This window comes from Podarcis vaucheri (assembly GCF_965113315.1).
Source record: "Podarcis vaucheri genome assembly, chromosome: 11".
Taxonomy (NCBI): Eukaryota; Metazoa; Chordata; class Lepidosauria; order Squamata; family Lacertidae; genus Podarcis; species Podarcis vaucheri.
Window position 1 is genome coordinate 39,575,945 of NC_138749.1, and position 144,179 is coordinate 39,720,123.

At 43.2% G+C, this 144,179-nt stretch overlaps 1 protein-coding gene and 1 long non-coding RNA gene across 3 annotated transcripts; one reads left to right on the plus strand and one right to left on the minus strand.

Annotated features, from left to right (window-relative positions):
• Positions 1 to 44,487: 44,487 nt before the first annotated feature.
• LOC309514401 lies at positions 44,488 to 77,062 on the minus strand. The gene is made up of 5 exons (XR_014211965.1): positions 76,810 to 77,062; positions 74,266 to 74,346; positions 72,476 to 72,556; positions 70,356 to 70,457; positions 44,488 to 44,597 (listed from the first exon to the last, which is right to left on the minus strand). It is a non-coding gene; the product is annotated as an uncharacterized lncRNA (long non-coding RNA).
• A 145-nt stretch (positions 77,063 to 77,207) lies between these two features.
• Positions 77,208 to 89,593, plus strand: FAM174A (family with sequence similarity 174 member A). Of its 2 annotated transcripts, XM_082191509.1 has the most exons (3): positions 77,316 to 77,686; positions 83,753 to 83,887; positions 89,071 to 89,593. In XM_082191509.1, the coding sequence occupies exons 1-3, from the start codon at positions 77,331 to 77,333 to the stop codon at positions 89,072 to 89,074; spliced, it is 495 nt and encodes a 164-aa protein (XP_082047635.1). In that variant the 5' UTR covers positions 77,316 to 77,330; the 3' UTR covers positions 89,075 to 89,593. The 2 variants fall into 2 exon arrangements, with proteins under 2 accessions (XP_082047634.1, XP_082047635.1); XM_082191508.1 differs by lacking the exon at positions 89,071 to 89,593 and having other exon boundaries at positions 77,208 to 77,686; positions 83,753 to 83,921.
• The last annotated feature ends 54,586 nt before the right edge of the window (positions 89,594 to 144,179 follow it).

Below are 144,179 nucleotides of genomic sequence, written 5' to 3' on the forward strand. Positions count from 1 at the left end.
GTAGAAAATGTAATGGGGCTTCCATAGTATCTCCTGGAAATGTAGATTTCTGCAGAGTTCACGGACCCTACTGCATCTGCTAGAGACTTACATCAATAACACCACTCTGTCTTGCTGCCAGCATCACTAATGAGCCTGTGATGAAATGCATTTAAAACCCGCTTCAAAGCAAAAGGTCAACTTTGCTGCACAATTGGAATTTAAAGAACCACTTCAGCAGGGTCAACATTAGCTACCTTTGCTGTAATGCTAAATCATTTTCAAATAGACTGTGTCTTGGACAACAAAAGAAGGCAACCAGATTTCATAACAATGGCGATTTCATTTTAGTTGATACAGAAGGATCAAAAGAAGGCAGCTTCTTGGAGTTAAGGAGGTCTCCTAGAATGTGCCCTCTCTAAGTAATTTGGTTTTAAAGCAGTAATAAGTTCACAAGCTACAAAGCAAATACTTCAGGTAGGTAGATCTCCTGCAATGTTGAGCCCCAGATAATAAGAAGTACAGAAGATCAGGACAGTGCTAAGCATAATAATAGCTTTCAAGTTTTGCAGAACATTTCTTCATGATGAAAGCATACATTATGTATATCTACAAAACAGGCTCACTGGGATATGTCAAGTCTCCTCATTTCTCATTTCATTGTGAGGACCAGACCATTTAGAGGTTGCTAATTTGCAGGCTTAATTTGGTTGGGGAAAGATGAATGTTGATGTTTTGTCAAGCACTGGGGCACAAGGGCCAGAGCAGACTGCTGAGATTGTAGTGGTGGTACTATGGGGAAGTTCTACAACCTGGTGCCAGCCAGAAGGTTTGGACTACAACTTTCATCAGCGCAAGCAGGGATGATGGGTGTAACAGCACAATAATATCCAAGGGCATCAGGTTGGGGGAAGCTACCCTTGCCTCTAATCATATGATTACATTTACACACATACCATTGCTTAGAGGATTTTTTTCTGTTGGCAAAATGTGTTATTTTGGGTGGGCGGGCTTTTTTTGTTATTCAGTAATTTAATAATATGGCATGCAAATAATATAAAAAAGGTAAAGGTAAAGGACCCCTGGCAGTTAAGTCCAGTCGCGAATGACCCTGGGGTTGAGGCGCTCATCTCGCTTTACTGGCCGAGGGAGCCGAAGTCTTCACTTATGGTATTCCTCATGACAACTCTGTACAACTCATAGTATTTTAAGATGATTTGTCATTCTGAACAGGTGCAGGCCTCAATATCATGTGCTACATCCTTGCCTTCCCTCTCCTCTGCAGGATGCAAGGCCATTTGGGGCAAACCATTGTCTGCTGTTGTGTCCAAACCCAGAAAACTATGGTTTGTGCAATCCATAGGTTGCCTACAAATGATGACCTCAAATAAGAGTCAAACCATGAATGGGGATCTATGTTACATCTTAACAGAGATTTTTGTCAGGGTCTGACAGCAATACACAACTCCACTGAGCAGCTTCCAGGACCCAAGGTTTGTGGCAGAACTCTTTGAGACACTTAAAAATAATAATCCAGGTGTCTTGGTCGGGGAACTGCCATTCATCATAATGTCCCAATATTGGATATATTGTGGGATGTTTAAGTGGTCACTCCCAGATACTCCATGCTCATAGCATAGACAGATATTTATCTGCATCAGCTAGTGGTCATTGCAAACTGTTGATAAAATGCAAATAGATAAACAACTAAGCAGGCAAAATTACCAAACTTAAAATGCCACTCATTTGTCCATAAATGTAAATGTAATCCACTTTGACAAGGGCCGCTCAAACCTAGAGCTGGTCCTGCCTAGTCACTTTACTTCTACAGATATGCAGAAGCCAAACTTATGCAGACTTCCTGTAAAAGATGCATAGTTGTTCCAATGAAGACCAAAAGAGTTCAGAGGAACAAAACACCAGAGTCAATTCCACCAGAGCACTCTGTGTCATAACTACGTACTGGCTTGATGAGAGCCCACATGCATAGCAACAAAGAATGGAGATATCTACAATTCCTGTGAAACCAGTTCCTACTTGCAGGCGCATTTAAGCATGGCAGTAGAGAAATGCAAACAAACATATAAGTTGTATCACCCAGCATGAAGAAAGAGACTCTGTGAAAGCTCATGCACATACCGAGCAAACGTAACACTCTCATCAACTGCCGGAGCAAAGTCAGAAATTAATGACTCAAACAAATCAGTGCAGGCTAAACAAGTAGCAGAAAGAAAGTCCTAGTCAGGAGATAATGAAATAGTTGCCTCTGCCACTCACAATATCTAAAGAGAGCCCTTAAGCAAGGATCAGGAGTTTGTTGATATAGAATATTGAGTTTAGCATCATCATTATTAGTCTAAAGCCTTTAGATGCTGTATTATATATGTTTAAAAGGCACATAAGCCTGCCTGAAGGCCTCTAAAATGAAATAATTTGGCAAGAATGTGCCTGTATGGAAGAATTCATCAACTTCAGTTCAGTGCTTTAGTGAAAAAAGGACGTTTAAAAACATGCCACAATGCAGTATGTCGGGGTAGCCAACATGATATCTCCCAAGAGACTGCGATCTACTCGCGGTATAAAAAACTGGCAGTGAGTCACCCATTGTCTTTGGAGGATTGACCAAAGTGGTTGAGCTTTTTTAAGGGAGCCAGAGTGTGTGTGTGTGTGTGTTTTGCAGTCTCTGGAGATCCAAAGATCAGCCAGGATCGACCAGGCAAGCACACAATCAACACACAGATCATGATCGACCTGTTGGACATGCCTGCTCTTGATGCTACTGGACTTGTCATGATCCCATATCAGGAATTTTTGTAGGTAGAGTCTTCATCCACTGAGAGTCCCAATGAGCATCCACCTCCTGACCCTCCTCTAACTCTGAGGATACCCATCTGCCTCCAGACTCTGAGGATTGGTCCACAGCCTCCTTGGAGAATCAGGAAAGTGCTGAAATCCCAGGGTCTAGAAGCATCCAACAAAGGAAGACACTGGCCTTTGAACTGAATGGATGCAGCATTCAGGGGATGGGCTTCTAGTCAATGAATGCCTAGCCCAGGCTATAAAAACCTGTCAATTGCTCCAACACGTTGCTGAGACAGGTTGTATGTTCTCTGTCAACTGTAGAATCACCAACTATGGTTCTGAAGCTCCCACCTAGGTCCCTCTCCAAGGTGCTGATCCAGCCTTGTAATTTGCCAAGCCCTCTCCTTGCTCAGACCCTCCCCTGTCCACCATGGTGGACATTCACCAAGGACAAGTACAGGACCACCGCAACATAATCCCTTACTATTAGCAATGCTGGCTTGGGCTAATGTAAATTTGTGTCCCAAAACAGTGGCATGGCACTACTTTGGCTGTCCCTGCCCTGTGCTAATATCACGTCTTGATTGTGAAAGAAGACTCCAAGAATGAGTCTGCCACAGTCATTCTCTGCAAAACAGATAGGCCAAAAAAAGGCCATGTGGATCACATGCACTGTATGGTCATATTGTACCCCAGCTACTGAACCCCATTAAGACATGCCCTATATGTCATTCATTCTGCTCTATATTGATCCAGAGGAGGCCCCAACGTATAGTTAACAGAGTAAAAATATAAACATGTTGCAGGGTTCCCAAAAAATAACCCAGAGGCAATCAACTTTATTAAGCAGAGCTTTTTTTATTTTTTTATTTTTTATTTTACTAAAGGCAAATGAGCATAACGGTCACAAATCCATATTCTTCAGGATTGGCACAGTCCACAAGGAATCCAGTTGCAGAAGACAACTTAAACTTACAATAAAACTAAAACCTTAACACTAAGCATACTATATACAGACCACCACACCAGAAGGAAAGAGAGACAGAAAGTGAAACCCAGGTTCCTTCTGGCCTATTATTAAAGTCAGCATGACCTTGACGGAAAGAGATAACAGAACCAGTTTAAACCAGATGTTCAGCTTCTCCAAAGGAATAACCCAAACATCAGGAACCTTCTGCTTGTTTCTAGGCAGAATCAAAGCTTTCTTGTTAGCTAGAGACTTCCAGCTTGTACCAGCTTGTATTACACAGAGAGGCCTCCAGAACTTTCTTGAATTAATTAGATTAGGAAAGATCTCTACAATACGTTTTGCACCAAAAAATGCAAACCTGACATTATTATGGATGTGCTCTAAGTGACAGAATCTTTAGGAAACAGAGGAATAATGGAAGAAGCAAATGAATAAACCAGAACTTTGGGGACTGCATCAGAATATATAAATGAAAGGACCAGTTTGGCATATGGTCCAGACAGGTGAGAAGATTTCAGAAATAATGGAACACTTACCTGAGGCAATGTTGAATTGTTAGTCATTGTTGTCAGGCATGGTCTGTGGGTGCTGGGGGTGCCCTTTGACCTGACAGACACACCAGGGTGAACATTGGCCAAAGGGCCATGGTGTGCCTGTTGTGCTCTTGCACCCAAGGTCCATGCAGCGGGGACAGAGGATCTTAAGAAACCTTCCTGTGTGCATGTAGCGTGTGCCTGTTAACTTGCCCTGGTGATGGGGGTAGAAATTACCCCCATCTATTAAGGAACACCGGCCTAGTTAATTGGTTTTGCAGATCCTCAAGTTGTTATGTTTAATAAATATAACCTATTTCTCCGCATTTGGTTGTCTTGACTCTTCTGCCTGGTGTGCTGACAAAGAAGGCATGCCTTGTTAGCTGTGTTGATAATCCTTCTTGAGAACATATATACCAAGCTTTTCCTTGCAGCATCTGCTCATATTTCCTTACACATCATGATTTCTTCAGCCAAAGTAACAGTGGCAGACAGGATAGTTTTTCAGCTTAAAAGCATGCCTACCATTTTCATTTATGGTCTTCTTAGGCAGTTCAAATAGCTTTAATAACATTTACATTTAATAAACATTAGACGACAACTTTCAAAATAAAAAACCCCCACATTCGTTTTTAAATTAACTTCATACCCTTGCGCTAATAAAATTTAATTAGTCTAAAGCATTGCTAGCCCTTGAAGTACATTGCAAATTAAAATTTCATCAGGATCCTGCTTATATGCTTGAAGCTGCTAGAAATAGGAATTTTAGTAATTACATTAAGATCCATATGTCAAATGTTGATATCAGTGTTTCACTACTTGCATATTTACCTGAGGCACCTTTTCAATAAGTAACTCTTACAACAGTTCATAATAATTTGGGTAGCACTTTAAAAAGTGATTCTGCTTCCCAAAATGACTGCAAAAGTTCCTGGAGCCAATTTCCCTATTCCCTGTGTGGAGACTTTGTACCTTCTGGACTAGATTAGAGCTGTTTGGTGTTCAGGGCTGTAGGAAATATGGAGACTCCAAGGGGACTAATTTAAATGCTAGTGCTCGTTACACACATACATTCAGTATGCTGTAAGTTGTTGAGGGATTGCGGAACAATTTATTTATTTGATTTGTTTATTGCATTTCTACCCCACCTTTTTCTCACACGTCTCATAAAGAAACAATCATTTTGCCCAGTCTTTCCATCAACCGTAAGATAGATAATCATAGGATTGCAGAGTTGCAGAGTTGGAAGTGACCCCAAGGATTGTCTAGTCCATCCCCCTGTTATTACTGAATCACTATTTTTATAAAATCTTTCACTTTTGTTCTTTTGTTGAATCCCTGTTTTTGTGATACCGTTCCATTATTTTTATGTTGCATTTCTGCATATTGCTTTGAGATGTTTTACTATTAAGCAGTTCAGAAATACTTTTAAATAAATTTAAATGTATACCCGCCATTGAACGCTCTCATGCTGTGGTTATCACCATTTATATTTAACATTTACCTGTTCAACATTTAGAAAAATCTTTTGCATGGCTAGCTAGTTTTTGAAGCAACTCAGCACTTTGGATCCAAATCAATTTTCAATGTCTCCAGTACTGACTTGTTCTGGGTTTGTTCTTTCACCAAACTACCTCTGCCCTCCTTCCCAGAAATAGTTTTCCTTAGTTATGACTGACGCTTCTCAATTGTAGTTTAAAAAAAAGTTTCAGGAAAGGGCAGGAGGGATCTCTTCATGCAACATTTTTGGCTCCGGGCATTATGGCACAATGGCTCTTGCATAGAATATACATGCCGTACAGTTGACAGGTCAAGTATTAAACAGCAGCATCTGACAAACCTAGACAGCATCTTAAAAAGGAAAAAACATCACCTTGCCAACAAAGGTCCGTATAGTTAAAGCTATGGTTATCCCAGTAGTGATGTATGGAAGTGAGAGCTTGACCATAAAGAAGGCTGATCGCCGAAGAATTGATGCTTTCGAATTATGGTGCTGGAGGAGACTCTTGAGAGTCCCATGGACTGCAAGAAGATCAAACCTATCCATTCTTAAGGAAATCAGCTCTGAGTGCTCACTGGAAGGACAGATCCTGAAGCTGAGGCTCCAATACTTTGGCCACCTCATGAGAAGAGAAGACTCCCTGGAAAAGACCCTGATGTTGGGAAAGATGGAGGGCACAAGGAGAAGGGGACGACAGAGGACGAGATGGCTGGACAGTGTTCTCGAAGCTACAAGCATGAGTTTGACAAAACTGCGGGAGGCAGTGGAAGACAGGAGTGCCTGGCGTGCTCTGGTCCATGGGGTCACGAAGAGTCAGACATGAATAAACTACTAAACAACAACAAATCTGCTATCATCATCATGGTCATGCAATGATGATGAGAGCCAATGTGGTGTAATGGTTAAGAACGGTAGTCTCTTAATCTGGGGAACTGGGTTCGCGTCTCCGCTCCTCCACATGCAGCTGCTGGGTGACCTTGGGCTAGTCACACTTCTCTGAAGTCTCTCAGCCTCACTCACCTCACAGAGTGTTTGTTGTGAGAGAGGAAGGGAAAGGAGAATGTTAGCCGCTTTGAGACTCCTTTGGGTAGTGATAAAGCGGGTATCAAATCCAAACTCCTCCTCCTCTTCTTCTTCTTCTATAAGGTCAAGACCTTCTCACCATCTGCTGCCTTAATGCAAGGATTCTGATAGGAACAGGCTATTAGAATATGGCAGCTAAATATTTTCCAGCAAGTCCTCAAACACAAAAGAATTGTTTCCTAGTGATGAAAGATAGCATATTTGTTGTTCTCTCCAACAAAAGACTTAATGAATCCATTCTTGCAAAACAGACAAAAGCAGTACTGAAAATAATTGATTGTGTTTGGGTTTATGTTCAATTTTCATACTGTTTTGCATTCAAACAACGTAATCAGGAAAACTCAAATGGATTCTATTGACTATTCAGCTGCCTGGAACATATACTTTTATGCAGTCATAATTATGCTCAAAGGTGTATATTTACATTTTGAAATTTGGTTTTAGTATTGTCATTTTAATTTTTTTAATCAGTAGCTTGGAGTCTGTAATTATCATCATCACCACTGTGACGAAAGCCATTCTTCCTCAGAATCTGACCTTTCTGTATAAAGTTGTACTTCATTATTGCTAAGTCTAGATCTTTCTTATTTTCCATACTCCAGACAGCAATATAATGGAATTTCCAAGAGAGAGAGAGAGAGAGGTCTCTAGAGCTTTCTTTCTACATTTCATATTGCTTTGACGTAAATATAGCATGTACTTAGGCCAGTACTTTAATTCTATCGGGATATAATCATAGCTATCTACTGATCAGAGTGGAAAACATATTTTATCTTGTTCACAAGTGTGCTCTGGCCCTGAGTACCCTCTGTCCACACACACACACACACCATATATAACTTTAGAACCCTATGGTGGTATACAATTAAGTTTGAGTCAAAGTAGACAATTTGAATGGACATGTTTAAGTTAGGTCCATTGATTTCAATATGCTGAGTAAAATTTAGTTGATTCCACTCATGATTGCAAATCATTGTATCCAATTCTCATCCTACTCTGAGTAGACTTATTGGGTGAAATTCAACATTCCACTCTTCCACTCATTCCACCATACCCTCCAGCATTTCTCTGATGAAAATAGGGACGTCCCATTCTATAATGATAATTTTACTATTTATACCCCACACATCTTACTGAGTTGCCCCAGCACTCTGGGGAGCTTCCAACATATATAAAAAACATAATGAAACATAATAAAACATTAAAAAAACACAGCTTCCCTACACAGGATTATCTTCAGAGGGCTCAGAGGCTGAATAACTCCGTACCTTCCAACATTTATCTGATGAAAATAGGGACATCCTAAGGAAAAGCAGAGCATCCCAGGATCAAATCAGAAACTGGGATGGCTTCTCTAAATCAGGGATGTTCCTGGAAAATAGGGACATTTGGAGGGTCTGTTCCACCTGAATGAGGATTTCAGATTTCTTCTCTCTCTCCCATCCTGCCCTGGTGCAGTGGAAGAGAATGGCCTCTTATTTTGATTATTTTGTTTTTCTTGAATGAAAATGATTTGGTGGGCAACATCTGCATTGCTACCTGCTTACGAAACTTTCCCCCCCTCTAAGCCCACATTTCCTATAAAACATGAGCATTTGCAATCAAAATGTCAGAGATCAACATGTTCAGTGAGAGTAAACATGCACCTCATGTTTTAGGGCTGACCTGAAAGCTTAGAAGTTCATGCCCGGATTTTCTGTCTTCCTGATCTGCCTGCCTGTCATTTGCATCTTTCGTTTCCTTTGGATAAGACATCCTTCTCTGTTGATGCAAAGCTGTCACAACATTCATGTACAATCTTTGCAGGATTTAAATTCAGCTTGTAAGAAGCAAATCCGAGGACACAGGGTTTTTCGTAGCTTTCTGTTGGCAAGATGTAAATGACTTTTCGTGCTATGATAATACTGCTTGGCACAAGAACATACAGAGCATTTCAATGCAACATGACTTTGCAACCACATAACCAAGATAATAACATGCTCCTCCTCCCCTCCTCCCCTGCCCTTTGGCGTCAAAGATGCCTAGGAGCTGGTGGGTGCTTGAGTTCATTACTACATGAATTGACTCAAATAGTGGAACTAATTTGGAAGCCTAGGACAGCTCAGAATCCCTTTGCCATTTGTTCATAGGTTATGCTTTATTGGCACTATAAATATTCAGGCCAGATGCTTGCTGCATCGTAGAATTCAAATCATTCAAATTTATCATTAAATAAACCAAAAACTCTTCGTGGTGTGTCAATTAAGTGCTTTTCTCAAGCACCATAAAAAGATGGATTTATTTTTTATTTTTTTAGGAGCAGAAGCTGTTGACTCGGCTTTGATAATGTGGGCTAAATGTTAGCATTGGGTCTTTGTGCACACAACAAGGTGAATCGGGGTGATTTGGGTCATTTTCTCCTTATTTATAATGTTACGAGCAGTGCTAATTTTCTAGAAAAAGAGGGGCCAGAACTCAGCATGAATGCCTCCCTTGTTCTCTTGCAATGGCAATGGTGCCCACATGAGAGGTGCCAGAACTGAGTTCCGGTGAGTTCTGGCTGAAAAAAAGCCCTGGTTATGAGTTTGTGGGTGCAAGACGCCTCTAATCCTAGCAAGTGTTAAAAACTAAGTAAGCCAGGCTAGCTTCCTACCTTGCCGACAAAGGTGCGTATAGTTAAAGCTATGGTTTTCCCAGTAGTGATGTATGGAAGGGAGAGCTAGACCACAAAGAAGGTTGATCGCCAAAGAATTGATGCTTTTGAATTATGGTACTGGAGGAGACTCTTGAGAGTCCCATGGACTGCAAGAAGATCAAACCTATCTGTTCTTAAGGAAATCAGCTCTGAGTGCTCACTGGAAGGACAGATCCTGAAGCTGAGGCTCCAATACTTTGGCCACCTCATGAGAAGAGAAGACTCCCTGGAAAAGACCCTGATGTTGGGAAAGTTTGAGGGCACAAGGAGAAGGGGACGACAGAGGATGAGATGGTTGGACAGTGTTCTCGAAGCTACCAACACTAGTTTGACCAAACTGCGGGAGGAGGCAGTGGAAGACAGAAGTGCCTGGTGTGCTGTGGTCCATGGGGTCACAAAGAGTCAGACATGAATAAACAACTAAACAACAACAACAAGCTTCCTAAAGAGGCAACCACCTGAGTGATGGGTCATTAAGAGAACAAAGGAAGTGGGAATCTGTACCCAAAGGGTGGTCTCCTGAAGAGAGTTTAGAATATGGGCAACTTATGCCAGTGTAAGTTGGCTTTCTATAGTTATGGTTGTGTGGTCATTTGTGTGAATGAGACTCCATGGTCTCACTCCTTCTGATAGCCATTTACCCATGAAGCTTCTAAAGGGATACAGAGTTAAAGATTTCCCTGTCTTCTAAAAATGACCAGGGTGGGGAAAGAGATCATGGTGGTTTCTTCTAATAGATTTTTCTAAGGAGGATAGAAAAGCAGCTCAATCAATACGATGAGACTGTATCCTGTTTAAGGGTTAGTGTGACAAATAATTCTGTGGAAGAGAATGGCCTCTTACACTTTCCCAGGTGGATGATGGTTGCAAACGCCTCTTGCTCCCAGCCACTATCCCTTGGTGGTCAGAGCTCATGTTGCTGGCTGGCTCTGGGAATTTCCCTGGCTGGCTAGTCTGCTGGGCATGATTGCCTGGCAAGACCTGAAGTTCAAATGACCCAATCAGAGGCCCTTATAGCTGGTCAGTGCCTTGCTGATTGGCCGGGCATGGTCTGCTTTCATGGCCAGCCAGCCAGCAGTGCATTTAAGCCAGTTGCGCTCAGTGGCCAAGAATATACCAAGCTGAATTATTCTTGCCCAGCTGCCCTTGTGGCTGTTTATTTCCTGGGGTAAAATCCTAAAAATACCTCAACAACTTCAACCCTAAAAAAAAACCCAACAGCCAACAACTTTGGTCGGCCCTTTGATCGGCCCTCACAGCCCTTCACTTCATCAAACCTCGCCCTCTTTGAAAAAAGTTTGAGCATGGGAAGGCAAACTAAGGCCTGAGGGCTGTATCCAGCCCAATTGCCTTCTAAATTCGACCCACAGACAGTCCAGGAATCAGTCTGTTTTTACATGAGTAGAATGTGTGCTTTTATTTAAAATGCATCTCTGGGTTATTTGTGGGGCATAGGAATTTGTTCTTTTTCTTTTCTTTTTTCAAAATATAGTCTGGCCCCCCACAAGTTCTGAGGGACAGTGGACCGGCCCCCTGCTGAAAAAGTTTGTTGACCCCTGAGCTAGAGCTAAAATGGAGACACAAACATAGTTAACTAGGTTGACTTCCTTCACTCCAACACTGGGTGCTGCAAGAAGCTTGTTACCCGCTTTATTTGCAATGAGTAATTTGAAAGGCAGAAATTGTAGGCACATGGAGAGAGAGGCACAGAATGGAGGACTGAGGTTTGTAAGGAACTGGAGGAGGCAGGAAAGCCCCATTGCACAAATGAAGCCTGCTCTCTGGCCTCTGGATCCTGCCCATTGTAAATAGTTACATTTAATTACATAGCTTTATGTGGGAATTCTCATTAAATATGTTTAATTAACTTCATGAGGGAAGTCAGTTAACATTAAAAAGCAACATTTGTAACCTTAAAATATTCAACATAAAACTTTAATGGACTAATTAAATATTTGGATGCAGCTACAATCATGCACTGCAAATATATAATTATTTGTTGGGGAGGGAATTAACGGAATTAAAATAAAGGTCAAATGCAATGTACATTTTTCTACAAATAACGTATTATTAAGTGGCACTGTAAAGATGTGTATTTTAAATACCTTAATTAATAAAGGAAATGCTACTGAAAGGCTGGGGGAGAAGGAGCGAACTTGCAACTTTGGCGGTCAGAGGAAGGGCTTAAATTTCTGTGTAGCAGCAAAATCTCTGAAAGATGCGGGGACTCAGAAGTCATTCAAACAAATGCACATGAGCATAATTTCTGTCAGAGTTCCTTAACTGTATTGACATAAAAAGAGAAAGCTCCTATGTTTCAATGAAAACTGTCATCAGCACCAGCCATCTGATGGCAGTTTTCATTCAAAACATCTAGAGGGTGCCAGGTTGGCAGAAGCTATCCTAAATCTTTTATTTTGACTGTAGCAGAGCCCACTGAGTGGAAAGCTCCACACTTAGTAGGTGGAATTGCACTAACAGTCTGTTTTCTTTTTCAACAATACAATTTCATGAACACGGCCATTGTAATAAGGAAGAAGACCTGTGTAAGTCCTTGTGAAGTTAGGCTGACACTCTTCTTCTTAAACAAACTAGCCAGATGTGACCTATATTGTATAATGATGCAGTGTAAGATCATGTGGGAACCATATGTAGAGGTCTTTGGAGAAACAGAAAAGTATCTTTGAGCAGCAATTATTAATTAACATTATGAATTTAAAAAGAAGCCATATGTGTGATGGTCCTTAAGGGCTATTTCTTTCCCAAACAAGTTGTCATCATGTTTGTTTCAGTGTTGTAATAGCTCCGCTCTGCCTGACTAAAACCTCCCTTAAATGGTAGTAATACATTTCCATGCAAACACGCCTTAAATATTATACTGCTGTTGATTCCTTATAAATAAGGAAACTTTCAGAAACTGTTATATCCCCTAGCTGAAATTATCTCAGCAATTTATGATGGGCTGTAATTCTTTAAACTCAGTTGCTTATTTGTTTTAAAAGAGTATCTCCTAGCTTGACTTTCTAGCCAACACTGGCTTCTTGTTGTTTTTCGGGGGGTGAGGGGGGTTGTTAGATGATGGATTACAATGAAATGTACTTGTTGATCTTCCAACACATGGCATATTAAATCACATTGACATGTTTGCTGATCTTATTTCACCATCCCACAGTCTTCAAGTAAAAAAAGCAAGCAGTACATGAGTAAATAATAGAATTTGTCCCAGAATGTTTGATTAGTATCACAGATGGCTTCCTAGGGGGGAAAAACACAAACACATGGGCCTTCTTCAGTCCCCAGACAGGCAATGCTCCCCTTGAGGCTCCCTTCAGCAGAATCAAGTTTATGATGGTTGTCATATCCCAGGTGAGCTCAGTGGCAGAACAAACTGATCGGGCACGTGGGGCGGTGTGCGTGCCCTGTACCCAGGGGTGGGGGCCAGCTGTGCAGGGTGGGGCCAGCTGCTCTGCGGGGCCTCTGAGGAGTCTGCCTGCCTCCTCCCACTCAGCCGCCCTACAGCTGAGGGAGAGGCGGCGGGCGGGCCATTTGGAGCACAGGAGAGACGCTTGGCTCAGGCACGCTGCAGGCCCCGTGGCGAGTGCCACCTGCCATTTTGTCACCCTCCTCAGTGGGGACCGCCCCCACCGCTCCCCTTCCTCCTCCCCTGGGTGAGCTAGAACTCCAAGATGAAGCTTGAAGAGCACAACTTTGTTGCCTTAATACCAACCATGGTGAAGCTAGGGGTGGACTTCAAGGCCAAAGTTGAGGAACCCCACAGCCCAAAGCTCCCCAAATGACAGTGGTAAACAGGTCTAACATAAACAGCCTGTTTTGGTTCCCTCTCAAGGAACTCAGAAAATTTGGACAGAGGCTCTAAAAAGAGGGTGGACTCAGTAGATCAGGTAGAGGGAGACATGACCATAAGTCTGCAGCCTTGCAAAAGTCTTAGACTTATGCTCCTGCAACCTCATGTGGGGTGTGTTCCTCCAAGTGCATTTTCCCATTTTTGGTTTATTCTCTGGCTGCAGATCTGTGGTATCTGCAAGATCCACATAGACTGGATTAGAAGGAACAAATTTTGCTTAGCAGTCAGCTGCTATTAAACTATATACAATCAAGGCAATGAAGTAGTAGATGCTTCCTAGCTTGCTCATCATAGTTGCCAGGAACACTGGGATGTGTAGTTTTAATTCTTCTATTCAGCAGTGAGGAATTCCTGGCAATGATGGAGGCAGGTGAGTCTATTCCAGGGTGAGTTTTGCCCAATAAACACAGTTTTGCCACACATTTCTTTTTATAAGCAATTTCCCCTTACGTAATGTGCTTTCTGTTGTTTTCACTAATATATTCAAGTTGATGCACAGTTTTGTAAACAATCTTACTCGGCTACGAGTGATAGAAGAAGAAGAAGAAGAAGAAGAAGAAGAAGAAGAAGAAGAAGAAGAAGAAGAAGAAGAAGAAATAATTATTTACACATACTCTCTTCCCCATCCTTGATGAGCTGGTCTTTTCTGGTCTCAGGAAGGAAGTGCAGTCTGTGTTCCAGAAGTTAGCAGAAAGGAACTGCCCTAAGCTCTGAGGAATTTGGGGTTCCTGAAAGGTGACAGCCTCCAACAAAATGTAAAGAGATGAGTTCTTCATTGGATCAGAAACAATGTGTCCACCAGTTAAATTGGCAGCTCGTATCCTCAAATGTTGAAATGTATTTGTGAAAACAGAAAATCCAGGTGTTCTCCATAAGATAACCTTTTTCACTTTGATGTTTGAACAAGCCCCTGTTGAAGTCGGGAGTGCTTGCTTCAAGGTAAGAAATGTGGAAATATATAATTTATAATGGGATAGCTGGCTGTTTCAGATAGTTGCAAATCTTACCAGAGTCTTATTTGAGTATGAGAAAGAAAGGCAAATGAAATAAAATGAGCTGTAATTCACACTTGCATATCATCAAGTAAAGTTGCTGGCAACAAGAGTGGTCCAGCAAGCTGTGCAAATTCAATCACTGCTCATTTTTTCTCTATCGGAAGAAGATGTCTTTAAATGTAAAATGCTTATTTAAAGGCTTTTAAAAATCAACGTAGCAAAAGATAATACACCATTAAGCATTGGAATGTGTGCATTTATCTCATGTTTCCTTTCAGGTCTCGTAGCATGTTTTTACATAACGGGGGGGGGGGGGGGATTCAGCAAAAAGGAGATATATTGTTGTATTAGGATAATCTCATGATAAATTTGTGAAGCATGCTGGATAGAGTCAATTCAATTTCTGTTTGGTTATATTTTGAAACCAGCTGGGGAATTCTAAACCTCAAAACACTTACATTAGTGTCTGGTTGCTTCATAAATACGTATGTCCTTGAGAGTCCAAATTAAATGAGCAGTTGGCTCCATTTTTTTAAAAAAAGAGATAGAATGGAATCTAAACTAATAGAGAGTCTGAGTGAGATGGCATCACTCTTTGATTCTCTGCCCACACCAACATTATAAAAGAAATGAAGAAATGTGACGGTGGGAAAACAGAGGTGGAAGACAGTAGATTTCAAGGTGGGGCAGTGGCACTCACTGACAGCTGAATCACAGCTGATTCCTAGGAGAGGCAAGATGGCAGGGATGCAGTGCAGTGCAGTGCAGATGCACCACTGGAGTTCATCCGGTGCCCCTGTCAGTGCGTTTGCACCATGCCAACCTCCCTGCCACCTCTCTCTCCCAACAAGCAGCAATGACTCGGCTGTCAGGAAATTAGGTGAGCACTGCTGCCCACCTTGCCATCCACTATGGGTGTGGGATGAGTAAGGGGAGCCATTTCTGCTTTAACGGTGGGAGAGAATGCTCAGAAAGAAGGACTGAGGGAACAATGGGAGATGGTGTGGGATGAAAAGGAGCAGCAAAAAAACCTGGACTGGCTAGTTGGTTTGAGGAGAAAGTGGGAAGGGGAAAGCTGACCTCGACACCTCACTTCTTCTAGGTTCTGCCTTTGACACACAAGAAGACTGTGAGGGGTCTTTGTGGACATCACAACAGACAGCCAGGTTGTATTTTCTTATTATAATTCTTGCTTTTCTTCTACATATGTTCAGTGAACTTATCTGTTCCAGGGGAAATGTTTTGTGAATGCTTACCGTTCCCTTTAGTTCTGTACCTTTTGCACAAGCGATATGCATTATTAGCTATTCTGTGCATGTGGTTTGTGCAAACATTTGCACGTCCACCTGTGAAGTAGTAACCTGAAGATGGTTATTGATTTGACCAGAAATATTTCCCAGAAATATTCCCTTGCATAAAGTTAGCATAATATTTCAAGAGTTTTTCTTGAAGGGAGGAAAGAGAGGTCCTTTCTTGTTGCTGCCCTAACCCTCTTTCTTGATATGTAAAATACTTTACGAATGACTCTGTGGTGTTGTATAGGGAAGGAGATGTTTGCCTTTAATTTGCATGATGTGATGCTACAAGAAGCTCTAGCTGGAGCACTCATATAGAAATATGCAATGGCAGCAATAAAAGAAACAAGGTAATAGATAAGCAAGAAGAGGGAATATCATCTCCCATGCCAAATATACTAGCAATCCTAAAGGACATGGGAATCGCTGAGAAAGAATCCATTCTGAAACTCATTTTCTATTCTATAGTGAATTAACTTTTCACAGCCAATTAGAAATTCCTCTCCTCAGTCAATATCTAATTTTCTTTCTGTTATATTCTCATAAGCAGTTATTTGTTTCACTGCAACGACAGCATGCATTTCCATTACATCTGCGGTAAGCAAGATGAATAAAATCTGAGTGAATCTGTAGAGAAATTCATGGCTAGCGTGAAGAGTAAGAGATTACATCAGATTTGAAGAGGACATCAACATATCAAGATTGGTAGCTTGATCCTATTGTTCTCCTCATTATCCCACTGAGCTATTAGGACTGTCTATCGGGGCTGGTGATGTGGCCATGATACAGAAATGATCTTATGCATTAGAGGAGATGGCAGCACCCAAGACTATCGAAAAACAAATTTGAAATGGACAAATTTGTCCATCCTTAGTTCCTTCAGAGATGATTAATATGGACACAAGCTCAGCCTACTATAAAAAATACATGAGGCAAACACTCTTTCCCCATAATACAGAGAACAAAGAATTCCTGCTAGTTTAAGGTAGAACCAATTAAACATACCAAAGGATATTTTTAACAAAACCTGAAGGTATGTGTAAAGGTAAAGGTAAAAGGTAAAGGACCCCTGGACGGTTAAGTCCAGTAAAAGGCGACTATGTGGTTGCGGGACTCATCTCACTTTCAGGCTGAGGGAACAGAGTTTTTCTAGTCAGCTTCCTGGGTCATGTGGCCAGCATGACTAAACCACTTCTGGCACAATGGGGCACCGTGACGGAAACCAGAACGCATAGAAACACTGTTTACCTTCCCGCCACAGCGGTACCTATTTATCTACTTGCACTGGCATGCTTTAGAACTATTAGGCTGGCAGGAGCTGGGACAAAGCAATGGGAGATCACCCCGTCGTGGGGATTTGAACTGCCATCCTTCTGATTGGCAAGCCCAAGAGGCTCAGTGGTTTAGACAACAGCGCCACCATCACTGTACATGTATACCCTCCACAAAAAGCAAAGGAAGCCAAACTGCATTTATTGAAGCTGACATAGCTCTGGAACTTTATAGTACTAAAGTGAGTAAACAAATTGCTCACCGCTGATGACATTCTATGTTTCTGTGAAAAGAGTTTTTAACAAAATCAGGAACAAAGAATTAAATGGACTCTTTAGCATGTGGTAAATGTAGATGTTAAGGTGCCTTTTGGCCAGGTCTACAGTAGCAGCTGCTCCCTCTGTCATCACCGCTATGACTCTAATGAGTAAAATTAGAGTAGGGAAGGTCTCCTGGGAGAGAGCAGTAAGAGCACTCAAGCCAGCATGCCTGGATCCTTATGAAGTGAAAAGTTTCTAAGTTCTAAATTGGAAATGATAAAATTAACTATGCTGATGCCACCTTGCAAAATGACTACAGAAGGAATGGCTAACTGAGCATTTACAATAGCTTATATTAAAAGAGAGCTTGGTTTAACAAAGATAGGCTTAAACTGGATGTGTTATGAGTTGCTTACACATTTCAAGATGCAATTATTGGAGAAGAGATTAATTGTATATTCTATATTTGATATTTGCCTGTTTGCAAATGTATTTTCATGTTTGTTTCCTTTTTAACTTAATGGGATGTGGAATAGATGTTTATGTAATCATGTAGAATTATGTGATTATTGTAATGGTAGAATGAAATATTTAAAATTATAAAATAAATCCCCCCCCCAATCTAACAGTTTTCTTGGGTCTTTCCCAGTTAACATTCCTCCTCTGTTCATTCCCATCATCTTCACATATTTTCCACATGTTATATTGTAAAGCTGTACATGTAGTTTCATTGTTTTTAAAGTTTGTATGGATGGTTTTATTATTTCTTGAAACTGATTTTATTGTTCTGAGATTTTGTGTATCTGTGTTTGATTTGTTTTTACAATGTACACCAATTGCTTTGATAGTTTTATGCTGTGAAACCGTCAATAAATTTCATAAATCAATAATCTAAGTTGCTGGCCCTTTCCCTGCTCCAAATGCCAGCTGGACTGTTTTCACTCCCACAGCATCCCACCATAAGTAGACACTGGAAAGGGAAATAGCAGCTGGAGAGGGAGGGAAAAGAGCACAAGAGAATGGCTCCAGGATGAAAAGGTTAAGCAGCCCTATCCATTCACTACTACTATCCATTCAAAATGGGTCCCTCCCCAACATGATTTTCTCCTTAAAAGTGTTATTCGTTATTGCTCTTTGCTATAAGCTTATCATTCTGAACAATCACAGCCACTACCAATGTTCTGATTACTTATTAGTTGCTGCGAAGTGTTTGGTAGTTTAGATGCTGTACACAAACCGAGTCTCCTTCAATTGCTTCTGACTAGAGAATCAATGCATTTTGGGAAGCCCATATAATGAAAAAATTAACCTGTAGAATAAGACCCTGAACGGCTATTGCTTCTTTTGGTTGAGTTTAGCACCACTGGCCAGCTAATTACTGCTATGAATGCTTAGATTGATTTGCCCTTTTGCATTAACATTTTTATCTTGTGCTCTTTTGCTTCTGGCTGAAAGGTTAGCCCCGTGTCTTCCTAATTAATTTTAGATTTGAATCTTTGATCTTTATGTCTGTAGCCTGCAGTTGTCACATAAAAACAAAACATTATTGCGTGTAAGCTAATCAAAGGGAGTGTGTACAGAGATGACTGATAATGGCAAAAAAGAAGAAGAAGAAGACAGGGTGTCATGGATTTAAGTCCTGCCTCTGCAAATGATTCATTTTGTGATCTTGGTAATCATTACTTTGAGCCTTTGCTTAGCCCTGCAGCCAGGACCAGCTCAAGATATTTTGCTGCCTGAGGCAAAGATGCTCATGCTCACACACACATTCCACATGACAGACGCTGACTAGACTAGCAGCTGAATCTTACTTCAGCAATGGTGATGGGGCAGGTTTCTCCCCTTCACTTGAGAGCAGCTGGCAAGTTTAGGGGGCATGGAGTCAGTTGTATGGCATGCAAAGCTCTTTCTTCCAGCACCTCAACACTGCTTCTCATCCCTGGCCATCCACTGCCTCACCCTGTCTAATGATAGGACCAGCCCTGACTCCATCCTATCATCAACACTAAATATCAGCCTTGGGACACATGAAGTCATAATGCTGTATTTCCCACACCAGGGCTGATTTCCCACACCAAGAAAGTAGGGAATGATTTCTAGCATGTGTGGAGTGCCTTTCCAGTACCACAGATTCCCAATTTAAATGTGATGTTGCACACCTGCCAATAGTTCTGATTTCTCCAGGGCATCACTGATTGACAGAAGTTGTCCCGGCTTCTTATGTCAATCTGTGATGGTCTGCTTTCTCCTCTGCCACTTCCGCAAGGCATCTGCTGAGGCCCGGAGGCCTGCTGTGGCTGCTGATGTGCTTCAGGAAGCCGAGCCGTACTTCCAGAAGTGCACTTCCAGTGTGGTTCCAGCTTCCAGAAGTACATCCATGACCTCGGTGGGACTCAGCAGAGACTTTGCAAATATGGAGGGCTTCTTGGAGGCAGAGGTGGTGAGAAACCTGAGCAGCAGGTGGTTGTGGCAGCTGAAGTGGCCTGATTCGGGGGGGAGGGAGCGGTGAGGTCCTGTGCCAGGGGAATGGTGGCCTGGTGGGGTGTGTGCCCCAGATTTCAGTTAGAAGAAGTTGGAGGGTATGATGTTGCTGTGCAAACATACAGTCCTTACTCGTGTAGATGTTCTAAGCATCATATGAAAGAGGCATCATATGAAAGAGCTCCTATGTATACATATCATTGGCATACCAGTTATGGACTTGTGGAATCCATACACCATGGTGTGCTAATACTGCCTCTGTATGGATTGGCACTAGGGATAAGCAGCTTTCTCTGAGTTGTCTTCAAAAGACACCCATTCCTATTCAGCAATCCAGTGGAAACTAAGATCATTGGATGAAGGGTGGCATTCACATTTAATAAATAAAAATAAAACAAAACGGTCGGGTCCTATTCAGTGTCGCATTTGACAGCTTCAGCACACTTTCTTATTCAAATAAGCTATGGTTCTTGCAGGCTACCGCCCAGTTTGTAGATCAAGCAGCTAGCATGGACAACAAGACAGAGCCATAACCAAGCAAATTTAGCTATGTGACAATCTAGTACAATGCAGTGGTTTAAAGGGTGCACTAGGACTTGGAAGACTTTAGGTTTAAACGCCTAAGCAGCCATGGAGCTCATCAACCAATCTAGGCTACCTCAAATGATTGTTAAGCAAATGAAAGGAAGAGGGAGAACTGGGAATATTATCCTTGAACTCTTTGGAGCACAGTCATGATAAAATATGCAATAAATCTATAGGGAAGTAACTGTTTTGGTCAAATGGAAATGATCGGGACTTACATCACTAAAGTGTGGGTGAGCACAATAATTTTATTAGCATTTTGCAGATCAAGAATGCAATGTAAATGATAAATTGTCTGCAATAGGATTATAGAAAGCTGGCCTAAACTATTATGCCTATTTTCTATGACAGCTTCCTAGATTGTGTTGAATGATCAAAACGCATAACAACAGACAAACAAGCTGCTGTCGCTTGCTGCACAGAGCTGTGTATAGCTGACCCAGATGAAGAAAACTTCAATGAAGCTGCCATTTTCATTCCTAAATCTGTCACAAAGTCGGATATTCACCATTGAGACCAACCGCACTGAAGTCTGATCAGCTGCTCCTGTCAGTAAAGATCTGACTGCTTGTGGCAATTTTGCTGCATAAACAATAGGCAGAGATTTATTTTTTGCTCTGGACACTTTAAATTCTACCTCTTCTGGCTTTTAAAAAATCAGTGGCTCTGGTTAGCTCTGCCAGTTGTTACCAAATGGAAAATTTAAGGTTTGTCATTGCTATAAAAAAGAAAAACTGATTGATGAGGAAACCGTACCTTTCATTTTAACACAGCTTGTGTATGTTCCACATACCAAATCCATTTCCTCAGGGGCTGGCGGGTATACAGGAAAACATGAGCCATGAGCTCTCTGAAGGAGTCTCACTAGTAATTGCAACAAGAGTGGCATCAAGGAAAAAGAATGTATTCTGCACACTAGAAAGTCAGTCACTTGGGGGAACTCTGCTAAAATTTGAGAAAACAGAGAGACGACAATATGGAGGGAAATCAATTTGCAATATGGGGATCTCTTATGAATGCCCTGCAACTTGGCACTGAACGACCTTCTTAATTTGCAATCTTGAATTAATTTGGAGCCTCTCTGCTGATAGAATTACAGAATTGGAGCGTTGGAAGGGACCACACAGATCATATTTTGCCCAGCATGGGGCTTGAACCCACAACCCTGAGATTAAGAGTTTTATGCTCTACCAACTGAGCTATCCCTCAGGCCTGGCGGAAGGAATCCATCAGCAGAATGGACAAGGAGAAGATTTGGTGTGAGTTTTCACTATATGTTTTTCCCCCCAATAATTTTTTTTATTAGATTTTCCACAATGATAACACAAACCACAAAGCAAAATAATACACAAAAACAGAAAAAGAAGAAGAAGAAGAAGAAGAAAGAAGAAGAAGAAGAAGAAGAAGAAGAAGAAGAAGAAGAAAAGGGAACAATAGATAAACAATACCAACAAACTTAATTCTTCACAAATCCAACCTTTTAAACATCTTGGTTGACTTCCTCAAATCCCTCCCTTCTGAGTTTCCTTGTAATTAAAAGTAACAGCTTTCCAATATCATTATTAAACTAAAACAATTTCCAATTATAGTCCATCTTATTCACTTTTCTTAACATTCTAAATCCCATTTATTTAATTATAACTTAGTTTAATCCTAGGCCTATTTGTTTCTTTCAAGTAATTTCTATTTTTTTTATATTACAATATTTATTCAAATAGTCCTTAAATTTCCTCCAGTCCTCTTGAAACTCCTCTTCTTTCTGGTCGCGGATTCTTCTAGTCAGGTCAGCTAGCTCCAAAAAGTCCATCATCTTGAGTTTTCACTATATGTTTGCTATAAGTTTTCATTTTTCCTAAATCATGATTAGAAGTGATATTAGGGAGCTTGCATTGGTCAGCTTCTCAGCAATAAGAAATATAATCTAACAAGGCAGCTAACATGTTGTTGTTGTTTTAAAAAAACCATAAAAAATACTTAACCAGTATTTCATAGCCAGATCAAATATCAATGAGTATAGTTGAAAGGCTAATGTTTAAAAATACTTTTGTTAAAAAAAACGGAAGCCTTTTTATTGGTTATAGTGGGGGAAGAGATACCAGGAGAAGATAAAAGACTGTTTATGTATGCAACACCTGCGGCAAGAATTCTCCTAGCCCCAAAATGGAAACAACAAGAAGTCCCAACGAAAGAAGAGTGGCTGATGAAAATGATGGACTTCGCAGAACTGGCAAAGCTGCCTGGAAGAATCCAAAACCAGCATGATCAAGTATTTTACAAGGACTGGAGTAAATTTATACAATATTTGAAAGATTACTGTAAGCAATTCACATCACTAGCAGGGTTGTCTGAAGACTTGTAATGATGAACTTTCTCCCTGTTTATTTTAATTTAAATCTCAATATTTTATGTAATGAGTGATATAGAATTGGAAAAAGCACAAAATGCAACAAGATAAAGGTTAATTTTGAAAACCATGAGGTGGGAAGATGGGAAGTCGATAGGCTCTATAGAGCCAGAGATGTGAAGAGGACAGTATCAATGTGAACATATATTATTAAATGTAAAACTAATAAAAAATTATTTCAAAGGCAGGCTAAGTTCCTAGTGTTCACATCCATCTGAGCACACTCAGGGTGTGTTGACTTTGCCACCTTAGAGAGCAGTGAAATTCTCCCTACCTGGTGTGTTTACCAGCTCTTTCCCCATTAACTGTTCACATCAGCACAGCTTTGTTAATGTCAGTTTCTTTTGCCGTTTGGCAGGAGGGGTGAGCCTTTACCCTATGCAAAGGTGTTCAGCCCTTGCCTAGAGACGAAATAGCAACAGCTTAAGGACTCCATTCAGTGTGAAGCTTGTTTGAGAAACAGCACATCATATAGAAGCCTCTTATTACAAAGTACGGGATACATATGCTTTTTCCATTATGTTCTGTGAACGTGGATTAGAAACCTAGTACATTCCAGACAATGCCTTGGAAACTGGCTCTTCACCTGTCAACTTTGGCCCCATCATAGCTGCAAAACTGGCCCCTTCCTTGCACCTAGGAAAACTGGACAATCAAGAGAGGATTCTAATAGCAAACAGGTCACGTGATAGTTGTGCTCCACTTGCCAGACTAAGGATGCTGCTGGAGATGTTGATTTACAGATACGTCTGTAAGCCAGTTTGGACCCAAGTACTTTGGTTCAACCACTTGGCCATGACAGTTTTATTATCACAGCTTTATAGAACAGTAAAGCTCTGCAAAGGTAAGGAATACTGCATTTATATTAGATTTATTGCCTGTTATGAGGCAGAACGACATGTAATTCCAGAGGTACACTTTGGGAGAGGGATTGGATTCAGAGGCACAGCCGCGTTCGGAGAAGAAAATATTCTATGCAGCACACCAGCTCGCTTCAGCTAGGAAAGGCTTATACTTGCTTTTAATTTACATAAATCAGGGAATGCTCAAAAGAGAGCCTCAGATACAAAACTGTGTCGTCTCACAAACAGACCTAGGCAAGTTATCCAAATTACGGCACCAGAGAGTTGTGGACATTAAGTTTAAATAAAGACAAATCCTATGATTTGGTTTTCATTCCTTTTCATTACACATTATGCCAGCAGAAACATTCTAATGCCTCTCACTTGTAGAGCTTATCCCAGTGTTGAAACGGCAACATTCTTCTGAGATGCTTGAGTTATCATACCCGGAGGAAAGTAGGCAGCTGAATGCGTAGAGGAAATCAGAGAAAGATCTTCACTGTTGCATTTTCAGGAACAATGGAATTGTTGAAATGACATGAAGAAACAATGTTAACCTGGTGATGAACACAATAGGATTGGACTAGAAACAATTGTATACACATCTCAATTCACTCGTTTTGTGTGCCCTCTCCCCGATTTCCATTGGTACCCTGTGTCGGATTCTCTAGCCTTTATCAGAGGTAACCGGCCACTTTCCCGGCACTCGGCTTGAGATCCTTGTTGACCTCCCTGTCTGCGTCTCCCGGCAGGATACAGGCAAGGTCACGATCGGCGATCCCACTCAGCGTGAGAGGGACACACCACTCCTCCCTCCTCCCTGCTTCCCCAGGGAGGGGAAAGAGACAGACAGAAATCTATTTACATGTCTTTATTTCTGTCATTGCAGCAGTACAGAGAAACACGTCTGCACTCTCCAGTCTCCAACAGTAGAGAGACAAACTCCACCCCTGTACTTCCAGTACAGGTCAGATGACACTCTGAGCTAACATCCGGTGCTCAGTACAGTGAATAGACTGCCCCTTTGTTCCCATGGTACAGTCCCAAACATCAACATCCTGTTTTGCATTCCAACCAGCTGCAGCTCGCTCTCGCATTGCTGCTTTTCCGTAACACCCTGGACTCCTCTTGTTTTGCTAGACCTATCCCATTGATAGTACATTCCTTTCTCAATTGGTTGGAGTCACATCTGCCTGATTTTTATCTGAGTCAGGAAAGGTGTCTGAGGAATTCTCCAAAGATTTTCCAAGCATTAGTGGAATATTGGAAGTGGAGAGTCCTACACAAGAAGTGACCTGAGGGCTTCAGGTGGAGAAGGAATGATCAAACATTGCCTTCCCTCCATTTCCATCCATGGAAAGGAGGTACCCATGAAAAAATTAGGCAAACTAAAATTACCATTAAAAATAGTCATCTTACTGCATGACCAAAACACAGGTGTCAGGTTTTTCTATAGCTATAGGAGATGACATCCATACAGTAAGATTCAGGGTGAAACGTAAGCAGCTGTAAGTTATTGTATTTCCAAGACTTGCAGTCCAGTCTCATGGGTGTTTATTCAGAATGGCTACAAACCATGATGGCTATGTTCTACCTCCACCGTCGGGGGCAGTATGCCTCTGAATGGCAGTTTCTGGGAATCATAGGTGGTGATATTGCTGGTGCACTCAGGTCCTACTTGCACGCTTTGAATAGGCACCTGGTTAGCCACTGTGAGAAGAGGATATTGGGCCAGTTGGGACTTTGACTTGACCCAGAAGGGCTTTTCTTGTGTCCTTACATCCTGTTACCCAACTTCGCCATTGCATTTCCCTGTCACCTTTCTTGTGCTTTTAAAAGCAGGTTTGTTGCACAACAGTACCCAACACACTTGTGCTTTAATTGTGTAGCCTAGGTTGGCCAGCATATGGCCAAATCATATTTGCAAAATAATGACAAGCAAAATAATGAAAGCAACCTCTGTCCTCCAAAGTCATCTCTCTCTCTCTCTCTCTCTCTCACACACACACACACACACACACACACCCCTTCATCAGCCTTCTTCCCTGAGCTGGCGAAAAGAGGTGTATCGCCTTCCGGAACCTTTTGATGGTCTTTCCTTTCCAAGCATTCTGGCCAGAAGTCTGATTTTTCACAGATAATTCCTCACATTATAGGAGTCTTGACTAGTTGGCATCTTTCACAAAGATTTCTTGACAGCATGCAAATGTCAACAAACATTTTAAGGCAAGAAACTGTACAGCCCTTAGGATTGATTCATCTGTTTATGTACGGTATATCAGTTGGCTATTGGATAACTGATGACAGACAGCTTAATCCATTACAAACATTGCATTTGATATTTTAAAAGGCAACATGAAAATAGTTTGAGACATTTTATTATGATGACCCATTCATGCGTGCAAGCAATTGTTTGTTGCCATCTAGTGATCAGCTTGCATGTGTGAACCAGCCTTGATTGTGAAGATAATCTGAAGTAAAGTAAGAAATATTCTATAATTGTACATATTGATCCAAGTTTTTTATTTTATGGCCACTTCTAGGACTGTATACACACCATACATTGAAAGCACTTTACTTTCCCTTTTTAAAAAATCATGGGAACTGTAGTTTACCACTCACATAGTTACAATTCCCAATACCCTTCAATTGCAGTTCCCAAGATTCTTTGGGGGAAATAATGTGTTTTTGATGTGTGGTGTGTATTGCAGCCCTAGATATTTGCGGGTGTTTGAAATTGTTGGCATATAATTATTGGATTATTATTTTGGGATGCGGGTGGTGCTGTGGGTAAAACCTCAGCGCCTAGGACTTGCCGATTGCATGGTCAGCGGTTCGAATCCCTGCGGCGGGGTGCGCTCCCGTTGCTCGGTCCCAGTGCCTGCCAACCTAGCAGTTTGAAAGCACCCCTGGGTGCAAGTAGATAAATAGGGACTGCTTACTAGCAGGAAGGTAAACAGCGTTTCCCTGTGTGCTGCGCTGGCTCGCCAGAGCAGCTTTGTCACGCTGGCCATATGACCCGGAAGTTTCTGCGGACAGCGCTGGCTCCCGGCCTCTAGAGTGAGATGAGCGCACAACCCTAGCGTCTGTCAAGACTGGCCCGTACGGGCAGGGGTACCTTTACCTTTACCTAATTATTGGATTGCAAACAGAGCTAAAGTTAAACATTTTTCAAGGCTAAGCCATAGGCCACAGTCAGAGGCAAATCAGAAATTTTGACAGGGACATGCAGGTGCACACCAGAGCCAAGAAAACCTTGCCGCTCAGACAAAGTCCTAGCTGAAACAGGAAGTCCTTTGTAGAACTTCCTGTTTAGGATGGTCCAATGACCAGCTTGGTGGAGGTCCAAGACCAGAGACTATTTTACTGCTTGGATGCTCTGAGCTCCAGCTCTCAAAGCTAGGTGTGGGGTAGCTGTATATTGAATTTAAGGTTTTCTGTTCTAGCCCAGTAGCTCCTAATAACATCCAACATGGGGCTTGTTTGTACATGCAAGCTAGACACTTCCATGAGAGCCCTCACATGTATGCGATCAAGTGAGGATATGGTTGCTGGCTGCCATGGGCTGTACAAAGAGGAAAATCAGCCACTGACTCAACCTTTTGCTTTCCAGATTTCAGATAAAAACAGATTCTTTTTTTTTATTATTCCTGTCATGCAACCTTCTAAAAATAGAGACTTAACACTCAATGAAAGCAGAATATATCATTCAGTGTAATGATTCTGCTGGGCACCAACACAATAAATCCCCCAGTTAGTTACACTGCGAGTTTGCATAGCCAAGTGATGGCAGAAATCTACCAAACTTTTATTTGCCGAGTCCATTTTTAGTGTTATTACCCACTTTGCTTCTAGGTACTTTATAAAAGCAAACAGTAACTTCTGATGTAGTTAATGATGCACTCCCTGTTCCATGTTGATAAAAGAAGAAAGAAAGAAAATTGGAGTTACTTATTTTGCAAAATAAAAAACCCCTAGGAGTTCTTGGAAAGGCTTAACTCAAAGGCAGAGTGCATGCAGACAGTAGCAGTGTAGACAAAACTGTGCTCAAACAACCAATGCTTTGACTTGATGTATGGCAGCTTCCTAATCTCATTCCAGAATGGCAATGCAATTGTATTATTAAACTACTGAAATTTCAAGACTGTAGAGCCTGTAAAATGTTTATCATATGCTTCTTAGGGGCATTCAGATCTCCCTAATTTTATACCATTAGAATTTTATTTATTCTTTATTATTTCTTTATTATTCCTAATCTACTTGAAAGAGCAGGTCATAACATGCTTAAAATACAAATCTATCTCAGGAAGAAATCCCCCCAGTGATTCAGAGGTGATAAGGTGTTTTCAAACATAACATGAAATGCAATAAATTAAATGCACTCACAGCCCAACTGAGTTTAATCCAATAACTCTTATTTATTGCATTTTTATTTCACCTTTCCTCCTAGGAGTTCAAGGTGGCCTTCACTTTATCCTCATAATAACCCTGTGAGGTAGCAGAATGTGACCGAGTGCTGAGGAAATGTGACCGAGTTGAGGAAAGACCAGTGCATTCTATTTAATATATAGGAACATCTGAAACTTTATGAAAAGGTAGCCTGTTAGGCCTCTTTAGGGAATGGATTCGTGTCCCATCATCTGATACATTCCTGCAGGACTGTGAGATGCAGGAATGGCTGTAGCGAGATACAGATGTTTCTTTTAAGGCATTAGGCAAGATGCTAGGGGACATGACTCTTACACTGCATTTAATTATATGCAAAGGTCCCTTTATATCTCTAAAGCCATTCCGCTTTCCACTGCATTCCTGGGAGATTAGAACAGAGTTTCAAAGATTCTACCCCATCTTTCACAGCAATCAAAAGAAATTAGACTATATGAAGGTTAGATCAATCCATACACCATAATGGCTAATACTTCCTGAGTCATTGTCATGTCACTACTTCTAGGAAGACCATTGATCACAATTGAGAGCCTAATCCCTTCCTCGCTGAAATCAATAAGAAAGTCTGCCCTAAAGCCAATTTTATTGTACCTTAATCCTTCTAGCTGGTATGAAACCATTAAACATTCTGCCTGCTTCATCATTTTGCCCACGGATAATGGAAGTGTCTTTATATTTGTAGCCCACAGGGAATATCCAAGGGATTTGGAAAATCAGAAATTTAGCAAATGGGGCGAGCATTGTTTGAATAAGTTTATACTACAAAAGAACTACAATGCACAACATCCTCTCTCTCCAGCAGAGCAGATTCTAATGAGTGTTGGACTAATAAGGTGTACCTAAAGGAGTCCTACTGTGCAGCGTAATTAATTAACAATGGTGAGCTCACCACCACAATTACAAAATGCCATTTTTGCAGTAATCTAGAATGGAGGTTTACAGGCATCCCTGTCTGATCACAATCCAGCATCCATTCATACTGAGGCGCTAAAGGACCTCAGCTGTCCATTCCTCCAGATCACAACGCCTCTGCACTACAGCTTGGAGCTCCAAAGGAGCTGTTGCTTTAGCAGTGAAGCAGCACTGACTGAGAGCATACAGAGTAGGAGTAGGACCAGCCAGTGGGGTACCCTTCAGATGTAGAAGACCCAGTTCCCATCCTTCCCAACCAGCATGTCCAGTGATCAATGATGATGGGGCTTGTCACCCACCACTTCTGGAGGTGCCACCTTTTCCAGACTCCAAGTCAGGCTCTAATCCAGGTAAGTTGTTACATATTGTTTTCCCAATCTCCCTAGGAGCCCCACACTGTCATAGCCCTGTCCTGAGCAACAGAGTGCAGAGCTGGGTGGAATGTGAGGCCAAGCAGACAGGAGATAAGGGTCTCTGAGATACACTAGCCTCAAAGCCCAGTACACATGCAAAGTCCAGTCTGTTCCAAGGGTTGGACAACCAGCAATCCACATAGTCAGACGATCTAGGGGGTCAAAGAATCTACGATTACAAAGCCAAAGGTCCATATGGAGAGCAAGATGCACAAGGTAGGGCAATAAACCACATGAGTTGTTCCCAGCATCTGACCGCTGCCAAAAGCCCTGTTTAAGAAGGTTGAAGCCAGCTGGTTCTCACCAGTGCCTTCTCCTCTGTGTCCTTGAAGACTGACCAGCTGCAGGTGGAGTCACTCCATGTTCTCTCCATTCAGGCTGCAGGGGAAGCTGACTCCTGGCCCGTGACACATGCCCAACTAGCTGGACAATTTGCCAGTGGCTGTGAAGTGCCTGCTTGTCTTTCCTGATCCAGTGGCTCTGGTAGCAGTGGCGTGGATGGGACCATGAACCCAGGAGACCTTCAGCACTGGACAGAGATGTCTGGATTCATCAGCTCATCTACTCTTCCAGCTTTTCCTCCAGCGACTGGGGAGTACAGAAGCATGACATCCAGTTAACTTGTATTGGCCATTTGTTCAGACACAATGCATTCACAAGGCTGGGATGCATATGAAGGTCTTTTGTGAGACAATTGTAAAAGATGGTGTGATGCTGTCTTTGGGGTGTCTCTGTCAGCTTGAGTGATAGCTATGAATCCTCCCCAAGAGATGCAAGGTCTAAATGATAGACCACAAGCCTTTCTCATATGAGACATCGGGTTCAAGACAGGGCTCAATCATGAGTGAGACAGAGTAACAGGCACACTTGGGGGTGTAATATCCGTAATCCTCTGCATGTTTTCTTGGATCTAAATTCCATTGAAGTAAAGGAATAAAGATGAATTGGGTTGTGCTCTTACATTATATTATAATGATTGCCAAAATGGCCTCTAAGCAGTTTGCAAGTACAGTCATACCTTGGATCCCAAATGCCCTGGAACTTGGACATTTTGGCTCCCAAACACTGCAAACCCGGAAGTGACTGTTCCAGTTTACAAACGTTCCTTTGGAACCCAAACATCCAATGGGACTTCCACAGCTTCTGATTGGCTGCAGGAGTTTCCTGCAGCCAATCAGAAGCCACAATTTGGATTTTGGACATTTTGGAAGTCGAACGGACTTCCGGAATGGATTCCATTCACCTTCCAAGGTACAACTGTACAAAATAAATCTAAAAATAGCCATACATAATTTAAATATTCAATGAAACAATTCCACCACAACATTAAAAACACCCCTAACAAATTATGATTATGCTTTATGTGTTTCCGCCAAGATACGTGCCTAGATCTCTCAAGAGCTGCTGGAGCTAGTCAGAAGTAACATTAGAAGAAGAAAAAAAGTGTCTCAGTTTCATCTGTCTCTTCAAACTAGGCAGCCAGGAGCACAAAGAGACTACTGAAAGTAATGAGGTAGGAATCAATCACTTTATGTGATTTTTCCAAAGTACAAAGTGAAATGATGCTTGACTACAGCATCCTTGGGCTAGGAAGGACCTCATGACCATACTGTGACCACCATGAGTCACAGTAGGGTCTGAGTAGACAGTAGACAGACTGGTTGAAATAGGGGTTTTGACTCAGTGTGCAGCAGCTCCTTTTGGAACGAACTGCTTTTTACATGAGAATTCAAAGATGGCATATTTCAAAGATTATATAGGTTCAAAGATTATGTTGCTGCCAGTGTCTCCATTCCTGTACCCTTTCTACAACTTTGCCCCATAACAAAATCTTAAGATATAAGAAAGCCCATACACAAAAGAATGTATAGTCAGATACTATCCTTGGGAAAGGTGAATGCCCTCAGGTGAAAGGATTACAGTCCTAGTGCTTTGTAACCCTATGTTCTGTCATGGCGTATCATCTTATTATTCATACTCCTGTGTGATCTCTCTTGATCTTTTGTTCCACCTTATCTGACATTGCCCCCTTACAGAATGTTGCCATTCTCATCTATATTATTATGCGCCCACACACACACAAAATCCAGCACCCTCTTTCAGCCATGAAGGGAAAGTAAGCCTTTCAATAATATTATTGTCAGACAGAGGTTATAATGGGTGTTCTTAAAAACGAAATTAAATCCATAGCTAAAACTCATAGCTAAAAAAAGATATGTACACAAGAAGAAGCAGGTTTGTTGGCTTATTTATTTGCAATGATTTCTGCTCCTTTCCTCAACTCTGAAAGAGCTGCGAGAGTGGCAAACCATTAAACCCAGCAATTTGCAATCTCATTAAAACAATACATTTCTTTCATTGCATAAAATGGAACATTATGCAGCGTTAGTGACAGTGGCAAGATGGAACAATGTTGGAATGTCTGAAGTCTTCACTTAGTGCTGAAAATAAGTAGCATTTGAAGAGTGCTTTCAAGTGTTCAAAGTGTTCCATATAGTTTATCCAGGTGCCATCCTTAAAACAACCCTATAAATAAGGTGTGCTAGTTTTATGCACCCATAATGCAGTTGTGGGAGGTGAGGCCAAGAGAGAGTGCCATGCCTAAAGCCACCTGAATTCATAGCAGAGGAAAGATGCAAGTTCCCTGATTCAAAGCCCAGTCCCTTCTTCGCTATGCTACACAAGCCCTCTGATAACAGTGGGTCAGTGAGTCATTGCCAAGAAAACCCCTGAGTATTTTTTTTAAAAAAACACCACCTGTGGGGGTCCCATGTCTGGCAGATATAAGCCTCTCACCAAAGAACTTGCCAGCGAGGCAGGACCTCAGATGCAACACAGCCCCAAAAACCAAGGTCAAGCACAGAGAATCAGGCCAGGTCCAAACATGATCCAGGGGGAAGTCAGACAACAGTCCACCATCAATAGCACAGGGAAGTCAGAAACATACGATGCAGCTAGGAGCAGGAGCTAACATGAGGAGCAAGAAGCCAGAGATATTGTTTCCATCAAGCAGGAAGGCTCAGGAGAGAGAGCTTATATACAGTGGTACATCGGGTTAAGAACTTAATTCGTTCTGTAGGTCCATTCTTAACCCGAAACTGTTCTTAACCTGAAGCACCACTTTAGCTAATGGGGCCTCCTGCTGCCACCGCACCACCGCTGCCTGATTTCTGTTCTCATCCTGAAGCAAAGTTCTTAACCCGAGGTAATATTTCTGGGTTAGCGGAGTCTGTAACCTGAAGCGTATGTAACCTGAGGTACCACTGTGCTCTGGTCTCCTAGACCACTCCCTGACCAAGGCTGATGATAGTGAAGGGGTTTTAGTTATCACTTACTCATGAACAGTATGACAAGTCTGGGTCTGCAGAAGCATACTCTGTCATTGTTTCAGCCTGTATCTGAATGTCTTGGTGCTACCTCCCCATCCCCTCACAGCTCCATAGTTTCTTCACCAAGTCTCAACTGAGAAGGACTTTCAAGGGGGTGTTTGGCAGTGTTTTCAGGGGATCCTGCCTGTTCCTCAAGGTCTTTGGCCTGTATGGGGTGTGCTTCATTGCTTCATTCCCTGAGAACTCTGTGTTTGGTACAAAGACAAGGCTAGGCATGACACCACCACCAAAAAGGCCCTTTATCAGGTCTCCATTTCCTTAGCCAAAATGGTGAGGGAAATCACAGAAGAGTCACAGAAGACAATCTCTTTGGTTCTGCTGGAAGGATATGATTTCCCACCATTGTGGTGCTGGGGGATTTCTTCAACAAACATGGGTGCTATGTTTGCTAAACCTGTGGCTCTCCAGTTGTTGTTGGACTGCAACACACCCCTGACAAGTGATCACACTAGCTGAAGATGATGGGACTTAAAGTTCAGCAACTTCCATGTGAGGCCACAGGTTAGCCACCCCTGCACAAAACTCTTCCGTGTACTTGGTGATGGTGTAACAGTTATCAAGTTACTATTTGATCCTGAATTGTTAGGCATATAATTAAAGTTTTGCAAGTAACCCTGAAAAACGATGAATTCTTAACATGGCTGTCAGGTGAGCAGCCGTTGGCTTTTCCCTTTTGAAAAATGTATTTTTGAAAAGTAGATTCATGGCAGCGTGCAAAGCCAATGACCTTGTCATAAAATATTATGAGCATCCCAAATAATGGTAAATTCCATTTGAGTTCCATTATATCTTGAACAGACTCGACCCTGCTTGTCAGTTTGACGTATGTAATGACAGTGCAGTTGGCAATTAACGAAGAAGTTTCAACCCAGGCATGGCATTTGGGGCGATAGAAAACTGTGGTTCAGCAGAAGGCAAAAATCTTGCTCTGAATTAGTGGGGTCTAGTTGTGAAAAGTAGTTGAGGCCCCTTCCTATCTGAAAAATGTGTAATCAGAGATGCAATTTTGTTTTCTCTGTATTTTCAACAGGGATGGAGGGATAATAAAGCTACAGTATATGGTTGAAAGGATTCAAAGGGCAGATCCTCATCTCTATTTTTTTTTTTTTAAGGATTCTTCTTTTGTGGAACTGGATCTAGCTGATGCCTATTTGAGTGTTATCCGAAGTCTGAACATAGGGCAGGCCCACACCATACACTTAAATGCACATTAAATGCACATTAAGAGCACATAGCTTCCTTCAAAGAATCTTGGGAACTGCAGTTTGTTAAGGGGTGCTGGGAACTCTCACTTTGTGAAGGGAAAACTACAGTTCCCATGATTCCCAAGAGTCATGTACATTCAGATGTGCCACACCAGTTAGTCCATCTTTGAACTGACTCTCTCATTCAGGACTGACACATATCTTTTTCCTCCTTCCCTGCTGCTTTTGTCTATTGCTGGTTTGTATTAGACACAGGTGACACTGTGGGTTAAACCACAGAGCCTAGGGCTTGCCGATCAGAAGGTCGGTGGTTCGAATCCCCACAACGGGGTGAGCTCCCATTGCTCGGTCCCTGCTCCTGCCAACCTAGCAGTTTGAAAGCACATCAAAGTGCAAGTAGATAAATAGGTACCACTCCAGTGGGAAGGTAAACGGCATTTCCATGCACTGCTCTGGTTCACCAGAAGTGGCTTAGTCATGCTGGTCACATGACCCGGAAGCTGTCTGCGGACAAATGACGGCTTCCTCCGCCTATAGAGCGAGATGAGCGTGCAACCCCAGAGTCATCCATGACTGGACCTAACGGTCAGGGGTCCCTTTACCTTTAATAGACTCACCCACCCAAACCCCTTCAAGCTGCGAGCAGCCCATGTCAGAACCAAGCAAAAGCAAGTAAGTTCAAGAGGATGGCATGAAGGGTATGTTCAGTGGAAGTTCAGTGAATATTTTGCCATGCATGTGATCAGAGTGCACACAGCATTTTAACTACAGGCTCATTGCATGCCATGATGCAAGGAACTGTGATTTGTCCCTGGCTCCTTGCAAAATATTGTTATACGTTTTTGGGGGGAGTATCCCCTCCCCAAACCCAATAAATTAATGAATCCCAGAATCTAGCAAATATTTGGGATATGAATGTGAAAGGCAGGCTGCAGAACTGTGCCAGACAAGGAATTCCTGGGCCAGATGGTACAAACCAGTCTGCCCAGGCTAGTTGAGAACAAAAACATTAACAGACAAAGGTGTTGTTCTGCACCCCTTCCATTGCAGACCTCACTCTTCCCAACAGAAACATAACCCCAGGTAGGAGGCTATAACCCCTGGATTCTCGCACAGCCACTTGACAGAGATTTGGGTGGCATGTAACAATATATACACTTTGTCATGTTGCAAAGTAGGTACAGAAATAGCTTATTCAATGAATTTGGGGGTTTCTGTTTACAAAAGTGCAATACTTTTATACTTATTTTATAAAGCTACATTATACACTTGTCTGAGAAATAATTCCCGATTATGAGTGTATTTGTAAATGATTGTTTCTCACCTTGAGTCACACCCTAAAATTGTATTACACATAAAATGAATGCTTCTGCTTCCATCAGGACTGCATTTGATTTACAATCTTACATAAAACTGGAAACTCGTTTTACTGGAAGTAAATGTCATTGTTTGATCTTGCCAGAAAGCATAATTTGTAAATATGAATGTATTGTAAATGCATTTAAATTTGACTTTACATTCACAAAATAGAGCCCCTCCGTGGATGAACATAAAAGTTAAAAACATGAACTAATCCTTTGCGTGCTGAAGTCCCACAAAGCCCCTTCCCCAATAACTCAGACATCACACATAATTTTTGTTTGGTTTTTGGCATAATTTTGGCCACAACTTTATTTTATATACAGATTGAGAGTGGTTGCTTAGGCATTGGTTATGACTACGTCCCCCCCCGCCTTGGGGGACAGCACTGACTCCTTAGCCAGTCCCGGAGGAAACATGGTCAGAGTCAGATGGAGCTGCGTCACAGACTCTCACTGCTCCGCGCATGTTCCTTGAAGCTTACACGGCCCGCACCCTGCCGTCAGGGTTTGGACGAGGGGGATGGTAAGCTTCAGAATTCCTTTAACGGAATACCCGTCTCAGCAGCATTGGAGGGGCAGGCACAGCCAATCCATACCCCTCCACCAACCAATTTTAACCAATGCCTAACCGCCAACCTTACAAGTTGTGACGATTTGCTAAGCAGTAGGCAAAACCCAAAAGGCACGCACTAATCAGCCAATTGGACAAATTCCTACTGGGCCCCCGCACCAAGGCGAACGACCCCATGACAGGCAAAGCAAGGTCAAAGCGCAAGCCCAAACAAGGGAGGGCGGGCGGGAGATCCGATGTCCACAGCAAAAGAGAAAGAGAAAGCTGTGGACCCTGCTTATATAAGGGGACTAAACCCACCCCTAAATTGGCAACATCAATTTTGCCCCAGTAACAGCTTTAACCAATCTGCTCCATCCCATTGCCCTCAATGGGCTGGTCACTAACTGGGGGCTTTGTTTGGCCCCATCCGCAACACGTGCTCTCTCTTCTATGAGAACACGCTTTGCGTGCTGAAGTCCCACAAAGCCCCTTCCCCAATAACTCAGACATCACACATAATTTTTGTTTGGTTTTTGGCATAATTTTGGCCACAACTTTATTTTATATACAGATTGAGAGTGGTTGCTTAGGCATTGGTTATGACTACGTCCCCCCCCGCCTTGGGGGACAGCACTGACTCCTTAGCCAGTCCCGGAGGAAACATGGTCAGAGTCAGATGGAGCTGCGTCACAGACTCTCACTGCTCCGCGCATGTTCCTTGAAGCTTACACGGCCCGCACCCTGCCGTCAGGGTTTGGACGAGGGGGATGGTAAGCTTCAGAATTCCTTTAACGGAATACCCGTCTCAGCAGCATTGGAGGGGTAGGCACAGCCAATCCATACCCCTCCACCAACCAATTTTAACCAATGCCTAACCGCCATTCGAGCCCTTACGCTCGCCGCCAACCACTCACAAATTAAACCACACCCTCAGCCTGGACACTAGATCATCCAGCCACACATCATTCCCCAATGGCGAGAGATGAACCCCATCATCCCTGTAAAACTCAGTCGCCTTGAATGAAATCAGAGGGTGAGGAATTACAGCCCCACCCAGATTCACCACCAGCCTGCTTGCTGCGGAATTAATCCGCTTCCTTACACGTTCCGTGGCGACTGGGCAAGGACTACCCCGCCAGATGCGGCGTTGCAACAGCTGTGACCAAATTAGCTTAGTTGACGGCACCCGTGCCGCCAATTCCCCAAGGTCCTGTAATATGGTAGCACGCAGCTCGTAGCAGGAAGAGGAAACCATATCGTTCTCCCCGAGCTGCACCACGATCGCTGAAGGAGGGCCACATTGGAAGACACGCCTTCGCATGAGAGGTAACAATTCCCTCCACAGCATCCCCCTTCTGGAAATCCAGGACACCTGAACGCGGCGCGGTAATCCCAGGCCGTCACCCAGTCCGGACTGGCGAGCTCTGTCTGCAGCCCAGTGCACAATACTGTGCCCTACTATCCAAATACAGATAGCAGCCTGACCTAGGGTAAAACACACATATGTAAGTACAACAACACATTATTTCCTCACGTAGGTTCTGAATGCATCCGAACGCCACCGACCCAGGTCCTTTATCCTCTTAACTGACAAACCCCAGTGAGCGGCAGTTGTAGCCGCCCCAATCCTAAACGAGTGAGGGGCAAACTCAGAAGCCGGGAGGCCGCAAGCCTCCACAGCTTTTCGCAACACTCCCGCAAACTGGTGTCTCACCAGCGGGCGGCCATTTTCGTGTATGAACAGGGGCCCTTCGCCACCAGGGCGCAGGGCTAAATACTTCTTAAGGTCCTTCACCGGGCAAGGGCCACCTTCGCCCGTCGCAGGAAGTGTAATGACAGCGCCCCTACCTAGTTGATCCGTCTTTGAATTCCTGACGTGAACCTGCAGGTCCCTTGAAGACACACTCACATCCTGCATCAACAAACCCCTGGAACCTCCGTCCTGCTTGGGCTCGAGGACCACTTCGCCAACCCTCAGGGCCCCAAAGAAAGTTAACGAAAAGGCTGCTGAAAATAGCCGAACCTCAAATTTCGACCAACAGATGCTCCGCAGCTTAGACCGCATCTGCGCCAGCAATTCAAATGTAATGGGTCGCCTGGAGACGGGCCTGGAAGGAGTGAGTCGCCCCCATCCTTCCAGGGCCCTACGCACTACAAACTTCTTACACGGATCTTTATTAAAATATGCTTTACTAAAAAAGGAAATTGCTGCAGAATGCAGGCGTAGGGTCCTAGCTGCACGACGCATCTGGAATAGATGTGCCAGATACCGGAGCACCTGAGAGGTGGAGTGGGGGGTGGTAACCTCCCCAGCAGGCTGCCCACTAAATAACAAAAAGTCCGCCCAGGCCTTTTTATAGGACCTCAAGGTAGAAGGTGCCACAGATGCAGCTACTCCCTGTAAGACTAAGTTCTGCCAAGGTTCCAGAGATGATCCGGGAAAATTTCCGGACGGTCTCGAGCCACTGGCACCAGGGACCTGAAACGCTCCATCTGAAAACGGGACAGAGCATCAGCAATTTCGTTAGAAATTCCTGGGACAAAACGGGCAGAAAAAACAATGTTAAAACGCAAGCAATGCAAGACGAAGGCCCGAAGAAGGGCAGATACCCGAGGGGATCGTGAAGACTGCTTGGCCAGTACATTCACCACCGCCTGGTTATCAGTCCAGAAACAAACACGGTGATCCCTAAATTGTTCGACCCACAAGTGCACTGCCACTACAATGGGGAAAAACTCAAGAAAGGTTAAGTCCCTGGTTATAGCCTGCCCCCTCCATGCAGGAGGCCAGCGCTCAGCGCACCACCTGCCATCCCAGTACAAGCCAAACCCTAAGGACCCCGCAGCATCCGAATGCACTTGGAAGTCGTTGTGGAGGTTCAAAGTGTCCTGCCACAAGGACACCCCGTTGAATTCCTCCAAGAATTCCAACCAAATAGCAAGGTCAGCCCGTACCTGAGCAGGAAGGCGGACCCTGTGATGCGGGGCCTGCAGGCCCGAGGTGAGTCTGGCCAAGCGTGAACAGAAAGGTCGCCCGGGAGCGACCACCCTGCAAGCAAAGTTCAGGTGGCCCAGCAAAGACTGAAGTTGCCGCAGGGAGACCTTCTTTAAAGGAATCATCTCTTCGATGACCATTCTTAAATTGGTTATTTTTTCAGGAGGCAGGCTAGATGTTTGAGCCACGGTATCTAACAAGATACCCAGGTAAGTCAGCTTGGTAGAAGGACCCTCGGTCTTCTCAGCCGCTAACGGGACGCCCAGCTCTTTCGTTAAGGAAGCGAAGGCTTGCAATAAGACCACACAATCCCCCGTATTGCCTGCAGAGGCGACCAAAAAATCATCAAGATAATGCGTGACACCGCTTAAACCGGTTTTTTCACGTAAAGCCCATTCCAAAAACGAACTAAAACTCTCAAAGGCCGCACAGGCAACTGAGCAGCCCATGGGCATAGCCTTATCGAAGTAAAAACTCCCTTCGAACTGAAATCCCAGCAACCAAAAATCATCGGGATGAATAGGAAGCAGCCGAAATGCTGATTCAATGTCGCATTTTGCCAGTAAGGCGCCTGGCCCAAATTTTCGGATCATCTTGATTGCGTGATCCAAAGAAGCATACCTCACTGAACAAAGCTCCGGGGGAATCACATCATTTACTGATGTGCCTCTGGGATGTGAAAGATTATGTATTAGGCGAAATTCCCCCGGGGCTTTTTTGGGAACTATGCCCAAAGGTGAAATATGCAAATTGGGAAATGGAGGGACCGCAAATGGACCGGCCATGCGACGTAAAGCTAGTTCCTTGCCAATTTTTCTTCGTGCCACCTCTGGCATATCCCTAATCGATTTCTGGTTGGCTGGGTTTCTGGCAACCGGGGTAGAGACCACCGGGATTCTAAAACCTAAAGAAAAACCTTCGCGCAAATAAGACGCCGCCTTGGCATCGGGGTACAACTCCAACAAAGAAAGCAGCGGCTGTAGCCTTACCGGGGTGTAAGCTAAAGAGGAAATCAAGCTACTTCCCTGCTCCCCCGGCAGGGGCTTGGGCTGCGGTTTTTGGGGGCTGTTGAGAGCCCCCCCTTTTCGAAAGGGGCGGCGGCCAGTCTGGCACGCGGACCCGGAATGGTTCCCTGAACACTTATCACACGCATGTGCGTATTTACAAGACTGCCGTGTGCAAGCACCCTTATTGAAATCCCAGCAAAAAAACTTTTTTCCCAACCTGGTAGGGGCAGCCTTAAACTTCTGGGAGTCAGGGGCCTTCTTCTCTATTCGGGGGGCCACATAAGTGGTCCAGACATCCAAGTCCTTCCGATCCCAGCGGGCCGTAGGGATCTTAGCCGCCCTACGCCTAAAATTCTGGTCGTAAGCTAGCGCAGCAGTTTCTCCAGCCATTGTGAAGGCGGAACGGACAATGGACAGATACACCCAAAGATGCAATGATCTCCTGGGGTAGGCTGCGGCCACAACTCCAGCAAAAACCTGAAAACTATCTAGCCAACGCTCGAAGGTCCTGTCGGCCTTAGCTATGATTGACCGCTTCTTTGGAGCAGGCAGGCCCTTATCCAGAGGCTCCTGACCTTCCAACGGGGGAGCTAAGCTAAAGATATCAACGTAGCGGCCGTCCAAGATCCTTGAGCGTAATTTGGCGGACAGGTGAGCCCCCGGAATAATGTCCCTGGCCGAGTTGGTAGAGACTTTTACATCCGGCACCAGGACCCCTTCAAGGCAGTCTAACACTGCCCCATATCTGGCCCTATGGGAGTTCGCCCTCCGCTCCCAAACCCATTTTGGAAGCCCCGAGGCTTCCCCAAAACCCCAGTATAACTTAAGGTGCGCTTCCTCATCGCTACTCGAACTCTGGGATGACTCACCTGATGAAGAGGACGAGGTGTCCCTACGCCTCTTCTTGGCACGCCTCCTTGAACTTCTCTTATGGCGGCGATGACCACCTGAGGACGTCTTCGGAGGGAGAGGGAGGCTATCCTCGACCGACGATTCTGATGCGTCACCCTGCTGCGAAGTGGCTGGAAGTGACTGAAAAGACACAACCTGTGAATGACCAGGAATCGCTCTGCCTGCAACTGCGGGCTGCGCAGGCCAACCCCGCACAACAAGGCCCCGTGCAGGTGCCCTTCTCCTAGCCCCCGCCCGGGCAGAGACCCGACCCCGTGGCACGGCCACCTGCGACACAGGCGGCACCGAGGACTGAGCCTGTGGCACGTCAGGCAAGTAGCCACTGGCTGGCACTGGCTCTTCCTCTTCTTCACTGGATGAAGACGGTGGAAGCGGAGCATCCACAGGGGGAGCCAGCATAGCAGAAGAAGTTGACGGGGTCGAGTGGCGATGCATCAGGCCATCCAGCTCCGCCTCCATCCTTGCCAGAGACACCGGGTCACCAGCCAAACTAGAGACCCTGGATTGGACTCGTTGTAAAGACTGGCCAGGTTGAGGAGAACGCAGAGCCTGAGATGGGCCTTTTATGGGCCGCTTAGCAGAGAGGGGAGGGGCCGACTTCCTTGTCGCCTTTTTTGGAGCCATGCCTGCTACTGGCTTTGGACAGAAAATCAAATAAGAGGAAATAAAACAAATGAAATTAAGTCAAAATTAAATAGAATTAAATAATAATACAATAAAATAATACAATACAAATTAACGAATTTTAATAAAAGAATAAACAACCAGCAGGCAGGAGAATAACCCCAACGCCCCAAGCGTATTCGGAGGCTTAGTCAGTGGTATAAGCAACAGGGATTAACAGGCAAACCTGAACAGGTAAAATTCAACAACCCCTGCAATACCAGATTGGCCACTAGAGGCCACTGCGGTGCGCAGCTAACACGAGCAGGCCCTGCAGTTACCAGATCCGGCCAGCAGGGGCCTCTATTAGTGAAACGGGGCAAGATGGCGCTCCCGCCAAAATTGCCCCCCGCAAATGGGGGATCACAAGTGAGGCTGGGCCAGGAACCAGGGATCGATTCAGCAGGAGCCCCCCAAGCGCCGATGAGGAGGCCCAGCGGCGCAGGTAAGGGCTCCGCAGCTCTCACGGCCCCCCGCCGGCACCCCTAGAGGGCCCGCAGGGACGGGAGGGGCGAGAGAGGAGGGGGAAAGGTGGAAAAACTGCTCCCCCGTTCGGGAGCCGAGAGGCCTCCACGGGCCTCAAAACGAGAAAGGCGGCCCGGGCCGCCCAAGCCTCGGCCGCAGCAGACCCCCGCGCCACCGGAGGCGGCCCGCGGCGCGGCAGGCCTGGCCGGATGGGCACCCCCGGCGGGCCGCGCGCAGCAGCCGCTGCAGCAGCGAGCCCCGGGAGCCCCTAGGCCCCGATGCCGGGAAGGCGGCCTAGGCCAACGGCGCGGCGCGGCAGGCCCGGCCGGATCCGGCCCAGGCGCGGGCGATCGAGACGCCCCGGCGGGCCGCGCGCAGCAGCCGCTGCAGCAGCAAGCTCCGGGAGCCCCTAGGCCCCGACGCCCGGAAGGCGGGCCAGGCCGCGCAGGCCCCCTAACCGCGCCGAAGCGGGCCGGGGCCGATCGCCGCGCCGCCGGACGCGACCAACGGCGCAGCGCGGCAGGCCCGGCGGGATCTGGCCCAGGCGCGGGCGATCGAGGCGCCCCGGCGGGCCGCGCGCAGCAGCCGCTGCAGCAGCGAGCTCCGGGAGCCCCTAGGCCCCGACGCTGGGAAGGCGGCCCAGGCCGCGCAGGCCCCCCAACCGCACCGAAGCGGGCTGGGGCCGATCACCGCGCCGCCGGACGCGTGAAGGCGCCTCCCCGCGGGCCACAGTCAACCGCAGCGGCGGCAGCGAGACCCAGGGGAACTCAAACGTGAGTAAGGGGGAAGGGGGGAGGGTGGGTAACAGCCGAACCGCAGCCGCCCCGCAGCAGCGGTAGGCCCCGGGAGCGGTAGGCCGTGGGTCAGTAGGCAGGCTCTAATGGCCAGGGATAGCCGGGCCAGATACAACAGGGACCCAGCCCCCGCCGGCCAGAGCCTTCCCGGCCCGGACAACGGCTCGGCCGAGACCGGGCCGTAGCCAGTCGGGACCGGGAGATCACCCCCCCCCAGGGAGAAGACAGGATAAATTAACAGGGAAGAAAATTAAATTAATAATAATAATTCAGAAAAAATTAACTTAACCAATCGCTTGGGGATAAATTGAATTAGGAAGGAAAGAAAGGTAAAGCTAAGATCAATACGACCAAGATTTCTCTCGCTGTTTCACTCCGGTGTAAAAGATCCGATGTCCACAGCAAAAGAGAAAGAGAAAGCTGTGGACCCTGCTTATATAAGGGGACTAAACCCACCCCTAAATTGGCAACATCAATTTTGCCCCAGTAACAGCTTTAACCAATCTGCTCCATCCCATTGCCCTCAATGGGCTGGTCACTAACTGGGGACTTTGTTTGGCCCCATCCGCAACACGTGCTCTCTCTTCTATGAGAACACGCTTTACCGGAAGAGATTGCCAACATCTATCTGAACTAACCAATGTAAATATGAAAATACCTCTTTGAGGCATATGATGTGGGCATATCCTGCAGTGTTTCTTTAAGCCACCATGGCTGTTCTGTATGTAGGCAAGAGTAGCTGCTTTGTTTGGAATGATCCTGCCTGTCTAGGGAAAGAAGACACCATCCCTGTAGAACCTTGACATTAGCGCTCAGTAGGGTCTGAGGAAGCACCAGTGTCATTTCAGTCCAAATCTGAACACCTGCTGATCCACTAACGTAAGCATAAGCTACCATCCCCATATAGCAGCCCACATATAATTCCCTGCCTGCCTGGGACAATAAAAACAAGTAAATTGTCAAACACCTGGTAGGCCACCTTAAGTACGTAACTGGATTTCTGTGTTTGGCTTGATGGTCACAGGCTGAATCAGACTTGCACATCTTATCTATGTATAGTTCTATTGTTTCTGGATCTCTTGAAGCATAAGTAACTGATAATAGACATAGATTGATAACTGAGAAACACGTGTTGTTTTGTACAGTACTTTTGATTCTCCACACTAGCAGAGATGAGTTTCCTATTCTGGCATTTTCAGAAGTATGCATTCTGGACCAGTTTTTACTTAGTTCTGAAGACATTAAACACTTATTCATTACGTACTTCTTACAGAAAACTTGCTATATTGCCCATTACATAGTTTCCCTTGCTTTTCAGTCTTGCAATTCCTCGTTAAATTGATATAACCAGAGCTCCCCATTGTTGTCATATCAACACCTAGAGCTTTTGTCCAAACAAAATTCAAGGTCTTAGCCATTGCGTTTAGTTCGTGCCGTAAATCTTCAGCCTGATGCTCTTGGAAACTCCTTGTTTACTTGCACTTTTGGTCTCGCTCTTCATTATCTTGACACATTCTCTCTGCAGCTTATTATTATTATACTTGAGTCTGCATATTTTTATGCCAACAAACCGTGTGTGCAAACGCAGCAGCTTCAATTCCTTGACCTTCATTGATTATGTTAACTTGCGTTGCTCTTGGAAACCTTCCCAGTTTGCAAATTGGACAAGGTTAGCCAGCTGCTCATACCCTGTTCCTGTATCTTGCTATTTACATAGCGCTGGCCACTGAAGTTGCTCAGCTATTTGCTTGTGACATAGAACACAAATCTCCGGTTGACGGAGGCAGAGTAGGCCAGGCCATTGCAGCAGCTCCAAACCACTTCAGTGTAAAAAAAGAAAGAGACCAGATATAATGAAAGCTCTACTTGTAATACAAACCAACAGTGGCTGCTGGTGCCACTTCACTAGGCTTTCTCCCACGTGGCAAGCCGCCAGCCAATCTGTAAAAAAGAAAAACAGAAATGTGGGCTAGGAACGGACAAGACTGTCATTTTCATTCTCTCTCAGTTTCTCGTTTGTCCAGTCTTCAGTTCACCACACTTCTACATCAGTTTGCAATATTTACCTAATTAAAATAAAAATGCCCATGAAAACAAACCAGCATTTTAGTGTGCATTTCTCTTGATATACATATTTTATGTGCTCTTTTGCCTAGGGTTGCCATATTTGAAACAGTGAAAAATTGTTGGGGGGGTGGGGGAGCAAAGTTGTTGAGCTTTTTCTAGTTCTGCCCCAATTTTTGAGCTGTTTTTATGTAAAATCGCCAAAAACGACACAGCCGACATGGGCTGCCATACGTCCAGATTTTCCCGGACATTTTTGCTGATTTCCGCTTGGACACTGCTGCCGACACCAGTATTCCAGATATGTCCTGGAAATCCCAGGTGTATGGCGACCTGAATTTTGCCTAAGTTATACACATTTGAAAGAACTCCCCACCATACAATGCATTCTTGTGTGCTATTTTCACCATTATAGGCATTTTCCTATGCACACTTTCTCCTAATACACAGTTTTTGGCAGGAGAACTGCACTGTATAATCTGGAGAAGTATAATTTTAGAAGAATAGCTTCATTTTGAGACATGTATAGTTTGGGGAAGTACATATTATATATAGGTTTGCATTTAAATGCAACCCAAAATGAATTTCTCCCCCAACCCTAACGTTAACATACTGTACGAACTAGATAACCTTCCTTCTGCCTCTAACAGTAGAGGTAGAATATAGCCTTCACGTAACTAAAGTTGCTGGGTGCTAACCTGAGGCTCTCCCTTAGGGTTGCCATATGTCCAGGGAAACCTGGATATGTCCTCTTTTGGAGGGCCAACATGCCCATCTGGGCAGATTTTTACATTTTAAAGGAAATGTCTGGGGTTTTTTTGCTCCGACTCAAGGTTTAAGGCTTAGGATGTTCTGCATGCTGTGACTGCTGCCAGCCCAAGCCTGAGAAAGAGGCAGGAGGGCAGGGCACCCCTTTCTCTACCTTGGACTGGCAGTGGCTCAGACTGTCCTCTTTTTTTGCTCTTCAAGATATGGCAAACCTACACTCCCTACACCTTTCAGTCTGCAGATATGAGGCTGTTGTGGTATCTTCTATTTCCCCCCAGGGCCTTTGGTGCTCTTTCGCCTGCCTACTGTCATAAGCAGGAAACCAGATGTGCTACAAAGCAGTGGGAGGAAGGGGGAGAAACCAATGGACGAAAAATTATGGCCACTTAAAAGAGTCTGTGAACAAAAAATGCCAATTTTCCGGCTGAAGGAGGATGAATTTGCAGTTTTATGAGAATTTACACCTCCCGATTCAATCACTTTGACATTCTGATTTAGTTTTTGATTATACATCTCTGACATACATTACTGAGGATTCTACATTGCTGACAGTTAATATCAGGACTTGTATTTAGAAGGACAGGATATTGATACCATGCTGTCAGGAGGGAGCAAGCTGACAAGGCAATGAAAAATACAGAGGATGTTACCAGCTTTAAGGCTGCTACTTTCTCATGTGTGCCCCTTGTTGGATATAACTTTGTTTTCAGTCAGTTCTGTGGGGCTCTGCAGATCAGAACGATATATATGCAAGCAGCTGACTATATATGAAATTGGAATTTGCAAACCTTCTACTGGGTGCAGCCAAGCTAAAAAACCCAGGGTGGAATAAAATGAAGTTAATTCTTACATGCCAAATAAGCATCTTCAGTTTACAATGAGGGAAAAAATGCCCAATAGAAATGACTTGAAACAAACTTACATAAACCCTGAATATATTAACATTTTGGGGTTTATGTTATATAAGCATTCACCCAAAGAGTCACAATCTTATTCCAAATTAGTACAATTCAGAAGTATGTGCCTGTAGCTGTTCTGATCTCTCCTAAAAAGGGAGAGGAGGTATTGTATCCCCCCCTAATTATTTTGTGCTTTCATCCTGTATTTTTATATTTTGAACCGCCCTGAACAGAGGTGACATCTTCTCCAGTTGATTGAAGGGGCCCAATGCAACATCCTGACATCAGTCGTGTGACATCATGAGGATTGGATGGGGTGGAGCCAATGCCCTCTGAGTATTGAGGAGGCCCAACCACCTCAAAAAATACATGGTGGGGGTCGACGTTGTCTTGGTCTATAGGAGCAGGCGCTGATGTCACTGGGATCTTCAGACGAAGGGTGGTGTATATATATTTAATAAATAATAACAAAATAAAAACCCATGAGGCAAAGCACCTGAGATAGCACCTCAAAATGCAACTCTTGCTCCAACAAAAGTCGGAGTTGATTAAGTCTTTATAAATTCCTCTGCTCATATTGCTGCCGCCGCTTCTCAAAGGCCCAGCTTCTCTGCCTTCTCACCTAGTGTGCTCCTTGCTCTGCTGGGCGGTTTTTGTGGAGAGGAAGCTGATAGGCTCCGTGGAAGCATTAGACTTGGAGGAAGACAGGGCTCATGTTCAGGTACAGAGGTTCCTGACTGTCAGCCTTGGGATCACCAGTGGCGTAGCGTGGGTTGTCAGCACCCGGGGCAAGGCAAGTAATTTGCGCCCCCTAACCCGTGGATTTGCGCCCCCTAACCCTAACCTCCAAATGTTGCGCCCGGTGCGGCCGGCCCCCCCTGCACCCCCCCATGCTACGCCACTGGGTATCACTGCCAGGCCCCTGGTTTTGTTCCACAGCTGGCAGTACAGCAGGCCCAGACTTCACCAGCTCATCCTCCATCTCTGAGTATTTATCACCACTCTAGTCTGGGGCCATTATTATTAGTTCCATTTTAAAATAGCACATGGGACAGTGGTGAAGAAGCTATGGCCTTCCTGTCATTGTTGAACTACAACTCCCATCAGCCCTGACCATGGGCTATGTTGGCCAGGGATTATGGGAGGGGTGGGAAGTCCAAAGCTTTTCCACCCCCGCCCCATGTGCTTTTTGAAAACCATCAGTAACAAGCAGTGAACCTGGGACCTTCTGCTTACAAAGCATGTTACAAAGTGACCTTTGGCTCCTCCCAAAATATTACATCACTCATGCCATTCAAATGACAATTATTCCCACAGTTAGGCTAGATACAAAAACATTACACCAGCTCTTAGGCCACAACAATGTGGCACATTTCCTGGATCTCATCTCAAACCAAAGGATTTTGGGGCTAAAGGGAGCCATTTCTAGATGTTCCTTACTCTAACAGAATTCAGAAGGCTCTTGCATACTTGCAAGACTCTCACAACTAGGTCTGAACTCCAAAATAGGTTCTATTTATAACACAAGCTCTCTTTGATTGGGAATCAGAGTTCCAGGCAATTAGCTAGCAGAGTTTTAAATTAGTTGAGATCAATGAGAGTGATGGATATTTTGCATATCTGAAAACTAAGCAACTATTTAGACACCTAAATTGGGTGATCTTGTGCATAGTTATCCTTGAGTTACTGCCACTTAAATCAACATGACTTAAGGGTTCCTAATTGAATGCAGGACTGTTGTTTGCAGGTGCAACCCAAAGAAAGTTAGGGATGCTTAATTCTCGTTGATTTCAGCGTGACTTGGAAGTTAGCTTAGGCTGAAAGGCATTCCTAAGGTTTAAGCAGAGGTAGCAATTGAAATCCAAGATCCACCGGGGTGAGCAAGTTAGGATCCAGCGGGTCTCCAGCTCAGCCAGTTGAGTTCTGGTTCAGCCAGGCTACACGTCCATAAGTCCCCAACCTGAGCTCAGCTGGAGATATGCCATGTAACTCCTCCATCCTGGCTGAGTCTTACACTGATGTAAGCCCTGAAAAATGGACATTCTGGGGGAGTGGGGCCGGGCAGGCAGGACCATATACTGAACTCCATTCAGCTCAGACCTGACAACCCACTGGCCCAAAGGTGGTGTAATTCAGACCACATTTTTAATGGGGGGGGGGAATGGGCCCAGCTTCACCTCCGCACACAACTCTGAAAGAGCACTCAGGATCCAGCATAATTTACAGCCAATGTTCAGCTTATTTCAGTTCCACAGTGCAGCTCCTCATGTAGATGATGCAGGGAATTTGCACTCAGGAGACAGATTTCAGGGCACTCGGTGGAAGGCATTTTGCACCTGGGGAATACTCTCCACAAACGCAAGGTCCACCATGAAGTCCAAGAAGGGAGAATGACACCTGCTACTGGAGGACTGGGAGATACGGTGAGCTCCTCAGCAAGTCCCCTGTGGCCAGGTAGGGCAAACCCAGGAACATTTTCTGGAGCACCTTGTTCCTTTGGGCTTGGACCTGGGCTTGCATCAGGCAGAGCTCCTTAATGACTTCCCTGTCTAGTTGGAAGAACTGATTCCAAGTCAGCCAGAGTAAGCTTTCGGAAGTGGGCAGGTGTGTTGTGATGCCTCCACACCCTGTGCTGCGCTTGTAGCAACTGGTAGTCCCCATTCCAATGGTGATGCTAGCTGAGCTGGCTCTCTGTGTTTTGATGGCTTTCCCGCCTTTTCTCTCTGTGCCAGGTTGAGGTCGGTTCAATCAGCGTTTGCCCCTCCCAGTGGGGTTTGGGCCAGGCATACTTTTTTAAAAAGGTAAAGGACCCCTGACTGTTAAGTCCAGTCGCAGACGACTCTGGGGTTACGGCACTCATCTCGTTTTACAGGCCGAGGAAGCTGGCGTTTGTCCACACTTTTTCTGGGTCATGTGGCCAGCATGACTAAGCCGCTTCTGGTGTAATGGAACACCGGAATCAGAGCAGCGCATAGAAACACTGTTTACCTTCCCATCGGAGTGGTACCTATTTATCTACTTGTACTTTTGGTGTGCTTTCGAACTGCTAGGTTGGCTGGAGTTGGGACGGAGCAACAGGAGCTCACCCCGTCGCCGGGATTCAAACTGCCGACCTTCTGATCGGCAAGCCTAAGAGGCTCAGCGGTTACACCGGTTTAACTTAAGCTGCCATAATTTACTTTGCCTTCCCATAATTAGGTTTGTTCCTTAATCAGCTATGTGAAAATTTGCTTACTATGTGACTTGATGGCTTCAAAGTAAATGTTCAGGACATCAGGCCTCTATAAATAAATAAATTTTTGACATTCCTGATCTGATATTATTGTTGCTGGTTGCTTAACACTTCTTGGACTTTTATATGTATAATTACTATACATTGCATTTTCCTTTCTTCCTTCTTTTTGGTTTTCCGCTATGTTGTATAGCAGTTATATACCTTCTAAATAAATTAAATAATAGCATACTAGTCATACCATGATGTTTCAGAATTTCTCAAAAGGGGAAGGCTAGTTTTGAAAAGTGTCAGTTATCCAGTCTCATAAAGCCTTGTTTTGAATAAAAAGATGATCAGTCAGAAAATAAAAGCATAGGCTTGGTTAAAAAGATATGCACAAATGGAAATGAATCTTGGGCTTGTAGATTCCACTGCTAACACAACTCCACATTGGTATTTGTACCTGTAAATTAGTTTTGCAATTTTGGGAGAAGGGAGACTGTGGCACTGGGGAGTGGGCAGGCTGGTGAGGCCCCCTAGATTTAGAGGCCCAAGTTATCCTGCCCTCACATGAAGCCTTGGGTTTGCAATTTTGGGAGAGGGGAGACTGCCTGCTGGGGAGCGGGCTGGCTGGCAGGGCCCCCTAGATTTAGAGGCCCTAGGCTTCAGCCTACTTAGTCTATACATAAATCCAGCACTGGGAATACCACACCTCCTTCTGTGATGTATGGTTGATGTTTTTAGGGTGGTCTTTGGCTAAGGGGTTGGGCAATGTCAAAAGTCTTTAAATGTTCTTGCACACCATTGTTCGGGGTCTCTCCCTCCTTGCAAAGAGGGAGGGAACTCTGTTTCCACTGAATCCTGCCTCCATCCATTCTTCTCTGACCAATCATGGACTTAAGAGACTCGGAGTTCCATGTGGAGTTGGGCAGCAAAAGCCAACCCCCCCTTTTTTTTACATCAATTGCTTCTGGGAAGGATAGAGTAGAGTAGATGGTAGCTCCCCCTCCCCCCAGTGGCACCCTGGAAAAGAAGAGTAATTGCAAGACTGGTGGTCGAAGCCAGTATAAAAACCCGTGATTCATCTGAGAAACTTTTACGAGAGTATGGGGGCTATAGATGGAGGAATCAGTTATTCCTCCAAAACCCTGGAAGTGGAAGTGTCTTCTGCAAATGCAGCTGTAACTTGGGGTCCAAGCAGCAAGAAAAAGACACATCACAGTTATTATAATAAAAAAATGTGAGTAAAACTTTGAGGAATCTTTATTTTGAAGAAAGAGAGGATAATAAAAATAAGATGTTTGGAAGAGCAATCATATGGAAGATTTAATCTTTAAAAGTTTATATTGCATCTTTTAAAATAAATCAAATACGCAGAGCTGTGGCAAAGAGAGACATTTGCAATTTAATGAAAAAAGATTACAAGGATAAATGGCTTCATGCAACTAAATGCTCTATATCTTATCTAGCCAAGAAAATGCAAGCCAAATTTGTCATTGCTATTAAAAGCAAAACAATTCCTGACAAATTTATATGTGCAACATAGACATTCTGTATTAATTTTCCCAATGTTTGCATATAACAATATATGAGTAATCATCAATCTGCCACATTAGTATATGCATTTCAGTGTGCTCAGTCTCAGCAATGAGTCTCACTGAGTGTCTTGAGTCAGAGAATAAGATGATTCTAAACACATGCTTTTGAATTTGTGCATGCTTCCATTTTTGCAGGTGTATCTGAATTTGCTACATCCCATGGCTGCAGAAGAGCACCATGCAAGGAATAGCTTCAGATGGCACACCAAAGTTAGTCACACCTATACATGGTTTTATTGAAACACATGGCAGTCAAAACGGCTGGGCTAGTCAAAGATGTTTAAGATTTAAGCATACGAGGGTGGCGCTGTGGATTAAACCACAGAACCTAGGACTTGCCATTCAGAAGGCTGGCAGTTCGAATCCCCGCAACGGGGTGAGCTCCCGTTACTCAGTCCCTGCTCCTGCCAACCTAGCAGTTCGAAAGCACTCAAAGTGCAAGTAGATAAATAGGTACTGCTACGGCAGGAAGGTAAACGGCGCTTCCGTGCGCTGCTCTGGTTTCGCCAGAAGCAGCTTAGTCATGCTGGCCACATGACCGGAAGCTGTAAGCCGGCTCCCTCGGCCAGTAAAGCGAGATGAGTGCTGCAACCCCAGAGTCAGTCACGACTGGACCTAATGGTCAGGGGTCCCTTTACCTTTACCTTTAAGTAATACAACCCAAAGGAGCTCAAATAAGTTGTCATGAGACCTTGGTTTCGTTTGTGCTGGATACTTGGCAGTTCTGGTGAAAGGAACGCCACCTCTATTCAAATGGATGAGGCAGGGCTCATAGGACAACAAATATATGGGCTTTTTGTGATAGTATTCACTAGTACTGAGTACTTTTACCTTCACAGCTCCTCCCCCCCCCCCAATTTTGCTGCCTATGGCAGGCATTTTGTGCTGCACCTATGGCACATCTCTCCAGATGTGAGTACCAGCACCTCAGTTTTACCCACCCACCCGCACCAAAAGCACTGCTGGATACGAAAGGGCTCTGGACTGCTAGAGGAGCTTTGTCAAAATATTCCTACGCTGTTGGATTCCAAAGCTATGGCTACTGTAGAGATGGGAGCATGTATGGGATGTGACAGACCTCTCCTGCTGGTACAAAACAAACAAACCCTAGGAGCGAGCACTTGAAAATATTTAGTTAGTTTTGTTTTTTGCTTCCAAGAGATGCCTTTGTGTGGTTTCACATTATTTGTCACCATCATGGAATTGAAGAGTTGAAAGGGGCCCTGAGCATTATCCATTCTACCCCAACCCCTTACAATGCAACAATATGCAGCTGTCTCATATGGGGATCAAACATGCCACCTTGGCATCATCAGCACCATGCTCTAACCAACTAAGCTATGTAGGCTAATGTAGTTTCATTTAGGCTTTACCATTATTTCAGTGGAAATCCTGCTTGTGTCCTATTATCTGTAACTATGGCATTGTTCATCCAAATGGCATGTTTTCAGACATTCTACTCTTCCTTGAGGCCATTAGACTTGATACATTCCAGACAGATTTACAACAAAATAGAGTAAGTGCTCTGAAGATACATAGCTACAAAAAATACAGAATAAAAACACCCAGTCATTGGTGCTGCCCAAATGCCTGCAAAAAAAGAGTGATTCCAACTAAACATCAGGAAGAACTTTCTGACAGTAAGAGCAGTTCAACAGTGGAACGGTCTCCCTCAGGAGGTTGTGGGCGCTCCTTCATTGGGGTTTTTAAAGCAAGGATTGGAGGGTCATCTGTCATTGAAATTCCGGCATTGCAGGGAATTGTACTAGATGACTCTCAGTGTCTCGTCCAACTCAACAATTCTGTGATTGTATTCTATGGTACCGAAATGAAAACAAAGCTGGCGTCAGGCAGGGCTTCCTGAGGAAAGCATTCCCTAGACTGGAAACCACTACAGGAAAAGCCTGTATTCTTATGAACACCTTGCAAAACTCCCTTGGAGGTGGGATGCAGAGAAGATTTACCTGCAGCAATTGCATGTTGATTGCCCTTTTAAAAGACAAAGTCCAGCAACTGGAGGAACGTGTAGCTACGCTCCAAAGAATTAGAGAGCTGGAGCTCTTCTTGGAAGCAACAGAGCACACCGTCTCCACCAGGGAGGAGACAGGGGACTCCCCTGAGAAGGAGGCTAGTTCACCAACACAGGAGCCAGATATATGGAGAAACGTGACTCAAAGAAGTAGGAGGCCCAGGGTTCACTCTGATTGTTTAGAAATACACAATCGCTTTGAGGTCCTCTACCCTAGCATGGAAGACGAAGAGCAGACTCCATTTGAGGATCTCTCCCTCATTACAGTCAATCAGGTATATGAAGACGAGCAGCAAAGTCAGTCCTCAGGGAATGTGCAGGCGACCTTGGAACGGACAGCTCACGGAAGAACCCCGACCAAACCTAAGAGGAGGCGTGTAGTGGTGATAGGGGATTCCCTACTGAGGGGAACAGAAGCAGTGATCTGTGGGCCTGACAAGATGTCTCGGGAAGTGTGCTGTCTCCCCGGGGCTAAGATCCAAGATGTAACTGAACGACTGCAAGGAATCATAAAACCCACTGACGAATACCCCTTCCTCTTGGTTCATGTGGGAACCAATGACACTGCAAGCAATAGCCTCCAGAAGATCAAAAGAGACTACGAGGCTCTCGGCAGGAAATTGAAGCAACTAAATGCACAAATTGTCATCTCGTCTGTCCTCCCAGTTGAACGACGTGGCCCAGGGAGAGAGGGGAAAATAGTGGAAGTGAACAGCTGGCTTCGCAAATGGTGTAAACAGGAACGGTTTGGATTCTTAGATCACGGACTGCAGTTTCTTGAAGATGGACTTCTGGCAAGTGATGGGCTGCACCTCACAACGGTTGGGAGAAATGTTTTTGCCAAAAATCTCAGAAACCTCATCAGGAGGGCTTTAAACTGACTAATGTGGGGGAGGGAGACAGTGCTCCTGAAGGTAGGAGTCTATCAATTAATGAAGATGATCATCCAAATGTCATAGACCAAATGGAGCAAACAGCACGCGGACCTAGTGGAGGGAGGAAAAAATCCTTAAATAAGAGACACGGGGGAATGATTAATGGACTTCAATGTCTGTACACTAATGCGCAAAGCATGGGAAATAAACAAGATGAGCTTGAGCTCTTGGTACAGCAAACTAAATATGACATAATAGGCATCACTGAAACCTGGTGGGATAAGTCCCACGATTGGAATGTAATAATGGAGGGATACAATCTATTTCAGAGAAACAGACCAGACAAGAAAGGAGGAGGAGTGGCGTTATATGTCAGGGGTGTGTATACCTGTGAAGAGATCCATGATTTAGAACCTCAAAGCCAAAGTGAGAGCATTTGGGTCAAAATTAAGGGAGAGAAGAATAACAGAGACCTCATTGTGGGAGTTTACTATAGATCCCCAAGCCAAACGGAGGACATAGATGATGCCTTCCTGGAACAGATGGCCAAGCATGCAAAAGGAAGGGAGATAGTAGTAATGGGGGACTTCAATTACCCGGATATTTGTTGGACGTCAAACTCAGCCAAGAGCATAAGGTCAAACAGATTCCTCACTGGCCTTGCAGACAACTTCATTGTCCAGAAAGTGGGAGAAGCAACAAGAGGAACAGCCATTTTAGACCTGGTCCTAACCAATGTTGATGACCTGGTTAGTGGGGTAGATGTGGAAGGATCATTAGGCGCGAGTGATCATGCTCTTCTGAAGTTTACTATACAACGGAAAGTAGCAGCCAAGCATACTAGGACTCAATTTCTTGACTTTAAGAAAGCCGACTTCATAAAACTTAGGGAAGTGCTGGGTGAGATCCCATGGACAGCAATACTAAAAGGAAAGGGAGTTCATGATGGCTGGGAGTTTGTTAAGACGGAGATAGTAAAAGCACAACGTCAGGCAATACCAATGAGACGAAAACATGGAAGGTGCCTAAAGAAACCAGGGTGGCTATCTAAAGAACTTTTAACTGAATTAAGATTAAAAAAGGATGTGTACAAAAAATGGAAAAGGGGGGAAACCACCAAAGAGGAATTCAAACAAATAGCCAGCACGTGTAGACACAAAGTCAGAAAAGCTAAAGCACAGAATGAACTCAGGCTTGCTAGAGAGGTTAAAAGCAACAAAAAAGGCTTTTATGGGTATGTTCGTAGCAAAAGGAAGAACAAAGAAACAGTGGGGTCACTCAGAGGAGAAGATGGTGAAATGCAAACAGGGGACACAGAAAGGGCTGAACTCCTCAATGCCTTCTTTGCCTCAGTCTTCTCCGATAAAGAAGACAATGCCCGACCTGAAGAATTTGAAGCAAATGATTCAGCAAAGGAAACACAGCCCAGAATAACTAAGGAGATAGTACAAGAATATTTGGCTAGATTAGATGTATTCAAGTCTCCAGGGCCAGATGAACTGCATCCAAGAGTATTAAAAGAACTGGCAGATGTGATCTCAGAACCACTGGCAGTCATCTTTGAGAATTCCTGGAGAACAGGCGAAGTTCCAGCAGACTGGAGGAGGGCAAATGTTGTCCCTATTTTCAAAAAGGGGAAAAGAGAGGACCCAAATAATTACTGCCCAGTCAGTCTGACATCAATAGCAGGGAAGATTCTGGAGCAGATCATTAAGCAAACAGTCTGTGAGCACCTAGAAAGGAATGCTGTGATCACCAATAGTCAGCATGGATTTCTGAAAAATAAGTCATGTCAGACTAACCTGATCTCGTTTTTTGACAGAATTACAAGCCTGGTAGATGAAGGGAACGCAGTGGATGTAGCCTACCTTGATTTCAGCAAAGCATTTGACAAGGTGCCCCATGATATTCTTGTAAAGAAGCTGGTAAAATGCGGTCTTGACTATGCTACCACTCAGTGGATTTGTAACTGGCTGACTGACCGAACCCAAAGGGTGCTCATCAATGGTTCCTCTTCATCCTGGAGAAGAGTGACTAGTGGGGTGCCACAGGGTTCTGTCTTGGGCCCGGTCTTATTCAACATCTTTATCAACGACTTGGATGATGGACTCAAGGGCATCCTGATCAAATTTGCAGATGACACCAAACTGGGAGGGGTGGCTAACACCCCAGAGGACAGGATCACACTTCAAAACGACCTTGACAGATTAGAGAACTGGGCAAAAACAAACAAGATGAATTTTAACAGGGAGAAATGTAAAGTATTGCACTTGGGCAAAAAAAATGAGAGGCACAAATACAAGATGGGTGACACCTGGCTTGAGAGCAGTACATGTGAAAAGGATCTAGGAGTCTTGGTTGACCACAAACTTGACATGAGCCAACAGTGTGACGCGGCAGCTAAAAAAGCCAATGCAATTCTGGGCTGCATCAATAGGAGTATAGCATCTAGATCAAGGGAAGTAATAGTGCCACTGTATTCTGCTCTGGTCAGACCACACCTGGAGTACTGTGTCCAGTTCTGGGCACCACAATTCAAGAAGGACACTGACAAACTGGAACGTGTCCAGAAGAGGGCAACCAAAATGGTCAAAGGCCTGGAAACGATGCCTTATGAGGAACGGCTAAGGGAGCTGGGCATGTTTAGCCTGGAGAAGAGGAGGTTAAGGGGTGATATGATAGCCATGTTCAAATATATAAAAGGATGTCACATAGAGGAGGGAGAAAGGTTGTTTTCTACTGCTCCAGAGAAGCGGACACGGAGCAATGGATCCAAACTACAAGAAAGAAGATTCCACCTAAACATTAGGAAGAACTTCCTGACAGTAAGAGCTGTTCGACAGTGGAATTTGCTGCCAAGGAGTGTGGTGGAGTCTCCTACTTTGGAGGTCTTTAAGCAGAGGCTTGACAACCATATGTCAGGAGTGCTCTGATGGTGTTTCCTGCTTGGCAGGGGGTTGGACTCGATGGCCCTTGTGGTCTCTTCCAACTCTATGATTCTATGATTCTATGATTCTATGATTCTAAGATATCAGATGACTTATAACTCAAATGTATTCCATTGAAATGGCACATTGTTTCAAATAGCCTGCTTCCCCTCCAAAGAAACAGGCTTGCCACTATGAATGGATGGCTCAAGGTGAGATGCTTGTGGAGAGAAATGGACTGACACCCTATTAGGGTGCTGATCCAAGGTGATTTCTGCCACAAAAGGGAAATGCTGGCTCAAGCAAGAGGGAGACCACTAAGCCGAGGGCTCCAGAACTGACTGGGAACTATGGCAAGGTCAGGACAAGGGCTGAGGTGTTAATTCAGCATTCTCTAGGTTTAGGACCACAGTTAGCAAACCTTCACCTGAGATGAAAGGAACAAGTACTATCTCAGTACCTAGACTAGGTTGTCAAAATCAGACACTAGCACAGAACACCAATAATACAATTTTCAAAACAAGTAATAAAGCCAAGCAGCCCAGAGTTAAAATGAATCAACAAGTTAAAACAGATGAAACACCAGGAAAAGCCTTCCGAAATAAAGACACCTTAACATGTGAGAAAACAAACTGAGGACCACACAAAGTTTGCTGGGGAAGACATCTCACAGCATGGGCATCACTAACAAGGAACGCTCAGTTCTGCACACTTGCAGATGAAATTTCTGTATATGGCTCAGGATAGCAAGGTAAGAGAGCAAGAATTGGCTTAATAGGCTCCCTGTGGCCTACTGCAGCAAAGAGTCGGTTTACAAAATTCTTCAATTTCTGAAACATCTTCCAAGGTGGCATCATGTATAACTCATCCCTATTACAAATGCCCAGTATGGCTTTACTTTAAGTGTCAAATAGGAGAGGGCGTCTTTGTGTGTTTTGTGTAGACTGCACTTATCTTGTCACTTTTTTCTTTATTCAGGGATGTAACATGAAATGCAAGTTTTCAAAGGAGATCCAGAACCGTTCAATAGTTTCTTCTCAGTACCTGGAAGCCTTATCACAATCAATAATGGAGGGACATGACTTCAGTCACCCTCATCAGCAGGCACCCAAGCATCTTACCAGAGGATAATCTGTGAAAAAGAGCCTTGTTTAAGTATGAAACGTCTACTTTCCTCACTTCTTATTTTTTCAAATTCTTGGATCAATAGCTTGGGTGGAATGACATCGGAGAAAAACAAATATAATACATGCTATTTATTAGGAAAGTGCTAACTAGTGTGATTTTTATTCAAAAATACATCACCAGGTAACAATGGAAGTTTGTTTAGATGGCATAAGTATAAAAGTAACATTGAACACTTTTTAGCAAATGCAGGAAGTGGATTATTTATTGTTTATTTCATAAAATTTATACACCACTCAAAGTTGCTTACAAAAGATAAAACAGTAAAATCACGAAAAAGATCACAACCATACTTTAAAACATACAAAAGTTAAAATGCTAAAACAGATGAAAATTACACCAGCTTTCTGTGGATCTGAGTAAAGTAAAGGTAAAGGGACCCCTGACCATTAGGTCCAGTCGTGGCCGACTCTGGGGTTGTGGCGCTCATCTCGCTTTACTGGCCGAGGGAGCCGGTGTACAGCTTCTGGGTCATGTGGCAAACCAGAGCAGCGCACGGAAACGCCGTTGACCTTCCCGCCAGAGCGGTACCTATTTATCTACTTGCACTTTGACGTGCTTTCGTACTGCTAGGTTGGCAGGAGCAGGGACCGAGCCACGGGAGCTCACCCCGTCGTGGGGATTCAAACCGCCGACCTTCTGATCAGCAAGTCCTAGGCTCTGTGGTTTAACCCACAGTGCCACCCGCGTCCCTGTGGATCTGAGTAGGCTTGACTAAAAATAATGTTTTCTGCAGGTGCCAAAAAGAGTTCAGTTAAATCGCCTTATTGATATCAATAGTCAGGGAGTTCCAAAGTGTAGGTCTTATGTGGCACCATCGCCTCCTCCACTTGGCTTTTAAGAAGAGAGACAAATCCAGATATGTTTTATCTATCTATTACATTTCCGTCCTGCCCTTTCTCCCAAAGGAGTCCAGGGAGGACACCTACACCTGTGTGACACCTACAGTACCGTTTCTCGTTGAGGAGTTTCAGGAATTCCTCAAGTTTTAAGACATGCCTAATCTGGGAATTACTGAGACCAGCATCTTCTGACACGTAATCAGGAGAATCCCAGACCAAGTATCCCTATTTTCCAAGGACAGCCCCAAATTTACAGAAGCTGTCTCGGTTTCTGATTTGATGCTCGAATGTCCCGCTTTTCCTTAGAACGTCCCTATTTTCATCGGAGAAACATTACAGGGTATGGAAATATGTGATACCCACCCCACCCAGCCCCCAGCCAAGGAGATAATTAAATATACAAAATGTAGAAGACATCTGGAGGCAGCCCTCTATAGGGAAGTTTTTTTTAAGGTTTAAGGTTTTATGTTTTTATATGTGTTGGAAGCCGCCTAGAGTGGCTGAGGCAACCCAGTGTGATGAGCAGGGTATAAAATAATAATAATAATAATAATAATAATAATAATAATAATAATAATAATAATGTGAAAATAGGGATGTCCTATTCTATTATTATTATTATTATTATTATTATTATTATTATTATTATTATTATTATTGAACAGGACATCCATACAGTCATACCTTGGAAGTCTAACAGAATCCATTCAACTTCCCAAACCAAAAGTGTGGCTTCTGAATCGGAAGCCGTGGAAGCCCTGTTCGGCTTCCAAAACTAGTTCACAACCCGGAACGTTCACACGTCCCCACACTGACCAGCATCCAGGTTAAAGCGGCCCTATTAGCCAGAACCTCCTGACTGCAATAAAGTGCAAAGATTACAATCGAATAGAGTGCCTTTGGCCCCATCTAATATTATTAGACTCATTGTGGAGTTACAGAGAGCAGTAAATTCTATTTCCCTCCCTATACACTTACATACTTGGATGGAACGGCCCAGGGAAATGGCAGCCGAGTGTGATACTTGGAGTGCCAGAGGGCACTGCGAAATGCCAGTAGAGATAACTGTTACAGCTGGCATGCTGTTAACGACAAGAATTTTCTGTTCCTGGTATGGCCACAATGCGCTGCATTGCTATCAAAGGCAAGTGAATTGCTTTCTCTTAATGTTGCACCACCGAAAGCCAGAATGCTAAGCAATTATACCTGACACTTTCCCTTTTACTGCTCACCATTGCTGTGATCCTTATTTCCAGTTTCTCCACAGACTGGTCTAATTTGCCTTGTTTGGGGGTGTGGATCAATCCTTCGTTATGCTCTCCGCTTGTCTGTAGATTGCTCGCATGTTGCATCTAAAGGAGGGCCTCGCCCAATGGGACCTGCAAAGTTTTTATGTTCTAGAACTGCCTGTTAAGTTAATGATCGCCGAGCTCACAAGCAAATAATGGCATGAAATGACTATCGCAGATGGTTTGTATTTTTTTTATTTTAAAACTCCCCAATTTTATTTATTTTCAACTGCAGATCCCGTTGACCAGAATACAGTGGTACCTCAGGTTACATACGCTTCAGGTTACATATGCTTCAGGTTACATACGCTTCAGGTTACAGACTTTTCCTGGGGTTTCATCTGTTTTAACTTGTTGATTCGTTTTAGCTCTGGGCTGCTTGGCTTTCTTGCTTGTTTTGAAAATTATATTATTGGTGTTCTGTGCTAGTGTCTGATTTTGACAACCTAGTCTAGGTACTGAGACAGTACTTGTTCCTTTCATCTCAGGTGAAGGTTTGCTAACTGTGGTCCTAAACCTCGAGAATGCTGAATCAACACCTCAGCCCTTGTCCTGACCTTGCCATAGTTCCCAGTCAGTTCTGGAGCCCTCGGCTTACTGGTCTCCATCTTGCTTGAGCCGGCATTACCTTTTTATGGCAGAAATCACCTTGGATCAGGACACTAATAGAATGTCAGTCCATTTCTCTCCACAAGCATCTCACCCTGAGCCATCCATTCATAGTGTCAAGTCTGTTTCTTTGGAGGGGAAGTAGGCTATTTGAAACAATGTGCCATTTCAATGGAATACATTTGAGTTATAAGTCATCTGATATCTTCTCTGCATCCCACCTCCAAGGGAGTATTGCACAGTGTTCATAAGAATACAGGCTTTTCCTGTACAGTGGTACCTCGGGTTACATACGCTTCAGGTTACATACGCTTCAGGTTACAGACTCCGCTAACCCAGAAATACTACCTCGGGTTAAGAACTTTGCTTCAGGATGAGAACAGAAATCATGCTCCGGCGGTGCAGGGGCAGCAGGAGGCCCCATTAGCTAAAGTGGTGCTTCAGGTTAAGAACAGTTTCAGGTTAAGTACGGACCTCCGGAACGAATTAAGTACTTAACCTGAGGTACCACTGTAACGGTAATTTTTCAACACCGGCATGCCAGTTTAAGGACGTGAGCTGCCATTTATCAAAACATGTCTCAGGCTGAAAAATGGGCAAGTGAATGCAGATGAAGAGTGGCTGATTTATGCCCCGTCAGATGGCTTGTGTTCTGCTATATCTCTAAGCACATCTTTGAAAGGAATCATGCTTTCTTTGTCAGGCTTTGATGAATAGAAAAATTCCGCCAGATATGTGAATGAACAATAGCAGGGATGAATGTACAGCACCCTGTCTATTGATCACCATGGTTTTCCATTGATCCCTCTATTGCGCAGTAATATCAAAATAAAGATCAATCCTTTTTGGGGGGGGGAGAGCTGTCATAAAGTATGGGGCTGCTGTGTAGTACAGCTGAATACACTGTGGAGTTTAATCTAGTTACTAGTGAAATATAGCATTACATTTTCCAGTAAACCGAAACTATTCTAGAATAACATTTCCATGATCTGATCAGAAATAAACAAGTCAGTTCCCATGTTGCTTATTTCGACTGGTATCACATGGGAAATAAGAATGAGATTAGAAAGGTTTCTCATTAAGTTTCATATTGTTTCTTCCATGCCATAACAAAGTAAAACCAGTATGGCATAATGGCTAGAGTGTTGAACTAAGACCTGTGAGAACAGGGTTTGAATTTACCCATCAAGCTTGCTGAGTGAACTTGGGCTAGTCACCATTTCTTACCCTAACTTACCTCACAGGATTGTTGTGAGAAGGAAATGGGGAGGAGGAAAACCATGTGACCACCTTGAGCTCCTTGAAAGAAAAGCTGGTATATAAACGTAATAAATAAATAAAAATAAAATAAAATAAAATAAGGTTTGGTTTTCTGCTGAACAGCAAACTGCATTGTTTTTACCAGATGCACTTCAGGTAATTTCTGCAGCTGAAAGGAAACTGCAACTGGTAACATTCAGCATGGACACTGCTTGCTCCCTATATAATTAGAGCCACCTTCACATGGGACGTTGGGAAAATTGCATCCATGCAGAAAGTTGCCATTTGTTTCCACTGTCTGGCTAAATCAAGAAAATCATTTTCTATCTTTCCCAGGTGGATGTAAAGCAAAGCGAACATGAATCACTCGATAAAAAACATTCATTCCTGTCCTGGAATCAAGAGAAGGCAGTTCCTGAAGCATCACTTCACGCAAAATGAGGCTTCTCAAACTCCCCTTGAAAAGCAATTATCATTTTGTTTTCGAAAAGCAGAGAATCGGCCATTGTGTTTCTCCCTCCCCAAAGGCCTTGGTGTGGCCTGAAATGGTGGCTATGTTCTGTCTCCATTGTCTGAGGCAATATGCTGGGAACCACAAGGGCACTATTCAAGTCCCACTCAGTGGCAGCATAGCGGGGGGTGGGGGGTGGCACAGGGACGGTTGTCCTGGGTGCAAAATTGTTAGGGGTGCAAAATTTCAACACCAGGTGCTGCCTCAGTACAGCTGTGTCCTTTCGTTGCTGGGCTCCATTTAAAACGGCTTCTCTAACTGAACCAGGAAGTGACCTCTCCAAACAACAGAGCAACCCATCTTTTCTTATCTCTGCGGCTCCTATCTCCTGGGTTACATGGATGCTGTTAGGCAGCTGAATACGCATGTGTACTCCGTCCATTTCCCACCCACCCACCCTCCACGCAGCCCCGGGCACTGGCAACCCACACACCACTACTGGTCCTATTTGCAGGTTTTCCACAGGAATCTTGTTGACTACGGTGAGAACAGCAGGACCATGTTCTGGATGGGTGTTTCACCTAATCAATCGGGACTCCCTTATGTTCTTATGAAACCTGCAAAAACTGAACAGCATCCCAACAGAAAGTCTGCTTGTTGTTGTTGTTGTTTAGTCATTTAGTCGTGTCCGACTCTTCGTGACCCCATGGACCAGAGCACGCCAGGCACTCCTGTCTTCCACTGCTTCCCGCAGTTTGGTCAAACTCATGCTGGCAGCTTCGAGAACACTGTCGAACCATCTTGTCCTCTGTCGTCCCCTTCTTGTACCCTCCATCTTTCCCAACATCAGAGTCTTTTCCAGGGAGTCTTCTCTTCTCATGAGGTGGCCAAATTATTGGAGCCTCAGCTTCATGACCTGTCCTTCCAGAGCTGATTTCCTTAAGAATGGATACGTTTGATCTTCTTGCAGTCCATGGGACTCTCAAGAGTCTCATCCAGCACCATAATTCAAAAGCATCACCATCCAAATTCCATATTAAGACTGTGACTATGTGCAGACTCCTAACTAGGGCTTCAGTGTCAGCCAATTTTATCTTCACACACACACACAGTTCCCACCACCATCTCCAAATCCAAACAAGATTTTGGGACTATACCATGGTGAGACCTGGATGTACATACAATATCCTTCCTGAACTGAGTCACCCAGCAATCTCCCTCAGATAGACTTCTGCTTCAGTCAGCTGCTTTGCTATTGGGCCAGGTCTAGGGCCTGGAAAGGCATTTTGTAGCTGTCAAGCACCAAGCAGCTAGCACCAAGCAGCTATAATTCTAGAAGACAGCATGGAGCGGAGAACCTTCTGACATCATTTCCACAGGTTGTGAACAACGGAGGAGTTGAGCCTTAATGCACTTCTAATTAGAACTTGGGAGAAAAGAATATGCTTCTTTAGGCAGCAGCTCAGCAAAGTCTGGGCCTAATGGCATGCAGATGAAACTCATCAGGTTTTTTTATAGTGCAATCCTATCTGTGTCTGCTCAGAGCTAACTCCCATTAAGTATGTGCGCATCCAAGAATGTTATATTGGTCTTTATTTGTATAGAAGATAGTTTTTTTTTTGGGGGGGGCTATTTGCAGTTGTCAATGAAATGTAGTGTCAGTTTCAAACAATGGAATTCTTCTTTCTCATTCAAAAATAGATTGTGTCCGCTTTTTTGTCATAAAAAAGAAGTGCCACAAGGAACCATATTTGTAGCAATTTTACTAATGATATTTTTATGGCCTACATAACCATGAAAATATGCATGTAGCCAAAGACACTTATTTTATAATAGCACTTAAATGCAGAAAATGTGACTAGTAACTGTTGGCAATTAGTGTGTTTCATAGAAGAATGGCTTAGACTAATATGCTGATTTAAAAAGAAAATAAATCCATAAACCTGTTTCATAGCTACGGAGTCTGAAGTGTGTGCCTCGCCATCTGGAGTCAGTACTTGTCAGCTGCCCGGAAATACATTTGCTCAGGTTTTAAAAATCAATTTGTAGGAATATAGCCATTTGCTCCATTGTCAAATATTTGCTCTTACCTATGTTTGATTATGGAGATTGCGATATGATCTCAGTCATCACATTTACAGTCATTAAACAGTAAATGTCAAACTCCCCCCATACCTTTGATCTTTTGCACCATATGTATTATGTATATTATGTATATGTATTATGACCTGTATACTGAAATTCCCGCACATCCATTGTTCTGATGCAGTTATTATAACAGCATAAGGGGGTATTCCAAAAGAAGAAAGCTTAAATGTGTTCTGGACAATTGGCTCTGTTTTTCTTCTTATTAATGGGAACTGCAGCATTTCAACATGTGTTGTGGGATCACAAAGGAAAGGAGAAATTGGATGTGAAATGAGTGTGACCCTTGGAAGAATGACTGGGATGCTGACCATATCAATCAGGGGGGTGATGACTACAAATCTATTGAATTAGTGGAGGACAGAGCTATTGAGGGCGACTAGCCATGGTTCTACATCTACCTCTATGTTCTGCCTCTATAGTTGGAGGCAGGATAGCTCTGAATACCAGTTGTGGGAGATCACAAGTAAACACTCAAGTCATGCTTCGGGGTTTGCCATAGGCATCTGGTTGGCCACTGTGAGAACAGGATGAGTCCCTGAACTGATCCTGCACGTCTCTTCTTACGTTCTTAAATACAGGCGGTGACCATTTTGCATGGGGGTCTTGTTTCTGAAGCTACGGTACCAAGCATTCTCTTCCACCATTTCAAATTGTTGTGCACAGCAACCATTCCCTATTTCCCACTGATGTCTCACTGATGAAAGTGCATTGTGGGTGCTTACCCCAAAAAATAAAACGAAGATGGTGCTGTGGATGCTGTTTTAAAATGTACAGGTTCTATTCATGGTTCATTTCACTGGCACTCTTTGGTCATTCTGCACATGACTGTAGTCACATTGCGGCAGAAGGGGGGGTAAGCATCCCTGCCCCACTGTTGCAGTCCCCCAGCTTTGTTGCCCATAACCATGCATGGGGGGGGGGGACATTTTAAGGATGGGGAGTCTGTTCTATGCATGCAAGCTCTCCTGTGATTTTTTAATCAGAAGAAAGCCTGTACATATAGACCCTATTCAGACCTATGACCCCAAAACATGAACCAAGGGGCCAGTGATAGATGGGGCAGGGCCAGGAGACACAGCCCCACTGGATTGCTCTACCCATTTGGGATCAAATAGAGAACAGCTTCACCATTTCCATACCTGGTTCACGGTTCTCAATCCTTGGCACACCCAGGTAGGGCAAGGAAAGACTCCTTTGTCTGAAAACCTGGAGAGCTGCTGTAAGTCACATAATACTAAGCCAGATAAATCAACAGTCTGACATGTATAGAGAAGCTCCCTGTGTTCCTATTAAGCTCACAAAGAAGGGGAAATGTGGACAACGAGCAACAGAAATTAACAGACCCAAAGAACATTCTGTGACAGAGACCTGCAAGTGGCAGTTTTCATTTGTGATTGTTTTTCTCGTCTTTGCCTGTCTTTGATCATAATATAAAAGAACATTTTCAAGCAGCCATGAGAACAATGACTGACTGCCCAGTCTGCTTCTCCACATCTGCAATCAAGGACGCTGTGCTTCACACCAATGGCCTTCTGTAGCCAGTTTTGGGGTGGCATGCGGGACTGTAAGGAGGTAGAGTAGTGACCTCCCTGCACATAAATGTTTTATCTCACACTACAGAATCTTAGGGTCATTGTTTCCATTAGATGCTTTCTTTGATGTGTATTCACATGTAGTTTCAAAGAAACGTTACAAGGGAAAGGAAGCACTGCCTTACAGCCAGGTAATGGAATTATAAACTCGTAGGTGTGTTGTCTGTCGAATCTTGACTATTGACGAAGGGTCAACATGGTAACTCCAAAAGTGCTCTTCTAAACATTTATACAGATGTTCTGACCACTTAAAAACCATGAAGCTTCTAGGTCAAATGAGTGTTTGGTTAAGAAAAGAGTACATAGATACAGCATAGATTCATGTCCAGTTATTGAGTCTACTCCCTCTCCCAGTGTCTGCTTTTTAAATCAGCTGTTCATGTAAAATACACTGAAATCACTTGCCTTTGGTGGAGAGAATACTATTAATATATTTTACTTGGAAACCTTTCAAGTAAATAGTGATATCTAACTATTTATTGCCTCATTGAGTCTGGGTAACCATACCCTCCCCATCATTAGTGCGGATGGAAGTTAGACATCGGCACTGATGGGTGAAGATAAATTCTTGCTAGATAGGGGAGCTTAAGTAACTGCTGTTTTTGAAAAGAAGCCCTGATAAATACATGCATGAGAGGAAAATGAAGGTGCCATGCAGGGTAATAGAATTAATTTTTAAACATGTTTTCTCCGCCCCTTCAATATACATAGCATTGGTCATGTGATACCAGAGACTAATAGATTGCTTTTTGCCAACTGTTTATAATAGCTACTCTGAGCCTTGAATATCCTAAAGTTCTAAATGAATATTTGATCCTCTCTCAAGCACAATAAAATAATTAACAAAGACAAAAACGGAATAGGGGCACAGAAAACATGAAAATGAAATGGGGGAGGGCACCCAGAGACCTGCCAGCTAAAACAGTTTGTCCAAAGCATAATGAATTGAGATTTCTTTGATTATTGCTCAATAATGATGGACACAAAAAGGTGCGTTCATATTTATCTCTGCATGGAATCAACCTATTTAGTGCCCCATTTGAGTTGGTATAGTGAACCACTTTGGTCCAGGCGTCGGGATTCAAAATTGTTTATCCTTGCCTCCCCACCAGCCAATCACCAGATACCATATGACACCAGGTGGATCCCCTGCTAGAAAGCAGTAGGGCTTGTATTTGGCCCTGAATTTAAATAGTGATGAATGGAAGCCCTGCTGCAAATGAACTCGCAAACCATGTGCTCTCAGTTGTTATTTGGAAGCAGTGTTTGACTCCAGCACTGTTTAGGCACCAAATGCAAATCCTGCTCAGAATGGTTCCATTCTGGAGCTCCCAAGTGAAGGTGATCCATGACTAATTCAAGACCTACTTTTGAGCATGGACTGGCTCCCCTCTGGAGACTAGACATGGCTTTCAGCCTCAGATGTGATGTGAATCAGCAGAATCTCCTGTTTTCAGTCTCTTAGATCCTGAGCCTCATCAAACAGTCCTAAGCACCACTAGTACATATGTGGGGCAATGGCAGCAACACAACACTTTTGTCTAATTACTTATTTTCTGAAACTTTTGAGTGTGCTTTCTCTTTGATTGTTTTGCAGTTTTAACACCTTCACTTCACCCTCCTTTGTTCCTATTTTATGAGGATAATATAATTCCCATTTCACTTCTGAATGCCGTTCATTATTGTACATCATGAACAACATGCTGCCTTGCATCTTTCAGATAAATAACGCCATTGTGAAAATTTCCTTATCCATCCTTATTGTGTCATCGACCTTCTCTGAAAGGTGGTTTGCACTGAATTCATGGCAGCATAAATCAGATAGGGGATAGCACTGTGTGGCAACTTGGCACAATGCCAGGAACCAGGAACTTAAATAAATGTACCGGTAAGTGATGCATTCTGGCAGTCTGAAGCTGCCAGGATTTTGTATCTTTCCTAAATCAGTCTAATACAATAAGCCAGTGTGTAATAAAGCACACAATATTCATCAATTTTGTTGATGTATATGATGATCAGACAGCCTTTTAAGGAATATATTATATTCTTAATTCTGCAGATTTAGATACGCACATGATGAAATATTGGGCGTGGACTAACACTATAACACTATAAAATACTGGCTGTGTTGCCATTTTTGTTCCCAACCTTCAAGTCTGCTTTCCCATTTACTTAAGGATGGCTCCATCTCATACACAGCAAAATTAGACCTATTGGAATTGACTTGGAATTACTGTATAATTCTAGTAATCAATATATTTATCACAATATCCAAATTAGATTAAGGGATATTGTGAAACAAAACATTGAGTCAGCTGTAAATAAAATCTGCTCCCCCAGGTTCTATGGTTTAAATACAACCGATAACAGGATCACTTATATCTCAAAGTTAGTAATTCCAGCCCAACACAGGACATTTATGTTAGCCCAACTGAACGTCTCCCCCTCAGCTTTTGTTAAGGGCAGAGATCTAAACATCCCTAGAAATGATAAAAATTGCAGATTCTATTTGAATGTGCAATAAACACACTGTTTTCTTATTTTCTTTTTAATTACTTTTTATTAATTTTCTTACTTAATAGACAAACATAAACAGTAAAGTCACCAAAATAATAAAATGACAATTGCAAACAAAAGAAGATATATTAGAAAACAAACAACCATACCAAAAACATACATACAACCACAAATCCATAAGTTCTTACATACAGACTTATGTCACCATATTCTTTAATCCTAATTCCTTTTCTTCTCCAATAGACTTCCATCTTCCTCTAAGCGGGTCTGTTTTATCTATTTGTTAAACTGCTTATCCTTTCTTCATTTCTACTATTTTCCATGTACTATACTAATAATCCAGATTGTGGTATGCAAAATTAATCAAAGCAAATCTAAGTTTTTACTTGGGGACACTGGTTTTTTCACGGAAATCTCTCTTCTTTGCTTTCTCTTTCTCATGCTGTTCTATCCATATCAAGTAATGTTACTTCATTTAGATTTCCTAATAATATAATCTTTTCGTCGCTATAATCCAGCAATCTATCCTAAAATTCTGCTTTCTTTTCATTTGGTGCACAGATTCCCACAATTACCATTTTTTTCTCTTTGATATACTACTTTTATCACTATCATTCTGCCTTCTTCATCTTTAAATAAAAGCTTCAGGTCTAATCTTCGCAGCATATATAACTATGCCTCTTTTCTTTACTACATCCGAGGAAATAAATTCATCACCATATTATTTTCCATTGCCCACTGTACAACCAGCTATGTAAATGTGTGTTATCCCCCCCTTTTGAATAGTTTAACATCATGGCATAATGAAAACATCAGATTCTACCTGTCTGATATTAACCCGGAGGTAACTACAAGGGTGACTGAGTTTCTGTCAATATTATCTCTTATAGAGTTGTGAATGGCATGGTTTAGTGGAAAGACATGCCAATGAAAATTTATGTTACTATACTGTATATATTACATGGCTACTGCTTTGTGTATATTTTAATTTTTTTGCATATGGATGCTTTAAGATGGTCTATATCTGTAATGCCTAATAAAGGTTTGGAGAAAGAAAGAAGAATATTATGCTCCAAGCATTTTTAACGTGAATGGCATTAAAATAAACAATGATGTCTCAGGTGCAGTGTAAGCCCTAACAGTCCAAACTAAGGGAAAGGCAGCTCTGATAGACATATTTAAACCAGCCTTTCTGCAATTTCAACCCACTTATGGCAAAATCCACTAGCATATTCTCCTTCATGAGACCCATTTTCAAGAGAAAGGAAGCTGCAAATGAGTTTTTATGCTTTGGAACAGTTCTTAGTAATTTTCATGCGAGATCACAGTGGCCATTTTGGGTGCTATGATCTTGGGCTCTTGCACTGTGCTCTCGCTCTGAAAAAAAATCACTTTTTCAAGGCAAGAGTGAGGCGTGGGTCATGTGACTTACCCAGGAGCGCATTCTGGAAGATGCAAGTCCCAGTTTCAGGCTTGAAAAAGTCAGACGGTATGGTAATATTAGAGCCCAGGCCCATCCAGTGAAGCCGAAAGACTTGAAACAGACAAAATGAAGCACTTCTTAACACAGAGCATAGTTAAAACTATGAAAGTTGCTCCCACAGGATGTAGCAAAGACCACCAACTGGATGGCTTTAAAAGAGGTTTAAACCAATGGAGGATAAGTCATGTGAGAACAGGATGCTCTGTTGTTGTTGTTTAGTCATGTCCGACTCTTCGTGACCCCAAGGACCAGAGCACGCCAGGCACTCCTGTCTTCCACTGCCTCCCGCAGTTTGGTCAAACTCATGCTGGTAGCTTCGAGAACACTATCCAACCATCTCGTCCTCTGTCGTCCCCTTCTCCTTGTGCCCTCCATCTTTCCCAGCATAAGGGTCTTTTCCAGGGAGTCTTCTCTTCTCATGAGGTAGCCAAAGTATTGGAGCCTCAGCTTCAGGATTTGTCCTTCCAGTGAGCACTCAGGGCTGATTTCCTTAAGAATGGATAGGTTTGATCTTCTTGCAGTCCATGGGACTCTCAAGAGTCTCCTCCAGCACCATAATTCAAAAGCATCAATTCTTCGGCGATCAGCCTTCTTTATTGTCCAGCTTTCACTTCCATACATCACTACTGGGAAAACCATAGCTTTTACTATACAGACCTTTGTTGGCAAGGTGATGTCTCTAGACTCTTCTTATGCTCTAAATGTGCAATGGCAATAACTATGGTATACGTGATGTTATTAAGCCTGTTATAACTTGAAGTTTCTGCATGTCCCCCAAGCAATCTCATGTCAATGACAATCTGTTTAAATAGCTCTCCCATTTATCTGACCTTCTGGTTATTCAAATGTTTCAGACGCCCTCCAGGCAATTGGATAAATTATGTTTGTACTCTAAAGTGTACATCTATTCATTGTCTTTTTGGTCCTTTTGAAAAAAAAATAGTAGGCTTGGGAGCTTGAACTTAGCAACATTCACTTGCGACTCATATATATTATTTCGTTCTTCCTCTTACTTCCAAGCGCTAATATTATACCATAATCATAATTCTGCACTCACTGCTGCAGTCTTATCACAAAATCCATATTAATCACATTTCACTGTAAGCCCTCCCAGCAGTTTCATCTTGAGATCAAACCATGAGTACTCCCATTACTATTATTATTTATCCATTTCTATAGCAGTTTTCAGTACAGCTTGATTCACAGTTCTTGCCTGCACAACAACTGTGTGTGAGAGAGCATGACTTGGCCAAAGCAATACAGGGTATGTCACTGTTGAACAACCATTTGAAGCAAGGCTTCCCAAATCCACCAACACAATGCAGTTCAATTATCAATGACCCATTGGTCCTCACTTCTAAATATCTAAGGGCTATTCAACCAACCTTTACTTAAACTACACCAACTCAAATTAATGGGCCTAACTTAGCCATGTTCACTAATTTCAGTGGATCTGCTCCGAGTAAAAGTTAGTTGAATCTTATTTATTCCAGTTTTGTTTAAGAAAGATGCACCATGTAGTATTTGTGCATTAAAGGTAAAGGTACCCCTGCCCGTACGGGCCAGTCTTGCCAGACTCTAGGGTTGTGTGCTCATCTCACTCTATAGGCTGGGAGCCAGCACTGTCCGCAGACACTTCCGGGTCACGTCGCCAGCGTGACAAGCTGCATCTGGCGAGCCAGCGCAGCACACGGAAACGCTGTTTACCTTCCCGCTGCTAAGCGGTCCTTATTTATCTACTTGCACCCGAAGGTGCTTTCGAACTGCTAGGTTGGCAGGCGCTGGGACTGAACGATGGGAGCGCACCCCGCCACGGGGATTTGAACCGCCGACCGTGCGATCAGCAAGTCCTAGGCGCTGAGCTTTTACCCACAACGCCACCCGCGTCCCATTTGTGCATTATAAGCTTCTTAGTTTCCTTTTTAATATTAAACAATAACTGAAGTTGGTCTCTTCCAACTCTATAATTTGATGAATCTATGCAGTGGTTATTACACTCTTCAACCATTGCCCATTAACCACTAGGTGTTTTGGTTTTGGTTTTTTACAGAATCTCCAGATTCAAATACTATTTGCTGGCAACTGGAAGCAGGAGAGGGCTGTTCTCTTCATATTCACTTATGGGCTTCCCAGGAACATTTTCTTGGCCACTGTGGAAAAGAGAAAACTATCAGTGGTCTTCTTCCAATTATAAACTTCAGATTAGGTGTATAAAGTATGGTTTTTATACTTTAAAAAATGGTGAACCTAAAACAGTTCTGTGAGTTGGGGGTTAAGTACTACCTAGGAAATGGAGACAACCATAAACACACTTTCTTGGAAATGAGTTTATTTGAACTCAGTGCTTGTGTTATAATTAGCCATGCATAAGATTTAGCTGCACAGCTCAAGCTAAAAGGTAAGGGGAAAATGGAGAAAACATCCACTATTGGCAATGGAATAGCTATGGGATGGGGCAACATGATGGTTTGCTTGTGAGTTTCCAAGTGCGTGCGGCTGACCATTCTTGGAAGCAGAAAGTGGACTAGTCATATCCTTATCTGGCAAGGCAGTTAGCTTCATCCAATGGAAGCCACTATGCTTTGTGGCTGAAGTCTGAGAGGCAAGGGCAGACCTTTCCATTTTGATGCCTCCTGGTCTAAAATAGCTCAGAGTAAAGTTTTGGTTCAGCTGATAAAAAAAGAACTGAGAAACACATTATTTTCAGAGTTCTTAAGTGCCCTTCTTCTCCAGGATCCTGCTTAATACAGTGGTGCCTCGCAAGACGAAATTAATTCGTTCTGCGAGTTTTTTCGTCTTGCGGTTTTTTTCGTCTTGCGAAGCACGGTTTCGGAAAAGTTTTGGAAAAGCTTCAAAAATCACCAAAGTCTTCAAAAACCTCAAAAAGGCTACCACACCGCGTGCTATGAGTTGCTCCTTGAAGTCAAGTCGCAACTGTATTAACGGTTTTAAGAAAAAGGAAACAAACTTGCAAGATGTTTCCGTCTTGTGAAGCAAGCCCATAGGGAAAATCGTCTTGCGAAGCAACTCAAAAAACCAAAAACCCTTTCGTTTTGCGAGTTTTCCGTCTTGTGAGGCATTCGTCTTGCGAGGTACCACTGTATACAGATAAAAATCTTCCTGCCCAGGCAGACAAATATAACCTACAACTAATGAACTGTCATGTAAATTCTCACCATTCACCTACAATAACTATTTTGGGAACTGGGGAAAAATCGTTTTCTCCACAGTAACCGTCAAGTAAATTCTTAATTTTAATACATTATTTAGCAGCTTCAATGCCGTTTACCGAAATTCAAGATCTGTCTCCCTTTTGTCATGTAAAACATTTGAAATGGACCACAGCTTCCATTGTAAGTGAAGGAGAGTGGCAGACATAGAGTGCCAGACAGCCTTTTTAATAAACACTAAATTCCAGTGACTGCTGAAAGCCTCCATTTCTGTATATTCCATTCTGTTCTCTTTAATTTCAAAAGTAAATCAGTTTCTAACAACAAAAAGAGAGAGCAAAATCTTGATCTGAGGCCCCATCTGCACTATGCATTTAAAGCAGTATCACACCACTTCAAACAGTCATGACTTCCCCCAAAATGCAGTTTGATGTTAAGGGTGCTGAGAATTGCTAAGAGATCCCCATTTGCTACACAGAGAAACAATTATCAGAATTCCCAGGGAAGAGGGACTGACTGTTAAACCACTCTGAGAATTTTAGTTCCAGGTGATTCTTTGGGAAGAAGTCTTGACTGTTTAAAGTTGAATAATACAATACAGCTTTAAATGTATAGTACAGATGGGGCATAGGTCTCAAAAGTCCAAGGCTCACACACTGCATTCACACTGTTGTCCTTCGAACACTTACTTGAGAGAGTGATCCCACTGAACACAATAGAACTTAGTTTTCAAGTAAGCATGGATAGTCCAACAGTTTTTTCCTGAAACACTGTATGACAAACAATTGCAATTTATTTTGACTATATGGTCAAAATATATAAAATATATAAATCTATATAAAAACCTAGCAAGCAAGCAGCAAACAGCACACCCTATTTTTGCTGAATAACACAAATGCAAATATGAAACTGGAAAGATAAAAGTTCTAAAACATGCACAACACTCCAACCATAAAACATTATAATTGATGGGACTAGTTTTACGGGGTAAAAATCAGTATCCATTTGGCACTGTGGTCTGTAACTAATAGCCCAATTCTATATGCTTTAAATAGAGCAGTATAAATAATGTCATCAGCACATCATAAGAAAAAGGCATATTATGTGACTGCCAATAGGAGTGTGGATAAAACAGTGTCATGTACATGTGGAGGAATACTGATAAATTTGTAGAATTATGAAGCAAAATCTGGCCCATTTCTAACTGCTGCCCAAGGTAGTGTAACTCCAACACCACCCCTACCTTCTCATGGTGAAAAATGACAATATGCTGATGGCAAAATTACATCAACATTGGGGGGGGGGTGAACCTCCCTCTCTTATATACAGTGGTACCTCTGGTTACATACGCTTCAGGTTACATACGCTTCAGGTTACAGATTCCACTAACCCAGAAATAGTACCTCAGGTTAAGAACTTTGCTTCAGGATGAGAACAGAAATCATGCTCCAGTGGCGTGGCATCAGCGGGAGGCCCCATTAGCTAAAGTGAGAGCCAGTGTGGTGTAGTGGTTAAGAGCAGTAGACTCGTAATCTGGGGAACCGGGTTCACTTCTCCGCTCCTCCACATGCAGCTGCTGGGTGACCTTGGGCCAGTCACACTTCTCTGAAGTCTCTCAGCCCCACCTCACAGAGTGTTTGTTGTGGGGGAGGAAGGGAAGGAGAATGTTAGCCGCTTTGAGACTCCTTCGGGTAGTGATAAAGCAGGATATCAAATCCAAACTCTTCTTCTTCTCTTCTAAAGTGGTGCTTCAGGTTAAGAACAGTTTCAGGTTAAGAATGGACCTTAAGTTAGTAGGACAAAGCCTGAGCTTAGAGGGAAAAGGCTGCAGGCTGAAAAGGCAGGAAAAAAGCATGACTGATTTCTGCTTGAATCTGAGGCTGTGGCTATGGGAGAAGCAAAACCCTTTTGGGATGCTAAGGCTCCATCGTAATCTCAGATTAGATATGTCTGTAAGAAAGTCATATATCCTATAGACACCAGTCTCTGCTGTGTCTCCTTTCCAAAAGGAAACTCAGACCCGGGATGAACACCTGGAACTCCTTGAATCTTGCACCGCTCAGAGGCATACAACAACAACAACAACAGCAACAACAATGAAGTAGACATGGTCATCAGATCTTTCATGGGATGAGCAAAGAGCTGAAGGGGGAGGTGTTTTGTGCGCAAGAGAGGAACCATGAAGAAACACTGCCAGGCAGTGGAGACAACACTGAGCCAGCTGAGCCAATGGTCCGCCATGGTGTAAGGTAATTTCCAGTGTTCCTATGAGATGAACAAGAGTGCAAACTGGTTTATGGCAGCCTGTGCCTGGAGCTTGGCCCTGAATCCTGGGTGTCAGGAGACGGGTTTGCGCTATGCATTTGTGCCGAAGGAAAGGCTTTCTCGGCAGCCACTTTCCTACTGTTGCAGATGTCGCTCCTTTCTTTCTGTCTGTCTGCTCTTCAGGTAGAAATACCGGCTGACAAAAACTGTTGGTGTCAAGAGAATATACACACACACACACACACACACACACACACACATAATTAAGAATATACATATGGGCAATATATATGGTCATGTTATTGTTGTTTAGTTGTTTAGTTGTGTCCGATTCTTCGTGACCCCATGGACCAGAGCACGCCAGGCACTCCTGTCTTCCACTGCCTCCCGCAGCTTGGTCAAACTCATGTTTGTAGCTTTGAGAACACTGTCCAACCATCTCGTCCTGTCATCCCCTTCTCCTTGTGCCCTCCATCTTTCCCAACATCAGGGTCTTTTCCAGGGAGTCTTCTCTTCTCCTGAGGTGGCCAAAGTACTGGAGCCTCAGCTTCAGGATCTGTCCTTCCAGTGAGCACTCAGGGCTGATTTCCTTAACAATGGATAGGTTTGATCTTATTGCAGTCCATGGGACTCTCAAGAATCTCCTCCAGCACCATAATTCAAAAGCATCAATTCTTCAGCGATCAGCCTTCTTTATGGTCCAGCTCTCACTTCCATACATCACTACTGGGAAAACCATAGCTTTAACTATACAGACCTTTGTTGGCAAGGTGATGTCTCTGCTTTTTAAGATGCTGTCTAGGTGTCTTTATATGTGTGTGTGTGTGTGCACGCGCGCAATATAAAATGTCAAAATAAATTGCATTTTTTGTGTCATTAAACCTAATACGGTATTTATAAACATGAATTCCAAATATCGTTAAATCATATGTACAAACTGGCTACACATGAAGAAGTTGTGTACCAACCTAGACTTGCCATGGGCATCGATAGGAACTTGCCGGATTTGACTAAGGATCTGGCATCTCCCCACCTGCAAACAGGGAGCAATATTGAGGGGGGGGTTGCTGTTTGTTTGATTGTTTTTAAAAAAAACACCCAAAAAAACCGAGTGGCCTTGTGTTCCCGGGGGAGGTATTTGAGTTTTGTCTGGGTCCCCGAAAACCCCATCCGTGGCCCCTCTTTCAAGGGGGGGGCTCTTTGGCTACTAGACATGACAAGAAAAAAACCCCGGCCTCCCCTTCCTCTTTCCTCCATCGAGCATCCCGGGCGAAAGGAGAGACCGAGGGCCCTTGCTGCGCCTGCGCAATAACCGGCCCTTTCGGTCACGTGGGAGCAGGCCCGCCTGAGGCGCGAGGGCGGGAGTCTCGGCCGGGAGACTTCCATGGCCGCGCCGTGTGAGGGGAAAGATGAGGACTTCCGCTCCTGCTTCCTGCTCTCCTGACAGGCCCCGCGGCGGCGCTTAGGCCGCACGGTTGGACGGGCTGCCATGCGGCGGCTGTGGCCGGGGCTGCTACTCCTGCTGCTGGCCGCGCTGTGGGGCGGGGAAGCGCTCCCGGCTCAGGGGCTCTTGAGGCCGCCGCCTTCCTCGCCTCCGCCGGCAGCGCCGTCGTCGCCCTCTGCCTCCGCGGCGCCCGGCGGCCACGACGCCGCGCCCGCCCTGGGCAGCAGCGGTTCCCCCGTGGGCGAGGCGGCGCGGAGCAGCAATGCGAGTGGGGTGGGCAGCGTGGCCGCCGCTGTGCCCGCCCCGCCTGAGCGCAACCAGCTCATGACCCAGCGCGCCCTCTCGGTCCTGGTCCTGGCCAGCGCCGCGCTCATCGTCTACTTCGTCATCCGGACCGTGCGGTGAGCCTGGGGCAGCAGGAGGGACCCCTGTAATCTGTCTACCCAGCGATCGATCGCTCATTCGATATCGGAAGGGTTTGGGGATCTCCCCCTCCTCGTTTCCACTTGGCTTTGGGGAAACTGAGTCTGAGGGGTGTCCCGTCCCCCTCCCCCCTCCAAGAAGAAGGGGAGGGAGGTTGGCTAGGGTGTCCTCTCCCTTTCTCAGCCCTGTTGCATCTTAGAATCACGGAAGGGACCCCGAGAAGTCATCTAGTCCAACCCTGCTTGCAATGATAGCCATCTCGAGGTCTTCCACGTCGGAGAGGAGGGAGCAAGCTTCATTTTCTCCTGCTCTGGAGGGTGGCTTCAAGTTACAAGAAAGAAGTTTCTAATAATGATAATAGTAGTAATAATTATTATTTATTTATACCCCACCCATCTGCCTGGATCTCCCCAGGCACTCTGGGCGGCCCCCAGCACAATATTAAAAACAGGATAAGACATCAAACATTAAAAACTTCCCTAAACAGTGCTGCTTTCAGATGTCTTCCAAAAGTCAGATAGTTGTTTATATCCTTGACATCTGAAGGGTGCCACTACTGAGAAGGCCCTCTGCTCAGTTCCCTGTAACCTCACTTCTCGCAGGGAGGGAACTACCAGAAGGCCCTCGGCGCTGGACCTCAGTGTCCGGGCTGAACGATGGGGGTGGAGACACTCCTTCAGGTATACTGGGCCGAGACCGTTTAGGGCTTTAAAGGTCAGCACCAACACTTTGAATCACGGAAGGGACCGTCATCTAGTCCAACCTCACCCCTGCAATGCAGGAATATGCATGGAGGAGATATGGCAGCCATCTCAAGGTCTTTCATGTGGGAGAGAGAGCAAGCTTTCCCCCCCTTTCTCCTTCTCTAGAGGGTAGGATGCAAACCAGTGGCTTCAAGTTACAAGGAAGGAGGTTCTGACTAAACATCAGAGAAAACTTTGAGCTGTTTGACAGTGGAACAGTCTCCATCAGGAATTTGTGGTCTCTCCTTCCTTGGAGATTTTAAAGCAGAGTTTGGATCTGTTTCAGATGCTTTAGCTGAGATTCCTGCACTGCAGGGGGTTGGACTAGATGACCCATGGGGTCCCTTCCAACTCTTCAGTTCTGTGACCCATGGCCCTCTCTTATTACACACCTGCGAAACATCCCCTTTAGGCTGTCGTGTGTTCCCCTGGTCCTTGTTTACCTTGGTGTATCTGATAGAGCACATGTCGCTGGTGTATCTGATTCAAGCCTGGCACTCCTTATCTTAAGTGCTATCTTATGTGTTTCTGGAAGGTCATTTCTGGGCAGGTTTTGCATCCAGTGAAAGGGACTGCTGCTTAGCATAATGATCATTTTGTAGTTAAATAAGACTGGAGAGAGAAGTCGTAACTAGCAGAGTTCCACTGTAGACTCGAGGCCAGCAACTGGGGAGCCTGTGGCACAAACCCTGAGAAACTAGCAGTACTTGTGTTGGATTAACATATTCAGTACGCAGGTAGATCTATATAAAAAACTGCACGTTTTCCTGAGTATATGTATCTAAAACAAGTAAGCAGTGGGCTTTAAAAGCCATGAAACAAACCTTTCTCTGTAATCTAGTCCTGTGTGGGAACTAATTTGTTTTGTGGTATAGTGTGACTTTGTTTGGGATGTTGTATGCATCTGGGAAAAACGCATAGAAGGGCAACCAAAATATCAAGGATCTGAAGCAGCTTCTATGTTTTGAAGAAGAAGAAAAAAACAGCCTAGAGGGTAATCTATATGCACAAGATGCTGGTGTTAGTTAAGCCACCAAATGTTACCCCAGATCCAAGCTGCACTCAGTAGCATAGCTCTGCGTAAGCCTTTAAAATAGTCTGAACCTGGGTTGCCGAGTCATGTGAGTGAGCCGAACATGCTCAGGATCTGGCCTAAGTTTCTGGTCATGCTCCACACTCACTTTCACTGCTATCTGGTGAGCATAATTAAACTCCATCTTTGCTTTTCAGTTTGGAGTTAGAGGGAGCATTGTGATGCCCTACCGCTTAGTTACACTGCATGTTGGAGGCACAACACAGCTACTTCTGGTGCAGCTTCCAACTTGAGAGGAAGGTTGGAGTTGATTGTTTGGACAGTGAGCAGCCAGGCACTCCGCACCCAAACCAAACCAAATCCCACCCTTTCCCGTGTTCTGGAGAGGAAGGGTTGGAGGGGCCATTTGAGTGATGGCTGGCATTCTGTGTCCTACCTCTCCTCAATAGCCTCCCAACCTGACTGCAACATGGTTCATGGATCTAAGCCATATTGAGCTCAGTGGGAGTAACTTCTGAGAAAACATGCAGTGAAGGAAAAGTCTGATGACCACAGATTTTGACTTGGCTGCCAAGTCGGTGCAAGCTTTATTGACTCCTTTATATAGAAAAGCAGGGCACTTTGTAGCCTAACTTCCTTTGTATATTAATGTATATGCATGCATGTGTGTTTGTGTGATGTATATACATTTATTTATTTTTGCTAAGGACCATTCAATCCTGCAAATCCACCTACAGTTGGAATAATAATAATAATAAGAGGAAGAAGAAGAAGTCTGAAATGGTAGAGCCCATGTGCATGTGCAGGTTTACCAATGTATTTAAAATTTATTTTGATTAGATCTTATATTGTTACTGTATCCTACCTTCCTTATGTTATGGAGCTAAAGGCAGGGTACATGTAGTTCCCAGTAATTCACCCCTCAAAAGCTGTGACCAGATCCAGGCCTGCTTATCTTTAGCAATGGCCTTCAGAAGGATGGTGTGACAACACATTATGAAATTATGTATTGATTTTTCAACCTTAAGAATTTTCTCTTCCCACTCCCACCCCACACCTTCTTTTTCTAAACCATGTAGAATTTACTTAGTAAATTCACGGCTACACTACGTGATTATAGTAGCTGACTTTGCTCTTAAGGGGATTAGACAAGTTCATGGAGAATACATCTATCCACAAGTGTTAGTCCTGATAGGGTTAAGTAGAGTTTCCACAATCAGCAGCAGTATACCTGTGAACAGCATGCTGATAACATGCAACATATGGGTGTTGGTGAGAGCTGTCAATTTCATATCCTGTCTCTTAGCATTCCAAAAGGATCTGTTGAAAATGTTTGTTTATTTTATTATAGGTATTAATTGACCGCCCTTTGTTTGAACTTTTCTTACAGAATAAAAATTAATACATAAACTATAACAGGAAAAATAGAAAGGGGATAAGAAAACCATAAACTGTGAAATAGGAGGATGGACTGTAGGGCTTGTTGAGCAGAGCTCTTTTATGATTTGAAGCATCATATTCTGTAAGGACTATAGTCTCTGAGAAAAACGACTGACAAGTCGGTACATGTCATATGTTGCATCAGTCTCATTTTGCATTAACCAGAAGATAGATATATTCTAAATAAAGAATCAGAATGTCCAAAATGTATTTCAGCATAAAATCGGCAACCTGGATAGAATTTAAAATGGCATTTGCACAAATTACAGAGTAAGCCTTTTCAAGGACAACTGACAAAGTTCTGGATATTAAATCTACATCTTGTGAATTCATGGAAGTGTGCTCACTTTCAAGGAATATTCTGTAGAAATGGAATACTTAAAATGAAGTGGCTGCTTTATTGTTTCAACTTATTTTTCTGCTTCAAGAACAAAAAATACATTAGAGAGAAGTTACATTTTCTTCACATAACTCAGGCAAATGTATTCTTAAAATGTTCATTTGTGTAATGCATGCATTTCATCAGAATGAGTTTCATAAATGCTTAAACTCCTGTTCTGCATTTGATTGTCATCAGACTTATAATGATACATTTAAATTACAGATTTTCTCACAATCATCCTATTTGTGAAAAGCATATAGAGATAGTTTCTGACCAAATTGTTGAACTGTGTTGGACATCTGGCCTTATATTCTTACATAATAAAAAGTTTAAGCCTGCCTTGCACCATTTGTCATATATTGTTCACAGTGAAATTAAGGCTGTTGCGGCTCGGGTGGCGGTTAGGCATTGGAATGTGTTGTTGGTGTTTTGGGGGGCAAGGTGTGGCCATCGCCTTCCCCAACAATTTTGGGTATTCCGCTAAAGGAATCCGGCGGTCGTGGATCCTGTCCGATGCCCGTGTGGCGGGGGGCCATGGCACGACCCTCGGTGACATCAGGAAGAGAGCCTATAGTTGGATTAGCATCAACGGGCTTCCCCTACTGGTGGTTAACCCCTCCTCAGACTCACCCCTCTACGAGTGGGTGGAGTCTAATGTTCCGTGGTCCAATGCCTAAGCCAATACCTTCTCACATGCTGTAATCAGTAAAGTTGTGGCCTTTACCTTACCCATTAACCTTACATTCTGTGTCCACGTGTCTTTATTCCCCAAGCGGGGATCGGGTCCTCGAATCACAAATTAAGGCTGTTGCATAAGACTGTATTTAGTGGGAAACAAGCAACACAGTCCTTCATCTTGTTCTTTAACAGCTTTGCAATAACATTATAGTTTGCATTTTGGCAAATGGTCCCCTCATCCGATTCATCTTTAGCTAAGATTTGTTTTGGCAGCCTTGGACTAGTAACTCTCTTTAGGCCCTGTAATTTATTAAGCGAGAACAAAATCCTGCCTCACTTAGTTGTTGAATATGGATGTGATTAGAATCATAAAACACCCAACATACTTGTAGCATGAAACTTCTGAATGAGAACAAAATGAAAGTTCGTTTTAACTTGTTCCCAAGTAAGTGTGCGTCGGATTGCAGCATTTATATGCTAAGAAATCAATCAGGAAATTATTTTGACAGTGCCCTGCCATAAGGTGGCAGCACCAAGCACATGATTGTGCCATTCCTTGACAGTTGGCATTTTACTGGAATTTCTTCAGACAAGTTTTCAGTGAATTTTTTTCCCTTTGATTTAGTGGCTTAAGTAAGATCTCTGGTATAGACTGCACCATCAGAGTATAATTAAGCTTCTGTAAAATAGATCTGATTTGTGACCTGTTTGCAGTCTTACAGCTCCATCACAGGGTCGTACAAATAGGTCCTGCTGTTCTTCACCTTTTCAGTTATCTTCAGAATATTCTATTTTATTCCCTTCTGATCCAATGTCCTCATCATTCTTTGTCAACATCCCCAGTCCTCACTAGACTGTTTTTGTCTTCCTCCACTTGGGCTTCTCCGCCCCAAGGGCTTTTTTTGACATTCAAAACTTGGGGTTCCCCAGAAACATCTGATACCTCTCTCTTGTGCATAGATGTTGTTCTGGCTACATAAAAAATACTCAAAGACCAACATGTGAAACATATTGGACACAAGTCAATAGCTACATTGGCTGAGTGTTAAAGTAGCAATATTGTATTATTTCCCCAAAATTACAATATGATATTCTGATACAGTGGTACCTCGGGTTAAGAACTTAATTTGTTCTGGAGGTCTGTTCTTAACCTGAAGCTGTTCTTAACCTGAGGTACCACTTTAGCTAATGGGGCCTCCCGCTGCCGCCACTGCACGATTTCTGTTCTCATCCTGAAGCAGCGTTCTTAACCCGAGGTAGTATTTCTGGGTTAGCGGAGTCTGTAACCTGAAGCGTCTGTAACCCGAAGCGTCTATAACCCAAGGTACCACTGTACTTGTGCCTTGGTGGGAGCTTCTGGCTTGAAATTGAGAAGTGTTTTGTGAGTGTGTGTGTTTTCTTATTCAACCATGGAAGAGCACATCCCTCCCTGTTTCCCTTTTGGACTTCTGCAGTTAAGGGAGTAAGATCTGGCAAGATAAAATGCAGGACTATTCATACTGTTTGCTAAATTAAGCTGAATTTTCTTTGAAGCAAACTAAAATTGTGCAATCACATTATACAAATCAATAGTTTTTCAGTGCTTGACTGTCGAATTGGGCATCCTGCTTACGCATGTGAATTACAATAATGCAATGCTTATACAGATGGTTGTTAGTACACTTGAATTCATGTTAGTTTTTCTTAAGTTTTCCTTCAGAGGGGTATTTTAATTCTGTTGTTATTAGTGTGATTCAGTTAATAAATTGTAACCTTTCACACTTTTCAGACTTCGACGAAGAAACAGAAAGACGAGGAGGTATGGGGTTCTGGACACAAACATAGAAAATACAGAGCTGACACCATTGGAACAAGATGATGATGACGACGACACAACACTCTTTGATGCCAATCATCCTCGAAGGTTGGTAGACAGAGTTTAGGATGTTCTCCTTGTTGTAAGAGGGAACGTGGTACCTCGGGTTAAGGACTTAATTCGTTCCGGAGGTCTGTACTTAACCTGAAACTGTTCTTAACCTGAAGTACCACTTTAGCTAATGGGGCCTCCTGCTGCCGCCGCACCGCTGGAGCCCGATTTCTGTTCTTATCCTGAAGCAAAGTTCTTAACCTGAAGCACTATTTCTGGGTTAGCGGAGTGTGTAACCTGACGCGTATGTAACCTGAAGCGTATGTAACCCGAGGTACCACTGTATATGACTGGAAACCAAGCGTGATGTATTTCATTCTGCATCCATGGATGAAGTGGATGTTTTGAAAAGATATAAAAATGCCTCTGTAACCAGAGGCACTGGTTGTTCTTTTAAGGAAGGCACGGTACATCTGTGTAATATTGTCTTGGGGCATTCCAAGCACAGTTGCCAAACCTACTTGCATGCAGCCTCCCTTTGCCAACATCAGACATGAGAGAAATAGTTATCCCCAAACTTATGTATGAGAATCTTAGATCTGTGACTTTTAATTTAGGAATAAGTCGTTTGTATTCTTTGTTCTGTAGCATACTTTACATGGTGCTGTTTTAGTTCCATGGGCATTTGATTTATTTAAATACTTAAATTGCCTATTTTTTATGTCCCTGTTCTTAGAAAGTCATACTGCATACCAGGCTTTCTGTAAGCTATTAAACTCCAGAAATAATGGCAATGTCTAATTAATTAAGGATTCTATCCTTACATGATATTGTTGGTAGTATTTCATTTCTCAAATAGTAGCTGTGTTAAGTCTCTCAGGTGGCACAGGTCTTCTTGTGTGTTGTAGACTAATTGGATTTATTGTGGCATGGGACTTCACTTGTAACAACCTAGTTTTGCAATGTACAGTGGTACCTTAAGTACTTAATTTGTTCCGGAGGTCCGTTCTTAACCTGAAACTGTTCTTAACCTGAAGCACCACTTTAGCTAATGGGGCCTCCTGCTGCTGCCACACCGCCGGAGCACGATTTCTGTTCTCATCCTGAAGCAAAGTACTTAACCTGAAGCACTATTTCTGGGTTAGTGGAGTCTGTAACCTGAAGCGTATGTAACCTGAAGCGTATGTAACCTGAGGTACCACTGTAGATGTAAAGCTGTGTTGACACTCTCATCTCCAGTGATATTTGAGATAATTCTTTTATTAAACAAATGTCAGCAGCTTTCTCATGTCTTTTATACAGAAGACATGTAAATTTAAAATAGTAAAAAAATTCTTAAAAGTGAGACACTCCCAATCAGCAGAATTAAAATTTAGTTTGCCTTAAAAAGCAAGTAAAACACAGAACACTACTAAACTGGCCTCTAGCATACAGTTTTTGTCTAGTTGGATGCCATTATTTTCAGTATTAAGATGTTGGGCAGAATAGGAGTTGTGTTTGTTGTGTCAGTGGATATTGCCGTAGACTGGACAGCTTCATGGCAAATTGTACCTTTACTTGAGTTTATTTATTTATTTAGCAGTTAAGGCCATAGCTTCAAATAAGACTATTTGATTTAAGAAAGGATCAGCTTCTTAACCTACCAACATTTTTTGGCCAGCTCTACTAAAATTGCACAGGAAGGCAAAAATGAGATTCTATCTAAATCTTTGAGCTAGTGCATGGTTGTTATTTTTGTGTATATGTCTCGAGATACAGAAACAACTTCTTTTTAAAACAAAAACAACACAGTTTAGATAGATGCACTTCTAGTTGATAATTACTTGTAATACAGTTCTGTATGCTAAAATGGGGGAAATTGAGTGAAATATACTCAATATTAGAGGAACAGCAACAATCAGTTGTTCATTGTTGATATGAATACAGCTCATTTCCCATGGGAAAGCACAGTAAGATAATTGCACTTTTACGGCTGTGCTTTGGCTTTTGTTTTCTCAACAAAATTGGGCAATCTTTTCCAAGTCTCTCTCTGGAATATAGCTAACTTGCTTGAATGCCCTATTTCCCCATTAGTTCTTATACATGCTGTCTCATTTCCTAATTTTGCAAAGTACTTTATAAACATTATTAGAATTCATGGTTCCCTCTGCTTTTATAAAAAAAATTGAGGTTGCTTTGCTGCTTCAGGTTTAGAAACAGTTCCATCATGGTATCTGCCCCAAAGCTTACAGACTATATTTTCCAAGATATATATTTTTTCCAAACTGAGTATATTCTGTTCTGTTTTGAGTGTTTAATTTGTGTTTCACTCTTGCATATATTGAAACTTTCATACCCTTGCTGTATATTAGTCATGCCAATTCCAAGTTCAGGAATCCTGACGTGCTACAATAACACTAGCCATTGCAAAGCATCCTCTAGGGGTTGTAAAGTGCGATAAGAAATGTTGGGAAGGAGATGTGTATCACATCTTCCAGAAGCTACCCTTTCCCTGAAACTCGCATCCCTAAGCTGCTTCAACTTGCAAACATGTGCCTGAAACCTCACAATGGAAAAACAACTCTAGGTAGGAATTAAGGCAAAGGCTTAAGCACGCACAGCTCTCACCACCAGTTACTGGGTGCTGGGACATTTTCCCCAATCCTCTGAAGAATACTGCATATCTTGATTCAACACATCCAGATCTTTAAAATAATTAGCGTGGTTATTAATTATTAGAGAGGGGACTGACTCTCTGCCTGTTCTGCCTTGTAAGAATAGCTGGAGTGAGACCTCTTTGTAGCAATTGCCCTAGGCTCACATTCAGGTATCCACCAAGACAGTGTTTATTTCAAAACAAGGACTCCCTCCCCCCTTCTTCTTAATATCTTCTTAATATTTGTTCTCATTGTTATGGCGAATTTACACCTGTCCCATTGCACCTGGGTGTTCCCTGCCCCTCTATAACAAAATATCCACTCTCTGAATAAAACTAGGTGTAGGAAGAAGGGTTCTTGCCTTGCCTTCTCCCTGACAAGCCATTTTTGGGGCTGAAATAGCATTGGTTACAGGATCATTGTCAAGGAAGCCTCTGCTTGCAGCCTGCAAATCCCTGGTACTGGTTTACTAAGTCAGTAAGGGAAAAAGAAGCTCCTGAATTACATTGAATATGTCTTGAGTACTAATAACTATGTTTAACTGTTGTGAAGCAACCTTATAAATGGCTGTTTGTATATTCTTATGCCTCCAAAACGTATGCAACATTGGTCACAATGACAGATTTGAAAGCTGTCTGGGCAAGGTTACGAACAGACTTCTCTTATCTGCTTGTAATCCATAGAGTATGTTACGCCTTGCTGCAAATATATATACAAGTAATGAATACGACATTGCCTGAGTTGGAAATTCTCAGTGCTATGCTGATAAAGTTATCTACAGTGTTGCAAAATCTAAAAACACAGAAGCAAATGGAACCCTTATCTCTTCAAGGCATTAATATACTGCTTAATCATTAGCATTCCTAAGTGGTGCAAGTCATCTCCTAAAGTCCCTTTTTATAACACGATGTGGTCAAAAGCTGCACTACTTTGAGTCGTGTCAGCAGCAAACAGTTAAAAACAGTGCAGCTTATTTTATTTGCTATAAACATGAAAAAAGTAAATGTCCACAGAAACATTATGCTGCGAGTGCAGAAAGGATATAAATGTTGAAGTAAGAGAAATACTTGGAAAACTGAGTTCTTCTTCTGAGTGCCATTATGAGATGGTTCTAAAAGATACTTAAACAATATCTTAACATCCAATAATGCCTTTATTTATTGAACTGCTTGCATCCTATAAGTAATAGCTAGCTGTGTGTTGTGCAGATAAAGTATGCTCAAAATTGCACTGTGTACCAAAAATAAATTGCTGAGTGGACTGAATATTATTGCTCTGGTAGTTATGATTTCATGACAGGATGGAACTGTAAAGCTTGTGTTTTTTGCTGCAAGAGGGGGATGGAAAGAGATTGATTTAAAGGACAGTGGCTTGGTGGCAAGAAAAGATTGGGGGGGATGGGAGTAAAATGGGATGCAGTATCTCAGTAAAATACATTTCTATAGGTAGTTCTTAATGTTTGATGTTTTATTATGTTTTTATGTGTTGGAAGCTGCCAGAGTAGCTGGGGCACAACCCAGCCAGATGGGCAGGTTATAATAGTAATACTACTACTACAGTGGTACCTCGGGTTACATACGCTTCAGGTTACAGACTCTGCTAACCAAGAAATACTACCTTGGGTTAAGAACTTTGCTTCAGGATGAGAACAGAAATCATGCTCTGGTGGTGCAGCAGGAGGGCCCATTAGCTAAAGTGGTGCTTCAGGTTAAGAACAGTTTCAGGTTAAGAACAGACCTCCGGAACGAATTAAGTACTTAACCCAAGGTACCACTGTACTACTAAATATCATCATCATCATCAGAAAAATTGGATTAGAAGACAATGTCTAGCTTGCTAATCATGATGATTAAGGTCAGAAATAAGAGAACGAAAAGCATTGCATTTTGCAACTTCTGCATTGTAAAATGTTACGGCCACAATTCAAAACACAAACATGTCAGCTTAATTGGCTGGAGTAGATGTGTACCATTGAGTGGAAGGTGCTACTGGTCTGTTATATGAAGTCGTCCCCCACCTTGTTAATCAGGGCTGGGAAACCTGGGACATCTCTCCCCACCACCATGTTGTTGGATTCCTACTGCCATCAGTCTCAGCCAGCAAGGCCAATGGTCAGGGGTAATGGGACCAGTGGCTCTCCATATGTTGTTGGGACTACACGTTCCCTAGCCCTACTGTAATTGAAGAGAAGTCTTCCTATTCACAGCTGTGGTGGGAGAGTCTTGGGGTTTGAGGCCCTGGGCTTGGAGCTGCAGCCTAGAAGCCACAGGAGAAACAGTCATAGCCCCCCACCAATCCATGCCAAAATGCACGTTTCCCCTTCTCTTTGCTTTTGTTTCAATTGCAGTACATCCATTCTTTTGTGGTGGCTTGGTGACTAAGGTAGGGGCTTTTTGGTGTGTGTAGAAGGAAGTTTGAACTCAGCTTTTGGGTCATTGCAAGAATCAAGTACCGGTATGTTAAATGCCGGATATATAATATACACGAAATCCTCTTGTTGCTTTCAAGTGGGTGCAGTGTTGAGGAGATTTGGGTTTTTTTGTGTGTGTTAAAAGATTTCAAACGAATGGTGTTTACTTAAAAAAATATTTTTTTTCTTTGTAGATAAGTATGTGCCTTTTGGGAGAATATTTCAGTTGTGGAGCAACGAAAGAAGGCTGTACAGAAGGAATAAGAAGCCAATATCAGCGTTGGGTGTATACAATTGATCTATATTATGGCATCCTTAGTTTGTTGCAATAAACACTGTAACATTTTATTGTACCTTTTGTATATACAGAAATATTTTAAGTTTGGAGTCTATGGGAAATGTGCACTAAATTTAAAACCTATTTTAAAACAGGGTATTTTCTGCTTATGTTAATTCTGTATGGTGATCTCCCCTTCCACAGAACACTAACTGAGATATATTTGTGGGTTTCTTGACCAACTTAATTTTTTTAGATGAGTGTCAAGTGTGATAACTTACTTATGTGAACTCTCAGCGCCTACTCTTTCATTTAACAGATATATTGCCAAACTTAACTACCCGTGTCAGAGGGGTGTTCCCTCTCCTTTGTAAACTGGATGTACATTATAGATCTGTGTGAGTGATGCAAATAAATGTTTACAGTATTCCTAACACTCATTACTTGTATTCTGTATCTGTTGGTTTTGAATGTAATGCTTCGGACAGCAGGAAATATGCTGATAGTAATCAACCAAAGACTTTTGGTGAGGATGTCCCTGGCTGTCTTTCACAGGCCGGCTGAGATCACTCTGAAGAACGTTTCTGAAAACGATAAGCCTACTCAGCAGGTATAAATAAATGAAGCTTCAGTTTACATTGGGTTTCTTTCAAGCACCATGGACTTCCTAATGAGAGGGAGATCATGAATGGTGTCAGTTATATACTTTAAGTTACACAAAACCCTTAATCCTCCTCTCACTGTGTGTGCGTTCCCCAGAAATTCCCCTAACACAGAAAGTGGTGGGAAGGGGTGAAATGTGATAGGTGGAAGGGAAAATGAGAAAAAGGGTAGAGAGAAATGGAGGGTGTGTGTGAGAGAGACAGACAGACAGACAGACTGGAGTATCTCCAACCCTGCTCACCACTGGCATGAGGTCCCAGGAAGATTTCCTACATTTTATTTATTTATTGAATTTATATATTGAGGAGGAAGCACATGAAGGAGGCCCTCAGGAGATGACCTCAGAGCCCAGGTAGGTTCATATGGAAAGAGGCAATCCTTGAGGTATTACAGCCCTGAGCCGCAAAGCTGAGATTTTCCCATGGGAAATCTCCCTGGAGTGTCATGCTAAATGGTAGAGCAGGCATAGGCAAACTCGGCCCTCCAGATGTTTTGGGACTACAATTCCCATGATCCCTTGTTAACAGGACCAGTGGTCAGGGATGATGGGAATTGTAGTCCCAAAACATCTGGAGGGCCAAGTTTGCCTGTGCCTGTGGTAGAGCATGAGACTCTTTATCTCTTTATCTCAGGGTCATGGGTTCAAGATTCACGTTGGACAAAAAAATCCTGCATTGCAGCAGGCTGGTCTAGATGACCCTCTTGGTCCCTTCCCACTCTACAGTTCTATTATGATTCTATGAAAAAGGTTCCCCGATCCTCTGCTAAGAGATCTGCCGGCAGTTATGTGGAAGCCTTGATGGAAACTGTCCAAAGAAAATCCTTCCAATAGAAGCCGTCTCCAAGCATTCAAAAAGAATGTGTGAAAGTTTAGACTGGAAAGGTGGATGGAGGTGCATGCGTCCCCTTCCCTATCTTAGGTTTTCAGGCATACTTACTTCACTCCTCACCTTTCTTCATTGAGTTGGAAGATCTGAAGAAGTGCATTCAGCCTGACACACTTAGAAGCCTCCCTACGATCCAAGTACCCTGCATCATCCAGACTCCTAATTGCATGGGAGCTCTTAAATGTGTCTAGGCAACTGCTTTTAGAAGCTCTCATCAGACCTTCCTGCCCAACACTGGAAGGCTAGGAATAGAAGAGGTATGCCTGGGAATGTCTCCAGTTTTAAAGCTTACCTGTTCTTTTTGAACTGAATAAGACATTGAAACTTCTCTGTGTGAAACAATTTCCTTCCAATTCCATTTTTAGTTGCTCAGCTTGAGGTGTGAAATTTCATTGGCTGTTCTTATTTTAAATATAATAAAGGAACACTATACTGAGATAGTATATTTAAGCTTTCTCAGATATTTAGTTTTTTCTCTTCTCCACCCCCCCCCCCCAATACATGCTTGAAAAGTGTGATTTCTCCTGCGCATCCCATCTATCCCATTAAAGTGATCTAAAACTGATTTGAAACCAGGATTAGTGGTTTGGGTTTACTAGCATTGAAGAAGGGCTTGCATTTGGAGAGAAATGGGATATACAGTACGGCGATGTTCAGGATCAGCTTGATTTAGTGAGGAATTTCAGAATTGCTGTCTCAAACAGCTGTAATTAGAATGGGAAACTTGTTCAATAACCAGGCTTGCCGAATATTTAAATTTAGTGCCTTTTAACAGCCTTCTTAGCACTAGTATCCTTCATTCAATACTATAATAGCTTCAACAGAGCCATTGAATTTTGAGAGATCAAATTCTAGGAGATCAAATTCTGAAGGAGGGCAAATTGCTATCGAAATGTATGTTAGGACCTGTTAGCTATTCAGATGTTCATTGTAATGTTACAGGCTTTCATCACACTACAAGTGGATAGAAGAACAACATTGTGTTCCAGCACATCCAAATGCCCAAGACGGGGAACACAGTGTGAAGTTTAGTGTTCATAATAACATTCATATAAATAGATAACACCTTCCTTGGAATTTCTGCTGGCTCAGATGTAATGCTACAATGGAATAATTTGTTCGAGCAGTGCAAAGATCCATCCTTAAAAGTTTCATAAATTCAGTACATGTGTGTCAAGTAAATAAATATTTAAGTGGATAAGATGGGCTATGAACCGAGGGACTTGGGTTTCAAATAGCCAGTACTGTACTTCACATGGTGTTTGTGAGGATAAAACACAAGACAGCTATATATGTATGCCATCCTAAGGTTTTTCCTGTGCGCATGTATGTGGTTTTAATACAGTGGTACCTCGTGTTATGTACCATTCCCCCTTACTAATGCTGCGGGTTACACACTCCGCTAACCCGGAAGTAGATGCCCCTTGTTGCGACCTTTGTCCCAGGATGTGAGCGGAAGTCGCGCTCTGGCGGCATGGCAGCAGCAGGAGGCGCTGTTAGTGAAAGCACACCTCATGTTATGAGCTGTTTCCTGTTACGAACGGACCTCTGGAACGGATTAAGTACATAACACGAGGTACCACTGTAAAGTTAGCTTTTTGGCAAACTGATCTTGTCTGATTCATATTTTGTAGTTATCAGGTACCAAACCTGTCAATTACTCTCTTCTTTGTTGTCGTAACAATGATCCTTTAAAAAAAATTGGGCAGTCAACTGAGCAAATCTTCTTTCACTCATCAAACGACCATCCCTGTATAAGTAGCATGTATAATTCTCAGTGTGTGCACTGCTAAGTATTTCATTGCAAGAGATGTTTGGCACTGCAGGCTTAGGGACTGCACCAACAATACATTAATCAGCTTCTGTTTTGTAACAGAAAAATGCACTTGATTTCTTCACAGAGAAATTTCTATGATGCCTTTGTTTGATTTCGAACTCAGATGTAATACTACTCTAGAGGGAAGGAGGGCCAGCATGTATAATAGTGTTCATGGGAGGGTCTAATTTTTTTTATCAAAAGACTAGAATAATTATGTTTATGTTGTATTGTACCTCCTTTTGATATTTTCTTGTGGATTTGAGCTTTTCCTTTTCCAATTGCTTTTATTCGCAGCAACCTGGGATTGGAAATGGTTCCTCATTTCTTACTCTTTTTGTGATTTAAGGCGGAGGACCTTCTCTCATTAGAGAGCAATCCATCAATTCGCAATGGACTCGAGGGTAATCATGTCTGCAGATGGTTGCAGAGACCCTTTGTTACAGAGAAGCATCAATGTTCATTTAGCACAGATTTAAAAAACAACAACTACCAGACTGTGCACAAGGCTGACACTTAAATATTGAACTAATGTTATTAGTACAGTCATGTTGTTGTTGTTGTTTAGTCGTGTCCGACTCTTCGTGACCCCCTGGACCAGAGCACGCCAGGCCCTCCTGTCTTCCACTGCCTCCCGCAGTTTGGTCAAACTCATGCTGGTAGCTTCGAGAACACCATCCAACCATCTCGTCCTCTGTCGTCCCCTTCTCGTTGTGCCCTCCATCTTTCCCAACATCAGGGTCTTTTCCAGGGAGTCTTTTCTTCTCATGAGGTGGCCAAAGTATTGGAGCCTCAGCTTCACAATCTGTCCTTCCAGTGAGCACTCAGGGCTGATTTCCTTAAGAATGGATAGGTTTGATCTTCTTGCAGTCCATGGGACTCTCAAGAGTCTCCTCCAACACCATAATTCAAAAGCATCAATTCTTCAGCGATCAGCCTTTATGGTCGAGCTCTCACTTCAATACATCACTACTGGGAAAACCATAGCTTTTACTATACGGACCTTTGTTGGCAAGGGGATGTGTCTACTTTTTAAGATGCTAGTATGTAGAATAAACTGATCTGGTCCATACATAGTTTATGCATGCTTTCTGATCTCCATATGATTCGATTTTAGCATTTTAACATCGTACCCAAATGGGAAAACATTTCTGATTCTCAGTAGAGCAAGGAAGTTGAGCAAAATCAGATACAGTCATACCACTTGTTATGTTCGGTTCAGGTTACGTTCTTTCAGGATACATCCCGCGGCAACCCGGAAGTAATGGAACAGGTTACTTCCGGGTTTCTCCGCTCGCGCATGCGCAGACACTCAAAATGACGTTACGCGTATGCGCAGAAACAGTGAGACGAGCAGACGTGGGTTGCATTCTGCTCATGTTGCGAACAGGGCTCTGGAACGGATCCGTTCACAACCAGAGGTACCACTGTATACAGTATTCAACTGCAAGTACGTTGATCATATGACGGTCTGTCTCCCCTTCCTGCTTTTACCCTTCTGGCAGATGCACAATTATGCCAAGCCTATAGCACAATGCTTTTCTTGTCATGATAAATGGAAGGCTATGCAACATGTAGGAGCCAAAGACCAACTACCAGTAGCCCTACCCAAGGCTTGGTTTTGTTTGCTTTACTCATTGCTCCTTCTAAGAAAGTGTATTTCTCTCTTTCCCCCTACCACTCCACTGTGAGGGCTGAAAAGCACAATCAGTATTGTTGTAGGCTACACAACACTTCATAATGAATCCCAAATCAGTACAAATAACTTTTTCGGCAGTGTATAAACGCCTGTATTATGCTACCCTGAATAGACTGAATAGACGGAGAATGATTGCCTTTTGGAGTAATGAATTGAACTTGTAGGGATCTGCCAATTTAGCATGCCTGGTTTTTCAAAACAAAGCCATCTTAATGAGCTGCCCTGCGCTACTGACATGAGAGAGGAGCGCAAGTTGTATCCGCCTGCGAAAACTTGAGTGCATCCTTCCACCAAAGGCTCATCTGCTCCCACCTGTCTGGGAGTCAAATTAGACATGATACTAAATGTGACATTGGCCTCTACATCAGGGGTCTCTTTATCTGGATAAGAATAGGAATGGGCGGTTTTCACAGAAACCATAGGGGGAGAGAGAATAACCCTTCCCTCTCCACCCCAGCTGCCAATTCTGGCCAAAAAAAATCATTTTTTTTCCTCTCCCACTCCCACCACTATTAGCATTAGGAAAAAGAGCTTCTAATGGGATCACGAGCACTAATTTCTAAGATTAGAGCAGCAGGAGGCATTTTCATTGAGACTGCAGATGGCGAAAGGAAGTCTTTGGCTTGTATTCAATATGAGATTAAGTAACTGTCCTGTTAGCGCAAGAATTTGCACTCGCGCAATGCGACTTTCCTCCTCCCATGATCCCCCTAAATCTCTTCTCGGACGTCTCCAGCGATCCAGAGCAGATTTGGGGTGAGGGGAGCCCTGTTGCAGAAGCATAAATCCTTGCACTGACTGGACGGTTGGATATATGTACACACTGGAGCTGCAATTTGCAAAGTGGATTACCAATCTTTCTTTCCAGGTAACTCTGGAACTGTAGTACCGTGAGGGAAATAGGGGTTTCCTAACAACTCTCAGCACCCTTAGCAAACTACAGTTGGCAGCAGTTTTTTTTTGGGGGGGGGAGCCATGGTATAACAGTACTTTAAATGTACAGCACTGATGAGGTCAAAGTTTCCTGTTTTTTGGTTCTGTGCTTTAAAAACAAATGAAAGAAGCAGAGCTCAAAAGATCAAGTTACTTTTCAATAGCCCCCATTTATTTTATCTAAAAGATTTATATTCTGCCTTTTGATCAAGTGGTGATCCTCAAGATACCTTACAAACGGACTGGAAAACCAAAACATACACAATAAAAGCATTCCTTAGTCCAGGGGTCTGCAACCTTTAAGACAAAAAGAGCCACTTGGACCCGTTTCCGAAGGGGGGGAAAACTGGGAGCCGCAAAACCATTGCGACATTTAAAACAAATATATCTCCGGAGCCGCGATCTGACAGCGGGCGGGAAGGTGATGTCGGGACGGTGCGTGACTAACGCACGCACTGCCCCCATGCAACGTCACAGCCAGTACAGCGCCCGCCACAGTGGGGAGTCTCGGGGCGCACAATGCGCCTCCTCCCCTCGCTAGTATCCGCCCCGGAGCCGCGGCAAAGGTGTAAAAGAGCCACATGCGGCTCTGGAGCTGCGGGTTGCAGACCCCTGCCTTAGTCTGCTGGCTAATGGATGTTTGCTTGCATTTTGCTGCAGAAACTGCTGAGATTGTAAGCCTTTAAAGCATATTCAGAGAACATTCTTCCCCTGAAAGAATTCTGGGCCCTGTAGTTTACCCCTCACAAAACTACAGTTCCCAGTAACCCTTAACAAACTACAGTGCCCAGAATAGTTTTGGGGTTGTTTTGTGTGTGTGTGTGTGTGTGTGTGTGTGTGTGTCTTGGGCGTTCTTTAAAGGCATAGGGTGTATGCAGCCACAGTCCTGCTTGCAGCCTGACACCAAGCACATTTCCTTGAGCGAAATCTGCTCTCAGCGAAGGGCGTTCTTCAAACTGGAGTGTTTGACAGACTTCTAATTATGTCACCGCAAATGACAGCAATCCGAGCAAATAAAACCCATCTGTGCGCCTGTTGTTTATATTGGCGTGTTGCTGCGAGGATTTTCTTTGATTTATTAGATCTTGCTACGGAGCAAGCAAGGCTGAAGAACGAGAAGGCGAGGAGGGAAACCCACCTCCATCATTCGGGGAGGAAAAAACAACAGCATGGGGTCAAAGAGTTTTGGAGCATTTGGTGCAAACGGTACAAGCAGTCATGTTTTGCATGTTTTTCTGCAACCTGGAAAAGCGATGGAAAAGGTTCCGTTGCTGTGACTCAAGGCTGGGGAAGCTCTGGCCTGTAGTCCCATTTGGCCCATGAGAAACCACAGCTACCCAGCAGCAGAGTGTACTTTATTGGCACTGGGGGAGGGGGGCAGGGTGTGGAGGGCGAAGGGAGCCCACCGCACACCAACCCAGCCCTGGGATCCAGGGAGGGTGACATGACTGTTAGGCACTTGGGGACCACGCGCAAGGGATTTTGGCAGGTGAGCAGGGCAGTACACCTGTCAATCATAATTGTGAGGGGATGATTAGCTGCTTGTGCTTAAAATTGTGCCCCCTCAGAGTTTGTGCGGCTCCACAAACCTCTGTGTGTGACAGAGCTCCTCAGACATGTCTGCTCTAGTCACTAGTAGAGTCTGACAGTGGCTGCCTGCGGAAGCGTTTCCAGCAAAGAAGCTCCTTAACGGAAACGCGTCTCCTGGACTCACGACGTGGCAGCTTCCGGCGAAGTATGGGTCTCCCTACGGTTGCTTCTGACACCTCCCCGCTGTTTTCGCTGGACGTGTCTCTCACCCCTTTCTCTCCCCTGCTGTTTCCTGCCTGGGCTGCTGCGTCTCTCTCAGCATTACTGAGATCCTCCTCCAGAGACCCCTCGCTCCCCCTGCTGGTCCCTGCTTTAGCTGCTGACTCTCTCCCAGCCTCTGGGAGCCCTACCACCTCCCTTTCCTCTGATGTCAGTTCCCTGACAATAATGATGTCATATGAATGGCAGGTGGGTTGCCCCATCCATCTGTCAACGTTGGCCCCTCGAGGTGGAGATGTCCAATAAAAATCTGCCCCCTCCCCGGCTAAAATGGTTCTATAACCTTTGTAAAGGGAAAGAAGCCCTAAATTCCCAGGCTATTAGTTTTAAATTTTATAGCAGCTCATAATAGCTTTGGTTTTCGGAAGACCATCAAAGCTGGCGTTATAATGCACAATGTGAAAAGTGTCAAAGCAATCGTGGCTATAAAAGAGACATTCTTTCAGGAAATCTGCTGTATCTCACTGAGATCTATGGATGTTCTCCCTCTGATAAAATTCCTAATTCTGATAGTTAAAATTTAAAGCAGCCACAATTCTACCCCTAAACTTCACAGCTACAATCTTGTTGTTTTTTTACAACCAAACAAAACTGGTTTGGTACTTGTCTTCCATCAAACTTCGAAGCTGCAGTTTATTTTCATCTGTGAAAAAAGCAGCTTTTTTTTTACACTTACAATGTAAGTAAGAAGGTGAGGCACATCTGTATGGCTATCGCTTGACACAAATGAAGAAACAGACATTTAGAGCTGCTCTACTGAACTAAATTCATGCTGGAAATGTTCTGTTTCCAGGCTGGAACACTCTGTCACAAGAGACTAGGGCCCTGCGGGACTTGACATCTTTCCGCAGGGCCTGCAAGACAGAGCTGTTCCACCAGGCCTTTGGCCAGGACACAGCCTGACTCCCTCCCTCGGCAATCTTCGCGGAGCTCTGGCCCAATGGTTGCCAGTGGCCTGAATTAATTAATTTTATAATGAATGATTTTAGAGTGTTGTTTATGCTATACTTTTATACTGTTTTATTGTTGTTAGCCGCCCTGAGCCCGGCTTCGGCTGGGGAGGGCGGGATATAAATAAATATTATTATTATTATTATTATTATTATTATTATTAGGCTACCGTGTGCAGACAGAGCTCTGCTTAAGTGAAGGCTTAACAGATTCATTTCCTCCATGAAACACTCTCTCTGTTACTTTGTCTGCTTTCAAGGGACATTTTGCCCCAGGACGCTGCCCTTGCTCCTTGCTGTAGAGTAAACTGAGCCCATCAGCCGAGATAAACTTATGAAAACAAAGTTAGAAGCTTGCATGTTAGAGGCATTCAATATATCCTCTGGCCCTCTGAGTCCTCTCCCACCTGTCATCTGTTCCTGGTTGGGGGCAACTGAGAGGGGAAAGGGCTCTGAGGTTGTGCAGTTGCAGCTTCTACAAGGAGATCTGTTGCGACAGGAACAGAACGCAGAGATAAAACATTTCAGCAAAGAGGTAGATTTGTGCTCCTTGCAAATATACAAAAAGTCGCTGATGCAATTTTAGTGATGCGGTTGCATTTTGGAATCTGAGGCTTTGAATAGGTGTGAAGCAAGGCTTACAGTTCAGCTGTGTGCTGACATTATATTTGCATTGATCTGCTGTTTTAAAAGAACAAACTTTCTTCTTGAGAGTCTTTGGAGAAAAGTGGAAAGGAAGCAGGGAAACTCTTCTAATCCACCAGTACTATGCAGGCAATTAAGAATACATCCACTCACAATGCATGTCTGTTTTTAACTGTTTTATTGTTTTGTTTTTTGTGTGTATGTGATAAAATAAATAAATAAATAAATAAGGAGAAACATTAGTGGATTGACTCAGATATATTGCCTCTGTTTCCGGGACATGTTGTTTTGTGTGTTAATGTCTGTCACTGTGTGTTTATGAGTCTGTGAATCTGTTAAGACGTGTGTGTGTGTGTGTGTGTGTGTGTGTGTGTGTGTGTGTGTGTGGTTCCACTCACTTTTGGATTTGGCCCTGTCCACTATTAGAATGTGGTTCCTAACCACTTCCTGTCATGTTAATATAGCTCTTAGCCCAAAACAAATTTCACACCCCTGGTTTAATGAATGCAAAAAAAAAAATATTATTATTATTATTAGCAGAATAGAGAGATGAGGAACTTCAGGGGTCTATATAACTTTAATAGGGTTTTATCCTTGGTGCTTGTAGGTCAGGGCTGGCTAACCCCCAGTCTGGAAGCCTAAGCAAAATTTTCCCCCCAGATTTTGGTGATGACAGCAAAATGAAAAAGACACAGGGCAAGGTGAGCAGAGAGGTTCAAAACTCTGCATCCATCCCAGTATCCTGGTGGGGATGCAAATTGCACCCTCCCTAATTATCAGAGCAATCATTTGATGAATGGAGAGTGGGTGATAACCCCTCTCCACACGCTGCAAGCACTCACACAAGTCAGTTTTGTATCCCCAATTTTCTATCTGTGGAGGCTCCCTGAATGATGCAGAACCCTGAAAAGCCAGACACCGAAAGCTCCTCGCTGTAGACGTTCACCTGAAAGATGAGAGGGGCCAGGAGAAATTGCACGACGAGGGAAAGTATGGTGACACTTGCTACCTCCTCTGTTCTTTGGTCAAATAATTTGTGAGTGGAGCTTTTAAAAGGTTACTGATCAGGTTCAGAGACATAAATCTCTTCAGCAATGTTTTGGGTACTGATGAAGCTAACCTACGTGAAATTCAAGCAAAATAATATAAAGTTCCCTTGGGACTTTTTCCTTATTTTTGTCTCTCTCTGTCCCGCAAAAAACATTTCTGTTTCGCCATGCTGATTTTCCTTATCAAGCAAAAATGCGAGCAATTACTTTGCCTTTTTGGGGGGTTCCTTTTTATTAACCCAAATGTTATGTTCATTGATTTCTCTGATTTTAACACTAGTAGCACATGCCGAATTAATGGCTGGGCTTGCTTGCTGTCCGAAGAAACTCAGTGGCAAAAGTAGAGTTCTGTTAAGTGCAGAGTAAAGGCTGATGGTTAGAACTGAAAATAATAATAATTAACAAGCGAAGTGAAAATAGTTGCATGCAAGAACTTATCCTATAGGGAGGTCTGATATCGTTCAACCTACTCAGGTTAGCTTTCTGCTTGTGGTCTACTAATCTGGATAATTTATGGGTGTTAGGCTTGGAGGCTCCAGCTTCTGAGTAAGGGCTGGACAAAATGACCTTCAATTCCCTTCAGATTCTTCCATAATACACATCATAGAAAGAAGAATTAGAGATGGAGAGGGCTCAAGAGGAACTGGTGATAGAAGATTAAGATAGAAAGCCTGGGATCAAAGAGGAAGAAAATCTGCAGGAGCTATCGAACAGCAGAATAGAACCTGTATAAACCCCAGTATTTTCACTGTTTTATTATGACGGAACACACTCTATTTGGTAGGAAAGAACTATGAAATTGGTCTAGATTCTCACAGGTACTGCATACTTTGTGCTTAGATGAATTCTTTGTGAACTAGCAAAACTGTATTGATATGGAACACTACCAATTATGATTTATGGATTTGCATTGTTTAATTAGTTAAAACAATACAGTATGATAAAGTTCCCTTGGGGGGAGCATTTGTTTGTAACTATTTATAAATGCCTTCTATTAATATCAACTGTGTATTGTATTGTAGTGTGTGTGTGTGTGTGTGTGTGTGTGTGTGCCGCACATGCATGCGTGATAGATAAAGAGAGAGACAGAGTGTGGGGAGTCCAACATATTGCTAAGGCAATCATTTTGTCAGCACAAGGAATTCTGCTTCTGCAACCAAATGTTCTCCACCCACATGTGCCCCCTAAATCTGTTTTATGGGGTCCCCAACCCTATAGAGCAGGTTGGGGGAGGGGGAAGGGGGAGTAAGTCTCATTGCACAAATGGAAACACTTCCACCAAGAGACACATTAGTAGCATACTGTCCATTGATCGACTAATAATTTTTCAAATAAAAAGGAATAAAATAATAGGCTAATAATAAGCCTAAATTCTCACAGCTGCTGCATACTATGTGCCCAGAAAGCTAGCAGAACTTCCCCCACCTTCTCCTCTTCTCAAATATACTTTGGAAGGTTGGGGAAACCCCCCCCCAGGACAAATTTGGAGGGGGCACAGGGGGCACACAGGGAGAGAAAAAGGAAGGCCCATTGAGCAGAGGGAAACTGGGAAACACTGGCCTCTGAGCGCTCCCACTGGAGAACAGCCTTTACCAAAGGTGTCATGGATTTTGAAGACGCTCAAACTCAGGACAAAAGGGAGAAACGTGCTAAGAGGAAGGCATGCTTGGCAAACCCTCACCACTGAGAAACCAATGTCCCCACTGTGGAAGGACATGTGGATCCAGAATTGGCCCCCATAGTCACTTATGGACCCACTGTTAAAACCGTGTTTGTGGAAGACAATCTTACTCGGCTAAGAGCGATTGCCAAAAAAGAAAGAAGAAGAAGGCTGCTTGTGCTAAAGGAACTCCTGCAGTGGATACTGCCCTCAGTTTTTGAGGTTTCCCCTATAAATCAGTGTGCAAAATCCTTGCCATGGTTAGGATATAGGCAACCTTTGCCCTGTATAAGGATGGCATTTTCAGTTCAACAGAGTAGACATACCCAGGTATCTAATGCAAAATCAATTTGGGAATTTTATTTAATTACAGTGGTACCTCGGGTTAAGTACTTAATTCATTCTGGAGGTCCGTTCTTAACCTGAAACTGTTCTTAACCTGAAGCACCACTTTAGCTAATGGGGCCTCCTGTTGCTGTCGCGCCGCCGGAGCCTGATTTCTGTTCTTATCCTGAATCAAAGTTCTTAACCTGAAGCACTATTTCTGGGTTAGCGGAGTGTGTAACCTGAAGCGTATGTAACCTGAAGCATACATAACCTGAGGTACCCCTGTATGTTTGTTGCTGTAGGTCAGTGTTTCCCAACCTTTTTTGGGCAAAGGCACACTTGTTTCATGAAAAAAATCTTGAGGCACACCACCATTACAGCCCCGTGACGTCAGCGCGCAGCGTCACGCCGGGAGGGACGCACGAAAGTGTAAGTTTCAATTTTTTCCCCTCCCCCTTGCCTTCCTTCTGTGCCAACCGCCAAAAAGCCAAGAATCGCGGGACCGCCGGCGGAGGGGGGGAGGGCGAGCAGAGGCAGCGGCGAGCCCCGTTCCTCCCCATCCGCCCCATTCCGTGCAAGAGCGCGAACAGGTGTGAGAAGGGGGTCAAACCTGCGGGCCGGCGCCGGGGAACCTCCAAGCTTTGGGGGTGGGGGGGGAGGAGGCAGCAAAGCGAGGCAGGAAGGAGAGCGCAGCTTGGCTGGGTGAGCTTTGGCAGGGGCAGGGAATGAGAGCCGCGAGGCGGGCGCTGCCCGCCGAGCTCGCAGGCAGCCAGGCAGGCAGACGGCGAGAGCCCCACGCTGGGCGGCCTCTCCTCGCCGCCGCCGCCCCGCCTCTCGCCGCCCGACTCGCCCGCCTCCCTCCAGGCAACATCTCGCGGCACACCAGGCAACATCTCGCGGCACACTAGTGTCCCGCGGAACAGTGGTTGAGAAACACTGCTGTAGGTCATAATTCCTTCACCTTTTGGCACTTCCACCATATGTGATAGATGTATTTTTCCCTCCGCTAAATAACCAACACTTACCATCACCAATGTTCCCTATGATTTTGAATTTCCATGGTGACCAATGTCACTGCAGGGGTTCTTAACAGAGTTCTCCTTCCACTAGTCAACAACACCTAGAATGCCACAGGTTCCCCATCACTGGTCTATAGGAAATCCTTCTTCCCTTCCTTCAGATCTTTGGAATGCAATCAGCTCATAGACAAGTTTTCATCCATAATCAGCAGCTTGCCACCCTCTCCCTCCCTCTCCCGCCCCCCCCCCCATTCAGAGCCCACATACAGGCAGAGGAGCAGGCTGCCGTGTTAAACTGCTGTCTTTTCAATAGAGCAAAAATAACTACAGAAGGACAACAACAACAACATCCTGTTCTGCCCGTCGGCAATTGCTAGCTTAAAATGTTGCTTCCTTCTTCTTTCTGCTTGTGATCAACAATGGGGAAAAGGAAGCAGAAATAACCAAAGAGAAAAAAGTTGTTTTTGTTAGTTGGCCACATTTCTTCTTATGAACATCTCCAACAGGGGAACATTTATGGAACTCTGGGCTGTCATTTTCACAAAAGCTGATCGGTTATTTGACATACACTTGAAATCCCTCTTGTGGTACTTATCACTAATAACTGAGCTAAACTGAGCAGGAAGTGGCTAGTGATGGCTCCCTTGTCGCTCAATAAACATGTGTAATTGAGATGTAATTGTTCAACTGCTATTTTCTTTTTGTAATATAATCACCTTGCACAATGAGGATTGGATATCATAAAGGAACAAGTATGAAACTGCCATCTGGAATTACATCAAAGTACAGTTGGCCGAGGAGAGTATTAAGCATTGGGCTCAGAAATATATTCGCAGTTGGTAGAGTATTAAGCACGCCACAGAACCTGCTCATGCCTGCGTTTCGCTCCAAGGAAATTCTGAGCAATTATTTGTAAAAGAGAATCTTTTCTTCTGGGCCGGAGGATGTCAGAAGGATCCAGTGTGTGACGCAAAGATCAGTTTCCAGGATCCTGACAGTGAACCAAAGGGCAAATGTCGTTGATGTAGCATTTGCATTTAAAACAAGAATTAAGAAGCTAGCAACAAGGAGCTAGTATGGATGCATGTAGCTTGTGTAATGATTTGATTCCTATGAACTAGCGTATTGCAACGTACATGGGAATGGGAGAGTCCAGCCGTTCACATCTCAGGCATTCTGCTTCACAGAATAAATTAGGCAATTGCTATATGTGGGGAGGCCTTTGAACACAGTTTGGAAACTGCAGCTGATGCAGAATGCAGCAGATAGATTGGGAACAGGGACAAAGTGGTTGGATCATAATACACAGTTTGTGGCCCAGCTGCAACAACTGCGAATATATTTCTGAGCCCAATGCAAAATGCTGGTCTTAACCTATAATGCAAGAGTGTGGAGCCTCCAGCCCAATGGCCAAATCTGGCCCAGAATGTGTCCCAGTCTGGCTTGTGAGACTCTTCCCCTCGCCTCAACCATGCCCAATCATTTAATTCAGTGTATCCTCTTATGTCATATTCATAGACCAGGCTTCCCCAAACTGTGGCCAATTGTCAGGGATGGTGGGAGTTGTAGTCCAAAAAACCTGGAGGCCATCTGATTGGGGAATACTTTCTTAGACCATGGATATTTTTTGTTATTCTGTTTTTACATTCTTACTAGCATTTCTATGGCGGATGACTAATTTACCACATTGTTGCTGCTTAAACAACAATTCTAAACAGTGGTTCTGACTGCACAATTCAGAGCATGACCATTTGGAATTTAATCTTCTATCTGGGGTTGCCTAGATTCCCCCCCCCAAAAAAAAAAATTTAAAAAATATGTTAACAGGCTTTGTTTGCTTTGGAAACATATTGAAAGAGAGAGAGTCAAATTGAAAGCCCCATTTTGGCTGGCCCATTCCAAAATAGAAGCACAGTATAAATGCTCAGCTGCAAAGTTGGACAGCTGTAAATATTTGCACATGAAGAGACATCCATCCATCTCACCAACACCTGTTCGCATCAGATTTGCTCAAATATTTGCATATCTAATTCTAAACATTAAAAACGTTTTTGTCTCTGTCAAGCAATTTCAGAATTACAAGCATAAAATACAACCTGTGACTGCTGATTAGGGTAAACAAGGAATCCTTTTGTAGCTGGATTGTCTGGTGTAATTTTTTAAAGAACATAATTTGAGCTTGCGGGATCAGGCCAGTGGCCCATCTAGTCTTCCAAGTGGCCAGCCAGGTGCCTGTGGGAAGCCTGCAAGCTGGACATGAGCACAGAAGCACTCTGCCCACCTGATATTTGCAGCAACTGGCAGCTGGATACATGGCTTGTAGCCTCCTCTTCCACAAATTTGTCTAATTCTCTTTCAAAGTCATCCAAGTTGCTGGCCATCACAGCCTCCTGTGGCTGCAAATGCACCTAGGCGCTGCATGAAGAAGTACTTCCTTTTATCTGTGAAAGATCTTCCAAAGTTCAGCTTCCTTGTTTGCCCATAAGTTCTAGTGTGATGAAAACAGATTCTACGCACTTCAATGGTAGCCAAGAGACTGATATTGATGAAGTGGAAGAATAAAGATATGATCCCCTTTCCTAAATGCATAGACAATATGATAACCCTTGCAACTTATGAATGGACTGCTTAGTCTTTGTTTGGATAAATATGGCAATATTTGGAATAAGTTTCTAGAAAATGTAGCAGACTATTAATATTTACATATGCATTAGGATAATAATATCAAATCAAATATCAAAAGAATGTATGGGTTAGGTTATTTTTCATATATCGGTTTTCCCCCTATACATTTTTTGTGCCTTTTTATTTTTCTTTTCTTCTCCTCTTTTTCTTTGCATCGGCTTATTTCTTTATAATTGAACCCTTTCCAATAATTTTAAAAAGTTATAGTGTTATGAGAAAGGGAAAGAAACTTCTCTCTATCCATTTCTCCATGCCATGCATTGTTTCATAAATTTCCATCATGGCACCTCTTACTTGCTTTTTCTCTAAACTAAAAAGTCTCAAATGCTGCAACCTTCCCTCACAGAGGAATTCCTCCATTTCCTTGATCCTTGGATGCTCTTTTCTGAACTTTTCCCAACTCTACTATAGCCTTTCTGAGGTGAGGCAACCAGAACTGTACACAGTATTCCCAATGCGGTTGCACCATATTTTTATATAACGGCATTATGATATCAGCAGTTTTACTTTCACTTCCTTCCATAATGCTGCTTAGCATGAGATTTCCCCTTTTCACAGCTGCTGCAGACTAGATCAACATCATCACCAAATTACCCACTACGACCCCAAAATCTTATTTCCTGGTCACACACCACCAGTTCAGATCCCATAAGTGCATATGTGAAATTAAGAATTATTATTATTTACCCTGACATGCATCACTTCACACTTGCATACACTGAATTGCATTCACTGCCTCAGTCCAGTATACCGGAAGGCGCGTCTCCACCTCCATTGTCCAGTCCAGACACTGAGGTCCAGCGTCGAGGACATTCTAGCGGTTCCCTCACTGCGAGAAGTAAAGCTACAGGGAACCAGGCAGAGGGCCTTCTCGGTAGTGGCACCCGCCCTGTGGAACGCCCTCCCATCAGATGTCAAGGAAATAAACAACTATCTGACTTTTAGAAGACATCTGAAGGCAGCCCTGTTTAGGGAAGTTTTTAATGTTTGATTTTTTGTGTGTTTTTAATATTCTGTTGGGAACCACCCAGAGTGGCTGGGGAAACCCAGTCAGATGAGTGGGGTATAAAGAAGAAGAAGAAGAAGAAGAAGAAGAAGAAGAAGAAGAAGAAGAAGAATTTTTACTCATCATTGACTAAGTTTGGAGAGGTTCTTTTGGAGCTCTTTGCAACTGAGTTTTGTTTTAATGACCCTGAACAATTTAATATCGCCAGCGAACTTGGCCAACTCACTGCTCATTCCCAGCTCTAGATTGTTTATGAGCAAGTTAATAAGCACAGGTCCCAATACCAACCCTTCTGTTCATATAGAAACAAAGCAGAGAGAAAAATGCTACCTTCGTGTGATCTCAAGACAACCCATTTTAAAAAATGGGAAACAAAACATGTTAGACAAGTTTTTCCTTTTTATTAAAACACTAGCGTTCTCCCCTCAGGCCTTAAATATTATCAAAATCAGCGTGGCTGTCGAAGATGAAAAAGGTTGTTTTTTTCTGTCCCTTTCTCTAGAAGAAAAGCAAATGTTCCCAAAAGTAGTTATGGCACAATTTTGCAGAACCGATTTGAAGGATCTTATACATAATGGATTGCCACTTTTTTGCTGTCCAACAAAAGCTTAATTCCTCAAGGTAAGCAACAGTCCTTGCCTGCCCCTGATCTGCTTACCAGAGCACAACAAAAATCAATAGGATGCTTCCCTCCGGAGAATGGAGTCGTTACCTTTGTGATGCAAAGTGTATTCTCCAAAGAGAGCTCCCTCTCAGTCCTAGGCAGTTGGTGGCATGCAAATTGTCCTAAACCTTAAGAGATTTCATGTTTAAGGAGTGGAGGGGGGGGGGGAGAAGAGAGCTACAATAGTTCGCAATAGGTTATTCTATACTGTTTTTGTGTCTCTTTCAAATTCACATTTTTGACATATTGGCAGGGGATATCTGAAACCCATTGGCTTGCTTGCCATTTTGGGAAGGCTAATATAATAAAACCAGGTGGGGGAGAGAGAATTGGATGGCAGATGGGAGATTGTCACCGTGCAGATGTAGTCTCCAGTCAGTGGGGAAGCATATACCCACGCTGCTCAGAGTGAGTGCGCTCCCGGGGGGGGGGCGTGGCACAGAGGGTGCCCTCCCAAGCGTGGGATAGCCACTCAGGTGCCCTGAGTGGCGCACACACCCTGCAGCCAGGGATGAAGCGAGCCGCCCACAGGAGCGGAGCAAGCCACCCATGGGAGACATTCAGCCCACCGCCAGCGACTCCCCCAAGCTGTCAAAATGAAGGGGGAAGGGGGGGCATGCCACCAGCAAAGCGACACAGCTCCCCTCTTACCCTGATGGCTCAGGTTAGGCTTAGGAGCCATGGGCCGGCGGTCCACCGAATGTTACCCTCCTCAGTGAGGGCACCCGGGGTGGTCCACCCCCACCGCCACCCCTTCCTCTGCCCCTCCAGTCTCCAGTTGCTTGGGAAAAGCCCTGGAGAGGAGGGGACTTAGGCAGCTGTTGGGAGGCAGGGATTTTCAGTCTCAGCTACTGCTTCCTGGGGGCAAGACCTTCCAGAGGTGAGCTGCTGTGCTCATTAGACCTGAAACTCCTGTGTCGATTTTGTGTTTGCTAATAAAGAGTTAATTCCCATTTGCACAGTGTGATTTGCTGCTGGCTCTCTCCTGGCACCTGCCTCACACCCACAAAAAGCAAGCTATCAAACTGGGTGCACATGTGTTTAAGATGTGTTTAAAGTCATAGCTTAATATAAAGGCGCGCTTTGACGGTTTGGGACATTTATTTTGATACATATTATCTTCACTTTCTATTTAGGGAAGCCAAATCTCTGAATGTAATGTATTTCTCTTGATTAGGCAGAAAGTGGATTTTTTAACGCATCATAACTGACCAAACCAGTGGTTCGCTGAATTTCCCCCTCAGTTCCATGTAACCAGTGCTTTTTTCTTTTAGAAAAAGAGGTGCTGGTATTCACTTATTGTTTCAATAAGTGCCACATTTGAAAAAGAAGGTGCTGGTACTGCATACCCCTGAGTACCCCCAGAAAGGACTCCATGTGACTATCAGCTACAATAACCAATGGCAAATGTTCTTAGTCACCTGAGCTCCCCCCCAAAAAAAAAAGAGTGGGGGGAGAGCGTAAGTAGAGCTCCAGACCAAGGCCCATCTAGCACAGCTTCCTGTTCTCACAGTGGCGAACTAAATGCCTCTGGGAATCCAATGAGCAGGACAATATCCTTCACCTGAAGAGATCTTACAGTAGCATCCCTCAAGGTACTTGAAATCCCAGTACGGAAGGCCCTTAGGTAAAGGGACCCCTGACCATTAGGTCCAGTCGTGGCCGACTCTGGAGTTGTGGCGCTCATCTCGCTTTATTGGCCGAGGGAGCCGGCGTACAGCTTCCAGGTCATGTGGCCAGCATGACTAAGCCGCTTCTGGCGAACCAGAGCAGCGCACAGAAACGCCGTTTACCTTCCCGTCAGAGTGGTACCTATTTATCTACTTGCACTTTGATGTGCTTTTGAACTGCTAGGTTGGCAGGAGCAGGGACCGAGCAACAGGAACTCACCCCGTCGCAGAGATTCGAACCGCTGACCTTCTGATCGGCAAGTCCTAGGCTCTGTGGTTTAACCCACAGCGCCACCCATGTCCCATCTGGAAGGCCCTTACACAGGGCAAAATATTTCAAGTCATGAATGTAGATGTTTGCTCAGATGTAAATTCCATTGTGTTCAGGTAAACGTTTAAGGCAGCAATGGGGCACCTATGGCCATTCCAGATGGACTTTAGCTGCCATCGTCTTTGACCATTGACCTTTCTAGGGCTGACAGGAGTCTAAATAGTATCTGGAGGACCACAGGTGTTCCATCCTAAAGGTGCAGAATGAGAGCTTTACTTCAGCTTTGATAGTTGTTTGTTTGTTTTTACCTGGCCCAGGCATTGGGTACCGATACAGTAATTGCTACATTGTTCTCTCTCCAACTTCACTCTGTCTCAGCCTCAGTTCTACATCTGTAATGTCAGGAAAATTGATGACTCCGTCGCTGGGCTAAAGATGTATGAGCAGCATTGTGAAGCAATTTACGTTCTGTAAGTGCTGCAAAATGATGAGCCGTGATTATCATTGCTATAGCATTCTTACATAATGTGGATTTGATTGAGAACAGTTGCCTGTGATGAGCTAAATGGTATTGCACCTTTTGGCGTTTAATTATGCCAGCCTTCGCCAACCTTCCAGGTGTTTCAGATGACGACGGCCAGCAGCCCTAATCTGGGGCTGATGGGAGTCATAGTTCAAATCACCTGGAGGTTGCCATGTCGGTGAAGGGTGGGTTATGCCATTACCCACTGAACTTTAAAAAAAATCCCCTTCTGAGTCAATGATCTTTGACATTTTTCATTCCCCCCCATTTTTTTCTTGATTTTCCAAAAATTTTAAAACAAACAAACAATCATAAATCTTATCTGTACTTAATCCAACCTTCATAACATTGTTAGGTGACTTCCTCTAATGCCCCTGGCTGAATTTCAGTATATATCATTGTAACAGTTTTCCAAAACTAAGTTTCTCATAAAATTAACTTAATCACTTAAGATCATTCTTTCTTTTCATTTTGACTTTAAACATTTTATTCCCTAACATCGCCTGTTTAAATCCTAAACCTATCTGGTATTTGCAAGATCTTTGACATTTTTCAATCATATATCTTGTACTATTCCACCCCACTCCACCCTGACCCAAACATCTTCCAGCAATCCTTCCTTAGCCCAGTGCTTTTTTTCAACGGGAGCATGCCGGAGTGCAGTTCCGGCACCTCTCAGGTGGGCGCCATTGTGGGTTGGCACTCCCCCTGCCCACTTCTTGCCTTTGAGTGCTTCTTAGAAGCCCAAAACGAACATTTCAAGTCAAAGTGGAAGCTGGCTAGTGCATGAAAGTCAACATTCTTTTTTAGATCAGTGACTCCAATTCATACTTCCTTTTCTTCAATGCATCCCCCGTGTAGTGGTGGCAGGCTTTAATTTTTCCAGCCAGGCATCTACTGTTGCACACACATGCATTTGTGCGAAGGTACTTCTGAGCTGCCCTAGAAGAAGATGAAGAAGAGTTTGGATTTGATATCCCGCTTTATCACTACCCAAAGCAGTCTCAAAGCGGCTAACATTCTCCTTTCCCTCTCCTCGCCCACAACAAACACTCTGTGAGGTGAGTGAGGCTGAGAGACTTCAGAGAAGTGTGACTGGCCCAAGGTCACCCAGCAGCTGCATGTGGAGGAGCAGGGAAGCGAACCCGGTTCACCAGATTACGAGACTACCACTCTTAACCACTACACCATACTGGCTCCCTAGCCATCTGCCTGAATCTAAGATGACAAGGGAGGCAGGGGGTGCATTTATTTGTCCTGCACCAGAAATAAGGGTGACCCACAAACCAGCTAGGGAGACTGCTTGCTCAGAGGCATAGTGGGGTATGTGTGTGTCATGGGGCCCCGGGTGCAATTTTGAGAGGGGGCACTAACAGACACCCCCACAGCAGGTTCCTTCATCAGACCCTGGCTCTGTGCCATAAGGAACTGTGCCTTGGCTGTGGCGCTTGTGCCTGGTGCAGCTCCGTCCCCCGGGTCAGGCCTGACCCAGGGGAGGAGAGCAGGAGGAGAGTGGGCAGTATCTTCTCCACCCCTTTCCTACTCCGCCACTTGGTTTGCCATAGTTTTTAGCACCTCTGTGAGCAGTGAGCATGGCTACGGTCAAACCAGCGTCTATGCAGGGCTGCCTTGAGTCGCCTGGTGACTTACTGTAACAACTTCATGGTGAGCTCTGTCACCTATTTTTCTTGGGGGGGGGGGAATCACTGTCTTAACCCACAACCCTAGGGGAAAGAGTGCTGTTTCACCCCACCTTTCCTGAAGGACACTGCAATACATTTTGGAAATATTCCCCCCTGTTCTTTTCTTTTTGTTATGTAGCCTAACGCAGAAAGATGCTTTGTTTCATCAACAGTACCCCCTTGATATGAGTTCCAGTAATCTTTTCTCTACATACTTTTACTTTAGGTCTTTCCGATGAAAGCTGGAGTCATATTTTTTGTTGCATTCTTCTGTCTGACGGTGCCTTTTCTTAAGTGGTAGGTTGCAGCTGCAAATCCAGCTGCAGGCTATCTAGTCTTGTTCATTTGATGGAAAAGCCTGTCCCTGAGCCTGTAGTTCTTAGGATGGGTTTATGATGATAAACTAAGTTCCCATGTAAAAGGGACAACAATCCCATGAAGGGCGGAATAGTGCAGGGGAAGGCATTACTATTGTTTGTGGCAATTCTCTAACATCTTTGTGTTTTTTAGGCAAGTCACTCACTAGTAGGGCAAGGCCTCACAAATGTAGCTCTTTCTCCTTCCTGAAAGGCAGGAACGTTTCCCAGAGAAAAATCTCCAAGGACATTTTCAGCTTGGGAGTAATTTTCAACAATCTTGCGCTGGCATAACACAAAGAATGCAGTGAACAGACATTTGTGAACTGGGCATTGAGCTATTCCAACTTTTGACTGCTGAAATCAACAGTAGAATGTGCAACCATTGTAACTGTTTTGGATCATACTATTATTACCACAAGGTCCGTATAGTTAAAGCTATGGTTTTCCCAGTAGAGATGTATGGAAGTGAGAGCTGGACCATAAAGAAGGCTGATCGTCGAAGAATTGATGCTTTTGAATTATGGTGCTGGAGGAGACTCTTGAGAGTCCCATGGACTGCAAGAAGATCAAACCTCTCCATGCTGAAGGAAATCAGCCCTGAGTGCTCACTGGAAGGACAAATCGTGAAGCTGAGGCTCCAATACTTTGGCCACCTCATGAGAAGAGAAGACTCCCTGGAAAAGACCCTGATGTTGGGAAAGATTGAGGGCACAAGGAGAAGCGGATGACAGAGGATGAGATGGTTGGACAGTGTTCTCGAAGCTACCAGCATGAGTTTGACCAATCTGCGGGAGGCAGTGGAAGACAGGACTGCCTGGCGTGCTCTGGTCCATGGGGTCACGAAGAGTCGGACACAACTAAAAGTCTAAACAATTAAACAACAACAACATTATTACCACTATTATTAATTTCATTTATGAACTGCTTTCCATAAGGCATCTCAAAGCCATTTACAATATAACGACATATATTAAAATAATTAAATCAACTGCATATCAAAACAATTTTCTGAAACCCTGCAAATATTAAAACAGTTGGAAACAACAACGCATACATGAAATCAATTCAGAGTCAGGATGGAGACTGACAGGCACAAATATTTTAGAAGGTTTGTTGATAGGACATCAGGTGAGTTCTGCTGCTACCACCACACTAGCTGCTACTGTCCAGCAGCATCGAGGAAGAAAAAAATTTCAGCCTAAGTCAAACAAATGCAGAGTGGAATAAAAATGTCCTCAGAAGGTGGTTTTTAAAGGGAATTCCAAAGATATGTGACCAGCATGGAGAAATCTTGTGTATATTACCTGCCAGCATAATACAAGGCCAACTGGTCGTAAGAACCACCTTGCAACATTCAGCATTTGGGCCTGCATTCAGCTATCCCAGTGCCCTAGAAGATGCTAGCGCAGGGGGTCCCGCAAATGCAACAGGGATTTCCCCCTCTCCTCCTAGGCATACCCCATGCCTCGCTCAGTTCTGCCCTGCGGGGTCAGAAGAAGAGCATAGAGGAGGGGTCAGAATAACTCAATCTAGCAAGCACTGATGGAACCATCAAAAAAGCACAACGTTGACTTCCTCCCTTGGTGCCTGGGTTTGCTTGTTTTCTTCCTACCTCCCCATATCTTTTTTCTTTATGCTTCATGGCATTTTAAAATGTGCAGGAACAGCTTTATTTTTATGGATTTGTAAACTGCTCTGGGAGCTTTTCTGGCTGACAAGTGAGGTAAAAATTCATTAAACAAATGTATGAATGAATGCAATTGAATCAAGTGTTTTTTTTGCACAGCGGGCTGTCTCGCCAGAGTGGTGTATGCTCTGGTTATCTCCCGCTTGGACTACTGCAATGCGCTCTACGTGGGGCTACCTTTGAAGGTGACCCGGAAACTACAACTAATCCAGAATACAGCAGCTAGACTGGTGACTGGGAGGAGCCGCTGAGACCACATAATACCGGTCTTGAAAGACCTACATTGATTCCCAGTATGTTTCCGAGCACAATTCAAAGTGTTGGTGTTGACCTTTAAAGCCCTAAACGGCCTCAGCCCAGTATACCTGAAGGAGCTTCTCCACCCCCACTGAGGTCCAGTGCCAAGGGCCTTCTGGTGGTTCCCTCGCTGCAAGAAGCCAAGTTACAGGGAACCAGGCAGAGGGCCTTCTCGGTAGTGGCACCCACCCTGTGGAACGCCCTCCCACCAGATGTCAAAAAGAAGAACAACTACCAGACTTTTAGAAGACATCTGAAGGCAGCCCAATAGGGAAGTTTTTAATGTTTGATGGACTACTGTATTTTAATACTTTGTTGGAACCCCAGAGTGGCTGGGGAAACCCAGGCAGATGGGCAGGGTGTGCATGTGTGTGTGTGTGTGTGTGTGTGTGTGTGCAATCAGCAACAAAAAGGCCCCCTAAAACAAAAACAGAAAAAAGCTTTCATTTCTGCAAGTGGAAGCAACCTCATATGAAAAGGGTTGCCAAATGCTAGAGTGTAGATTTTGGTGAATTTCATTAAAAATAGCTGAAAAAACTCTTTGTTTTTGTTGAGATTTTGCAAAAAAAAAAAAAAAAAAAGCACAACAACTCTTGTGTCCGGATTTTCACTTTTGAAAGATGGCAACCCTACTTGATGCGAATTATTGTACAATAATCCTGCCAAGCTTTAATTTATTCATTGGTAACATGTTATCAGTGCTTGCATTCTCATGGGTAATGTGGAGGATGGAGGAGGGAAAAACCGAGTTGGCTGGCACAAACTACTTATGCACAGTGCTCTGTGAAGAAATCAGATTTCAAAAACAACCAGAGGAATTGACAGTTCTGAATGCATTGATTTGGCTTCAAGGACAGGACTCAGTAATGAGGCTGGAACCCACCCCCAGACAAACTAGATGATTAACAGGATGTTTCTTAGGAATCACCTGAACACAAGGCATTCTCTGCAAGAAGGATGGCACCTGCAACTTTCATATTATAGGGTCTGTCATTCAGACCTTGCATTTCACAAGCTATTCGGACACCGAAAATATCTCATTTCTGCCATAGCCTCAGTTGTGCTCTTTGTTTGATTAGTCTATTTTATCTAAATATATATGACAAGATATAACAGTCCAATCAAGCCAAATGCTCAACTGAGGCTAATCTAAATTACCTTTTAATAGTGCCATTTATATTCCTCTGTACATGTTATTTAATCATGAATTGAAATACTCATTTTTCATGCAGATACACAATTTTTAACAGAAGGCGCTGGGAACCTTCCCTTAGAATTGCTGGGCTTTATGTACGGTTAATGAGATTCTTTTTTACTGAGTATCTAAGAGTTGCTCGTATTTGAATGTGGTTTCAAAGAAAGCATCCCCAGGAGAGTCCCTGATATATAGTCCCGATAATCTAAGAAACCCTTTTTAATCCATGTCTACTGTGTAATGTATCCTAGTTCTCTCTATTGTAACTTGATGTGACAGCAGAAGTGAGAGGGATGCCAAAGGAATGGTCCTGAAAGCCTTTGAAGAAGTGTGCATGCACACGAAAGCTCATACCAAGAACTAACTTAGTTGGTCTTTAAGGTGCTACTGGAAGGAATTTTTTTATTTTGACTATGGCAGACCAACACGGCTACCTATCTGTAACTGAAAGCCTTGTTAGCCTATGCCTTGTGATCTTGACCTGCCCCCAAGACTTCTCCGTCACCAAGCCTCTGCTTCTTCCCATCCCCAATGGATAATCTTCCTTCTCCCCCTCTTATATCTCCTCCCACTTATGTAAAACACTGCATGTAGACTTGTACTTTGCAGAAATGCTGCAAGCAGTACCCACTGCAAAAGTGTTGGTCTGGATGGAAGGCCAAGAATGAAAAATTGCATATTTTGTGGGCAGACAAGGGAATATTGCGTTAGTATTTTTGAATACAATACAAGTACTTCTGCCCCATTTTCTAATGCTCGTTTGACACTGCAGTACCTGTTGTGTTACGGAACTGTGGCTTTCTGACCACAGTTATTGGCACGTTGTGCTAAATTTCATTCCCACCCATGGGTGTGGCATGACACAACAGCGAATGTCATTGGACAACTTTGCTACTCCCTCACGTCTTGCACACTTGCCTGCTTCTGTTCTCCCATGATCCCCCTTCAATGAAAACAGCAGGAAAGAACTGTATTTTGTTATATTGCCCCAAATGTCATCACTTTACTCCTATGATTTTCTGGGTGAAGGGTGCAGGAAACAGACTTTTTATTTTCTGGAATGAAACGACAAAGAAATGTGTGCTAAACATGTGTTGTATTTCATTACACTGTATGAAAGCTCTGTGGGGTGTAATCCATTGGAGCAATCAAATACAATATTCCTTGTTTCCCTGGAGTGGACACAGGCTGAGGTGCGACTCCAGTCAAGATAGAGTTTGTTATTACATCTGGTCTGGAGCACCCTCCCCCTTTATGTTACCAGGTAGGTGGATGTGACCCTTGCAGACCTCACAAAAGGTCCAGTCATGCAGCCAATTCTCTCTCTTGATGTATTTTGGCCATTGCTCCTGATGCATCTGATATTGTCTGCCAGCAGCAGATGGGTCCATCCTTGCGAGGATGTAAGCCACACTGTATCTGTAACTACAAGCTAAAGCCTGGCTTCAGGGATCATACTGTGAACTGAATGTGAGTAATTTTTTCATTACTTATAAGGAAGACTCTTGTGTCTTTATTCTTTTAGGGAGGAATTAAAGGGGTCTTACCAGGAATATACTCCAATCTGGGCATACCAGATTGGATTGCTTAACTAAAGAGATTCAAATGAATCAGCAACTAGGTTCTTGCTGTGTAAATGGGGAATGAGCATATATATATATATATGAATGACTCACTAGCGTGAGTTATAAAGAATAATACTTAATCAATATATCCTCTCCTCCTATACACAACTTTCCCACAAACTCAAATATAGTGTGGAAATTAACAGGAAAATGGAATAAACTTCCATATGGGTGCAGCCAGGATCTCGCTTCAAATCCATCCATCCCTGAGCTTGAAAAACAGAGAATATAAATCACTCAAGCCACAGAAAGAGAGGTTTAAAATGATGACTGTTAGCTTTACCAACCCTGCCTGGAACCTCAACCACAGCACTATTCATTTATTCTCAGAAAAGATGGCTCTTGTTTTCTCCTCTCCTTCTGTCCGGGTGGCATGCTGCCCCCACTGAGAAAAGGGCAGGTTTTCTAGGACAGGGATGCTATCAATAGTTGGTTAGCATCTGTTCAGCTTGCATAACACTATTTTTATTCCTAATTGCCATTGCACTTGTAATATGCCGAGAGCGCTTCACTCCTTATTCTCACATCAATCACGTAAGATATTTATTGTATTTCTATTTATTTAGAACATCTGCTGATTGCTCCATCAGCTAAGTTCTCCGGATGGTTCACACAGAATTCCGGCAATATACAATTAAAGTATTAAATGAGGTGTAGCCCCCTAGACATTTTGGACTATGACTCCCATTAGCCCCAGCCAGGATGGCTAATGGTCAAGGTGCAAGTTCAGGCCTTAGGAGCACTTACTCTGACATTCAAAGAATGTAGGCAAGAGAGCCTAGCAGCAATGAACAGGATGTAGAAAAGCATTCCCTAAAGATTCCTTGAAGTAAAGACTCCTGAAGTGACAAGTGTTTTGTCCCCTCTTTTTATCCCATTCCTAGATTTAATAATTATAATACAGACCATGGTGGTGCCTTGACTCCTGGGTTCTCCTAGGATCTTAATTAAAATGTCAAATTAAAATGTCCTAGGATCTTAATTAAAATGTAAAATTAAAATTAATATGGAGGGAAGATTGATCCTGTGACTTCTCTCATCTAGGAGCACTAGGAGTGAATAGCTTTTACTCACTATGTTTACGTCTTCAAGAATAGCAGCAGATTGATGTAGGCAGGGTTAAAATGCTAATTGAGTTACTAAAATCTGTATACTAAAGTCTAGGTTAAAAATGGAGTCTGAGATGGAGCTCAGACTTACAGGTGCTCTCATGTTATAGACATGATGGAAAATATAGTGTGCCTAGGCAGGAAGGAGCATATTAAGTTCTGCCTCATCTTGTCAGGGCATAAAAGGGAAATGATGTCACAGAGTTCTCTCAGCCCCTTCATGTACCTATGTGGTCAAACATTAATAGTTGGTTTGACAGCAGTAAATATCCAACAGAAAGGCCCCAACTTTAGTGGGATTTAAGATCTTTCTTTTGGAAGACGTCCCATTGATTTGATGGAAACTTGTTTCCAAGTAAGGAGGTCAAAGTGTAAGGTTGTGTGCATAAAAATTAAACTTTGCAGTGCACAAGCTCAGAAGATGAAAGTATGCTAAGCAATAGAATAAAGTGGAATTATAATGTGGAAGTTTCTTATGCCAGAAACAGAGTAAACAGCTACCTAAACACAGTTACAATTTAAAGGAATAAAAAGACACGGAAATCTTTAATGGCCTTTCACTTCCTAATCAGCCATTCATTTCCTTTGCAAGGAACATGTGGAAAGTGAGGCGGGCAGAGGTCAAAAGATATCCTTTCTCTTCAGGAGATCTTGACCTTTATTGTACAGCTCATCTTCCTGTAGTGCTGTTTTAGATGGGGCTAAGCTGCCAGCATACACTTCGGAGAGCTGTAAATGGTCTGTTAGAGTTTCCATATCTCAGCAGTGACTGCACTGAAGGCTCCCCCCACACCTCTCTTTGTGAGTGATAATAGAAGTCCCCTGCAGGTACTAGATTTTCAAGTGCTTGCATATTCATTCATCTCTGCAACATTCAGTGGGAAGAATTTGATCTGAACTCCTGTTATTTCCAGTTCAGCGACTTCTCTCTTGTTAGCCATTGTAAGTAGGTTTGCTACACAGATTTGCCTGCTTGTCACTTGAGGCTGAACTCGTGAGCATGTTTAATGCATTTATCTGACCTACTTCATTAACATATGTTACTTAAAGATAAAACCAGAGCGAAGCTCTGAGGCAGATGTTGCTCTCACTGCCAGGCATGCCTTACGCCGGATCTCATATTTGTACAGTCAAGACTCTGGACCAGAAAGTGAAATGTCTGAGGCCTCTGCTGTGTTTGGTCACAGGGTTTGTTGCATCCAAGGTGGAACAACTCAGTCAGCTCCAGTCTGTAAAAATCCTGGGTCAGGAAGGATTCAGTACTTTTTCTCTGGGGGTACTCAAGGGTTTGCAGTACCAGCACCTTCTCCCCCACCCCCAAATGTTAAAAGTGTGGCCATTGTTGTAACAACAACAATGGAGACTCACAAACTCTCCTTGGTCACCTCAAAAATAAGTTTTGTTGTTGTTTAGAATCATAGAATCATAGAGTTGGAAGAGACCACAAGGGCCATCGAGTCCAACCCCCTGCCAAGCAGGAAACACCATCAGAGCACTCCTGACTAGTCGTTTAGTCGTATCCAACTCTTTGTGACCCCATGGACCAGAGCACGCCAGGCACTTCTGTCTTCCACTGCCTCCCGCAGTTTGGTCAAACTCATGCTGGTAGCTTTAAGAACACTATCCAACCATCTCATAGAATCATAGAGTTGGAATAGACCACAAGGGGCATCGAGTCCAACCCCCTGCCAAGCAGGAAACACCACCAGAGCACTCCTGACATATGGTTGTCAAGCCTCTGCTTAAAGACCTCAAAAGAAGGAGACTCCACCACACTCCTTGGCAGCAAATTCCACTGTCGAACAGCTCTTACTGTCAGGAAGTTCTTCCTAATGTTTAGGTGGAATCTTCTTTCTTGTAGTTTGGATCCATTGCTCCGTGTCCGCTTCTCTGGAGCAGCAGAAAACAACCTTTCTCCCTCCTCTATATAACATCATTATATATATTTGAACATGGCTATCATATCACCCCTTAACCTCCTCTTCTCCAGGCTAAACATGCCCAGCTCCCTTAGCCATTCCTCATAAGGCATCGTTTCCAGGCCTTTGACCATTTTGGTTGCCCTCCTCTGGACACGTTCCAGTTTGTCAGTGTCCTTCTTGAACTGTGGTGCCCAGAACTGGACACAGTACTCCAGGTGAGGTCTGACCAGAGCAGAATACAGTGGCACTATTACTTCCCTTGATCTCATCCTGTCGTCCCCTTCTCCTTGTGCCCTCCATCTTTCCCAACATCAGGGTCTTTTCCAGGGAGTCTTCTCTTCTCATGAGGTGGCCAAAGTATTGGAGCCTCAGCTTCAGGATCTGTCCTTCCAGTGAGCACTCAGGGCTGATTTCCTTAAGAATGGATAGGTTTGATCTTCTTGCAGTCCATGGGACTCTCAAGAGTCTCCTCCAGCACCATAATTCAAAAGCATCAATTCTTCGGCGATCAGCCTCCTTTATGGTCCAGCTCTCACTTCCATACATCACTACTGGGAAAAGCATAGCTTTTACTATACGGACCTTTGTTGGCAAATAAGTTAAGCAGCACCAAAACCCTCCAGAATTTCACTGACATTTTCTGTTCCTGTTTTCGAATGCAACTTCTTTTCTCATTAATCAATTAAGAATGGATGAAAAAAATGCAGGATAACTTTTTCTCACAGCACTAAAAATAAACAAACCATGTAACTTAGGTAATGGGGATTTGGAAATGGAGCTTTACATATAAAAACATTAATAGGAGGAAACAACTACCGTATTTTACATTTTTGAGGACACAGTCCGGGCGAAATTGCAGACCAGTCTAATGAAATGAAGTTATGTTGCTAGGAAACTAGTTTGGTGGGAAAGATCTCTCCTATTTTAATTAAGAAATGCAAATCAATAAATGTGCCTTATGGACAATGAACAAAGGTATCCGATGTATTGCTGCTTAAAGACAGAGTTGAACATTTAATGCCTCCACTGAACAGCCAATGGCAAAACGAAGTTTTCAAAGAGAAGCATGTCATAAGAATTAAGTGCCCCAAGGCTTGTTAAGTGTTTGATTGGAATTACACAGCTCAGAACTTCTCAGAAGTGATTTTTTTAGAACACGAATCAAACAAGAATAAATAAGGATAGTAAACAGATGCGGTGGCTTCAAGATCATACAGCTGCTTTATCCTGTAGGTCTTAAATCAAGCTAAGACTGTTGAAGAGGGAGCAATTCAAGTAACTTTGTACTCTATACATTCTTGAAGAGTTTATAAAAGCCACAGAGAACATATAGCATGTTTATTGTTGTTTTTTTAAAATTTATACAGAGACCCTCAACTTTTGCAAAACTGGTTTGGTAAAAACAGAAAACTCTTTCTTGAAGTAGAGCCAGGCAATTGTTATTATTTAATTATTTCACGACTTCCCTTTCATATAAATTTCGAGGCAATTGAAAATCCCATATTAAAAACTAAAAATGGGTTTTAAAACAATAAAAACAATGCAATGTAGGTTTATAAAGGCTCCGGGGAATATAAAACATGTATGGTGTTGCTATACAGTTTATACAGAGACCCACAAATTCTGCAAAGCTGGTTCGATAGAAACAGAAAACTGTTTGCTGAAGTAGAGCCAGACAATTAGTTTACCTTGAATCACATCCCATATAAACTAAAGATACGTTTTAAAAGAATACTCAAGGCAGAGACCTAAAACTATTTTTAAACAGCTGGGAAAGCTTGTCGAAACAAAAAATGTCTTCAGTTGTTTCCGGAAATGTCATGTTGTGGGCACCTATTGTAACTCAAGAAGGGATGGCATACCTTTTGAAAATTATTAGAATGTGAAGCTGCAAATCCAGAGTAAATTTCTTGCTCTGCCTTATGCCTCAGCCACCTTCTTACAATGTAATGTCTATGAGTTGGATGGAAAAACATTTCCTGAAGGAGCGCCAGCTAGGGCCCACCCCAGTTTAATTCTAAATGCTATATGAGAGTATCCTGAGGTTCCCTAAAAGTATGGCAAAGGCAATTTCATACATCAAACATATATACCAGCCTCTCCAACCTGATGCTTTCCAGAGCTCCAATATCCATCCAGCATGGCCAGTGGTAAAAGATGATGGAAGTTGTAGTTCAACAATATCTGATGGGCCACAGTCTGGAGATATGCCATAGCAAAGGATAATGAAGATACTTCATGCAATAAGTATGAATGGAAGCCATGTGGTGAAATGCACCCATAATTTGAATCAACCATAGATTTTGTACTCTTTTTGCCCTTACCTCATGATTATTCACGATGGTGTCCTCTATTTGGGAGAGTGGCCATCTCTCTATCCCAAAGACTTCATGATGTCCATCGGGGTATTCAAAGAACTAGAGATAAGACAAGAAGATAAATACTTTGGCCTGGCATGTCCACTGATACCAAGAAGGAAACTGCTCTGACCACTGTTTTGTGTTCTCCAGAATGTTCCAGGGACAGTGTCTTTCCATAGCGTTCTTGGGGTAAGGAGATGACTGTCACACTGTTGTTGTCCATGCCATTCTCTTGCTTAATTAGCTTTTATTGATAGCTGCTTCTTTTACATTTCACGCTGTTAAGTTGCTTTGATCCCTTGAATGCTGGAAAAGCGGGCGGCTTTGGCACAATAAACAATGGCAGTTAGGTAAGTAGCCACTAAGTCCCCAGTAGATTTTCATTCTTTCAGCTAGGTTTGACCCTGCCGGAGTCTCATGCACTGTCCATGTTTACTCAGAAGGAAGCCCTGCTGTGCTTAATGAGGCTTACTCCCTTGTAGGTTTTGTTTAAGAGGTTGCAACTGGACAGTGATGTTATCTTCTCAGCATCTTCCTTTCGGTTGCCTGACAAAAGGGTGAGCCATTATTTTAATTTGAAGATCATGCATGTTGTAAATGGCCGACAAGAATCATAAAATCCCATTGATGTATTCAAATATTGACTCGTGTGCATGCAGTCATTCCGATAGAGAGCTACACAAACTCCAGTTAATTGCATAGATTAAATTCCCTCTCATGGGGGCAGGGGAGAGTTATTGCACAATGCTATAAGGAGAGTTATCGCATGTCACGAGGGAGTTGGGCCTCAAAAGTGAGTTACTGCTTGAAACGAGATGGGAAATGCAGAGGGACGCTGAGCTAGTCAGCACACTCACGAGGATATAAAAATAATGGTCTGGAAGAGCGACTAATTAGTTAATGTATTGGAAATGTGAAACACATAAGAAGCTAATTAAGTGGAATTGATGTACATAATCTTAGAGTCTGCTGACCTTCGCTCTGAATAGAGCTGTCCTTCTGTTGTTCGAAACATTATCAGAAAGCAGCAAGCACAACTCTGTGGGACCAAATGCAGAGAAGAGTCAATTCCCTCGCCGATACTTTCCATCTTTTCTTTCTTTTCACTTTTGCCATGCCTGTCTTCCCAGTTGGGCTGCCTTCAGATGCTGCTACCTCTCCAGCGATTTTATCTGGGAACTTGGCAAAGAAACGCACAAAATGCATATGCATAATTGTTTATAAACAAAATGCTAGGCTTAGGTTAAAATACAGGGGACTAGCTGCAAGCATCCTTCAACATCAAGGCCATCAAGTCCAAGTGTCCCTGCTAGGCTTATGCATACTTTGAAGAGCCAGCATAGTACATGTATAACGTGTTGCAGTAATCACCTCCCTCCAGTTAGGGGGAAAAATGGAAGGGGGAAGTATAGGAAGGAAAGAGTTCATCATGCTTCTTGTACCAGCTCGTCTGCTCTTTATATTGCTACCCAGCCCTGCTTTTATAGGAATTAATTTGGTGGCAAGCTGCATTATAAAACCCCGACTCTGCCATCATCTTGTCTAACTTGCCCTTTGGGCAACTGCAGCAGATCCCAGCTGTCTGCAGTTGTTGCCATGACAAAGAACTGGAGGGTAACAAAAGGTCATCCAGTCAAAAGTCCTGCCGATGCAAGAAATCTGCTGCTACAGCATGTGAGATCTTGGCTTCTCGTGGGCTTTTTCAAGGTTGTGTCCAAGGGGATGCAGGTAGCACTGTGGTCTAAACCACTGAGCCTCTTGGACTTGCCAATCGGAAGGTCAGAGGTTCAAATCCCTGTGATGGTGTGAGCTCCTGTTGTTCTGTCCCAGCTCCTGCCGACCTAGCAGTTCGAAAGCACGCCAGTGCAAGTAGATAAATAGGTACCACTGTGGTGGGAAGGTCAACAGCGTTTCCATGCACTCTAGTTTCCATCATAGTGTTCCGTTGCACCAGAAGTGTTTTAGTCATGCTGGCCACATGACCCGGAAAGCTGTATGTGGACAAACTCCAGCTCCCTCAACCTGAAAAGCGAGAGGAGCGCCGCAACCCCATAGTCGCCTTTGACTGGACATAACCATCCAGGGGTCTTTTTTACCAAGGGGAAATGTTTTAGAGTATTGGAAATTTTGTTGTTGATGATACCTGACTATGCTGGCTGAGATTGATTGGAGTTGTAATCTAAAACCTCTGGAGGATACCATGTTGACTAGTTCTGATTTAGAATTATTTTGTTGTGATTCAGCATTAACAGCCGAAGCAATGTATAGCAGAGATACAGAACGACAGGTTCACCATTACGTTATGGATCCACAATGCAGAAAATTTTGGGTAAAAGTAAGTAAGCCTTCTATCTGTGCAATAGTTTATCCCCTTCTTTCCCCCTGCAAGCAGCTTAAATCTGTATGGGGGAGGCCCCCTTGTCCTTTGGGGAGGGCATGGGGCACACATGGGAGGAGGAGAGGGGGAAAGTCCTAGTGGGAAATTGTAGTTTAACACCACCCTAGGTAAGCGTCTGGTGTCTGACATACATGAGAGTACAGAATCCCACCATAGTCCAATATTTCTAACTTCATAATCCTAGACACTGCCTGCCTTCTGGTAGCTCTAGGTTTCTAGGAATTAAGATGCTTATTGCATGTGATAGTTAGTTACTGATGGTGGTAAATTTGATGCCATGATGACAACCCTTCTAATACTAGCATCACTTTATCTTTATTCACAGCCAGCCAATTCATCAACGCCTTTTAAGGAGGACATAACAAGGCACTTTTAATATTCCCAGAATTGTCTACTTAAAAAGATTTACAAGAACTTCCGAGCGAGAATGGAGAGCAGAATGTGAAATGAAATGAGGTTAGTCTGCTAGGTTTCATCATGTACTGACTGCCCTTTAAAATGCCAGTCAAGGCACAGCATGCTCAGTGCAAGGCTAAATGGCAGAGAAAAGTGACTCTCCCTCTGCATCTCCCTAATGCCATGATTAACAATTCATATCAACAACACATCAATAAAACATCATTAAATATATATGCATATATCTGTGCAAGTAAGTGTCATAATTGGTCCTCAAATTCACTGTATCATATTGCAAGCATCAGTTTTGTTTTGTTTCCCCCCAGTTTCCTGATGGATCTACGTAGGTTTGGCAATTGTTCATGGGTGCCAACTTGAATAAAATATGAGGGGGCAGATATGCCCAACCCTGTAGAATCGATCACAATAAACAGTGCACACACACCATTTGAATGGCAATACCCATCAACTTTGAGAGGGCCTGGCCCCCTCAGATATTTTATGGGGGGACTGAAGGGACCTCGCCCCCTAGGAGTTGGCTCCTGAGCACAGAGACAGAGAGAGATAGAAGGCTTGCGCTGAAAGCAACCCCCTCCTTCTATTCCTTGTGTGCTTGTACCTTCTTGCGTGCATGTGTGTGTTACTTAGATGTAGTTATGATTATTTCACTAATCCCTTCAAACCTCAAAAATATATGCATATTGTTACTGTGCTTTTCCTCACTGAAAACATTGAAAAGTTAAACAAGAAGGTGAAAGCACACATTTTGATTCTGCCTGTGCTCTCAATAAACATCCCAGTATTTAAGACCTTTGTAAAGGTAAAGGGACCCCTGACCGTTAAGTCCAGTCGCGGACAACTCTGAGGTTGCGGCACTCATCTCACTTTACAGGCCGAGGGAGCCAGCATTTGTCCGCAGACAGCTTCTGAGTCATGTGGCCAGCATGACAAGGCGGCTTCTGGCGAACCAAAGCAGCAACGAAAAGGCCCTTTACCTTCCCGCTGGAGTGGTACCTATTTATCTACTTGCACTTTGACGTGCTTTTGAACTGCTAGGTTGGCAGGATAAGACCTTTATACATACCTTTATAAATTACTGGGCAAATCTGCCAAGATGCACTATTGCCCATGCCAAAAGATCCTAATTCATGAGATTCCTGGACTGTGTGTATGTGAAGGCATGTGTCTATAGAGGAGGCTTGATAATCAGATTCCAAGATATTCTTCAGTGGTCCTTCTTAGCAGTGCCACCAAATGAGGTATGGTCAGTGGTTGCCAGAGAAAGGGCCTTTTTGTTGTTGGTGCCCTGGCACCTATGTTGTGGTCTTTTAGTACCAGGTGAAGACCTTAGTGTTTTTCCAGATATATTAAGATTGGTTTAAGATATTCAGTATTGTTAGCACTGCAGTATTAATGTCATTGCTGTTTTTATTTATTGAGTTAGTTTTGTGCTGCAGTTGGGTTTTTTCTGTTTGATTATTATGGTTCTCATTGATTGGTTTTATGATTTTTAAAAAAGACCTTTTATTGTAAACTGACTCAGAGGACACCGTTAATCAGGCAGCACACAAACTAGGTAAACAAATAAATAAGTTGCTGTTTAGAAATTGCTACCCTATTGTGGTTTGCACAACTACAGACTCCAATTCAACCAAGGGTCTTTAAATCCCAACACTGCTTTGCTGATTGCGTGCAAGCAGAGGAAACAGTGGCCTGCAGCTATTTCCTTCAGATCTTCAACAGAAATCCATAAGGGCAGCTGTTCATATTTTGTTTCAAAAAGTGGCCAGCAAAGTAACCAGCTCTTCACACCATTGACAGCTTTGATTGCACCAAACACTGAGTGCTGGCAACAGCCTCATGCTGGGAACCTATTAAGGGCATTTATAAAAGTAGAGTGATTTAGTTGAGAAAATAGAGAAGCTTATATGTATTTTATCCCTCTCTCTTTTTTACAGCAGGAAGACTCCTACAAACATGACAATAAGGCACAAATGTTATTTTAAAAGAATGGTCAAGAAGCTACATGTACCAAATCCCATACACCAGGTGCATCTTTCAGTGATGGTGCCACAAATCCTCCTTATTGTATTGTTCATAATTTTCCTTCTCCCAAGGCAGTAACTATCACCGAACTCAAGAGTGGCGGATGACATATTTTCTTTCTTTCGCAGTAGCAGCATCTAGCATCTCACCTGATGGCTCAAGCAATTTTCTTGGCAGCTCTGCACCTGTCCCATGGTGAGGTTACAGCTAATAGGTTGTTTGAGTGATCTGGGCCTCTTTGCCGCCATTGTTCCATGATGTGTCCTTTTCATTTTGATGACATGTCATGCTCGTAGACCATGTGAAGTTTTGCAAGTGCCAGAAGGTATTAGAAACATTGTGGCCAGCAGGCATTAAACAGCTGGAATAAGATTGCCCAGTGGGTTTTGTATTTCATTTAACTGTATCCCATCTCTTTTGGTCCCAGATTGTAATGGTGAGGGTGTTGTACTGTTGTACACAGAACATCTGTGGTACACAGAACTCAGTGTCTCTTTCCTTTACAGACACATCCGGTTTTTATATTCATATGCTTCAGAATTATATTGACCAGATGAAACTCCCAGAACATTTTTTATTGCAATGCATTGCACATATTATCATCCATCCATCCATCCATCCATCCATCCATCCATCCATCTCTCCCTCTCTCTCTCTCTCTCTCTCTCTCTCTCTCTCTCTCTCTCACACACACACACACACACACACACACTATATGTTGCATGAGTAATAGCCGGAAATTCAATAAATGCACCAGGCCCCCAAGTGGCAATACAATGCTGGGCAAAGATTCACCTGTGTGATTTCTGCCTACTGTGAAGCTGTTAGAGGCACAGAAGGAAAGATATATATGTATGTTTATGTGTATCTCTACAAGAGAACATCATCTGTCTCTCGCCTTTAATTGTTATGAATAGTGAAACGGTGTAATGCTTTGCTTATGTCTATCATAAGCTATAACTTGAACCAATTCTTTTTTTTTTTAAAAAAAAAGTTGCCTTCGAGGATAATTATTACTTTTTATGGTGAGCTTCAGTAAACTAAACAGGAAAGAAAGGGATTGTTTCCAGAGATGATAACAAATACAAAACAGGGAAATGTAGTAACTTTCTAAAATGTTGTTTTCCGCCCAAAATGCTGTCTTTAAGCACTAAATGTTTTATGCAGCAGTAATCAACCGTCCTTCTTGCTGAGATGTGAAGATGCAAGGATGTCATGGGATCAAAATTAAAGTGTTTATGGTTTCCTTCAGCCAATCAGAGAGAGATGTTGAGTGCTTACAACTCTCATTGAAGTCAATCTGAGATGAAAGCATTCAGCAGGTGTTCATTTTATCCTTTGTATTTTTGTATTTTTCTTTTTAAAAAACAACTCTGGAGAGGGGGAGAAAAGCATATTAGTGTCTCCGTTTGCACTAAAAAAAAAGCACCATTTCATCCCTTGATTATTGTTCTAATTGCTGTTATTTAAGTACTTCAACCACCTTGCATTCTCCCTTCTCAAATCTTGGGCTCATTTGGTATTGCCAACCCTTCTGCTTGCTATTTAACCACTTATCCATAGAAATAAAGGACAGTGAATGAGAGCTCTCTGGATCTGTCTGATGAGCTTTAATGGCAAAGTAAGTGTGCCTATGTGGGGAGAATTTAAATAACAAAAAGCTGAGGATAGATGGAGCCATGAACCAAAACAATAAATAAAAAAAATGCCCCACAGTGTTGCAGCCCCTTGGTATTCCCTCAAAAGTTACATATACTGTGGGACAATGAAGCTGGTTGATTACCATATTTTTTGCTCTATAAGACGCACCAGATCATAAGACACACCTAGTTTTTGGAGGAGGAAAACAAGAAAAATAATAATATTCTGAATCTCAGAAGCCAGAACAGCAAGAGGGATCGCTGCGCAGTGAAAGCAGCAATCCCTCTTGCTGTTCTGGCTTCTGTGATAGCTGTGCAGCCTGCATGCGCTCCATAAGACGCACACACATTTCCCCTTACTTTTTAGGAGGGGAAAAGTGAGTCTTATAGAGCAAAAAATACGGTACTTGTATCCACTCTGCTGAAGGTTAAAAGTTACTTGAATTAAATATGTCCTATGAACAAAAGTTGGAGAAGGAACTGGCAAACCACTCCAGTATTTTGGCAAGAAAACTCCATGGACAAAAAAAAAAGAAAGAAAGAAAGAAAGAAGAATCAGAAGCTTTGAGAAGAAAGTGAGAGTTTCCAAGGCATGCTCTGGTTCATGGGGACATGGAGAGTCGAACACGACTAAGATAACTAAACAACAACAGCAATGAACAAAAGTTCAACCTTTGAAAACAGAGGAAGAAGGTGCCAACTTTGAAAGAGCAGAAAGTTCAGCAGGGATCTGTTCCTTGGGAATTAGGGTGGTCATGTGTCCTAATAGGCAGAATACATTCATTTATTTGAAGAACTCTGGTTTAAAGATGAAGAAACAAATGAAGGGAGAGCAGGAGTCTTGAGGTTGCCTTTGGACAGCAGGCCGAGCAGGCAAATAGGTCACCTGTCTACAGTATTGTCCACTATGAGGGACGAATTTATGTGGGTGAGGGTATGACAATTTTTCTGAGGAGGCTTAGCTTGGACTCACTTCATTTTTTCCCCCACTGTTGCATCCTGCTATTTTTAATCAATTATTGAACATTTATGAATGCAAACGGCAAAAAAGTGAATAGCTTTGTAGAATATAAAATATATTGTATTTACTAAATAATTGGAGAGCTGCTTCTGTAGGTCAGCATCTTGACCATCAACAAGCCCCACAAGTCCATCTGAAAATCCGTAGGGAAGGGCCTGGAATCTGTACTGTGATCTCAACTGTCAGGGGCCAGAAGACTCTGCCATATATTGCCTCCATATACTTCTGTCATAAATGTATCTCTGTGTGCATTTTAATTGCAAGCCACTTAGAAGGCCAATCTCAGCTGGAAATTATAATTCATAAATACATACACGCTTACAACAGTTCATTTTAGTTTTGTATAATAACAATTTAATGGAATTGCAATACTCGTCTACTAAGAATTTGTCAACTGGCTCATACTGTACTCTGCTTCTTCATCTTCTTCTTTTAATTCATATATCTTTATTAAAAAGTCAGCTCATGACAGTTCAGACTTCATGGGGATCAGGTCATCTGTAGCCTCTGGACATACTATAGCCTGTGCGTCTTCAGGTTGCCAGCAAATTACTGAAGCAAGGTAATAACTCAACTCACTTCATGGCAGGAGAGATCACACCCAGTGCACCATGTAAGTACAGCCACAAGAGGGTTTGGTTTAAGACAGATGATTAAGGGAGATGATTGCATGATTCCAGGCAATATCTGCTTCAGGTGTCGATTATCACGGTCAAACTTTGTGAAAAGCAGCGATGTGCACAGGCCCATCAGATTTGCTGCATATGTGTAATATCCTTCCAGTGATGGATTTTCGGCCACCCACTTCTCCTGGAGAGCGATGATATTAAAGTTTTGATGGTAGAAGGGAATGTCTGTAGAATGGGAGAGGCATCTGGACCAGCCGGCAACATTCCAGGAGATGATGTTTAGGGCTGTAGTTGATTCTTGGGTTTTTAGATTCCAGGCACTCATAGCTGTTTTCTGCTGCTGATTCCTCGGGTCCTTTGGGTTTGGCTTGATTGAGCCGCGATGCGGAGGAATGGGTGAGCCTTTTGGGGGAAAGGCTAATTTGGGGGTATTAATTTGTCTGTCCAGGCAGTCACCTGCTAAGACCTTATTTCATTCCTCTGCATGAATAGCTTCTAGGATTCCCCGGCAGTCCATGAAGATTGGGCCAATTCCCAGCGCTGGCACCACTAGTTCGATTTGTTGCAATTTGGACTGGGCTGTTGGTGGGGGTGTAGGAGAGCCCATTTCTTCTGGAGCCAGATATCGACAAGTTGTCCATTCCTCGTTAGTTAAAGGCTTTGATTTACAATTGATGTAATTAAATTCCATGGGAGGAGGCGGGGCTAGAGGTGGAAGGGAGTTCCTTATGGTCAATAGTCTTTCAATTAGTGCATCCTGGGAAAGTAGAATCTGCTTGAGGTAGGTTGTTAGGAGTTCTTCCTTTGACGAGAAATCCTTTTCTAGCTTATTTGGCGAGGGCGGGGTTTTGTACAACCTGCCAGATTGTTTAAGGTTGCCAGCCTCTGGGTAGAGCAGCTTACAGTTTCCAGCGCTGTTGGATTCTGCAGTGCTGGTTTTGGTTTTTGGTCTGACTGGCCTATGTGCTCCTAGAAGTGGTAAAGGGTCTTTGATGTTTTCGAAGAAACGCTGCACAAGCAAGCCAGCCCTCAGGAAATTGTCTTTATTGGAAAGGATCTGTTTAGTTGAGAGCCTGTTCTTAAAAGTCACTATAGCCCTATTTTGGGCTGTATCACGAGGGAGGAATTTTACCTTGATAATATTTTCTGCTGTCACGAGGCCCCAGGTGACTATTCCGATTTTTTCGGGAATATTTACTTTTCTTTGAGCATATGATGGATGACCTCTGTTTGTGGGAAGTATTGTGAAGGCAAGTTTATGTTTGTTTAGCATTAGCTTCCAACAAGTCTGTGTTGTTTTATCTTGATCCTTTTTTGTTATATTAGGGTACACAGGATTTATTTGCGATGTCAAGCGAAGGGTTGGTTGCTTGGGTGGTAAAATTTCCTTTGGTTTTCCTATTTCCCCACTAGAGGGTGATGTGTGGTCTGCTGGGGCGTGGGGCTTTTCCTCAGAGTGCTTTATTGGCATGCATGAGTTTATGATTTTCTTTTGGGCTGTGGAAGCAGAGTTCTTTGTTGTTATATACTCCAGCACCTTAAATAGCTTCTGGAAATTCATTTTTTTAGTCCGGCAGGTCGGCGCTCCTCTTTGGCCTCTCAATTTGATGTTTTTGGTCTTCTTCATTTTTTGTGTTGAGCCTTTTCTCTTTAAGGTTGGTTTCTTGGGAACAAGGGGCCCTCCCTCCTGCACTGAATTGTTTCTGTTTGTTTTTTTGTGATCGAGTCCCGGCTTAGTTTCACCTCCATTAGTCCTAGTCCCAGATGTCTTGTGAGGGAAAGCGGCCTCATGCTTCTTAATCCATTCAGTTAGGGTGGTAAGCAGGTTCAAGCTTTCCGAAAGGAAATTTTTAATTGGCTCAAGTTCTTTGCTTATCTGTGTGAAATGAGTTTTGAGTAACTCTTCAAACATCCCTGACAGGTAGAAGATAAGGTTGTCTGGGTGCTGTAAACTTAATCTCTTTGGCCATTTGTCTGTCCCAATCGGCTCAGTCGGGGAAGGGCACCTTAAATTCTCTCCTGATAGGGAGAAGAGAAGAGGCTCGTTTAACATGGCTTCTGGGTTTTCCAGGAATAGCTCCTGTTCTAAACTTTCTTCACGTCCCTCTTTGGCTAGCTCAGCTTGTTTTAGTTCTGTTGCCAGGTCCACTCCCTCACCTCCAACGTTAGTTTTTTCCTCCCTTCTAATCCAGGTGTGGTCAATAGACCACTCATGAGAATGGAGATTTCCTGGATTGTTTGCTTCATCAGCCTTGGGATGGAAGTAGGTTGAAATTTTGGCCTGTTTTTTCTTTGGGGGAGTTGTTGCAGGTTGTAAAGATGAAATCCCCAGTTCTTTGCAACATTGTCTTGTAAGTACCATCTTTCGTACTTGGAAATAAATAGGGCTATTTTATCCAGCCCACAGCTTTATGGGCTTTTCAATGGAGGTGGTTCAAAGTTGATTTAAGTAGCTTTGAAAGGGGAGGGGAGATTTAAAAGTTCACCCAGCAGCTCCCAGAGTCTTGGACTGATAAAAGTTGGCAGATATTTTCATGGTTTGAGCCTTTTTGTCAGGGTAATTTGATCATTAGAGCTCCTACTCATGCAGCAGAGACTCAACTTGAGACTTGACCCGGTGCCATCTTCCTACTCTGCTTCTTCTTATGACTGAAAAAAATCATTTGCAGTGATGAATCTAAAGGTTGTTTAAATTCTTTTGGGTGGTTTACCCTTTGTGGCCCTTTCAGATCTGCGTACTATACACAAGTCTTCCACGCCAGGCTTCTTCTCTCTAGGAGAAATGGTGGGCCTAGCTTGGACTCACTTCAAAAGGGAGATATTTTTATCAGGACATAGTATGATGGGAAAGGGTTAAGCTCTGCCCCCAGCACCCTCTGGTCTCAGCCTTGATCACCTTCCCCTCTGCCATGCAGCTTCTAATTTGGATGTTACAAAGAAACACATGTTGCTAAACCATGTTATTTCAAATCCTGAAGATCATCAGGCCATGTGTCATTTGACCTCAGAAGATAAACAGAGCTATGTGCCACGATTGTGCAAGCAACAGAGTTTTTCAAAGAAACAACGAGGCCTTCCTAGAAAGCAAGAAAGTCGCATCAGTTGAAGTGGTTCATGGAAAAGCAATCCAAATTAGAACAATAAACATGGAGATGTTCATGCTGTATGAATGGATGTTGGGGAGGAGCATGAGATTTTGGGTCAGAGCTACCCACTGTGCCACTCCTTGATCCCAGGTTGATGGACATCTGAGCAAAAAACACCTGGTCTCTTAAAGCTACTCACATCAATAGAAAGAAAAAAAAGGACAGATGGGGAATGAAAAGAAACAGTAGAGGTAAGAGATTAGTACTTCAAGGCCCAAATTAAGTGGTGAGCTACAGGAATGAACAACCGGTGAATTTCAGTTTCTCATTTTTTTCAATCTTAAACTCAGTTTACCACACCCATTAGCAAATGCTGCTTTTAAAAGTCCTCATGATAATTTCCCAGCATTTTAGTGTCTTCTAAAATACACATTTTTTGCAGCAATTTCCCTAACAGAATGTATTTTGATGTGCACTCCCCCCTAATATGCAGTCTCCCCTAATATCTGTACAAGCATTGACATAGCCAGGATTTTTCTTTTGAGGGGACAGCCAAAATTGTTGAGGTCACCCCAAGAGGAGGAAATTACAGGAGGCAGGTTTGGGGGGGGCAGGCTTCTGCTGGGGAGGGAAGCAGAACCTCAGTTAATTGAGTACTTTCAATGCTTTTCAATATTTTTCGTGGCTATGCCCATGAGGACAAGTGTGAGTTTCAAACGACAGCTCAGTTTCTGTTGGTGTGTTGTTTCAGGAAGTGAAGATTAGCTTGGTTCACGTTAAATTGCAATTTGAACCGACTTTCTACCACATTCCTATTTTATGTTCAGTTGTGGCTAGGCTGACTTGCCCTTGTTTGTTTGAACAGAGCGCGTTATCATTCCCTTCTGCCCCTTTGGCTAATAAGGCCAACTTTCTCTTTTCTTCCTAGCATACCAGAAAACTAAATACCGTACTGTCATTTTTGCCCTCTTGCTACCACCGGTCTACTGTATTTCCTAGACTTCTTCACTTCTCTGACATGCCCAATGCAATTAACCTTAAAACATCCTTGGAAGCAATTAAGAGGCAGGAATCTTTCACTTGTTGAACTCACCCAAACTAAAGTGTGATTGTTTCTATGTTAGCAACAATGCATCTTATGTTAGTAGAGGCACCAAAACAAATTGAACCCGGTTCCTTCGCAATTCGCATTGACTAAAGAGCAGAGTTTGGATGGCATACAAAGGTGCTGATGATTCCAGATTTTATTCTGAAGACTGTGAGAGACTGACTGCAATCCACCATGTGTTTTGTTCTCAAACCCTAGTGCTTCATTACTTTTTCACCCTGCTGCAGTTTTCATCGGATATTTTTTTGCAATAACTGTATCCTTGTAGTATTTTCAAATCCTGTTTGCAGCACATCAAATCATCTTTAATAGGACAAATCTCATGCATCGGTAGGAACTCTATTAAATACACATAAAATTGTAAGCCCATAAGAAGCACGCTGCTCAATCAGACTACCAAGCCTAGCACTCAGATTGCAGTTGTAGCCAAGCAGATGTTTCCGTGAAATTAAGTAGGACATGGCAGCCCTAACCCGGTTATACAAGCCCAGCACCAGATCTTCAATTGTGCAAGGGGGACCTGCAACAAAATGTGATCAAGGGGAGTGATCTTCTTTAGGAATACAGCTGCTCCTTTCTTTTCTGCCCCTTATTTTCCTTTTCTTCCCTCAGCAGCCAGCCAGCATTTCACGCCCGCAAAGATTGCTCAGTCCTCAACAGGCTGTATTAGAGGTTCTCCTCTTTAGAGTTTTTTCCCCTACTTCGGCAAACCTTGGCTTTCCCCCAGGCCTGCTTGCATGTCCCATTTTTCACGATTGTTGCCATTTTGGCTACATAAGCAATAACACTCATGACTGATAATTGGATACAGAAGGGACAACATATTGTTTCAGCTAAACTCAGAGCATAACTCGAGTACAGGGAACGAGCATTTTGCATTCAAAGCATGCATGACCGTGCACACTTGCACCATTTTTGGACCTGGAAGAGGACTGGGGTGGTGATGGTGGAGACAAGGCGTGGGCAGAATGGAGGTGGAATGGGGACGGGCGAATTTATGCATGCAATGATCTGGAAAACAATCTCCGTGCAAATTGGGGGTTGCCTGTGTCAGTGATTTCCTAAAAGAATGGGAAAGTGCACAGGGATTAACCTTTGGAAGGGATGCAGGAGAAATTTGATTCGGTTTGCATTCAAAGGTGAGTCTATCTAATTCCCACGTTCCAAAACAGCATAGGGGAAGGACGTTCCTGGTTCAGTCCTCAGCATCTCCCGGTACGTTGGAAATGTCCTCCGTCTAAACCTTGGAGAGCTGCTGCCAGTCAACGTAGATAATACTCAGCTAGATGCGCCATTGGTCTAACTCAGTATAAGGCAGAAGTTTCTGTGTTTATATTTTGCATGTTAAGTACTAAAAACAATGCAAAGAGAATGTGATAAAGAGGGTTTTAAAATTTGCAACAGCCAAAAACTAAAATAATCTAGGCCATTGTTCCTGACGTGGGAGAAACTGATATTCACTATTTCCTGGATGTATTTCTATTAAAGATTTCATTTAAAATGCAGACAGAATATGAAGCTGGCTTTACTTATCAAGGAGAAGGAACATTATTAATCACATTCTTGTGACTGAGATCAAAATGATGGTTTCAAGAGTCACAAAAGCAGCTGGAGAAAACTTTTGTCAGAAAAATATGTGTACCCGACAATGTCTTTTCCTCTCCTACCAAAATCAATCATGAGGATGTTGCAGTAAATAATAACTTTTGTGGAGAGAGATTACAATTTGACATTACATGGCATTTAAAAAGCAATTTGGGATGGGGCTATAAGAAATTACTAAGCCAGTTGATGAATGCTGTAGAAATAGTTGATGGAGCTAACAAGAAGATTAGGAAAGTGATATCATGGGTCAGTGGAACTGAAGAAGTGAATAATGTGGAAGACAGAGTGAATAAATTGGCATTTGTGAATATCAAATGTCTAAATGAAATCACACAAGGCTTGAAAATATATGAATAATAATAATAAAAACAGGAGATAGTTTGTATTTCCCAGAAGAGAGGAACAACTGGAAGGGAGAGAAATAGAGTGGATTTCATCTTTCGCCATAGAATGCCCATAACATTGTGATTTCATACTCTCAACTGAAGAATGAAATGTTTTAATAAAACTCCATCATGTTTTCCTGATACTATGTCCCCGCCATTTCTCATCCACCTTTCACCACCAATCTGAAAACCCAGAAAGGTAAGAGCAACCTCTGCCTTTTTAAATCCATGTTTACAACTTTGTTTAAGATTAATTGCTAATGCAAAGTTTCTTAATGATGGCAAAAAAGATAAGTCCCAACAACTTCGTTCCTATGACCTACATATAAGAAAATGCAAAGGATTTTTAAAATGGTATTTCAGTGAAATGCTTCAGAATGGCAAAATTAAACCCTTTGGCTTATTCTGGTGGTTCTACATGTACACCTTGATTTTAAGCATGTTCTGGAAGTAAATGCTGTTGCAATGGATAGTAAAAAGGTAAAGGTAAAGGGACCCCTGACCATTAGGTCCAGTCGCGGATGACTCTGGGGTTGCAACACTCATCTCCCTTTATTAGCCAAGGGAGCCGGCATACAGCTTCCGGGTCATGTGGCCAGCATGACTAAGCCGCTTCTGGCAAACCAGAGCAGCGCACGGAAATGGCGTTTACCTTTCCGCCGGAGCAGTACCTATTTATCTACTTGCACTTTGATGTGCTTTCAAACTGCTAGGTTGGCAGGAGCAGGGACCGAGCAATGGGAGCTCACCCTGTCACAGGGATTCGAACCGCCAGCCTTCTGATCAGCAAGCCCTAGGCTCTGTGGTTTAACCTACAGAGCCACCCGCGTGTACTCACTGCCAAACATTGCTGGTGAGGCTCATGTAGTCATCAGGAGCCCAACCAATGAAGACACCAGAGAGACCTTCTCAAGGAAGAGGTGTGGAATTCCATAGAGAAGCTCAGCACACCTGGTGCCCTGGAAAAGCCCATCATACTCCTAGTAACTTGGGCATCTTGCCTGTCTCCCCATCACAAATCATATGTAAACTCCTTATCCAACTTCAAAAGGAGCTGTAGACTTAGCAGGAAGCTCAGAGTTACAAAAGCAGCTGGAGAAAACTTTTGTCAGAAAAATATGTGCCAGGAAGCTTTATCACCAGGTCTTCATGGAAGAATCAGAGACAATTCAGCTGTGAAGAATGACTTAGCAGGTGATCAAGAAGGGAAGGGATCATCAGTGAAGGTACAAGCCTCTCAATCACTCCTGGACTCTTACGAGGAAAAACAGCTTCAGCTTATGGGCAATGATATCACACAATGGTAGTCAGGGTTCTTTAAGAAAGGCAGAGTGTCACACTCTGATTGTATGTTATGTTCTTGCTTATACTCCCAGTGGCTTGAAGGGTAGTTCCTCTTTCCTTTATAGATGCGGGTGGAGCTGTGGTCTAAACCACTGAGCCTCTTGGGCTTGCCGATCGGAAGGTTGGCGGTTCGAATCCCCGCAACCGGGTGAGCTCCCGTGGCTCTGTCCCAGCTCCTGACGACCCAGCAGTTCAAAAGCATGCCATTGCAAGTAGAGAAATAGGTACCACTGTGGTAGGAAGGTAAACAGTGTTTTTGTGTGCTCTGGTTTCCATCACGGTGTTCCGTTGCACCAGAAGCGGTTTAGTCCTGCTGGCCACATGACCCGGAAAGCTGTCTGTGAACAAAGGCCAGCTCCCTTGGCCTGAATGCGAGATGAGGGCGGCTACAACATAGTCACCTTTGACTGGACTTAACTGTCCAGGGTCCTTTACCTTTCTTTTTTCTTTTTTAACTTCTTTCTCTCAGACTGTGTACCTAGTAGCATTATTGAGAAGTCATTTCTCTTTTCTGAGAGGCTGCTTGCAAATATTCTCCTCCCTTTTTGCTGGGCTGTTGTGTCTGGTTTGGGTTGTGAGACTATACTCACGAAGCTAGGAGCCAACCTCATTAAACTCTGTAGTAAAGCATTCACTTTGTATGTATAAGTTTACAGGTTCGGTCCCTGGCATCTACAGTTAGACAAATCAGGGAGCCTTAATGAAGAGAAACACCTTCCTCTGCTAGATATCTTGGAGAGCTGTTGCCAGTCAGATTCACGTTCTTGCTTTTACTACTGCTACCACTAGTATTATTTTATTAACATTATTAATTTTAGGTATTAGTTGCCCTTCACCATAAGGTCTCAGGGTGGGCTGCAACAATATAAAACACCATATTAAAGATTAGACAATCCTACGCTAGGCAATCAGATAGTCTCCTCTAGGAATGTATTCCCCATTGCTCATTAAACAGATCCATTGGAATAAACTAACTCGGGTCTATTGATTTCAGTGGGTTTACTGTGAGTAAAACTTAGTAAAACATAATACAAAAAACCAGAACTCATTTGAATAACGCTTCGCTTCTTATACTGAAAGATCTTTCAGGGCTCTTTCATTATTATACTTTATTAACTCTATCCATCATTTTAATTATATCTCGTTCATGAATGAGTTCCATGCAACTTATTACCCATCTATTACATTCAGATCTGCAATTTTATTTTGAGTAAAATTTATTTTAAGATTGCTCATTGCTGTCTGTGTGAAGTTCTTGGGATGTGAATGAGAACTTAAGAGAGAAATCAAATTTCTAACTTATCAGTCATGATGTTGATCCATTAGTGCCAAGAAAAGCTTGACATTGATGGGCCATTCATAACTATCAGTGAAGTATTACGGAGTAATATGTAGGAAGAGAAAACTTATGATTCCCACTTACATGAGTGAGATCTCATTTTTATTTTGGTGATCTTAAAAGCATACCGCCCAGAGAATATATCTACGGTTAATTGTGCTATGTACATTTCCTCTTAAACTGAGTGAGATATTAAAACATACATAATAGCTGCATTCTTTAAAAGAACCTACAATATCCGTAGTGTAATCCTGACGTAGCTATCTGTGACAAACCTATGAGATATGCATTTCTGTGCCTCTGGAAGAAAAGTTAAACATATATTATCATGATTTGCTGCTCAAAAGATTGTGCAGAAAGGCATTAGACACACACCAGCTATTCCTAATTAACCACTTAGAAAGCTCCGCTAGTTCTTTTGTGTTTGTGTTTAATAAACTCTTGTAATAGTTCTAGATTATCTTCAAACGAAACCCTCCCCTTTTCTGTAAGGAAAGTAACCCACAGTAAATGGCGGAAATAGTTCACACTGGGGATTAAATTCTCTCTGCTTCCCTGAATTAATATTTCTTTGCACTCTTTAATTAAAAAAAATATATTATCCACAATTTAGCAAACCTGTACGTGGAGACTTCTTAACAATCCACATTTTAAAAATGAAATGGTAGTTAACTTGAAAAATGTGAAACCCAGAAGGAACAGAAAAACAGAGAACTGTTCATCTGTTGAGTTACAACATTTCCCCAATTTAAGGACTGTGTCTGCTCTGTTCCATACCATTGCTAATATCATACAGCCATCTTCTAATCCTGTTTTTGTAGCTGGCAATACATTAATTAACTGGTGCTATGTACATCATTCCAATTTTAGTGAGGAAATCACATTTTTATAACTACTATACTTGTATTTGGAAAAGTCACGAAAGGTACATGGGATGAAATATGGGGCAGGGGTGGAAATAAAAGGAATGTTGTGAGTGAAAGTAAATTATAGAACTGCTGCTTTGAAAATGACATTTCAATGTCTTGTGGGGGCATTTTATCTTTAGAATACCAGTGTGGTTGTGTGTGAGAGTAACAGCAATTTCTAGGTAACATATTAGCTTCTGTGTGGCCTCTGTGTGGCTATTTCAACAAAGACCAATATTATTTTATAGACCTAATCAATATTTTGCACAGTGCCACCTTTTCCTTTGTTGCAGGCAGTTGCCCAAGTAATCTTCAGATGCTGTCAGCCTTTGTGCAATTAATGTTCCCACTGCAGATCATATGGACTCCATTCATGCTAAGATTAGATGATAAGCAATGCCTGCACCTCTTCATTCCTTCTCCATCTTCAGTCTGCCGTCAGAATTTCAGCATTTGAAAGATAAAACCAGTGGTTGCTGGTTTGTTGTTCCACCACAGGTGAATTGAAATTTTCTCCTTGGTAAGAGTGGAAAATTTACAGCACTCTACCTATTTGCACAAATTGCACTGAAAACACACTTCAGTCTTTCTATACATCCTTTTCGTACACATTGTTAATGCGGCTATTTTCAAAATCAAGGGTATGTATTTGAGTCTACAGTCACTGAATACCAGACATTTATTAATTAATTAAAGGATTTCTATGGCACTTTCCATTTACAAAAAGAAACATCAAATCACTTTATCCTATAATAAAGCATAATAACATCTCAAAAAAATCAGTATTGGTCAATGCAATTACTAAAATCATCACAATGACCATGGACATCAGGAAGAAGTATTAATAATATTAAGGATGAGAAAAAGTCTGGGTGAAGAGGTATGTAGGCAATTGACAATGAAAACACCCAACTCAGTGAGAAGATAAGGCTATATGACAGGTGCCACAATGGAGACATGAAAATGAAATGCAAACAGTAAGCTGCTAAAACTCAATGAATGATAGCCAATGATGTCCCCATGATTGCACAAAGGATTTCTAATTGCACAACAGGTCTGCTTCTTCCTTTCTTCCCATTGTAGGCACCAATCTTCTGGAGCATTTTTGGGGAGCTGCAGGTGAGAGGAAGCACAAGTCCAATTGCATAAGCAAACGTCAACCCATTGACAATGGATTCCGCTAACAAGTTATTGTCCCTAATAAGTCATTGCACTTTGTAGTAAGCACCACATTGCCCATCGTACCGATTTAAGGAACTGTTGGTGAGCCAGTCTCCCCAAATATTCCTGTGTGGTACAGCTGTGCTGCAGAGGGGTTATTCTTGCTCCTACCTTTGGAGAAAGTACCGTATCTGGTTACAAAGCTGGTGGTCAGATGAGAAGCTGCTCCCTTGAATGGCGCTTAACCCTAGATTGTATGTTTCTGTTACGCACTGAAATACATCATGAAATGGTTAAAAAGAGAGAGAAAATAATACCAAGGTAAAACTCTCAGCAAAGCAGATTCCTGATTCCATTGATTCAAACATTTTTTTCTTCATTGCAGGGAAATATCGTTTGATGTCCAAATGATGGGCAGATTGTCCTTTGTTTGGTTTCATGAATAAACATTAGTATTCTACTTAGTAGGATGGAAATGAAAATAAAGTCAGATAGTGGGAGGCAATAGAGCACTCATTTTCTGCCCGAGTATAAAGCAAAAGCTTCTGTTTAGATTCCCATGGCCTACCCTCTAGCTAAAATAATCCCATGGATATGAAATATTTTACATTTTGAGTCTTTGGAAAACAAACACCCTTCTACTAATCAACCTGTTTTCTTGGTCTGAAGCAATCAATCCTTGCTATAAACTAGTTAATATGTTATTCTAAACCATCTGCTCTCCACTTCTAGAATGCATTTGTCCTGAGACGCCTACAAAAGCTAAGGAAAATAATTTAGTAAACCCTAGTCGACCGGGGACACAAAAAGGAGTAGTCATGGGAAAGTGTGTTTCTCAAAACTGAATTAAGCTCTCAGATCTAATCTGATGTAGTAGTAATAAGGTTTACACACCACCCCCTGGCTCACACTCAAGTTTTTCACACATTCAGCATTTTGAGCCAATCCATGAAGGCGACAGCACAAATGAGTCAGCTCAACAGCAAGAGTTTTATTCCCCCTTTCAATTCCATTTTCCTCAGAGCAGCTAGAAATGTTTAAAATGACAGTACTGTAGAATTTAGTCAATTAAAGAGAGAGAGGGGGAGAGAGAGAGAGCATTTTAAAATGATATTATATGCCGCAATACTTGGACTTCTTGTTTCTCTCCCTCACCACAAATTACAGCTATTCACATATTTTTTTAATGACTCAAAGGGGTGGCAACAAACAGCAAGATTTGCTGGACATAAGTGTGACTTATGAACATATAATTTATATTGGAGATGGTAAACAGCCATCATGGCTAGCAGCCATCAATAGTCTCATTCTCCATGAATTTGTCTAATCTTCTTTCAAAGCCATCCAGTGAACCTATTGTAGGCACACAATAAGTGCCTTGGAGATCTCTATTGTGTAGGCAAGGGAATAAAAGGTTATCTACATGATTAAGAATGATGGAGGAAAGTAAGATTATATGGCTTTATATACCATTCATATACAGACAATTATTGATTGAGTGGGTTATGGAAGGGGCACCAATACAGCAATACCCACTGAAGAGTGAGTCTTCACACTAAAATAAAATAAACAAGCCCCCCCAGCCCCCCCAATGATGCAAATAATATGTACTGAAAGCATTATTTTGTAGAAAAGGACAACTAATTGGGAGGCTTATTAAATCTGGAAAAGCCACAGTTTCTGAATATACTGTGTTGGTACTCCCTTAGAGATGGTACTTCACTAGGGACAATCTCTTCACTTCCCCTTATCCTTTTGCTGATCTCGGTCAAAAGAAGGAAGGAAATGATTTACTAATCTCTGTTCTTCTTCCTGACACAATAACTCTCCCAGATGTTACCCTCAATGGTTAAATCATTCCCACCAACTTTCAGGAAGATTCCCAAATTATCTCTCATCTGTTTCCTGCCTTTTATACCCCAGTAGTGTTGCTCGGCTGATGACAAAGGTTCTATCAGCAGAATGGAAAGGAAAACATTTTTGGGGTCAGATCAGCCTCAGAGGGTTGGAGGACTGTGCAGAACAGGTTTAGGGAGGTCACAGGTGCTGTGTGGTCTAAACCACTGAGCCTCTTGGGCTTGCTGATTGGAAGGTCGACGGTTTGAATCTGCGCGACAGGGTGAGCTCCCGTTGCTCCGTCCCAACTCCTGCCAACCTAGAAGTTCGAAAGCATGCCAGTGCAAGTAGATAAATAGGTACCAGTGCGGCAGAAAGGTAAACGGCATTTCCGTGCGCTCTGGCACTCGTCATGGTCCTCTGTGTGCCAGTAGCGGTTTAGTCATGCTGGCCACATGACCCGGAAAACTGTCTGAGGACAAACACAAGCTCCCTCGGCCTGAAAGTAAGATGAGTGGCACAACCCCATAGTCGCCTTTCATTGGACTTAACCATCCATGGGTCCTTTACCTTTTCTTTTTCTTTTTTTAACCTATGGGGAAGCTGGATTGCTGAAAATGGCTTCTCTCCTCATTCAGCTGTTTACTGTATGTTGAATGTCACAACTGGATACTACACTGTGGGTATCCTGCCATGCCCTCCAGCTCCTTTTGGCTTGAGATTCAGTTTATGAAACCAGACCTACCCTATGGCTATTTCTTGGCCCAGACTCCTGTATGGATTCTCTGCATACAGTCTGACCTAGCTGCATATTTCTGTGTAAGCGTGGTTCTTCATGCCACGCTGAAATGTCCAATGCTTTGAACAAGCTCTTATTTCTAATAACATACTGAAAGCAATACACCGTTGAGACTCATCTTTCCTCTACACCTGGAATTGCAGGCTAGAGCTAGAGCAACACATCTCCAAAGTTGCCCTAAGAAAACAAGGTTAGATTTGGTTGAGTTCCAGCAGCTGCAGCCAACAGATAAAGAAAATATACTCAAGCAAAAATACAAACCACATACAGTTGTTTGATACCAACGAAAGATATGAAAGGAAATATAAAATTGCCGCCAACTGATGCATCCATTTTCCACCCTGTCCCATCTGTGCCAATTTGTGTCTGAGCACGCAACGAGATAATGGAGAAATCATTTTTTTTGGAATTACACAGTGATAGAATTTGAAGTGATGGGAAAAGAACCAAAAGTCTGAAGTAGCAGCCCACATGTATACATGCCTGCCTCCATATATCCCCAAGTTTGCTGGCTAGTAAAAAGATATTTTAAAAAAATGGCTCTGAGAATGACAATGGACTTAATAATTGGCAGAAAATATAGTATCAGAGCTATGAATATGGACATTACAGTACATGACTTTTGAGCATTTTCCATTGGTTTTAAGGGAATATATTTGTGTTTAAATCACAGTTAACTTCAGGTGGCAGGTTTGTTTAAAAGGTTGTATGAAAAAATATAAACAAACAAACCTCATAAAATGTATAAGGATTCTATGCTACCATTGAAAACCCAAAGTTTATACAATCAGTATCATAAAAGTTTTAAAACC

Excerpts from the sequence above, each read along its gene's own strand:
- FAM174A (XM_082191508.1), top strand. The coding sequence starts at position 77,331 with ATGCGGCGGCTGTGGCCGGGGCTGCTACTCCTGCTGCTGGCCGCGCTG. Across the intron at positions 77,687-83,752 it reads TTCGTCATCCGGACCGTGCG|ACTTCGACGAAGAAACAGAA; the intron begins GTGAGCCTGGGG and ends CACACTTTTCAG.